The 129803-nt window shown below is 41.1% G+C and overlaps 2 protein-coding genes across 11 annotated transcripts; one reads left to right on the forward strand and one right to left on the reverse strand.

Moving 5' to 3' along the window:
* Positions 1-26281: 26281 nt before the first annotated feature.
* On the reverse strand, positions 26282-69431 carry SPATA18 (spermatogenesis associated 18). 10 transcript variants are annotated; one of them, XM_074951425.1, is made up of 13 exons: positions 69006-69431; positions 60713-60818; positions 60479-60594; positions 58614-58732; positions 49935-50030; positions 39014-39148; positions 38024-38261; positions 36718-36876; positions 35963-36138; positions 33432-33555; positions 32985-33074; positions 30499-30544; positions 26282-28899 (listed from the first exon to the last, which is right to left on the reverse strand). In XM_074951425.1, exons 1-13 carry the CDS (start codon positions 69090-69092, stop codon positions 28841-28843), a joined length of 1551 nt encoding a protein of 516 aa, XP_074807526.1. In that variant the 5' UTR covers positions 69093-69431; the 3' UTR covers positions 26282-28840. The 10 variants fall into 10 exon arrangements, with proteins under 10 accessions (XP_074807526.1, XP_074807518.1, XP_074807521.1 ...); XM_074951417.1 differs by having other exon boundaries at positions 26282-29993; XM_074951420.1 differs by lacking the exon at positions 32985-33074 and having other exon boundaries at positions 26282-29993.
* A 14606-nt stretch (positions 69432-84037) lies between these two features.
* SGCB (sarcoglycan beta) lies at positions 84038-95852 on the forward strand. Its single transcript, XM_074950091.1, has 6 exons — positions 84038-84361; positions 88373-88582; positions 89847-90032; positions 90166-90357; positions 92220-92351; positions 92967-95852. The coding sequence occupies exons 1-6, from the start codon at positions 84326-84328 to the stop codon at positions 93165-93167; spliced, it is 957 nt and encodes a 318-aa protein (XP_074806192.1). The 5' UTR covers positions 84038-84325; the 3' UTR covers positions 93168-95852.
* The last annotated feature ends 33951 nt before the right edge of the window (positions 95853-129803 follow it).

The following is a 129803-nucleotide window of genomic DNA, read 5'->3' on the forward strand; positions in this document are numbered from 1 at the left end:
AGAGCTGCACACACCACAGAACTGATTTGTGCATTATTTAGCTAACATCAGTTTCTGCCACGATACTCAACTCCATTTGTCCCTATTGTATCCCAGAGGAAGCCGTCCTATGAGCACACTGCCAACTGGCCTGAAGCAAAGATAAGGACATGGGTAGCCACATGGGCTGCTACAGAAATTCAGTCACCGATGAACTTGGTCATTCAGAACACTCTGCTCTATGGCAGGGTGTCTGCGCACCTTGCCTAGCTAAGTCAGTGATGGGAAAAGATCAAGGGTGTTAAGGTCCAATTTAATTAGGCTCAGGACAATTGCAGTCTGCCTTTCCTTTGACGATGTGAGCAGAACCCACTGATAACTCACACATGCAATCTAATGTGCTGCTAGACAGCACAGAGGCTCCATGCGCTGCTGAAATAAGGGACTGTCATAAATATAAAGAAAAGGGTACCATAAAATCCCTCCTTGGCAGCTGTACTGAATCGCTTACCTGTAAAGGGTTAAGTAGCTCAACTCACCTAATTGGCTCCTGACCAGAAGGACCAATGAGGAAAGAAGATACTTTCAAATCTTGAGGGGGAGAATTTGTTTGTGGCTCTCTTTGTTCTCTCTCCAGATGGAGAGAGAGACTAAGCAGGTACAACATCTCCTGAAAATATACCTGGAATATTCCATCTCAAATTGCAGAAATTGTAAGTAGGCAAGGAAATGCATGAGGTTATCTTTTGTTTTAGCTTGTGAATTTTCCCTATGATAAACAGGTAGTTTCATTCCTATTTTGTAACTGTGAAGCTGAGTCCAGAGGGGAGTCCTCTGTGTTTTAAATCTTTTTATTTACCCTGTAAAGTTACCTTCCATCCTGATTTTTCAGGTGTGATTCTTTTACTTTTTCTTTATAAATAAAGTTCTGCTTTTAAGAACCCAATTGATTTTCAGTGTCCTAAAGACAAAGGGTTTGGTCTGTGCTCACATTGCTAACCAATTGGTTGGTATATTATTTTCAAGCCTCCCCAGGAAAGGCGGTGAAGGGGTTTGGGTGGATATTTTGGGGGGATAGGGATTCCAAGTGACCCTTTCCTGAATTTTTGTATAAATCACTTGGTGGTGGCAGCAATACCATTCAAGGACAAGGAAAGGAATTTGTGCCTTGAGGAAGTTTTAACCTAAACTGGTAAAATATAAGCTTAGTGGGTCTTTCATGCGGGTCTCCACATCTTTACCCCAGAGTTCAGAGTGAGGGGGAACCCTGACAGGGACAAAGGGGAAAAAACAGCTCTGTGAACCAGGAAGATGACAGCAATGAGTAGCTGAAGTGGGAGATGCCCAAGACCATTGTGGGAGTTTGAATCTGTTCAGTGAATCTGTCCATGATCCAGCCATGGCAGCAGAGGATGAGCTAAGCTTGTTAAGAAGAGAAGAAAATTAGGAGCCAGGCACCTGTACGCAGGGATGTGGCTTTGTATCATAATATATCACAGGGCTGATTTAGCCTGTGCAGGAGCTGGAAGAAGTTTTCAAGGTTTCACTGTGTGCCACCATTAGTTTATGAAGTGAGTGGCTGTAGCCTCACCTGAGGGCAGGTGTGTCCTCCATTCCTCCAGCAGTGTCAGTTTTCCCTCCTCCTCCCTTCTGTCCCTACCCTGCCTCTGAACCATGAGCAGAAGCTGCTGAGCACCCACTCATTACAGTTCCCCCAGACTTTCCCAAGGTTAATCTCCACCTCAGGAACTCCTGCTCTGCCCCTGTCAACAGCATGGGCTGAAGTTCCTGAGTGGGCTGGGCTGAACCGTGCCACATGAGAGGACTCAAAATGGCAGACAAGCAGGGACACTTCTTGTTCACATTAACCCAAAACCAAAATATGCCACTGTAAAAGAAGGAGAATTTTACTACAACCAATTACAATGTCATGTAAATGCTTTGGCCACAGTGCTCAACGTGTATCTGCCTGCCCCTGTACCAGAACCAGCACGTAATTAGCATGTTACTCTTATCTGGCTGTGGTCACCTTTCTTTCTTTCCTTGTATTTAATGCATGAAAAACAGTCACTAATGTAATTGGATAGATAAGTGATGTTAAACTAACATCAGCCAGGGGTGTTAGGGGAATAATTACACTGCCTGCTTCCATACATCTAATACATGCAAAGACATCTACCAGAGATATCAGTTTCTTTGAGACCCCAGTCCACAGGAGATAAACTCGTATACGTCCTGTGTTCTGCAGCCGTGCAATGAAATTTGGGGCAATGTACATTTTCCTGCAGCCTTTACCCAGTCACTCAGACAACAGGAGCAGGTCCAGACAGGCTGGATCTTCTGTGACAATAATTCTAGTGCAAACTTATCAGCCTTCCCTCCACTCATTTAAAAAGGCCTTTCTTCTCCTTGCTGGCCTTCTCCAAACAGAGATGTTTCCAAGGATTCTGTTTGTCTACAATGAGCAACTTTTGTTAGACCAATGAAACTGATCACAACTTGCTTCCCTCCGTTGTTCTGATTCCCTCAGTTTCCTCTCCCCTCGTTTTTCTTTTGTGTGTGTCCTTCGCTAGCTCAAGGGGAATATACCTTACATAAAGCCGGTGGCATTCAAAACTGAACCATAACTTATGTTTATTGCAGTCCTTGGTATTGCAGAACACCCTTTATCATCTCAACCTGCAACTACTTTTGAAAAGCTCCAGCCTAAACCTTTCTTGCTAAGCACGGAATGAGAGTTGAGCATTTACCCTGGCTTTCCTTTTGGGAAAAGGACTTGGAAATAGCCCTGGGTCCATGGGACTTCTTAGAATTCCTCAGTGAATGATGGGCATTAGACCTCTTCAACCACAATTCTTCTAGGTTTGCATGAAGCAACAACACTGTAGTACACTGCTAGTGTGGATGTGGGACAAAACTGCATCTGACATGGCATAATTACTGTGACACACTGCCCTGTTGGTATGTACAGCAGTGTTATCCCATATCTTCAGTTACCAATAATTGAATCCTTGTATAGACACAGCTCATGTGTAACATAACATCCCCAATGCTTGGGTACAAGAAAGTAGGTTGGTTAAGGGCAAAGCTTCTGCCAATAAAAATATTTTTGATGTAGTGTGGCGTTTGAATATTCTCCACTGACCCAGCTGAGAGTAACAATTCCACTTTTCTCAAAGGGCTACAGTGCTTAGGGACACTATCCATGGAAACAAAAAATGGTAGTACATTAATTCCATCACCTGCAAAGTTTGGTGTAGAAGACAAAGTCACTTTTCAGTGAAGGAGGAGATAAAACCACATTCCTGTAAACTCAAAAATGGCTAAACACTTCAATCGATGTTTCAGTGATGTCTTTCTCTCAGGTGGCTAGATAGGAAATTTATCTCAATATCGACACATACCATAATGCAGCCTTGCAGAGTTCTGTTCCACCACTCTCTTGACTGAATTTTTTTAAGGTGAGTAAAATATCATTTATAAGGGCTCACTCAGAGCAGCCTTTTATTTTGTTTTTCCTGCAAAGGCATTCAAAGTAACCCTGCAGAAAGATATGAAATAGTCCGTTTGTGAGTCTTACAGAATTCATGCATCATTCCAGCTATCGCCTTGCTTCCTGTGGACAACATGTTGATTTATTCAGGCTGTCAGGAGACGTTCTTGGACTATACTTCCAGTAAGAGACTAGAAGGGAGATTTAGCCGCCTACATCCCAGATGTCCAGTGGCTCCAGCTACATGGCATCTGTGTAAATATCAGCAATAAACTTCTAACTCTGAGATTAAATATGATTTCTTTTTTTCTCCTTTATTCCATGTTTAGGTGCTGTGCAGCCAAATATTTTAAAGACATTTGTGGAATCTTTTGTTATGAAAGCTTCTGAATACTCTTCATTTCTGAAATATGTTCAATGGAAACCCCTGACTGCCAGATACAGCATCATTAGTGTTCAAGGTTGTGACGGTACAGGCCTGCCCTCCCCATACAGGGAATATACAGAAAGAGAGCCTGATCTAATGGTTGAAAACCAAGACTGGAAGTCAAGATTTCTGGCTCAGTCATGGATTCGTTGTATGACTGAGAATATCAGAGAATTTAAGGCCAGAATGGACCTCCAGATCATCTAGTCTGACCTGCTGTATATCGCTGGCCAGTAAACATCATCCAACCCAACACTAAGCCCAACAATCAGAATTAGACCAAAACACTACAGCCTTCAGAGACTAAACTGTAGTGTGCTGCAAGCAGAGAATAGGAGGGACCAAGGTGCAACAATGCCTGAAGCCCCTGGAACATCACAGAATTGATTCAGTGAGATACCCAGACGGTCCTAGCAAGTGACCCACACCCATGCTGCTGCAGAAGGCAAAAAAAACCACAAGGTCTCTGCCAATCTGATCTGGTAGAGAATTCCTGCTTGATCCAGAATATGGTAATCAGTTAAACCCCAAGCAGGTCACCTGGGGCTTGTCTAAATGGGATGTTACTGGGCAGTAACCCAGGATCTGAATCTATAGCACACTAGCTTACCGTAGAGTACCGTTACGCAGGGACACTGCTACAGCACACTAGATGTTCTGTAGCATACTTTGACGTACTGCTGTTTGAAATAGGAGTACATCAAAGCACACTACAGAACTTCCAGTGCACTGTAGCACGTCCACATGGCCCGTAACAGCATGGCAAGCTAACGGGCTGCAGATTCATACCCTGGCTTGCCGCGCAGTAATGTCCTGTGGAGAAAAACCCTTACCTTTTCTGTGCCTCTGCATAGGAGATAAAAATGATCTCCCAGAAGCACTGAGTGGATTAAATTCATTGTTTGTAAAGTGTTTTTAGAGACACCATCACAATTCAGGACAATGGCACCTGTATTTTCCCTCCGTGGTCTAGCCAGGGCCTTTGAGAAGCTCTAGCTCCCTGCCCCATGGCTTTGGAAGCTGGACTTCCTTTGACAAGGGTGCTAGGGAAAAGCCGTTTGACCTCCTCATTAAAAATCCCAAATCTGACCAAATTACAAATCTTGGACTGTCCAAGAACTTGCCTCTCAGGGGACAGACTAGTGAATATAGCACCTGATATGCTAAACAACTGGTCTGTCTATGGTTTTGGCATGGCTCAGGGACACAGCTAATAACAGCTGCACAACATAACTATCCTTTAACTGGGTCACCACTGTGGTTGCATTTCTCAGTTAAAAGGGCTCTATTTCTGTTCTCCCCTTTTTTCTTCTCTCTCCACCTCCTCTTCTATCTCTTTTCCCTGCTGCTTGGCCCTCTGTTCGCCCTTCTCTTCCTCTCTCAAACTGCCACCAAAACATCCTCACCCCTAAAGCACAGCTGGAACAGCTGTCCATCAAGGTCAATGGAATTACTTTTCTCATTGATAGAATCTGATAAGTCTTCACCGGTTTCATGTTGCAGCCTTGAATTATTAATATCCACCATTTAGATCAGGGAGACTGACATCATTGTCCGGAATTCAATGATGTTTTTGATGGCAGAAAGCAGTATGTTTACCCATTAACACATAGACCAATAGCTACGGCAGTTGGAAATTCAATTCAGCAGCAGCTGATTTCACTTGCTTCTACATCAACTTCTGAGGTATGTGTTTGAACAATCTAATGGCTCTATATATCTTTAGTTTAACTATGAACAAAACTCCCAGGGTGATAAATTCCGATTTGGGTTTTGTTTTTAGTATAGTCTACAGCAAACTTAATCATCAATAAGAAATAAAATGTCACTTTGGACCTAACCCAGATAAATAGGGTCCATTGTACTCAGTATAAAAAGCCTGTGTGTATTACGTGGCTGTAAAATTGAGACCTTATAGCCATATACACACTTTAATTTATATAGCACTAGTGACTTCTAACAGCTCTAAAGTAGCAACGTCAAGTTTTTCTGTGGTTTACATTTTAAGTCAAACTTCAAAACAGAAGCACAATAGTTTTATGCAACAAACTAGAATTTATCAGCCTTTCCACAATAACTCCCTGTTCTGAAGGGGTGATGATAATCTGGGACTATATTACATCCTCCCATGATAAACCTGAAGTGAAGGCAAATGAGAGCCCAGGAAACTGTGAGCTTCAGTCTAACAAATCCTCCTTTTTGGGGGAGGGCCATAGAGGTGCTCTTTAAACTTGTGGAGTCAGATCCCTATTATTAACTCCTCAGATCCCAGGGTCTTTGTCAGGGCTGGCTCCAGGTTTTTTGCCGCCCCATGCGGCAAAGGAAAAAAAAAACCAAGCCTGGTTGAGCTGCCATCGAAGTGCCATCGAAGAGGAAGAGAGGGACTGCAGGGCCTGCCGCCGAATTGGCGCCGAAGACCCGGATGTGCCGCCCCGATGACAGACGGAGTGCCACCCCTTTCTTTTGGCCGCCCCAGAGCTGGAGCCAGTCCTGGTCTTTGTGCAGAGGGTTTTTCCCGGTCCTGTCCCTGGCCTGCCCCTCTCCACAGCATGAAGTCTGGTGTCCACATGTTCCCACAAGGTGGCTCCCATTGTGGAAGGGAAGCTAATTTAATGGAGGCAGCATTCCCTCTTTACCACCCTCCCATGTGGATTTGCCTTCTTTTCATCCCCTTCTGTGGAATCAAAGGAAACAATGCAGCCCTGAGCTTCAGACTTAACCAGGAGTGTCCTGGCATTTTTTGATACAAATGAGACCTCTTACATCATTTTAAAAAAAGCTGATTTGGGTGTGAATCATGTTAAGTGTTTTGTTTGTGCTGCAATTACTTCTTCCTCCTGATAACTTCAAAACATTGACGGGAGTTTCTTTAGGGACTGAAATGCCTTTTACATAGCACCTAGTGGTGAAACAATCTAACTATTCACAAGTCTGAACAAATGATCTGTATTGCACTTTCCTTCTTCCATTGGGAACCTTGGACAGTATCATAGAACCTGGATGCTACAAAAAGAAGATATGAGAATTCATTGCTTTGAGAAAACAATTGTTTGGGGTCAAGACCCATTGAAAAATAATCTTTTCTAAATTAAAATATATGCTGTTCTGAAAGTGCCTTATCAAAATATAAAGCAATTGTTCAAATATCAATTGATAGTAGTATAAAATCTTTAACTCCAGCTTTGGAACATCTGCCCGGGGGTTGCCACATCATTATGAGCAGATGTTGCCTTCAAAGAATTTAGACAAAAGGGGAAGGGGAGGTTTCTAAATATAATTTAAATCTATATCTATCTATCTATCTATAATTACATAAGGGTTCTGTGGCACAGATCCATATCTTTATCACAAATTCAATTCCCCTTGATTGTTCTGACAGTCCTAATAAGTTTCTAGTGATTTGGCCTTTGCTGTATCCTGCAGCTGAAAAGTCTTGGCAAGAAATAAATGGAAACACAGAGAACTTTAATTTTCCTCTTCATATATTCTCAGGGGTGGTTTTAAGTCTTTTGGCACACTATGCAGGCTTTTGCAAAAGACATAGTGTAAATGAAAACTAAACCTCAGTGTTATCTTCTGGCAATGAGAAAGAATTGCAAAAATATATTTGCATATGTATGATTGTGTGCTTTCTTTAAAAAAGGTGCAAGAGAGACATTTTTTACTACTAGGAGAGGAAAGAAAGGACATTCTTGCCTCTCTTCTTATTTTCAAAGAGGAAATTGGTGCATACTTGAAACTCCATCTCCCAAACTTTGCTAATGTTATCATTTTCATGGTATGTTAGCATAAGAATGAAAGGTTGCCTACCAGAGGCCAACAAGTTTAGGATGTTTTGTGATAAATATTGAAAAGAGAGGAATCATCTGGGTTAACTTTATATTTTTTAACTGATGCCTTTAGAAAGTTCTATGTTCAAATTGAAGACCTATTTAATTTCTCTCTCTGGAAAGTAATTCTTTACAAACTATCTCCCTTATATAGTTCAGCTATTAGGTCATTTGAAAGACTCTGAGTCAAAGCAAGACATAGAATCCAAGCAGCACTTACATCACTATAAATAAACAGGGCCAGACATGTTAATTCACTTCATTTGCAGGAAAATAAAACTCCAAATTCTGATATCCTTACTAAGGTTGACTAGTACTTTACTCCACCTGCAGTCTCATTGAAATCAATGGCACCACTCACAGGATAAGAAATTAATCAACATCAGTAAGCATATCAGAATCTGGCTCAAACTAAAATAAAATCAGCAACCACATGGGCCAATTCATTCAGACCTTATTTGTGTCGTTAGTATCACGGTCTTCAATAGGATCAGCATTTTCAATGGACTACCTGTGTGAGTAAGATGAGAATGATTTGACCCACTCTATGCAGTTGTGGTTTTACTGATTTGAGATTGTAAATTGATATGCCTGACTCCCTTTGCCTAATGAAGTCAGTGAGACTGCCCCTGCCAGTGAGGTGAGAATGATGTGGCTCTTAGAAATAACTTCACGCATGTAGTCAATGCTGGATCCTGGTAAGATCCCCAACACATACAAGTCTGATTTTTTTTTCCATGTAACTTCTTGTAACATTATTTGTTTATGCCTCTATTTCCTAATGGCTTGTTTTTTCAAAGGAACTTAGGGTTTCCTGCAATTGTACATATAATTTGAGTAAAACAAGTAAAATTAGGTATTTTCAATAGCCATTTGCCACTGCAAGACCTACCTGGTCATTTCTTGGTGAAATAATTAGTGGCTTGTTCCTGCTTTTATTGACGTCAAGGGCAAAACTCAGTGGGGTCCTCTGTGTACGCAGTTGCATGAACAAATTAAATGCAGTTGTGCACATATCTTTGTGCACAGCCACGTGGCTTTTTGTAAATCAAACCATGAATCTATCGAAGGCCACCCTTCCGGCATGTTTGGGACACGACTTTTTTAAAAAGTAAGCCTTTTGAAGTGAATGGACCAGTAGGATGGGCACAGCTGTATAATGATCCATTCAACATTCAGTGCACAATAGATGCCAAGGTACTCAAGTGGCTAGTAGAGTATGGGGCAGGGGCGGCTCTACCAATTTTGCCGCCCCAAGCAGTCGCCGCCAAATTGCCGCAGCCCCCGGAACAGCAGCAGAGCTGCTGCCGAATTGCCACCATGGGACACGGACTGCCCCTCCCCCCATTCTGAATGCCGCCCCAAGGACCTGCCTGGAAAGCTGGTGCCTAGAGCCGGCCCTCATATGGGGAGCCAGGATATGAATCACTGTCTGATCAATCAGACAAGACCTTTCAAATACAAACCAAATACTTGCATAATAGGTTATTAAAATGTTAATTACTCAGGTTCATAGAAAAGGGACTGAATTTTAATCCACTGTATTAGACCAAACCATCATCAAGGCTTCTGAAGGTTTGCAGAATGAAAGAGATAGCACTATGGTCTGTCTGTCAGTTTGAGTGAAGTCCATTCCCTGGCCTAACTGAAAAGCATTCCTGTTAAAATCTGGCTCAGACAGCTTCTAATTATTTCATCCTCTGCATAAGGGTTAAGAACATCTGCTGATGCCCAGACCTGAAAAAGAGCTCTGTGTAAGCTCAAAAGCTTGTCTCTCTCACCAAAGTTGTCCAAAGATGCCAACTAACCTACCTTGGCTATCTACTGAATTTCTGATATTTTTCAATCAGGGAATGAAATAAAATCTTTCAGTCCATTTCTAACATGAATAGAAGCAGAAATTTCCATTTCTGAAAGTCACAGTGATGCTATGGGACAACCTACAGGCTGAGAGATTAAAAAGAAAGACTAAAAAATATGATGTCTAAATAGTCCATCCAAAAAGGAATTTTCTTTAAATGTGATTTAAAAAGATGTGAACACATCTATATTTGATGAAGATGAAAAGCTTAAGTATCTGTAAGTATTTTGATTTATATTGGATGGGGCACTCTAGCACCAGGTTAGATATTTTTCATAAAATGTGAGCAAAAGATCCCTTCTACATCCCCAAAACAGAATAATTTATCTGTTTGCCTCTGCCCTCCTAAAAGAAGATGGCCAACATGTAGTGTATCAACAGACACCAAACTACAAATGATGTCCCTCTGGATCTAAAACATGGCCAAAATATGGAGAGGAAGAAATTTGCTGATAACATTCTATAGAGAGCAGTGAAAAATAACATCAAAGTCAAACAGCTGATACATAAAATTGGTGGCATTGTCTTCTTTTGGTTTTGCACAAAGTAAAAGGATAATCAAGAAACTGAGCAAGAATCCAAACCCCAGACCTGAACACCCTGAAATTTGGAAGCACGGTGGCAAAGTCAGGATCTAATCTACATGGATCAAGTTCATCTCCACTTTCTACCAAGTATGAGTGAATATGTTTCATGATAACAAACAAAAATCAATACTTACTATTAGTTATTTAGTTCCTATAATGATAGGGTGTGATCCTGCCAGGGGCTCAGTACCCTTATCTACCACTGAAGTCAGTAGAAGTGGAGGGCACTCAGTAGCACCTCACAGGAGCCAGTTACCATCTCACAGAACTGAGCCCATAGCACATACAGTACTTTAAAAGTGACAACACTTTGATATTTGTAGGTAATAAATGGTAAAATGATAATGAACTTGTAATGGACAATCAGGTCGCCTTGCACTTTATGCTGTTATTTACACCTGTGCAAAATGGATGTAACCTGCTACCCAATCAGAACAGTACAATTTGACATGCATTTGACACTGGTGATTATCATGCTATAGAAAAAACTTAATCTGACTGTCAGAACCAGAGTTGACTTTGCAGGGCTCAGAGTTCATAAAAACAGCTGTTACTTGAGAAATGAACACATCTGATTGCAAAAATCACCGAGGCACAATAAACATGAAATCTCATATTGCCATTTTTATAGTCATTTTTTTTTTACTAAAAGCCCTCGGTCAAGAGCTGGCTGATGCACACAAAAAGGCCAATTCTGCTTTGAAAGGAAATGTTAAGTAACATTCAGCTCAAGAGAAATTGCAGCAAGTTAATGTGAATACATTTCTAAGACACAGCAGAAGCTATTATTACCCACTGACCTTAGAATCACTAAAGAGTTACAGGAAATGGTGAATTCTGGGTACAGCACGGAAAAGCCAGTGACTGATCTTTAATGGAAGGCAAATATTTAAAGAAAACAGGTGGACCATACTATAGAGACTATGATCAATTCTGGCTGGCTTCCATTGGTAAGAGTTCCATAGTCATGCAATAGTTCAGCAGGGAAATAAGAAACATAAGAAGACTAAATTAGAAAGAAAAACAGACACACAATTCAAAAGCAGCTTGAATTCTCTCCAACTTTAAACAAAATGAATATCATATTTTTTGAAAGTCATAGGAAGGCATTACAGTTAAAAGGGGCTTTGCCTTTCTTTATAAACTCAGCACATGATAACCATTTTATAGCTAAGAAAAAGGAAGGCTGGCCCAGTGGTTCGGGTACTAACCTGAAACCTGGGTTCAGCTCCTAGCTCCACCACAGACTTCCGGGGTGACCTGCCATGAATCTCTTAGATGTTCTATGCTTCAGATCCCCATCTGAAAAATGGGACTAATAGCACTTTCCTACTTCACCAGGTGTTGTGGGGATAACTCCATTACAAATTGTGAGGTGCTCGGATACGGAGGTGAGGGAGGCCATAGAAGAAAGGGGTATTTATAACACCTTGCCAAAAGCAGTACAGAAATGACTACAATGCCCAGACAGTACAACTTCAGGGCCTAATCTTGGAGCTGCTCTGCATGCAGCACTCACATTGAGGTCTTCAGAAACAGGCCTTTTTGGCACAAACCAGAGGCCTGACTCTCCCCTCACTCACACTGCTACATAAAAAATAACTTTACTGGAGTCAGTGGAGTTACACAGATGTAAAGGCCATTGAGAGGAAAATCAAGCCCTTTATCTCAAAATGCTTTACAGAATTAGAGAAGAGAGAGAGAGATTAAGAGGTGTAGACAAAATCTCATCTGAAAATTTATATTGTATCCTCTCTCTCTCTCTCTCCTCAGCTTAAGCCTTCACTGAGTCAAATCTCTGGTTCCGCTACAGTCAATGGCAAGACTCCAATTGAGCCAGGATTTTTACCCGTGGTCCATAACGTTGGCATCATCTTTGACTGTGAACTTTCCTTCTTTTCCCATAGTCCCACAGAATTGTAAATTTGCCTATCACAATCTCTGTAGCCTTGCCCAGGTCTGAAGCTTTCTCATTCATGCCTCCCTCTCCATAGGGCAATTCTGTTCCCCTGGCCTCTCTCAATGACAGATCACCAGAATGAGATGCTGCAGCCCACCTCACGCAAAAATAAGCATAATCACCTCATCCCTAACTTCAGACAGCTCCCCCATTCATTTCAGGAGCCAAGTCAAAATTACTCTCCTTGCCTTGAAGCTCTACGTGAACTTATCTAGCCCATTTTACTGACTTTGGGTGAATTCCTGGCCCCAGTGAAGAAATCAGCCAGGTTGGGATTTCACCCTTTATCTCTGTACACTCTGCTCATCTAGTTCTGGTTTTCTCTCCGTTCTTCAATGCAGTCTTATTACTGGAGGCAAATGAGCCTTCTCCTTTGCATCTCCTTGCCACCTGGAACGTCCCAATTGTAACTCTCTGTTTCATCAGCTCATTGCCTTATTTCACATTTCAGCTGAAAACACCTGAAAAGAGATCAGGAAAGTCAGCTCCAGATGGCAGGTGCTGCAAAGGGGCAGGTCCTTGCACTAAGTGGTGTAACATTATGTGAAGGGACACCAGAATAATGACATTTCAAGCCTAAGCACTCGGAACATTAACAAAAAGAAAGAAAAGCCTATTTAGTGGTCACTGTTACAATCTGTAAATGCATTAGCAAGTAATTAATGTTACCACAGTATTCCCTGTGCTAAGTATATACTCCAATATTGTCCTATTTAAAGAGAGAGAATATTGGGAACACTGCAGTGGATCTGAAAATGACAAATTGGAAAGATTTTTATAACAACCCCTGCTAAAGCCTTACAAAGCAAAGAAGATAGCTTTATCTACTGTATAGCTCAACAGCTTAACCCCCTCCACAAAAGTAGTGTCTGTAAAATATGCTTGTATTCTCTCCTTCCAGAGATTGGCCAGCTCTCTCTTGCACTGATGTAGGTTACTTATTTCTTTTGCTGATTCTGGAAGCTTTTCCTTATCACACCTACTTTTTAATGCCAGTTTTTTCTCCAGCATCAGGTCACAATCTATTGCTTGTCAGTCATTTAGCACCTTGTTTTGTATATTAAAATAAAATATAAGGAGGATCCAGGGGTTCACCCAGTGGGCCATTTCATCAAACATTATCAATTAAATCTTCAACTGGATACTAAGTCACACCACCAGGGCCAGCTAATCAAACTGAAAGCTGTTGGAGGTAACGTTGGTCAAATCATGCTTTTGTATTATCAATTATTGAGTGTTTTCCTACTTGGGTACTAGTGTTCCCCTGCTCATTTTGTGCTCAAACTCTCTTTCTTAAATGTCTATCATGTACTGCACGTTGATATCCCACTTCAGCAAATTTATCTGATCCCTCTGGGTATGTGGGCGTACTTCTGTCAAATCAGCAAGCAGCCTGAGTTAATGGATACAGCATGTGTGGGGGACTCAGGGATTCTCCAGTTCTAATTCTGTCTCTACCATTAATTTGCTGTGTGACCTTGGACTAGTCATTTAACTTCTACCTTATTTTTCCAATCTGTAGAAGAGGGACAGAGGACTGTTGAATATTAGCTAATATTTGTGCATTGTTTTGAACATGTAAAACACTACAGTATAGAAATACTAGGTATTATCAATGGGCATCATCTCAGAGTTAATTCTGAGTCAAGGTGAGTGGATCACAACTGTCCAAGTTCATCTAATCAAAACCAGAGCCAGCTTTATAGAATTTGATTTCTACAGGGCCCTAGAGGGCACATTGGCCAACGAGAAGGAAAGAATTATTCCTTGCAGCCTGGGACGGATTCCTGCAGCTTTTCCTGAAGAATCTGTGGATACCAATGTTGAGGAACATTTTATTCTGCATCACCCTCTGAGGGGTCAACACAAGAGGCATGCTCTCCTCAGTGTTAAGACTAGAAACACCACATAACAGATGTGAGGCATCTTCTAGCGAGAACCCTTCTTTACTTGGCCCCCAAACATTTTAACTTTCCTTGTACAATGGAGGGAATTCAAAAGCAAATTTGCTGATTCTAAATCTGAGTGTGCTAAATAGCAGTGACTCTGACTGCTGCCATGCTAGTGGCTCATTGTTTACTACATTAAACCTGGTCCTTTGTAGCTCCATCAATATTTATTCGTCTGCTTCATAGGAGAATACGTCTGGTTTTGATTAGACTTGTACTGAACTGTCTGAGAGTCAGACTCTAGCAAACAAGCCCTGTAGGTTCACTTGGAAAAGCCCATAAATTGTCTGCTGTTCATTTAAATTAGGTTCAGAAAGAAATGTAAACCTGAAATCTGCCAGTGTTTATAAATTTGATTAGAGTTTTGTTTTGTTTGGGGAGGTTGTCCTGAGATTGTTCTCAATCAGAGAGGGGCATAGGGCCAAATCCTCACTCCTCCACACAAAGCTGAGACAAACAGAATTTGTACAACGGACATAAATCATTGGTTGGGTGGGTTTGCTCCACCCCACCCTGAGCCAGAGTATGGAGTAGCTGCCCAGGCACTCTGCACTCTCCAGGCTGCAGTACCACCTACAACTCCACTCCATGCATGTTTTGACACAATTCACGAGCTCATTTAACTGTGATTTCTCCACTGACTTAAGCAAGTCCTCTGCAGGTGAACAGAGGTGCAGAAACTTTAATAAAGAGAGAATTTACTCACCAAGCAGGGTTTCCTGAATCTCACAGCTTTAGTTACTAAACTTAAAAGGAACTAAAATCTAGGAGGAACTAGTGTATTTAGAGCAGTAGGGGAATGGTTTCCTAGTTGCACAATGGGTGGGCTGAAAGCAGAGCACTGTGATGTAATCAAATTCCAAATATCAATAGGACCTCAGAGTCCATGTGGGTGTGAGAAATCATTTTAAAGAGAGGACTACAGCATTCCCATAAGATATGGAGATAATTCCATGTGACTTTAATCATTCTATTTATTTCAGTACCACAGGCTGGTCCCTGATCATTGGTAGTCAGTAGCAAAGCTCCCCTGGACTTCATTGGGCTCAAGATCAGATGTTATTCTTGCAAAACAGTTAGCCAGACTGAAGGGAAATAAAAAGATTGACTCCCTGTGTTAAGTTAATCACTGAATTAATTGAGAAATGATGGAATAAGTGGGAGGAAGTGATTGAAACTCAGGTTCCAACTATTATCATCAGAATCCCTTGATCCTTGTTCTTACTGTTGGGATCACTGAAATTCACTAATGTCCTGAGGTGATTTTTCACACATGACTGGAAGTGATACTGAAATATTTCATTTAACTTGTGTTACAACTTCAGTGTTTCATCCACATGCCAAAATGTACATCTTTCAATATTTTACATTTTTTAAAAATGCCTAACACTCTACTCTACTCTTCCAACCAGACGGCTCCATGTGCTTTACAAATATTCACTAATAGAAGTGTATGTATATAGCGATCATACTAAAAAGTAAAGAGGAGGGATGGTCTTACAGTCAAGGCTCAGGACTGGCAGTCAAGACCTGAGTTCTGTTCCCAGCATCTGGGCACTGGACTTCAATTGGACGTGTACTGAAGGCTCAGATACTTCAGTGATGAAGGCCATACAAATACCTGGCTAGATAGATAGACTCTCCCTCTTCTTCAGTTTTCTCCTCTGTAAATTAGTACTAAAATAGGACTACCTACCTGACAGGGATGTTGAGAAGCTAAATTAATGAGACCTGCCAAATGTCTGAGTTTGGCTAGGTCAGTCCTGGCATTTTAACCCCTGGTTTAGGTGCTCACAGTCTCAGAAAGCTGAATCATACCATGGCATGTCCTTTATGAAAAACCAATTTGGGCTGCCTGCCAGTAAGTGTTATTGTAGGGAGCAGGCAGTGGGTCACACTGTGGTGGCACAGAGTGGAATGATGGAGGAGCACACTGGGACACAGACCTGGAGAGGGGGACACAATGGAGATGGGGAATGCACAGTGAGACAAACAGAAGAACGAGAGAGAGACAAACAAGAGAAACCCAGGGGCCCACCTTTCTCATGCAGAGAGTGAATGAGTGAGATGCCCCTGAATGTATGTGTGGGAGAGGGGGTGGAAACAGACCAGCCATTCTTCCCTGAAGATGTCAAAAAGAGGGTTTCAAAGCAGTGTTGCCAACTCTTGCAATTTTATTGTGAGTCTCACAATATTCAATGGTTTTCTTTAAGCTCCAACTCCTGAATTAAGAGATTTCATTGAAAGCTCAGGTTTTTTTTAAAACACGTTTCTAGCCTTCATGCTGGAAGAGAAAAGCTTGAAAACATGACCCAAAAGCACCTTGAAGGTTCAGAAACCAGAAGGCAAATAGAAAGAAACTAATATTTATTAGCGCTTTTTTTAAGTCAATGTTTTAAGTCATTCTCCTTATTTTTGATGCATGACTCATGATTTTTGAACACTGGAGGTTGACAATTCTATAATGAGTGTGGTTTTTAACATAGCTTCACTGAAAAACATAATTATTGACTCTGAGATTGAATGTACGGTAAGGAAAAGTTTTCACTATTATCCGCCAACAGACTTGATTGTCTGAAACTTAGTCTGCATAACTTTCCAACCTGGCATCAGTTTTATAGTTCCTCTTATTTATCTGTCTTAACTGAGCAGGATTTGTTTGCTGTGTGAGTGTTTTCATTTTTGCAACTGGGCATGGCTTTGGGTTTTTAATGTTTTATTTACTAATTATTATTATTACTCTAAAGTTTTAAAGAACCAGTCAATTCAATAAGGCAAGCAACAGGTGCTACGTTACTTTTAATCCCAAAATCGTCCTTCATACCAGAAAACAGTCAGGCTTAGCTTGGCTGAACCCACATTTCCTAATTGTGAGGAGCGGTTAATGGACACAAAGCATTATCTGTACCTTATCTACTGCTGGCATTTTGTTCAATATTCCCAAAGACTGAGGCTTTTCAGACATACATTTTAATTAGAAGGAACAGTTGCCAACAGCTATTTCTCTCAGGCAACTTTTGCCATTCATTGAAGCCTTCATTTATATAATTACTGGGTTTGGCTTGTAGGGGGAGTAGGTTGTTTTGTTTTTTAAGATGAGAACGACTCATTTATTCAGGCTCCAAAAAGTGTATTAGGCAGCAGCTGGGGGGGAAGCTTGTCCTATGAAGATGCTCATTCAGCTGTCCCAAACAGCTTCATTTGCTAAATGTGTTATATGTTTCACTGATATTGGGGGGGGGGATTTGCCTCCAAGACTATTCAAGAATAAAGGCTGATGGGTATGTATATGATTATATGCAAGAATGCTTAAAGGTCACTGAGGCTTAATGGAAATCTTAGTCTCTCAGTAGAATGCTTTCCTATCTCTTCAGTGTCGTATATCTCCCTCCTTGTATTTTATTGCTAGGAACACATGTATTGAAACGTTGATTTAACGGCCCATGTTATGATCATTATTATTAATCATAAAATCAGGGGTCACCATGGTGCTGTACAAATAAGAGACAGTCCTGCTCTGAACATCTCACAATCTAAATGAAGAAAAGATGCAATGAATGGATGTAAGAAATACACAGAGGGAGAGTGGGCAAGGAGAGAATGAAGGCAACAGTAACAGGAACAAGTGGTTGCACAGAGATATAAATTAACAAGAGATAATAATGACACCAGCTATCCTTTCTGGTTGCTTGACTTGCCATTAACAATTGCATATTTCTCACTTGCAGTCACAGGGTCAAATCATCCCTAATCTGGGAAACCCCACAGAAGGGCTTTGAAACTCCAGAATTTGACCGTCAGTTTCCTTTGAATTACTCCATCAGGTGGGATGCGGAGGCATGGTATGTCCTTCACAGAATAGGCAGGGAACATTGCTCTGAAAGTCCAGGGTGTCCTGAGAGCCACAGTGAGGTCCCACAGATCTCTAGACTTACTGAAGGCATTTGCATGGAGGCCTTTTTGTTTGTGACATCAGTCTTATATGTGTGTCATGAAGATGATTATGATCTCACACAACTGATGAGTTTAAGGCATGAATAAGGAGCAGGAACAGATACTTTTGAGAAAAAACTATCAAGTGTTCATGCAATCAGTCCCAGCGGGAGCTGAAGGTCATACCATAAGTCATACAAAAGGTAAAATTTTTAGATTTGCAATAAGATATTTGATTTGACCTCTGACCCCTGCAACAAAGTATTACCAGCACACAGGTAACATATAGGCAAGCATACTTTTTTTGATGTAGCTTGGCTAGTATTTCATGTTAACACTAATAGACAAATCATAAAGTAGCCTTATACAAACTCGCTAAAAAATGCCGAGTCCACTGTTTTCTGGCCAGAAGTTTGGCCCATGCTATATGCCATATTTTCATTGTACCATGGCTTGTATTTCAAATTTTATGATAATTCTTAGTCAGGCTTACTTCCTTTACTGGCAAAGGCTAGTCTGCATGTAAAATAGAAATGTTGTCAAAGAGAACATTGTTCTGCATGATTTCAAACATCCTGGATTTACTTTTACTGCTACTGAGCTGCCGTGAGTAGGGTTGTTCTATGGACTTCATACAAGATGCCATCTCATGGTATTTGTTAATACACCAGGACCCTGATAACATGTATTTCTGTGCGGATGGCATTGTCATTTGCTTCTGCAGAAACTGAGGTGATGCCTATTAACAATTAATTATGGTTGCTATGCCTCCATTTACCAGCTCCTCCCCTCTAAACATCGGAGGGAAGAGGGCCATAGGGTTCCCCTGATACCCATGAGATCCATAATAAAAAGAAGTTTAGAGAGGCAACCAATGTTCCCAAACAAACGATCAACCCAGAAAAACAGTTGTAAATGAATGAAGATCCCTATTGTACACAGCAGCAGCAGAAGACATCCTTAGACAAAAAGAAGTTAAATGACTCAAAATGTGTATTTGCCCTGGTCCATGAGGTAGAAATCAGCAGAAGGTGAAAAACAGAGGTTGCTCCGTAATAGGGTGCACTATTGAGGTTCATGCGGGGTAAAGGTAAGCAAAGAGCCTTGGCATATTTTTTAGGGAAAATACCACTGTAAATCATAGGAGAAGGAAAAAACATGGCAAACAGATCATCCAGCTCTTAATCACAGTTAGGCAAGCAGCTGAAATAGATCAATACTGCAAGTTGCCACTTTCTTAACCTAGAAACTGACAAAAGACCTGACAGGCATTATAGCAAATCTTGATGTTTTCCTTAGGCAGCTGTGATAGTATCTTTAATGATGAAAAAGAGAGCTGGTTGAAAATGCACATTTTTAAAAATTTCCAACAAAATTTTTTTAGATTTTTCAACAAAAACAGTCATCCAAAATCTAAAAAATGTTCCGTTTTCAGAAAAACATTTTGGTTTTCAAAACTGAACATTTTACCAAAAGCTTAAAAAAAAAAAAGGTGTTTTTTCATTAAGCTCCATAAATGATGGCCAAAACTAAATTTTCAACCAATTACCTTTTGATCATTGGAAAAAAAAGTTTTGACAAAACAATTTTGACCAGCTTTAATGAAAAGGCAATAGGAACATTACTCAGAACCTAATGTCAATGACAACTTGCTATCGATTTTCTCTTTCCAGCTTTCTAATAATCATCTGGTTTGTTGCTGCTGTTGTACCTAAATGTTCCTGATGTTTTATCTTGTTCCTCATGGTCTATGTTTAACACATCAGTCAGCTGTCTGATTTTATATATGTTGGTTAAACTCAGATATGAATACACACCTGTTTTTACTGCTTTCGTTTGTAACATTTATAACTTTATTTGCAAACATTTATTGGTGGGGTTTTTTCCACTGAAGTTTTACTTACATACACACACACACACACCACAAATTCCATTTATACAGCAACAGTGCCATCTTGTGGGAAACAGTATGTCTATCTCTTGACAGGTTTTTCCAAAGTACAGTTATCTAACCTCACCACAATTATCTAACCTCACAGCCCCAAACCTTCTACCATGCTCTAGAATTTCCTTTAAAATGTATATTTGTCATGTTGACTGGAGGACAGTGTTCAAACAAAATCCAAGAGGAAAGGTTGTGAGGGATTATTGCCTTCAATGCTCCTCTTCTCCCATACTTCCTATCTCTCAAAAAAGAACCTGGTTCCCTCTGGTTCGCACATGAACTACTCACCTCTCTATAGACAAATATTGATTTAGCTGCCACATATGCAACATAAATTATGCAGATACAATTTTCCAGGGTGCTGTAGTAAGATTTCTCAGCGGCACTGGGGTATGGGCAGACACCCTTCTCTCCTTCAAACCAACCTACTTGAGTGGGACCCCAGGAAATGCAATCTGCATTCACCTCCCCATCCCTGCAGAAGCCTACACACCTGTGGAAGATCTAGAAAGCAGATGATTTTCTGAAAGCTGATAATCAGGTCTTTTCTATCCTCTCCATGTCCACACTTCCCAATATTTCTCTTTGGATTATATCTCTTTGACTCGTTTGCTGCTGCACCCTTAGGTGCCACCTACCTTTTGCCATTTCCTCACTTTCCCCTTTTGGGGGATTTTCATCCTTTTGCCTGTTTTTGCACGTTTTGTATATTTTCCTCTTTTCCCCTGTTTAGTACCTCTTGGCTACCTTTTTCGTGTCTACAGAGGCAGAACAATAATAGCACTTTACACAGAGGAGAGCGCTGGAATCCTTTGCAATCTAAAATGTCATGCATTGTACACAGGGAAGTGACTCAAATGAATTTGTTTCCTTCATCGCTGTCTGAAGAACTGAGGTGCCGGGGCTATGAACTGCCAAGCATAGATGTGCTAGGGCTCAGCTCTGGCAAGCCCTGGCAAAAATTAAGCCTTTTAACTGTATGTGTAAAGCCCTTGATGTAGAAGGTAACTGATTGTTCTGAGTAAGTTTTCCTTTATGCTAATCAGATATTACACAGGAGCCAGCTGTGTGCATAAAGAGCTGGAGGAGCAATGCTTCTGCTGCTACTACCATGCTGTACAGGCAAGGCCAAAATTAAAGCAGGCCACAATCCAGATTTGGGCTGCAGTCCAGCATATTATACTATAATTCAGTGGAGTCATTCACAGCACAGCTAAGCAGTTTTTCTTCTTGGTCCTCAGATGAAGACTGTGTTTTGAGTTAGCTGTAAATAGAAACTGAATAGGAGCCCATGTTCTTAGCTAGTTTGCTTTTGCTACCTAAGGACAGCCAAGTTCAGGGAGGAAGCTTAGCCCGATATTTATGTTGTGTTATTGTTTGAGTTACCAGTAAAGCAACAGGTCCATGCCAGGAAAGGGGTCAGACTGGACCTTAATTTGGGGTCTGTGTACTCTTGCATCAGTGAGATCAGCCTATTCACAGCTTCACCAAGAGGAAGCATAGTTGTTGTCATCTGCTCTTCATAAACCTCTTTCTTGAGGGGTCACAATCACTTGTCCATTTAAAATAACAATAGACTGAAATGTGGTTTAGATTTGCATTTTAATCTAGATGCATTATTCTTTTACAAAGTTTAATTTAGATCAGACCTTGGTAATGTAAGATAGAAGGACTGTTTTGGGTAGGTGGTCAGTAATTCCATAACAAAATAATCTAGTGTTTTTCATGACAATTTTAGAGGTACTAGTGAAAACATGGAAATCTTGGTGTTTTGCCAAGAACAATTGGAATTGATATGTTATTTAGACTATAGTCAGTCGTCTGTAAAATTCCAGTCTGAATGAGACAAACATATGGTCCTAAGTGGTATTAATCAACAAAGACAGATAGAGTTTCATTACAGGCACACACACAAAAAGTGAGCGCAACTGATTTGAAATTTTGAAGAATTTGAAATCAGAGGCTGATTTAAACTGTAAGGTCTTTCGAGCAGGAACTCTGGGTGCACTCAGAACACTGGTCATACTCCTATAATAAGATAGGAGTGGTTACAGCACAACCTTAAAGAAAGAGGATTTAACATGACACAATCTGATGGTTTTGAATTTAGAGAGGTCCATGACTGACCTACATTAGCATAGAGGAAGAATAAACTTTCCTTTCTGACAAAGGCAAGGTATTCTTGCCGGAATTGAAGGCTTTGACAGCGCACCTTTGAGAACTTTATATTATACCTGATAATATCTCTCATTTCCTGACCTAGTTGCTTCCAAGGCTCAATGGAAGCCATGAATTTATTTTACTTCCGGGGGAATTCTATCCCAAAAAATTAAAAATTCTGCTCAAAATAATTTAAAATTCTGCAAATTTTATTTGTCAAAATAACATTATATAATCAGGCCAATTTCAATTATTCTGATAATTTATTTCAAAATACCTGTCAGCAGGTACGTCTGTAAAAATAGAGAGACACGAAAATTTTCCCCAGGGTAGAGTTAAAGAAATCCCTATGACACGGGTGGGCAAACTACGGCCTGTGGGCCGGATCCGGCCTATCAGGGCTTTGGATCCAGCCCATGGGACTGCCACCCCCGTGGCGCCGTGGGTCCCGTGCTGCTGCGGGAAGCGGACGGCATTACGTCCCTGTGGCCCCTTGGGGAAGGGGAGGGCAGAGGGCTCCATGTGCTGCCCTTGCCTGCAGGCACCACCTCCCACCCCCCCGCAGCTCCCATTGGCCGGGAATGGGAAACCGCAGCCAATCAGAGCTTCGGGGGAGGTACCCGTGGGTGAGGGCAGCACACGGAGCCCTCTACCCTCCCTCCCCCAGAGGCCACAGGGATGTGGTGCCAGCCACTTCTGGGAGTGGCACGGGGCCATGGAGGTGGCAGGGAGCCTGCCTTAGCCTGGCTGTGTGCCGCTGCCACCCTGGAGCTGCGCCAGGGAATCAGCGCCAGGCTGGAGCCCGCACCCCGAACTTCTCCTGCACCCCACACCCCAACCCCCTTCCCTGAGCCCCTTGCTGCACCCTCCTGCACCCCAACCCCCTGACCTGAGCCCCTGCCGCACCTCTCCTGCACCTCAAACCCATGCCGAGCCCCCTCCCGCACTCTGTACCCCCTGCCCTTCCTGCACACTGCACTCCCTCCCACACCCTGCACTCCCTCCTGCACCCTAACCCCTGCCCCAGTCCTACATTCATGGCCCTGCATGCAAATTCCCCACCCAGATGTGGTCTTCAGGCCAAAAAGTTTGCCCACCCCTGCCCTACAACAACCCAATTCTAGTTTCTCTGCCCCCTCCTGCCAGAACCCAGCCAGGGGGCCAGACACTCCTCCTCAGCACCCCTCCTCCTCAGCCCAGACACTCACATCCCCTACCCTCCTAGATCCTAGGGATCCAGAGGAAAAAACAGCCTGATCGTGGGTTCCAGGCTTGCACAGAGTTTCCTGTGAACCGCCTCCTTCCCTCAGGTCATGCTGGGAACTGCAGCTGCTGGGAACCCTCCAGTTCCCTCCCCCTCCCTGCAGCCTTGTCTTCTATTTGTGAGCGGGGTTCTGCCAAGTCCAGCAGCCCCTAGTGGTAGCCAACATCTCTACAGCCCATTTTGGGGGCGGGAGGGGGGTGGAAGGAAATTCTGCACACACACAAAGTTAATGTCTGCAAAATTCTGCATTGTGCCGTGGTGCAGAATTCCCCCAGAAGTATTATTTATTTGTAAACTGCATTTAAGTTTGGTTTTGTACAATACATGAATCTCGAGAAATTAAATTTATAATTGAAATGTAAAGCCAATAACGAATTACACATAAAACTTAAGGGAAAGGAAACTGTCCACCCCCAACCCGGCTAAATTGCAACATGTTCATGCCACCATGAGTGATGTCATAAAGCCAAGGCCTAACAAATGCAAATGAATCTGCTACTACTGCAAATCTCTTTGATTGGTAAACATTTTTAGTTTCTGATCATTTGTTGTTACGCTCTTACCAAACTACGTGGCGAGTCATTTCTTATGAGCGTTGCAAACTTTTAAAATAAATATTTCCAGAAAGTAAATAAAGTTCTATTCAACATCTCAGTGCTAACTAATTGGATACAGTTGAGTCATTCCCATTTGTGACAAGTATCAGGGGGCAGCCGTGTTAGTGTGTATCCACAAAAACAACAAGGAGTCCAGTGGCACCTTACAGACTAACAGATTTATTTGAGCATAAGCTTTTGTGGGTAAAAAACCCACTTCTTCAGACGCATGGAGTGAAGCTTATGCTCAAATAAATCTGTTAGTCTTTAAGGTGCCACCGGACTCCTTGTTATTCCCATTTGTGTTTATCTTCCATGGTTTTCAATTTCCTTTGTTCCTCAGTCTGTTTCTATTGATAGAAAAAAACCCACAGCGATGCAAACGTTTTGCCTTCTTTTCCAGAAAACAGATTTTCAGTAATAAAAGAGAAAATATTCTTCACCTAATATTTTTTTCAGCATCATAGGAATCTCCAGATATTTTGATCATCTAACCTATAATCCTTTACCCAAAGCCTTCAAAGCATTTTACAAAGGTAAATTATCCTCATCTTAGAAGTGTGGAAACTGAATATTTTCCTCTAAGATATAATGCTGTGAAAAGGAAGAACTAGCTCTAGTTTCAAATTAGCTTTAAAATTATCTTTCCTTATAAAGTGTTTATTTTTAAACAAAGAAGTCAATATATAGGTTATTGGGAATGAGGCCCTGTAAGATGGTCTATTTCACAGAAAGTGACACAAAGTTAAATAACATCTGCAAACTGACTTTTTTGTTTAAAATCAGTTCTAATTTTCATAGAGAATTTTGTTATAGCATTTCTTGCTTGCACAATCAGCTATCTTAAAAGTCAATAGCCAGTTTTCAGATGTACCTTATTTGTGTTTCTACTTTGACTTCAAAAAGCAGAGTGCCAAGAACTGGTATAACAATGTGCTGAGTAGAATGTGTATTTCCTGAATAAACAACACATGCTGTGTCAGCAAAAAGGTGACAGATTTCCTCACATCATTTTCCAGTATCAGGAAATTTGAGTTCAACTGTGAATGCAGATATTTCTGTTTAAATGTAATTGCTCCACACTGCATGAACAAGAGATACAGTACAATCCAGAAACACAGAAAGCGCATTCAGCCTGAATGTACTGTGACAGGGTCGGGCCAGATGGCTACAGGAGAGTAATAGAAGGCAGATATATTAGCCCCAGGCTAAGTAGGTCCCTTTTCCGTGGGTAAGATGACAGGGAAGGTTCCAGAACAATCAGGAACCTTCTGGAGACAATTAAGACAGGCTGATTAGAATACCTGCAGCCAGTCAAGAAGCTGCTAGAATCAATTAAGGCAGGCTAATCAGGGCACCTGGGGGTTTTAAAAAGGAGCTCACTTCAGTTTGTGGTGTGCGTGTGAGGAGCTGGGAGCAAGAGGCACTAGGAAAGTGAGAACGCAGACTGTTGGAGGACTGAGGTGTACAAGCATTATCAGACACCAGGAGGAAGGTCCTATGGTGAGAATAAAGAAGGTGTTGGGAGGAGGCCATGGGAAAGTAGCCCAGGGAGTTGTAGCTGTCGCACAGCTGTTCCAGGAGGCACTCTAGACAGCTGTATTCCACAGGGCCCTGGGCTGGAACCCGGAGTAGAGGCCCGGGTTCCCCCCAAATCCTCCCAACTCCTGGTCAAACACAGGAGGAGTCGACCTGGACTGTGAATTCAGAAAAACGGCCAAGCTGAGGGCTGCCGTGAAGCTCCAAGGCGAGCAAATCTGCCAATAAGCGCAAGACCCACCAAGGTAGAGCAGGAATTTTGTCACAGTACCATATGCTAAAACACTTGCACACAAAATAAATTCATTTTTCAAGTTTCTTTAATGTAAAGCCAGGCTATTTCAAATCAAACTAAGAACATAATTCTCTTGACAACTGCAATCAAAGATGAGTGAGTTATGACAAAGTTATATTATCTAAGGCTAAAGAAGAGAATTAATTGCTGATGGCACTTGTATATAAAGACATTCTTTGCAATACATTTAAAACAGACTGGCAAAAATGCAAAAGAAGGATTAAAGGGCACCAGCTGGTCCAGGAAGATGGAAGGGTGTTTACCACCTTGGGTAATTGGATAGCTTTTACCTCCTCTGCAAAGTACTTCCTCTCCAGGTCCTCCTAGAGTGATGTATACTACCCTGGCCCAGCATCACCATCGCAAACTCCCACCCCAAGATAGGTGGAAAAGCAGCACAAGATTGCTTCTGAACTTGGATCTCCCACTGCGTGATAGTAAGCTGAGCCATCCATCTTGGTAATTCTTGATTGTATATAGTGATATTCTGGGATATATTAAAATCATTTGCTCATAGAGAAGAAGGGAAAGTGAAGGAGAATCCATATGTTGATGCCACAGTATCTCCTCAGAAATAGGTAATAAAAAAAGATATCAGATTTAGATTGGACTGTGGGGTGATCTTTTCTTCAGCCATTCAAAATCAGCTTTGACAGTGCTGATATGCAGGGGAAACTCTTCAGCTATTACAACGTTTATATAAAACATACATTATGTCCACACAAATGCACTGGTCCATATTAAGTGCTGATTTACATCCCAGGCAATCTCATTTATCTGAGTGGGATTATTCAGGGCTTAGATCAGCTCTGAATTTGGCCCAACACTTCAGGATTATCACTGACATCATGGATAACACTGTATTGGAACAATCTTGTAGCATAAACCCCACTGATCACATTCATTTTGCAGCTTACAAAAATCATGTCAGCAAACATTTCTGTATTTATGCCACCTGTATTATTTTGTTACGACTACTGGTGTGGCATTTACACTGATTTGTTATAAGACATTTGCTCTCCCTGAAGGTTTTTAATACTTTATTAACATGTATGTGTGCTATACAATTCCTGTATGGTGATTCTTCCACTTAGCACTTGAGAGAAATTACAGAGCTCCCTTTTTATAAGGCCACTGTGCTTTATTGCACATGTAAGTCAATCATAGAGGATCATACACTGACATTGATCAGCATGTACAAATTGCACTGTTGTCAGGAGGAGTTGTGCATGTAGATAAAGGGCAGTATATAGCCTGTTAATGTCTGGCTCATCACTAAAAAAAAAAAATCCCTTGTCTGACCTACTCACTAATTTAAATGACTATAAATGACCTGAAATGAAGCCCAATAAAAAAACATCATTCTCTTAATGGCATCATGCACCTTGCTAAATGCTATTGGCTCCACAGATCAATGTGGTAGAGAGTGAGAACTGTTTATCAAGCTTATTTTTTATTTAACTTTTACATTTCCAAGGTATTTCTGAAGCCACTTTCTCCCTGCAAAACCTAGCGTGCACTCACTTTAATTCTTTTAAACTTTCTGTTACTTTGAGACAAGTGACCAGAGTGCTCAGTCAGCTCATTTGGTGAATTCTGTATATGATGTGGTCCTCAAGTGTTTTAAATCTTTGTTTCTGAACTTGCATTTTTAGTTCTTTGCGGGATACTTCATCTAAAGGTATTGCTGAGGTGTGTCTCTAGGTCAATCATGGATCCCAGGCCATTAAATATGTTTGTGTCTCTTTTGTATGACATTTAATTTTCTAATACTAGGTTATGAAAATCTGCTTCTTGTCAGAACAATATGTGTCAAATGACAGAGATTGTGATCTAGTGTGTCTTTGTAATGAACATGTGGAAGTCAAATAATGTATAAAACCTGAACAGTAATAGTACAAAAACCTCTCTCTTTGGCCTGAAACAATTATTAGATTCTGTGATATTGATTACTTAGGCATCCCGTTTTGAACATTTTGGCCTATTAGGCACCTAAATCCATATTTAGACACCTGAAGAAGGGGTCTGATTATATCAGGCCACAGAGGATGGCTCACTCAATGATTACTTGTTCTGTTCATTCCCTCTGAAGCACCTGGCATTGGCCACTGTCAGAAGACAGGATACTGAGCTAGATGGACCTTTGGTCTGACCCAGTATGGCCATTCTTATGATCACTGACTTCAGTGCTGCAAGTGCTCAAAATCAAGACATTTATGTAGCGATATTAATCAAGGGATTGATGTGTAAGTATACAGTATAACACTAACCTCAGCTCCCTGGCTGTAACTAACAATATAAGAACCTATAAGAAGGAACAAACTACTTTAAATGTTCATTTCAGAGGCCATCCGTGCATTGATTTTAACAGACAACAAGAGAGCCCACAACGTACCTGAGTGCCTTTTCCATTTCGGTGTGTCTCTCAGTTCATTCTGAGGACCTGTGGAAATGATTTTGCATATACCAGCCCCCATAGAGCTTTCACCCTGGTGTAAATCAGGAATAACTCTTACATTACATATGTATAAAACCAGGGTCAGAGCTAAATCAGGCCCACAGTTTGTGTATACAGGCACCAATTGTGACATTATAGTTACAGTAGTGTATAGTGAAGTTGGGCTGGGCCGGTCTTAAAGTTTGTAAAGCCTCAAACAGCCCCACAGTTGTGGGGAGGAAGAAGGGAGTGTACCAAGTCTGCACAAGGACCCCTATGAGAGGTCATGGAATTAATGAATGTAGGTGAATTTTTAAAGAGTTAAATACATTCATGACTAACAGCGTGTACAATTGTGAATTTTGTTACAATGAAAGTAATGAAATCTCATGTTCTGGGGCATAAGCTGATTGCAACAGGGGACAGGAAGGAATTCCTCCTGCCTGCAGCCATTTACATTCCACAACAGCGAAGCTGAGTTATGGAAAATTTCCACTTTCCTCTGAAGCATCAGGTATTGGACTGAAACAAGATACTGGACTTGATGAACTAATGGTCAGATCTATTATTACACATCCTAGGTTCCTATGTAAAAGAGCAAGGCCCCAAGCAGTCACTTGTGTTGCTTGTATTTAAGGCTGGCCCTACAGATGAGGTTCAGGAGAGAAAAAAGAAAATCAGTTCTCTTAGAAACAAATATTCTGATATTAACATGAAGTTTTTACAAATGGACAAGAAATCCTTTAAAATGGCAGAAGAACCAAGATACTTCTGAGACCAAAATAATCAATTATTTAATTCAGAATGCAGCAAATTACTGTCTTTAATAGCCACGTTTTTGTGATTGTGTTCAAATGGAGGCTCTAATCGTGTTCTGTATGTATTTGGAAGAGATACTCAATAGTTAATGCATCCCAAGCAAGTATTTCAAACCTCAAAATGTTCAGTGACACACTTTTGAAATATCAATAAGGTCCAAATTGCAACCACTAGTGAGATTTCTTTCTTCAGTAACAGGCTGAATTTAACAAGCATAGTGAATTCCATGGCCAAAACCAGCACACTTCATACAACCCATTAGCTATGTGCTTTCATAAATCAATGTAACTGAAGACCTGGAGACTGAAATGCCGTAGTCACATGTGCCAGTCATAAACTACTGGTATTTCATCAGTCAGGCAATAGAGACCACCTTCAGTTGATACATCAACGACAAAACCATGCTACCCAAGTAATTAAGAGTTTCACATCCTGAGATTAGGGCTGCCTTCTCGAAATGTAAATAAGCACCATCTAGTGACATTGTTTTCAAGTAACAGCTAATCTCAACAAGTTGTAATGTTCATGTGATGTTAAATATGCCGTCAAAATAAATGGCATCATTTCATTTCAGGTAAAAATGTTCTAGATGTGATCCTTAGATCTGCTGCTCTATTTCTGCAAGGGTTGCTAAGAGCTGTGTAAACTCTATGCCATATGAGTATGATCCTAAATGTCTATGCAATTTTTTTTATCAAATTGGTTCAATTAATTTCTATAATGATAAAAAACCTACTAAACTTATAAAAACATGCTAAGTGAAAACAACATTTAACCCTCCCTTTGGAGTAACACAAAACTGCCATTCACATTATCTTAAGAGAGGTTTGAGGTACTCTTGGAACAGGAGGAGGCACCACTGAAGTTGACTGATCCGGATGTACAGAATCACAGAAACACATCCAGTTAATTTAAAGTCCTATTGGAGAAAAATACACATTTCAGTATGAATAGTTTTCTAAATAACTACTCTGAGTGGATTCAAGAAGGGACTTCATTTGAAATTTTGAAAAATTCCTCATTTCATCCTGGTCAGATAGCCAGTCCATTTGGAATTTGTAGGTATAGAGCCAGTAGTCATAGAGTTGCCTGCTTCTCTCATCGAAGAGGGGCCAAATTGTAGTTACTATATGACAGTTCTGTAGGAAGCTGTGGGGATACTTGGCTGGCCATAGCATAAAGGCAACTAGCAGTCAGAGACATTGTGATAACGGTTTGGAAGGGATGAGAAAGAAGGTGCTCTACAAAAGTCAGAAACATCGGCCTTTTCACAAAATGAAAAAGTGAAGGGCCACTCATTTTAAAAACAACACAAGTGTGTCAGAGACAAAGATGTGCACAGTGTTATTTGATCTCTTTACTCAATCTTTCAAGCACTTAATGTGAAAACCAGGAGGCATTGTGTACTGAATACGCCCACTTACTTGGGCTTCCGCTCCTTATCGGGGAAGGGCTGCGACTTCGAGGTAACTGCAAGGCAAACAGCAAAGAGCAAGTCAGCAGACCAGGTTCAAAAAAGGCATTACACTCCAGACAAGCATCTCAGGGTCTGTCTACAGTCAGAAAATTTGCACTGATGTTACTACATGAATGATGCAAAGTAGAGCTTATACTGGGGTGGATTTCAGAGATTTCATTGAGTCTAAGGCCAGAAAGGAGCACTAAATCATCTAGTCTGATCTCCTGTATGTCACAAGTCATTAAATTTCACCCTGGTACCCTGTACTGAGCCCAGTAACTTGGATAAGACTAAAGCATTTCAGTCCTCAGAAGACTAAATGGTTGTGTGCTCCAGGCAGAGAACAGGGGAGACTGAGATGCTACCAATGCCTGCAGCCCCTCAATGATATGGAATTGATTAAGTAGGATAAACCCAGATGATTCTATCATGTGACTTGTGCCTTATGCTGCAGAGGAAGGCAACAAACCACCAAGTCTCTGCCAATCTGGCTTAGGGGAAAATCCCTTCCCCACCAAAATCCGGTGATCAGTGGGACCCTGAGCATGTGGGCAAGACCCAACAGCCAGGCAACTAGGAGAAGGGCTCTCTATACCACCTTCAAGCTTAATTCAGCAGATTACCTCCTCTCATTCTTCTTTCATGACACCCACAAGAAGTGAGTCTACCAAGGCATTGTTAATGATAAGGCATTTATTTCTTATATGCACCCCCACATTTTTTTATACACACACACACACACACACACACACACACACAGAGTATGTATATGTATATTTATATATAAAAATAAATCACCTCCCCACATACTCCATCTATATAATATTTATTAAATAAATACCTTAATGATAGATAGATAGACACACAATAAATATGATTCAACAATTTTAAAATTATATATATCTGTAACTAGTCAAATATCATTCAAATATATCAAATATCATTCAAAAATTGCATAAAATCTTTGCTGCACACTCCCATAATCTTATTTTTGGGATCTCAGTCCTTTCTTCCCTATCCCCACCTCACTGATTTGTTGCTCCTGCCTTCCATTAGAGGGTAAATTTAGACTGCTAGTTCTAAGAAGAAGGGACAATGTGCTGTTTATATGTAGTGTGAGGGCCCTAAAATTCTTCTGGGTGGTTGTACTTGATAATTTAGGAGAGACTGGAAGTCAGAGAAGGTGGAGACTTGTAGAACTGTAGGGTGACCAGATGTCCTGATTTTATAGGGACAGTCCTGATATTCGGGGCTTTGTCTTATATTAGCACCTATTACCCCCCAGCTCCTGTCCTGATTTTTCACACTTTCTGTCTCGTCACCCTAAGAACTGGACAGGGAGGACAGCAAATAATATACATAAGACCAACAATCTATCAATACTTTCATTAGTCTATACTTGATCTGCAGTAAGGATAGTTTACCATATAGTTTTTCATTCTCACACACACACACACACACACGCTAGCCGTGTACGGTACTGATAAACATAGTAAAGGAAAATGGTTCTACATAATACCATTCTCTGGGAAGTCATCTTGTGCAGCAATTTTACATTCACCTTATGCAGAAGGTGAGCCCCTAATACACACACACACACACACACACACACACACACACACACACACCATATAAGTATGTATTAAGCACCAATAACATTATGCACAAATATTGTAATAGTGAGGTAGCCTAAAGTCGCCTATAGCATAAGTGAACAGGATTATGGTAAGTATCCCATAATTCCTTGCAATTTGCTAAAGTAAGCATTTGGCACAAGCAAATAGGAAATTTGTCAAAATCAAGATACATTTATTGTGTGTCTTAGTACAAGCCAGGGAAGTACCTTCATGGACCAGTACCTTAAATGCTAGTATCCAAAACAAAGATAAGGAAGGAACAGAACAAAAAGTGAGGAACTGGAACATATGGGTTGGATTTCAGTGATATATCAAGAGATGTGTAACTTGTAAAATCATCATAGAAATAATGCCGGCAGAAACATGGAATTTTGGGAGCTCACCTTCTGCATAAGGTGAACGTAACATTGCTGCACAAGACGACTTCCCGGAGAATGGTATCACGGAGAACCATTTTCCTTTACTCTGTCATTATTGGCTTAGAGCAATAAACCTGACTGACAATTATTTTGGCCACTTGAATATATTTCATAACAAACCAAACTGTGGTCAAGCAATTGACCACATTATTTATCAACAAATTTTACATATTTGACTAAAATGGTAACACTCAACACCTATTTTGCACCATGCAGAAACAGATGTATGTAAGTACCTATTTGTAAGTATAATGCTTCATCTTACTCCACACAAGATTGTCAATATGAATGCTTATTTCCCAGGTTCAACATGTGCGCATGGCTTGTAATGTTACAGAATGCCTAGATTCTGTTAATTATATTGAGTGTAAAATGATTGATGTGTTATACTGTACCAAGGTGCGGCTGGGGCTTGCAGAATGAGACAGAATAGGGCTCATGCTGCGGCTTCTGCTTCTGCTTTTACTCCTGCTCCTGCAAGACCACTACAACAAAACACAGTATGACACAGATCTATATTAAGAAAAGTACATTCATTCAAACTAAATTTGGGAGCAGCCTTACTTTGCTGAAGTCAAGGCTTAAGTATATGAATAGAAGAATATTTCCCTAACTAAGGCCCTGATCCTGCAAACATTTCACATGTTAACCTTTAAGCACGTGAGTGGCATGTTGAAGCCAATGAGACTACTCATATGCACAAAATTAAATGCATGGTAAGTGTTGACAAGATCAGGCCCTAAATAAATATCAAGATTTGATACACAATAATTCTGCCTGTAGTAGAGTTGCATGAGAATTTAAATAGGATGACTTTCCTTAGCAAGTCCAAGGGTACATACCAGAGCACCTCTCTTTGAGACTGCCTCTCCCTTCACAATAATAGAATCATTTTCCATCAGAGCAGGCCACACATGATAGACCACCAAGGGAGCTGTAAAATCAGAATCATAGCTGCGACGGTATCTGTTCAAACACAGCAAAGAGGATATTACCATGTCAATGCTAAAAGAAACCAGTGATGGCTACGCTTGATAAGGCCAGAATATTTATTACAGCTTGTAAATATGTTTCTTAACAATATTTCAATGGTACATGTAAAAATAAAGTGTAAAAAAGGAATGTACTTGTGTGAAACTCATCTAGCATAGGTATATGTGGCCTGCCACTGCCAACAGAAGTTTTGTTACAATAATCTCTCACATCAGATGCACACCTGCTTAGCCCAGGCAAGCCCTTTCATCACTGACAGGCAACATGAAGTGCAGTTTTGGATAATCGAAGTATATTACATCTTCCTGGGACTGCTTATCATTAAAGATACAACAATAAAAATGAATTAGGAATAAATATTAAATGGACAATATCAGTTTCCTTCAAAGAAACCAGTTTAAAGGATTTTGGGCACACTAGTTAGCAAGGCCAGATTTAGGATTCTGGGGGCCCCAGCAAAGTTACCTTGGGAGACACCAATCCTTTCAATCTCTCCTCCTCCCAGTAATTGCTGCACTTTTGCACACTCCCAACAAATCCCTTCTATCTATCTTTTTTCTCCCTCCCTGCCCACAGTCAGTTCCCCACAGTTCCATGTTAAACATAGGACTTTCCCTCAATCTGAGGCCTTGTAGACCAAAAGTCTCCCCAACGTCACGGGTTTCAGTAGGTCTATCACAGTAGCATCATAAAGTTACCCTCCATATTTAGTTTTGTCAGAAGCCACAGATGGCAACAAGAAGCTGTTCATTTTATGCCACAAGAGAAAATTTATCATTGTGTTAAAACGGGTTCTGTCAGCACACTTGTTTATTGATACTTGCATATTACCTAAACACATATACACAAAGCTATCTACATCACATGTCTATTGGTGATATCAATGTTATAAATTGCACTTTTCATGTACCTTAAAACCTCTGAGTACTTTCAAACTGCTGCAATGCTTTCTTTTTAAATAATTTAAAATTTAACATTTCCACTCCCAAAGTTACCCTGGTCTTAGGTGCCAGATGGGCAATGGTCAATCCTGACTAAAAACATATTTAAGGTCTGGTATCTCATGATCCATGAGGGCTAGAAACAGGCGCTATCTACACTTAGCACTGGAGAGGTCCACCTTTTCAGTGGGACACATGACTTCTTCCCTGCCCTTAAAGATCCTGAGATAATGACCTATAAACCAGTGACATTTTTAAGTCTAGAAAAACTATTTTTGGAATTTTTAGGGGTTTGTTAAATGTATTAGTTCTATATTCTGTCTCCCTCCCTGGTCTTTTGAAAGCCAAACACATATAGTTGACTGAGAAAGGGTGATAACACTAAAAATAGTTAGGGGCCATTGCCCTTCTAAAATAGCCAAAACAGCTGGCTGGTCAGCAGCTGGCTATCCCCATGTCTTCTGATCATGTCTGATTTTGCTTTAGTCCCGTTGAAGCTTCACCTTCCTCTCATTCCTCCTCTCTCTCCCTGACTACTTCACCTGTTCCCCTCTGCCTCCCTCCAGTTCTAAAGTAATTATTTTAAACCTTTTTGCTGTTGTTGCCTTCCTTTTCTCCCCCTTACTTAACTTCTTTCTCCTTGAAAGCAAATTTCCTTTGAGCTGTGGCCTCTGGTGCCTGCTTGGAAGGCCTCAGAAGTGCTCTAGGATTCTCTATCAGTTCACACAGCAGCCAACGGTGAGCCTTGAAAGAGCCCTTAAACCCTAGTTCACAAAATGTTAAAGAAAATCCCATTTCTACAAAGGATTTTCACTTCTCTAAGAAGTGGCTTCTCCTTCCATACTGAGCTGTGGCAGCAAGTAATGATGGGGCACAAGAGAGCTAAGAATCCACAGAACAGCTGCCAGAAAGGATGTGCAGAGAATCCTGAGATTTGTGAGACCCTTGAAGGCAGGCACCATCTGTCAGAGCTCACTGGAAATTTGCTTCTAATTAATTGGCCAAGTAACAATGGAGGAAGTAGCAAGAAAAATATTTTTAAAACACTGGAGGCAGAGGGGAATTTGGCAGTGAGAGGAAGATAGTTCTTATATTTTTAGTTTTTATAGGTTTTATAATCAAATATACACATGAGACTGGAGTTTATAGATAAAATTGTTGCCCTGTTGGTTGAAAAAGTGACTAATAAGTGAAATATATTGCCCAAAGTTTGCATACTTTGGAAATTATATTCCTCTACAACCCTTGAATTATCTACCAAATTTGCTACATAGTAGGGAAACAGGACTCAAACTAAACAAGTAAAGTTTACCAGCAATCTTAAACCTTAATGTAAATAGGCTGAACTGGCTGAAGGATGGGCTATGTGGCGTGATAGGTCATTTCCATCTCTAATTTCTATGGTAGGAGTCTATTACTGAATATTTCAGAGTTCTTACTTGCTCTCATTAAAAAGTTCTCCATCTGCACCAAATGCAATATCGAGGGGAGGAACCAAGGTCTGCATTGAAAAAGCTACACGGCACAACTCCCGAATCAAACTGCTGATCATGATGAAGTCAACTTCTGGTGGGAATGAAATCTTAGGATTGATATTCATGGCACGAATTACTTCCTGAAAATAAACATAACATATCTAGTAACTCACTAGTGATGATGAATTTGAGCTTACCAAAGCTTTCTAATTACAGACTGGCCGATACTGAAACACTTGACCCTCCTAACTTTCACTACCACAAAACCCCATTTAATAAAAGGTACACAGAACACCAAAGATGCTGTCTTATGTTATTTCAGGGACTATTACCTCTAAAAGATGTATTTCTAAAATGACATCACAGTATCAGCACTAATGATGACATCAGTCCTATGACTGATATACTGATTTCGAGTGCAGTACAATGCTCTCTAGACTACCACTGAAAGCATCATACAATTGTTTTATTTACTGTAATTAGATTTTATTTTCCAAATGGCATTACTTTTGCAAAAACAGACACTACAGTCACAGATAAAAATATATCAAACAGATACAAACACTAGCATGTTATATTACTGTATGAGAAAACTTATTGCTATAACAAAATGAAATTAATGCTGTTATCTTCTCCCTAATAAAACTACTTCAAAGTAAGATGGATTGCAGGTTTGTACAAAATATTAATAGTCAAGCTTCACATTGCCTCTGACTTACATTGACACTGGCTTGAACATCATATAGATCCTCATGGCGAACTATATAATCCAGGACAGTGTCTTCAAGTGATTCAGGCCCTGAGTGAGTTAGAGACAGAGTCTTTCTCACACGCATTTTGAATTGTCTGAAGGCCATCTTCGCTGCATGGAAAGACTCCTGCAAATGTTCAAACAGCCATTTATATTTAGAACTCTGTGAGCAAGAAAATAGGTTTGATTTTCAAACAATGGCCCAGACATATTCCCAGAGTAACCTCACTGATATCAAGGGATAAATTTGCCAAATGTCTTTATAGTTTCCTGGGGAGAAAAATTCTCATATTAAAATGGTGGTGTTTAGAAACAATACACCTTAGGGAGGGTATTCTCAGATACATCACACTTGTTTTTAAATTCCAGATGACAAATCAGATTAGAATGCTTTAGACTTTCCAGCTAGAACTTTCTATTTTTCCATAAGATTCCATCACTTGCAAAATCAAGTACTGCAGTTTAACACATTCAAAGATGTCAGTGGACAGGATGTTGTACTTAGAATCTTAAGCTCTATAGCATAACATGTCTACAGCAGTACACGTTGTCTGTTAGTAAGAGGATTTGTAGTTTGATTGTGTAATTTGGTTGAAAATTGCTAGTTTGGGGAAAAATAACACTTTGCATTTACACAGCAATGCTTGCCATCAAGGCTTGGTGCTGAGCACTCACAAATCCCAGGGACATCCATGGGAGCTGCAGGTGCTCAATCCCTCTCAGGACCATATCCATTAAGATTCACAATATCTTTCTGCTATGGCTAAATACTACATCAATTTTATAGAGGGAGAAAATGAAGCACAGAAAAGTAAAACAACCTGCCACAGGCCATAAAGTGAGCTCTGGCAAAGCCATGAATAGAATTAAGAACTCCTCTTGACTCCCAGTTTCCTGCTCCATCTACCTACCTGGGTTCTTATATGATACCCAGAACAATCAGAAAACATGCATCTAGCTATCTCACGTGACTTACTGTGAAGCATCCTATGGACAGGTCTTAGTCACTCGTAAATATTCATTTTTAAAACTAGTTTAAATGAAGTGGTGTGATTCAGAGTAATAACAATGGGCCCGGCAGCCAGGAGATGCCATGTTTTAGGGAAAAGATAAAAAGGATACTAAATTGAGGGAATTGAAATGAAAAATAGCAACAACAACAACAAAAAGTATCAAGTGAAGCAAGTCGTAATCCAGCCAGGTCATATTATTTTTACATAAAGTATGTGTCATGTGCACAAACTGTAACAGAAAAAACTATAAACATTTCATACCACAGCTGCAACATATATTATCCTCTGCACTATCTCCAGATCATCGATATAAGTCCTCAGAAGGGTCTGGGCATCCAAGCGTTCTTGAGCATAAATATCACTAAAGCGAGCCACCAGGTGGGCATGACGTGCAGCATTTGTAAGCCTGGCTCGGCCAGGTGAGCAGCTCCTGAGTGGTAGAGGACTAGGTGATCTACTTCGGCAGGGCCTTGGAGAAGGAGAGCGACTCCGTGCAAGTCTAAAAGAGTGATGAAAAGTAGTTTTAAGGTCACATCATTACCTTTAGAATGTTTTGGTCTGGTCTACACATAGTTTTTATACTAATTTAACTATTTTGCTTAAGGGTGTGGTTTTATACTGATATTGTTAAAGATGTACAAGGCCGAGTATGGATGCTGTTATACCAGATAAAGGTGTGTATCCCAGTATAGCTTATTCCCATAAACTGGTTTCTAAATCAATATAGTTAAAGCAGTTCCAAAAGCATGTGGAGGTAAGCACTTTGTACCAGAGAAACAGAATTTTAAAAAGTAAAACTTCAGGAATTTGTTCCTCTTCCATTACCAATTTACAGTGACTAAATGACACAGTTAGCAAACAGTCTTGTACTGGAATGGCATGGTGCTCCAAAAGCCTTATAGCAAGAAATAACGCATTGCTTCTGCCCATAAGAAGTTTCGCGGCTTCTGCAAGGCTGTCCTTTTGGTACATTTCCTGAAGCTCAACATAACAGGCTGAAATGAAAATATTTGTGCATTTCCCCACTTTCTTCCTTCAAAATACATTTGGTGGAAAAGTTTATGTTGCTTCATTATAGGATGGGGAAATTTAGTTTATGTTTTCTTTTCAGTCTAAAACTATGTATTTGCAATTTCTCTTCCTCTTCAGTAGCAGCTCAACTTATGTTATCCTAGCTTGGGAGAGCATAAATTCAGTTTTTGGTTTTCTTCCTGTTTATGTTTTAAAGATTTGTCAAATTAGGGTCCATACCTGCTGTGAAGAACAGATTTTTGGGCACCCAGGATGGTAATCTCATCCTTTAGTATTTGAACCTGTTGCTCATAATCATTCAGACGATCCAGATTCCTCAGAGCGCTCTCCTCCTGTGCTTGGGAAGCCTTCAGACTTAAACAACATAAAACTGGTCACAGGGGGCCCTTCTACCAATCTAAATGCCCTATTTATTAATCCATATTAAATACAAAAAGCTTTGTAAAAATAATGGGGACGTTAACTTCTAGAGAGAAACACAAAGAACCCCATAGTTAGCAATGAACTGCAAAACCAACCCAGAATTGTTTTTTCCCCCTTAATTGCTACTGTGTATACAGACTCTTGTCATGTGACAAATATCAGGGGGTAGCCGTGTTAGTCTGTATCCACAAAAACAACAAGGAGTCCGGTGGCGCCTTAAAGACTAACAGATTTATTTGGGCATAAGCTTTCATGGGTAAAAAACCCACCTCTTCAGATGCAGTAGGAGAACACTTCAGTCTTCCTGGACAGTCTATAACATTTTACCCATTAAAGCTTATGCCCAAATAAATCTGTTAGTCTTTAAGGTGCCACCGGACTCCTTGTTGTTTTTGTCATGTGACAGGGGATATTAATTACCCTTATGTATTCTAGGACCATGTCAGGTGAACAAGGTCAGTCTCTTTCCTGTGTGTCACAAATTAATTAGAGTCTCAAACTTTTTTAAAAAGGTGTTTGGGTTTTTTGTTTGTTTGTTTGTTTTTTTACATCAGGTCCTCCTTTTCCTCTCTCTGCAGGAGTACCTTGGCAAGATTTTTGGAGGTCCTGAATAATGATGTCACATGAGACTGTAACTTGAAGCTCTCCCTCACCCCAAAAGAGGGAGAGATAATGATGATTCTTAAATATTGTTATACGCCCTGCAAAGCAATTTTATACATGTTTATATTGCCCTTTACTATGTATAACAGATGTCTCAAAGCTTTCCCCTTTGCTTCTCCCCACTCCAAAAACCAAACAAAACTCTGAATGTTTTCTATGTCCTTCCTTCCCTTTCTTTACTGGTGAGATCTTTGGAGGACTTGACTAGCGATACCAAATGAGGCTGCCACCTGAACTGCAGATCTTTTTCCCTCTAATGCAGGGAGGGAAGATCTACATGTAATGTAAGAACAGCCACTGTGGCAAGGGCAAGGGAATTTCCTGCCTCACATGAGGGGGACAAGTTGCCCATAGTGTTCGTTTCCTGTGACATCACTAGTCAAGTCCTCCAATTCCTTCAGCAAGGAATTCCAGCAAAGAGAGGCAAGAGCGGAGCAGATATTTCTAATGAAATAAATAATCAGGAAAGAAAACTAGTGGGTTTTTTTCTAGAGATGGGTGGGGGAAGGAAAACTTTTATGCATCATAATCCCTTGACAAGGGGGAATGGCTAACTCAGAGGGAAAAGGGGTTTAAAAAGCCAGCTAATAACTGACCAGAGGAGCGAACTAACAGGAGCAGCAAACCAGGCAGTTTTGCAAGGGAGTTTAGCAAGGGCATGCGAGAGGCAGATATGCCGAACAAACATGCTCCTAACTTAGGCCAATAACACCCCCCCACACACAAACAAAAAAGAAACAGAATAAATAAACCCTGCAAGAGTAAAAATAATGCAGGCAGGAGTCCTGCGGCAGAGAGGGGGCTATGCAGTTTATTGCACTAAATGCAGCATGTATGATTACCTGCCTTGTGGGCAGGTGATGTACGTGTGCATATGGTGCAAGCAACTCATGGGCATCAAAGACCAAAACTGAGCTGTGAAGAGCAAAGCAGCCGAACTGGAGGAGCTAAGGGAGAAGTACATAGATGCGACTTTCAGGAACATAGGAGAGTGGTCATCCCCCCCCTCTACCCTGCCTGTCTTAGGGAAGGAGAACATCAAGCTGGAGTGGAGGGAAACAATCTCCTAGTTGGGAACTTCCTTTCAGATGACATCAGGGTATCCTCTCACACGGAGGATACCCCTCCAGAGGAGGGGACCCCAGTTACTAGGAAAAGACAGATAATAGTGATGGGGGATTCAATTATTAGAAATATATAATGTTGGGTTTGTGATGCCTGGAACAACCACATGGTGAATTGCCTGCTGGGTGCAAAGATACAGACCTCTCAAGACATCTAGATAGACTTATGTGCAGTGCCAGGGAGGAGCTGGTGGGACATGGTTAAGGCTATGTTTTAGTCACAGGTATTTTTAGTAAAAAGTCATGGACAGGTCATGGGCCATAAACAAAAATTCACAGCCATGACCTGTCCATGACTTATATTTAGTCACAGGTACTAAAAATACCTGTGACTAAATCTTGGGGGGTGGGGGGGACCTTTTGCTGGGAGGAGGGCGGTTGCTAGGGGATGATGTCTGGGGACTGCTGCTGGAGGCCGCGGGCCATGGCTGCTCTGGATGGCCGTCCAGGACCGTGGACTGCAGCTGCTCTGGGTGGCTGCCTGGGGACAGCTACCCAGGGGCAGCGCTGCAGCAGAAGCTAGTGTGGCTGTCCCGAGGGCCACCTAAGCAGCTGTCCCCGGAGCCAGCTGCATGGGCAGCCCTGGGGTCAGCCACACTGACCATTGCAGAAGTCACAAAGGTCACAGAAAGTCACGGAATCCTAGTCATGGTACATGTAGGTCCCAATGACATTGAGAAAGGTAGGAGAGGGGTCCTGGAGGCCAAATTTAGGCTACTGGTAAGAGACTAAAGTCCAGGACCTTCATGGTAGCATTCTCTGAAATGCACCCAGTTCCACATGCAGGGCCAGTTAGAACTGCAGGGTATCATTGCATGAATGACACAATGATTCTGGGAGGGAAGATTTAGGTGCATTAGGAACTGGGGTATGGAACAGCTTCCACATGAGGAGAAAGTAAAAAGACTGGGACTATTCAACTTAGAAAAGAGATGACTAAGGAGGGGTACAGTAGAGGTCTGTAAAATCATGATTGGTGTGGAGAAAGCCAATAGGAAAGTGTTATTTACCCCTTCACATAACACAAGGACCAGGGGCCAGCCAATGAAATGAATAGGCAGAATGTTTGTTTTAAACATAAGGAAGTATTTCTTCACACAAAGCACAGTCAACCTGGGGAACTTGTTGCCAGGGGATATTGTGAAGGCCAGACGTATAACTGGGTTCAAAAAAGAATTAGATAAATTCGTGGAGGATAGTCCATCAATAGCCATTCATCAGGACTGTCAAGGACGCAACCCCATGCTCCAGGTGTTCCTAACCCTCTGGCTCCAGGAGCTGAGAGTGGACGACAGGTGATGGATCCCCCAATAATTGTCCTGTTCTGTTCATTCCCTCTGAACCATGTGGCACTCGCCACTGTTGGAAGACAGGATATTGGGCTAGGTGAACCATTGGTCTGACCCAGTAAGGCCATTTTTATGTTCTCATAAGAAAGTAGTAAAAAGGAAAAACAGTGCCATGCAGTTCATGTGCCACAGTGTCCTTAACAATTATCATGACTAGGCAACGCAGGGTGTCAGAAGGACAGGGTGTCTGCAATAACGACACAAGAAAATCAGACAAGGAAAAAGTAGCGGTCTTAATTCAATTTGTCAATTAACACTATTCACAAGCACACCCGTCAAGCTGCTTAAGTACAAAATGTGATGATTTTCATCTGTAGTTCTATATAGGTCATCTGAAGAGTTTCCATCTTTTTTTGTCTGAAATAACTATTGCAACTGCAGATAATAATTGCAAATAATTATTGCACCTTCAGAGACCTTCTTTAAAAGGTGCCTGCCTTACTCATAAGAAAAACAGTGCCACGTGTTATAGATTAAAGCCAGTTAGAGTACGTGTACCCTGCTATGTTCACTGCTAATCCCACACTAAGTCACAAATTTAAAAGAGCAGCCACCACATATTGGATTAATTTTTTAAAGATATAGAAAAGAAAAACAAAGCACTAGAAGAAAAGACCCACTTTATGGGGCACATACAGTAGACCAAGTTCTAGGCTTTGAAAAACTTGACATTATCCCCTTTCAATGCTAGTCTAGCGTGAGTGGGAGTTAAGTTTTAAATTTTCTATTTAATAAATATTATACATTCTCTATAAAACTATTGATCCAAAATCAGTAGAACATTATCAGGTTTCCCACTTACACTAAAAAGGTCTGAACATTATGGAGATTGTAGGAGATATTGGGTCTGTGGGTGTTCCTAAATCATTAATAGGAACAAATGGTGGTAAATAATGTGTTCTGTGAAAAATCACAACAACATTCTGAAAAGCAGCTATGGACATCCATGTGCATTCCTTAAAAACTCATCTGTTGTTTAAAAAAGGTACCAGTTTACCACACATTCATGCTTACTTGCTGATTAATTTGCAGTTTTTAAGAACTTTTCAGTTAAAGGGTAAAAAAATTACAGTAGATTCTTAAACTTTTCTATATGTTATTTAAAAATAAAATGGACAACTTAAACTGCTGGAAGTTAATTTTTAAAAAATTGCACGGCCTAAGAAATTCTGTGTGAAGTGTCTAAAGCTAACACAAATTACAACACCAGAGCTATAAGACCAAGAAAACTAGTGTTTAATCAAAAGGGCCACAGAATGTCAATTTCAGCAACTCAAACATGCTCCATTGCAGTATCAACAGCCCAAATTCAGCACTGGTGTAACTGGGGGCAACCATCTTTTCTTTATATGTTTATACAGCCCCTAGCACCATCAGGATGAGGCCTCTTGATGCTTCCACATTACAAATAGTTCATCTTCATCATAATCATGGTTTAATCACTCATAATACTTCATCAGTTTTTTGGCCCCTTGGTATTTAGCTTTCTTCAGGCTTTAAGTTTTCACATAAATTAGATTGTAAAGAATGTTGTGAATTTTCTTTTCTCACACTCCAGAATTACCTCTCATACTGTAATCAGCCAGGCACCATCAATATGAGTCATAAAAACTCCATCACTCACCAATGCATTTCTGGAAATGACTGAATTTGAATGGTCAATTGTGGAGAATCGTGGATCAATACAGAAAAAGTTAAAAATCTTACCAATTAATTATTTAAATCAATTATTAATTATTATATAAAAATACAGCATATTATAAAGGCTGGCACTTTGTTCCTTCATTCTGTTTTATTCAAGCCTGTTAAGGTAAACTCATTAATCTTTTAACCAACATTGATTCCCCTCTATTTAGATGGAGCAGACTAAGTAGCCTCTACCTTGAACTAATGGATGCACGTCCTCTGCTCCTTTATTTGTTCTGCTTATTGTAAATTGTTCCAGCTGACCATTTCATCTTCATTTGTAAGATTTTTACTTTTTCTGTATTGATGTTCCACTCTCCTCAAATGACCCATTCAAATTCTGTTATTTCCAGAAGCGCATCAGTGAGTGAGAGAGTTTTTAACCCTCATACTAATGGTGCCTGGCTGATTACAGTATGAGAGGTAATTCTAGAGTGTGAGAATGAGTGGTCATTAAAAACTAAAAGTTGCACTATGAAATAATCAGATTTTTTTAAAATAAAGAAGGAATACAATTAGAAAGGAAGCCAAATTAAACAGTCAATAGCCTTCCTTAACTATGATCAATTGAACAAAATAATAAATAACCCAGCAATAAAATTTCAAGAAAAGAATAACAGACTGAATAGGATTAAAATACAGTTTTAGACGCCTCCAAAAAACAGACACACAGTGCCAGAATCCAGATTAATTATTGCTCTACTGACATAGAAGCACAGTGATAATAAGAGCGTCTTTGGAGAAAAATGTTGATGAAAGCATGCTGAGATCAGAGCAGTTTCAGTTCTTTCATAGGGTTAAAATATACATTAAAAATTAAGTCCTTTCAGAAATACCCTGGCATTTTTCATTTAAAGAAAAAACCAGACACGTAGAGTAATATACCATACATGAATTATTATAAAATGTTCAGTTGCTGAATGTGTTCAACTGTTCTGGGCCATGAAACCAAAGAACAAATTTCTCTTGTTCATTTATGCATAATTTCTCAGTATCATTGGAAAACAAAAACAAAACAAACAAACAAAAACCACAGTGCAGTGAAGGCAGAAAAGAAAGGAGGAAAACATGTATTTGTCTCAGGGCCTGATACAGCTCCCACTGAAGTCAGTGGAAAAACTCCCATTGATTTCAGTTGGGGTTCTATCCTGTTTAAGTTCCACTATACCAAACCAGATACGTGGATATAGCTACTTCCTTCCAGCAGATAGAGAAAGAAAAAAGGCAAAGTTTTATGACATCACTCTCTCTAAAAGTGGGCTGCCTGGCTCTGATCAGTTTGCATCTTCTTCAGCTTAAAAAAATCTACAAGGAAAATTCAGAAAAAATCCAGGACAACTATCTGAAATCCAGACACAACAACAACAGCAAATGGATGTCTGGGTTTCTATGTACAGGATTTGGAGAAATCAAATTAACAGATCAGAAATTACCAGTCTCCAAGATCCTTCTATGTCCTCCTAGGCAAATGGGAACTTCAGGTACCCAGTATCAGAACAGCGGGTATAGCTAAGAAAAACGGAGAAAATGGATGAACTACAGCATACAGGACCTGTCTTTCAAAGGAGGAATGCTCAAATCTGTAATGATCTGAAAGGTATACAAGTATCACCTGTTAGAGATCATGAGGTTAATTTTTTGTGTGGAGTAAGCCTTGATCAAAGAGCCACAGAACCTAAGATGTGGAACATATAACCTGCTTACACACAGGAAGAGCAAGATAACCATTCTAAAAAACTTCATGTGCACCTGCTCAAGAACTGGGCTGATAATCAAAGGTGACCAGGAGCCTCATGACCATCAGGTCTATGAATCAGAGGATCTGCCTCATAATGTATACACGTAACCAACCGAGATGACTGCTGAATAGGCTATCCTTTCATAGGTGAGGGAAGTATCTACAGATGGAAGTATTCAGCCTCAGAGGCAATGATTCTCAGAATATGAAAAACAGAACTCTCGCTACTTTGCACTTTATTTAGGAACCTATAAGGTAATTTAAAACATATTAAGAATAAGGACTCATGCAGTTTCAATTCCTCTAGCTAGATCTGACTCACTGGGCCAGACTGCCATGAAATTCAGGGCTACTATATCCATGAACGACTGAGAATGGTAAAAAATTCCTCTCTTGCTGCAAGAAGATTTGGTGGGCTGGGTCCTCACACATTTATCTTTATGCTTTCTGTCCCCAAACCTCAATTTATGCTGGTATGTTTATCTGGATCCCTACTACCTGGCCTTTAAGCTCCAGGTTGAAGCAATGAGTTGCATGATCTCGTCTCTACCCAAAATATGAAGGGAGCCCTTCTTTGGGAAAGACCATAAGCATGGGTCCCTTTGTGCCCCAAGTTGGCACTCCATTCAAAAGGCTAGTATCTGAGAATCTACTCCCAGAACCTATTTGGGAATCATCGCTGAGTTCTGCCAATTACTGTTATCCTGCAAGCATCAGGTGAGATTATGTATTAGATCCAGGGACAAGAACAGCCAGACAGAGCTGAAACTGAGGTGATCAATGACTAAGCAACCACAGTTAGAGAGACACTTAGGAAAATGCATTCAGAACACGATATCCAGACATGTTGTCATGGATTCCAGACTGGCAGGCACACCTAAGGTGTAACCAGAGCCAACTGGATTAAGGCAGAAACATGATTCTCAGCCTCACAATCCATTGATTATGAAAGAACACCTTAGTCCATCTTGGTACTTACATACCATGCTGATAGGTGTCTTATAAAGATATATGGCTAAACCTTACCTACCCAAGCATGGAAATTTTGGAATGTTCCTAAAATCAAGAACTCTCCTTTTCTTTCCAGTATATCAGTTGTACAACAACCAGCTAACTGAAAGAATGGACTTCTTAATCAACCTGAAATACTGGGGTCAATTCTTTGGGCTGCAAGAAACCCCACCAGGCTTTTCTTCTGAGGGAGCAGGATGTGATTTAAAAGCTTTTATGGCTTGGTTTCTTGTCAGGAACAGTCCACTCTCTATCTTAAATGTCCTGAATGAAAAGGTGAACTGAAGAAAATTTACACCATTTCCTACAATGTTATTAGGCATATAAGGTCCCCATTATTTTCAAGCAGTGGAGCACTGCCATTACATTTAGAGTGCAGGCATCTTGCTTAACAAGCATGATTAAATCACCTCTTTTGAAAAGCCAAATATCAGAAGAATCTTACATCCTGTTAGATCAAAACTTTTCTGCTAGTTAAAAGATAGCATTGACCTGGAGATAAGAAGGATGAATGAACTAGTCAACTAAGCTGTCACCGCTAAGGAAATGTGGTCTGGATGAAATTACTATAGGTGCACAACTGGTTGAAAAACCAAACTCAGAGTAATTATCAGTGCTCTGCTGTCAAACTAGGATGAGGTATCTAGTGGGATCCCACAGGTGTCTGTTCTGGGTCTGGTACATTTCAACATTTTTGTTAATGACTAGAGCAGGGGCAGGCAAACTTTGTGGTCTGAGGGCTGCATTGGGTTTCTGAAATAATATGGAGGGCCAGTTAGGGGAGGCTGTGCCTCCCCAAACAGCCAGGCATGGTCCTCCCCTGCCCCGCTTCTCGCCCCCTGATGGCCCCTTGGGGACCCCTGCCCCATCTACCCCCCCTGCTCTTGGTCCCCTGACCGCCCCCCTAACTGCCCCCAGCCACCCCATCCAACCCCTCCTCTCCTTCCTGACTGCCCCCCCCCAGGATCCCTGCCCACATTCAACCCCCCTGTTCCCCACCCTCTGATCGCCTTGACCCCATCCACACCCCTGACCACCCCCCAAACTCCCCTGCCCTCTATCCAACCCCCCGCACACTCCCTGCCCCCTTACCGCACTGCCTGGAGCACCGGTGGCTGCCGGCGCGGCTGCATCAGGACAGGCAGCTGTGCCGCGCAGCACAGAGCACCGGGTCAGACCGGACTCTGCAGCCCCGCCACCCAGAGCATTGCACCGGCGGCGCGGCAAGGTGAGGCTGCAGGGGAGGGGGGACAGTAAGGGAGGGGCTGGGGGCTAGCCTCCTGGGCCAGGAGCTCAGGGGCTGGGCAGGACAGTCCCGCGGGCCATAGTTTGCCCACCTCTGGACTAGAGTATGCCTATAAAATCTGTGGATGACAGCAAGCTGGGAGGGGTTACAAGCACTTTGGTAGACAGGACTGGAATTCAAAATTACCTTAACAAATTGGGGAACTCATCTGAAATCAACAGTATGAAATTCAATAAAGGCAAGTGCAAAGTTACTATACCTATGAAGGAAGAAATCAAACATAAAAAGGGGAAATATTGGCTAGGCAGTAGTATTGCAGAAAAGTATCTGGGGGTTATAGTGGATCACAAATTGAATATAAGTCAACAATGTGATGCAATTGTGAAAAAGGCTAATATCATTCTGGAGTATATTAACAAGAGTGTCATATGGAAGATGTGGAAGGTAATTGTTCTGCTCTGCTTGGCACTACTGAGGCCTCATCTGGAGTCTGTGTCTACTTTTGGGAGCCACACTTTAAGAAAGATGTGGACAAATTGGAGAGAGTCCAGAGGAGAGCAATAAAAATGATAAAAGGTTTAGAAAACCTGACCTATGAGGAAAAGTTTTTTAAAAAAACCCTGTGAATGTTTAGTCTTAAGAAAAGAAAACCAAGGGGGGACCTGTTAATGGTCTTCAAATATGTTAAGGACTGTTATAAAGAGGATGGTGATCAATTGTTCTCTGTGTTCACAGGACAAGAAGTAATTGGCTTAATCCATATCCAGGGAGACTTAGGTCAGACATTAGAAAAATCTTTCTAACTATTAGTATAGATGAGTACTAGAATAGGTTACCAAGGGAGGCTGTGAAATCCCCTTCATTGTCGGTTTTTAGGAACAAGTTAGATAAACACCTGTCAGGATGGTCTAGATATACTTGGCCTGCCTCAGTACACAGGAATAGATATGACCTCTCAAGGTTCCCTTCCATATATTCTGTGATTCTATGTCCCTTCTTTTCTCTAAACAGGTCCTATTTTTTCAATCTTCTCTCAGAGGTCATGCTTTCTAAACATCTTATAATTTTTACTGCTCTCCTCTGGACGCTCTCTCCAATTTATTCACATATTTCTTAGTTTGTGGTGCCTGGAACTGCATACAGTATTCCAGCTGAGACCTCATCCATGGCAAGTAGAGGGGGATAATTATCTACCAAGTCTTACATACAACACTCCTGTTAATACATCTCAGGTTTTGCATATGACACTCCTGGGAACTCTGACACATGATTTACTCACACTGGACATACAACCAACATGGGACCTCACACCATGGATCTACTTCCACTAAGTTACAGGGCCTCTCTATACACAGAGCCAAAGCTCTAACCAACTGGCTGTTAAGAGAAAGCCAGATGTGTCCAAACCATGCTTATTGTTGGGTATTCTCTGGCCAAGAGAGATAATGAAACCCACTGCAACTAATGGGCTATATCTCTAAATGCTCCAAAGAAAAGTGAGGTGAAGAATAAAGAAAGAGATTATTAGTGAAGTACCCGTGCATAAATAACTGTAACTAACCCCAGACAACTGAAGAGAGGAACACAGAGGGAAAAAAAACCCCTCAAAGCCTATCCAGCCAAAAGAGCTGTATCCAACTGCTAGAGTCTAGAAGACAACTGATCAGGATCAGCCAGTCAACTTTATAAAGGGGAACGACACATCACAAAAGCTTTGCCTTTTCCTGGTCTCATGTGTTAGTAGGAGGAATTATTCCCCTTTATTTGGAGTTGCATAGGACAATGGGGAATTGAGCATTATAAAAATGTAAACAAAACACAAACAAATCACAAACTGTGTCTTTGCTTGCTGCCTTACTGCCGCCACAAATAGCCCTACAGTACATCACATTTTTCTTACGCTGCTTTTAGATGAACAATTTCATCCTCTGCGGCCAAAAGGGTAGTGGCTGATTTGGTCTTTGTCTCTTCAAGAGCCATCTGGGCTTCTGCCAGACTGCAAGAGAAATTAATAACCAGAAATATACCTTTAAATTAAAGGTACAGATTCTCACATTGAATTTTGCATGACAAAGCAAATATTTTAGGGTTTTTGTTGGGTTTTTTTTTTTGCAGCTCACCTGCATGCATAATCTGCAAAAGTCATATCTGACTAAACTATACCAACAGAATTACTGCTCTGTAACCCATTACTATTCATCTTATACAGCTCCAGTTCCTCTATCTCCCTCCCTAATTTAGATGCCCCAATTTGTCTCCATTAACCATAATCTGGCATAATCTCTGAACACGAGTGCTCCATCTGCAAACCTGCCTATCTCCAGCTCCACAACACTGCCTGTTTTCTACTGCCTTCATAGCATCACCACCGAAATCTTCCTTAATTTTTCTTCTTGACTTAACTAGCACATCTCTGTCCCCAAGTCACCGCTCTCTAGACTCCTACATGTTCAAAATATTGCTGCCCACTTTCATACATGTATTGTACAAAGAAATGCAACTACGCCACCATCATCCTGTATCATTACCAATGATTCCCCATTCATTACAGGATCCAGCTCAAAATTGCCTTATTTTGTATTAAAATCTTCTGCAGATTTGCTCCTGTTTACATAATGGACCTTTCTTTGTACTTCACTCCCTTCTCATCTAGCACTTCCTCCTCTCAGTCCCATTAAATAATCTCTTCCTGTTCATACAGAAGCCTTTGCTGAAATGCCTGTTATCTGGCCTTCCTATGTCTATGCCTCACTATCTATCAGAATTGAAAATTGGTTGAAAAGTAGTTTCTTTCAACATTTCCAACTTTTTTTCTTTGTTTGTTTCAACATTTCCAACTTTTTTTCTTTGTTTGTTTTGACTAAAACAATTCACCAAAATCTCCACAATTTCCCTAAATGTTTTGGTTGATTCAAATCTGCCTTTTTGGGGGAGAAAAAGTTCTGGATGAAAAATTTTGACCATCTCTAATCACTGTGCTCATTAATGTGATATGGGTGGGCATATGAGCTTGAGGATTGATGGTGCAAAAATGGAGGATAACTACTCTACTTGGCATCATCCCCCTGCAAACCCCCAAGAATCAATGCTGACAGTTTCCGCATTAATTCCCTGTGTTATTCAGTGCTGGGGTCAGCCCACAGGCAGTCAGCACAACTCTTTAGTGAGCTGTACTGCCAGAAGTGAAAGGGGGCATTAGGTATAACACAAAGGGGTCTCACAACCACATAATTCTAAGAAAATATGTATAGTTTCATCTCCTCCTGCCACTTGGTCTTGGCAGGCCTATGAAACATTTCTGATATGCTGTAGGGGCGATGAGAAAGGAACTCTATGAGGTAAACTCTGAACGTTCATATTCTTGGGGTTTTCCTGTACCTGGGGATGATACACCCTATGATATTTAGAAAACTTCTAAATATTCAGTACTCTCAACAGGTTTCAGAGTAGCAGCCGTGTTATTCTGTATCCGCAAAAAGAACAGGAGTACTTGTGGCACCTTACAGGCTAACAAATTTATTAGAGCATAAGCTTTTGTGAGCTACAGCTCACTTCATTGGATGCATTGAATGGAACATATAGTTAGATAGATATAGATATATATACCGATAAGTTAGAAGTTACCATACAAACTGTGAGAGGCTAATTAGTTAAGATGAGCTATTATCAGCAGGAGAAAAAAACTTTTGTAGTGAAAAATCAAGATGGCCCATTTAGACACTTGACAAGAAGGTGTGAGGATACTTAACTTAAGGAAATAGATTCAGTATGTATAATGACCCAGCCACTCCCAGTCTCTATTCAAACCCAAGTTAATGGTATCTAGTTTGCATATTAATTCAAGCTCAGCAGTTTGTTTGGAGTCTGTTTTTGAAGCTTTTCTGTTGCAAAATTGCCACCCTTAGATCTTTTACTGAGTGGCCACAGAGGTTGAAGTGTTCTCCTACTGGTTTTTGAATGTTATGTTTCCTGATGTCAGATTTGTGTCCATTTATTCTTTTGCGTAGAGACTGTCCAGTTTGGCCAATGTACATGGCAGTACTCATTTGGTGTTGCTTAGAAGACAAACCCCCAAAGTCCTGACTGAGGAGAACACTGTTTGGTCTTTCACATACTATTTTACTTTGCTCCAGTAATGAGATACTCATGAGTCATGAAATGTCATAAGCAACTTGAAAAGCTGAACATGTAACTTTCGAGAGAAGTTCTGAAGTTATGAAAAAAAGAACAAAAAACATACATAATTTACTTCTCTTCATTTGGTCTGCTGAGTACAGCCTTAACAACTTTATCTTTAACCCCACTCTGGCAGACCACCCTTCCAGATGAGGAAGACCAGTGATAGATAGTCCCAGAAGCCCTCAGTGCCACAAATGAATTGAAGGCATCATCACTGGAAAGCAATGCAAGCCACTCTTTCCCTCCCTTGCATGCCCAAACACTCTTCATATTTAACTAATATCAGCTGTATGATGTAGATTTAGCTCTGATTAAATACAAGTCCCCCAGCCACTACTGTGAAGATTCATTTTCATTTCAGGAGAGTTTATGTTTGCATTACGCAAGCAAACTACAGTCAACAATTTTACTAAGGCTATGTCTACACTAGCAGTTTTGTTGGTATAACTTATGTTACTATGGGGTGTGAAAAAAACATCCCCCGAGTGACATAAGTTACACCAACAGAAGTGCCGGTGTGGACAGCACTATGTCTGCAGAAGATGCTCTCCCATTGGTATGGATTGGCTACACGGGAGATCTTACTGTGGCACAGCTGCATTGGTACAGCTGTGCCACCGTAAGGTCTCTAGTGTGGACATGGTCTAAGTGAGATCTTAGGGGAGATGTATTCCAGCATCAACAAGGAGCTTGAAAACCCATTATTAGTGACGCTTGCTAATGCCTCCTTTCAAGATTAAAGGTTGCCAGCCACCTTTAACATCCAGTACTAAGTGCCTCACACTCAAGAGACTGTTTTGATGTTAACAGCTTTAGTGATTACCATAAATCAATAATCTCCCTCTTTCTTCAGTCCCTATAACTCTAGTTTTTGATAGTCACCCAAGGATAACAATACCATCTATCTCCTTCAAACAATGAAGAGAGGTGATTTAGTTAGGCTTTTCATCAACCTTTGATTGTATTGACCAAAGGTTTAGATAGATCTGTACAGACAATTTGTTCTTTCCTCTGAAAGATCCCAAAAGGTAGCAAAGACACATTTTCTTTCCCAAGGGGCTCTCATTTGGAGTCCTCCAGCATTCCATCTTATCTCCTCTCAGGTTCAATGTAGCTATTTGGCAGCACGAGGAGATTGTGAGATGTTTTGTCCTATAGTGTCATCAACATGCAGAAGACACTCAGATCTACATCTTTTTTCATCCAACATGGATACCATAGTCTTTGCTTACTCAGAATTTGATAGAGGAGATGCAGACAGGATCAAACTAGTTTATGTTCAACCAAGATGAGACAGAATGATGCTGATATGAAGATAGAAAACATTCAGTGGTATGGGCCATAATTGTGACTATGCCATTTATTGAAGCTATGTCATGTCTGATTTTCACCAATATGGCTTACCATCTTGAGTTTATTCCCATTCTTGGAATTCCAGATGAAAGCAATTATATATAATGCTTTGGCTCAAAGACTGAGACCATTTCTTGCTATTATGATCCTTGCCACAGTTAGCAATATCTTTCTAAACAGTCCAGAACAGTGCAACATACTTTACTGGGGCTACCATTGAAAAGCACTTGGAAGTTTCAACAAGTGCAGTGTGCTGTGATTTGCTTACCGAACAGCGTAAGTCATTTTGATCTGATAACACCAGCGCTCCATGCTCCACACAGGCTATTGTGTGCAGTTCAAAGTGTTGGTTGCCAGCTCTTCAGTCCTAACTAGTTATTTGAGAGACTGTATCTCTTCCTCTGTCCTGTTACAGTGACTATGATCTGCTGAGATGCTCATATTATTGGTTCCTATCAGTGTCAGATTATCCAATGGGCCGATGGGGCCTGTCCCCAGGCCAATTGGGGGCCCTGGAAAAATAGGCGCCCTGCCCCCAGCAGAAATCCACCACAGATGCGCCCAGGTGGGTGGAGTGTGGGAAGCCCCCATACCCGACCCCACTCCCTGGCAGAAGCACAGGGAAAACCCCAGTATCTGGACCGCTGCTGCAACCCCGGGACTGAAGGAGCTCTCACTCCCTGCCACGGCCTCAGGGCAGGAGTACTCTCACTCTCTGCTGCGGCCCCAGGTCCACGGCAGGGGGGACAGAGCTTCTCTGGTCGTGCCACAGTAGGGGGGGCAGAAAGGAGCAAACGGGTTGTGGGGCCACAGTGGGGGGCCGAAATGGGGCAGGACTGTGGGTAGAACAGGGGTGGGGTCGTGGAGGAAGGGACAGAATGGGGTTGGGCTGTGGGCATGGCTGCAAACAGAAGAGGAAGAAGGGGGGCAGGACCACAGGTGGAAGGGATCCCCCATTTGCTCTGGCCCAGGGCCCCATGAAACCTTAATCCGCCACTGGTTCCTGGCAGCAGGGCACTCTCAATAGTGGCTATATATCTGTGGACTTTGCTCCATCTAGTGATCCATGAGACTCTGGCACACTCCTGGAATAAATATAAAAGATTTACCTGATAGGCCTTGGTCACCAAGCCTCTAATTGATAATGGGACCACATCGAGCACAGCAAGAAAGATTTTATATAGTGGTTTGGAAAGACCTATTTTTGTAAGTGTTGTGTTTTTTTTAATTAATGAAATATATGCAAACAGAGCTGGTCCATTATGTCCCAACAGAACATTTTTCCAGAAAATCCCAATTTGTCAAAATTGAAATGTTCAACAGGAAGGTGTCGATTTTGATGAAATTTAGATGGAAAACTGCCTTATTTCCTTCCAGCTTACTAGCCTCCCAGGATCCTTGGCAGCATGCTGAACTGGGGTTCTCTGGGCTTCCAGGCTCACAGCTCCTGGGCAGCCCATCTGCTGAGCTAATGGGGAGCCACGACCAGAAATTTTCAAAAAAATCCCTTTCAGTTCTCCCAAAACAGGTTTTTGGGGGGTTTTTTTGTTTGGTTTTTTTTTGTAAATGACCCTTTCATGGAAAGTTTCTCATATCTGACCTTTTGTTTCAAATTAAACTTGTCCATGGGAGCTCCATATCCAAGTGCAGGGATGATGTACACCTTCATAAATAATCTCTAAGATAATTAGCTGAATAATTGCTGACTTCACAGGCCCCTCAAGCAATAAACTATGCATATCTGTCTTGAAAGCAAACTAAGTTTTAAGCAAAATCTAAAAAAAAATGTTATTTTACTTTAACACAAAGAACCATTATATTTTCATCAACTCTGGAGCAGAGAAACATTTTGCATACATTTTCTATAAACAACATTTTTGTTATTAAAATGTGGTTTCCATGTGGTGTCCTTAAAATGCATAAAACACAAAAGCAAACTATGAATAAGACTTTATACATACATAACCTCAGTAGTTTGATGACATCACAAACCAGACAAGCTTAAATTTTGTGGTTTACCATGATGACCTAAGGAAGAACCCTGCTAAGATATAAGCTGAGTGTCTAAAAAGCAGGTGTCTAGAGCCTAATTGGTAACTGTGCAAAATTGCACCTGCACTAGGGACATCTTCTAAACAGCTCTGTGGGTCAGAGATCACACCTCTTCATACTCCGAACTGACAAATCTATGCCAGCAGAAGACTGTAAGGTAGACCTGACCTTACACACAAAGGAATACTTACATTTCTGATGATGTATTGACTTCAGACTTTTTATAAAGCTGACAGAAAGCAACAGTTGTGGCCAGATACATAGCTTGAATTGAGGAAAAACATGATGATATCCCTGAATTTTTTCCCCAAAGTCCCTCTTCCTTTTTTCCCCAACAAGCAGTGGCAAGAAATTGGGGGTTAGTATAACAAACTATCTTCACCCCTCCTACCAATTCAAGAGCCAGCTGCTTTTAATATTGAGGGTTTTCTTCTTGAAAATGGCTATTTGAGCACAGCTTATGGTGAAATACAGACTTTCAAGTTAAAGGGAACAAAAACTTTTAAGCAGTTAAAACATAAATGTGCAGAGAGTTTCACTCCTAGCAGCCATTTCGAAAGTTTTAGTTGCCTATGACAACAATGAAAACATTACAGGAAATATATCGCTGTTCCTGCACACATCTCATTGCTGTTTTATTTTTAAATAATATGTTGCTATATTTAGCAAATATAATAGCTTAATTTTAGCTAACACTAAGGTATTAATCTTCATTTACTACCTTTATTTATTTGCTTAATTTAACTATCCAAAGATGTTACTGTTATGACTGTCCCCCACTCACACTTAAAAGGCAGGAGACAACTGGAGGTAATAGACTGTTACATGTCATTACTAAGGGAACTAAAACATGGTGTCCCCTAAACACCTATTTTGCTACCCATATGTTCCTTGATATATACAAGAAGGCCCTGGGTAAGACGGGGCCATATCCTGGTCCCATTGAAATCAGTGGAAGTTTTGGAACTGACTTCAATGGGAGCAGGATTGCAGTTATAATTTCTGAACACTAGAGTGTTAGTGTGCTGATGATATGTAACTATACATCTCTTGCCCTGCAGAACCTGTGATCTCAGCATCTACCCTAGAAGAGTGCTTGCATGCTACGGATCACTGGATGCACAGGAGCAGCCTCATTCTCTACTTAAGGAAGACAGAAATCTTTTTAATAGATAAGGATCACAATTATACAAGGTTTTTCTCCCTTTGTTTGGGAGACACTGCATTCAGAGGTGTGATTACAGCACATGTAGATGTACCTGAGCTAGCTTTGATCTGGATACCTCTAATAATGATAGCAATGAAGTTGTGGCACCATGAGCAGAAGCACAAGCTAGCTGCTCACTCTAGTAGAGATCCAGGGTTCCAGACATGTTTGTATAAACTGTGCTTCACTACAGTTGTTATTCAAGCTAGCTAGATCAAAACTAGCTCTGGTACATCTACACATGCTGCAGTCATACCTCTGATTGCTAGGTAGACCTACCTGTTCCTAGCTGATGAGAAGCATATTTGGCCAGGATAAGAATATTGGGCATTCTTTTCAACCATACCTTTTCTATGAAATGTCATATTTTGGATATGAGAGAGACAAGGTAGGTAAGATGATATCTTTTATTGGACCAACTTCTGTTAGAACATAAGCACGGCCATACTGGATCAGGCTAATGGTCCATCTAGCCAAGTATCTTCTCTTTTGACAGAGGCCAATGTCAGATGCTTCAGAGGGAATGAACAGAACAGGCAATCAGCGAGTGATCTATCGCCTGTCATCCACTCCCAGCTTCAGGCAAACAGAGGCTAGGAACACTCAGAGCATGGGGTTGCATCCCTGACCATCTTAGCTAATAGTCACTGATGGATCTATCCTCCATGAACTTATCTAGTTCTTTTTTAACCCCGTTATAATTGGTGGACGGTACAAGCTTTCAAACTATACCAAGTTCTTCAGGTCTGGGGAAAGAAATCAGAATGTCTGAACTAAATACAAGTGGGTACAGATAGCTAAGCTCTCTTAAGGAGTCAGAAAGAAACAGACCCTAACATGAATCCACTACAGTTTGGCTAGTGGTTTACTCTGGCTTGACCAGAATGGACTATGCTTGAACCTTTATTTCACTGTGCTAGCCTAAGGACTTCCAATGCTGTGTAATAAATCCTACTGCACTTTGAAGTCACTGCAAATACTTGCTGAGGTGCATTAGTCCCTGAAGAGTGTACAGGTCTCTACTATCTCCACTGGACTCACTAGACAGATCTCACAATATGAAGCAGGAGTGCTGGAGCCCAGAGGTTCAGTCTAGAAGGAGGTGAGGCTGGGTGGCCTGAGGCTAAAAAGAAGGGCTCCCTGGAGGTCTGCTGGGACACAGCAGAGATCTTGTGGATCTGCTTAATTATCTGTCCCAACTTATATTTAGCTCAGGCACTCTGATTTCTTTCTCCAGATCTGGAGAACTCTGTGTAGTTCAAAAGTTTACTTCCACCAACAGAAGTTGGTCCAATAAAAGATAGTACCATACTTACCTTGTGTCTCGCATATCCCGGGACCAACACAACTACAATAACACTGCAAATAAAAAAAAAAACATATATTTGGCTATATCCAAAATGTGTCATATGTGGCATGAAAATTTCCTTCTGTGCAACTTGCAGTACAGAATCTGTATTAAATAAGCTACCGGTACTATGACCAAAAGTTTTCAGGGCAAAATGTTTAATTTCTGCCAGGCCTGTTGTCTTTCAGGCAGCCAATACAATTTTTAAAATTATTTTAATTACAAACAAACCAACCAATGTTTAACTTACTTACTAGAAGACTTTTAATGCCTTGGGTATACAGTCCCACATCATTCAAATTCAGAAAATCCAGAGTCTAGATAGATTTTAAATTCTTATTTCAAAGCAGAAATGAAACATTTTGCAGATCTCTATTAGAAGTGAGGTGTGAGAAGAAAAATAAATTTGTTGTTGAAAAATACACAGTTAATTCTCCTACTCTTGTTGCACTAAGTTGAGTTGTAAATGAGTTGAGTTCAGTTCTTTCTCCAACTGTTGTATTTCGTGTTTCCGAGTGCTGGCAAATTCCCTCAGCTGTCTTTCTTTCTCAATTGACTCCTACAGCGAAATACAAATATCACACTGTTTGAATGTTATGCCCGAAAGTTATACAGCATTTCTTTAGAACAGTGGTTTTCAACCCATGGTCCGCAAACCCCTGGGCATGCACAGACTATTTCTAAGGAGTCTGCGCAAGGTTGTCGTTACCATAAAATGGTAGTTTTCAACTTGGGGTCCACAGACTAAGTCTAAGATTTCCAAAGGGGTCCGCACCGCCATTCAAAATTTTTAGGGGTCCACAAATGAATAAAGGTTGAAAACCACTGCCTTAGAATGTCTCATGACAAGCTGTGCATTTCTGAACTGATGCAGGAAAGAATAAATCTAAATTGATCTTAAACAAAGAAAACATTGTACTTGTTCAAATAGAGAGATAGCACAAAACAGCCAGAGAGAGATTAAATCACACTGGGGGAAAAGTTACATATAGCAGTGGTTTACTATTTCATTGTAAGATAGATAGATATACATATGGATATGCACACAAATACACACGCTACTAGAAAGAAAAAATACGGACAAAAAGTAAACTCTTAGAACTAAATATGCCAACAATTCTTTCTATGCCTGCATTAATTAACTTTTTACACATTACTGGGAATGCAAAATAATGGGGAAAAATCATAAGAACAAATTAAGCAACTAGTATAACTGATAAGGCTACACCCTTGCACACGCAACTCTGCTTTTAATACCACATTGCATACCCTAATAAAACTGTAAATAAACTAGTAATTGTGCACTGGATTTCAATTCTGTTTTGAAAGGCTTTCCTTTCATTTGCACATGCAGTTGAAAACCCATAAATTATCACATAGATTATTTCTTTCACTACAGCTTTTTAAATGTTGTCATTTGTAAAAACAAATTAAGAGAAAACTGCTCTATTCCCTGTACCAAGTACAGACCCTAGCCAGATTAATCCTAGTCCATATGGTTGGATGTCACTTTACCCAGGGGAAATAGCTTATTCAAACTGTAAACAGTGATTTTTGTTTGGAAAAAAAATTAAAATGAGGAATCAGGGAGAGCAAGAAGACATTTGCTCTCATCTCCCCACTAGCTAACACTACTGTTTTCTTCCAAAACACACAAGAGTGCCACAGAAGGTCTGCATCTCCAGCTGAAGTATTGTAAACAGCACCTTCTGTAAATCTTATGAATCATGCAGGGGAAGAGAAAGGGAACACACACCCCTGCTATCCTAGTCCTCAAAGCTAGGTGCATGGTGGTATCATGATTTATATTTCTTTCCTGTAAAAAAATTTCTCACAACACATGTAATAGAGCCCAAGCTTCAGAAGAACAAAAACTAACAGTTCAGAGGGCATGGGACCTTATGCGCGCCCCTTAGTTCACATGAAGAGTTTCACAAAACACTAAGTTGCTTCCAATACAGGTCTGGCATAAAGTCTTAGGGTGATGTCACAGCAAACTTATAATTAGCATATTTCTTTACCTTGATATATAAGAAACTAGTTTCTTGGACAAGACAAAAGAGCTTAAGGCTTGCTAAGCTAATTTAGTCAAATTAACTTCAATGACTTATTTTATTCCGCTTTTAAAGCTTTTTTTTTTAATGACATAATTGTCACAGTTAACAATGATGGCAATAGTTCAGAAGGCAAACTGTGTGAAAACACTGTTTTAGTTAGTAAAACAAGCCCAACATTGATTTTTAATTGCAGAAAGTCTTTGATTTATATATTTTTATCATCTTAAAAATAAAAACATTCAGCATACCTGAATGAGAGAAAGATTGGTTTCAAAGGGCCTTCCCGAAGTAGTACTGGAAAAACAAGTCCCCAGCCATGGCAGGAGACGAGATTTTATTGTCTCTACACCTGCATAATGCCCACCTAAGAGAATACATAAACCAGGTATATGTGAGAAAATGCAGAGCTAAATCCTTAGTCTTCACTTAAAAAGAAAATGGAGGTGATATGTACAAACCATAGAGACATGGAAAATTCTCACCTTCTCGAGCTGTTTGATTGAGGATTGTGAAGAGTTGCCCCTGAATCATGGAGTTCATTTCTATGATTTCACAACATCTGTTCAGATTCTGATCACATGAGTTAATCTGTAAATCAGAAGAATTAAAACATATGTTTGGGGTTTTTGTTTTATTTTGTTTTGACTTTTCTAAATAATTATGTTTATGATATACATTGAACATGATATAAGAGCTTTTTCTATAACTTTGTCTATGACTTCATTACAGCTTCCTAAACCACCATTAGAACATTCAGATATTTCCAGGGGCGGGAAAAATAACACATGATGTTAATAGTTACAGCAAAGAGCTGGGAGTCAGGAATTCAAGGTCCGATTTTCAACTCTATCAATGACTTACTAGGTTAAAGAAATCATTCACCCTCTCTATGCCTCAGCTTTCCCCATTACTAAAATAGATACAATAACACTTACCTACCTCATGGAAGTGTCATGAAACTTCATTAATGTTTAAAAGGTGATATAAAATCATTAGATGAAAAGTCCTATATAAATGCAAAATATATTTCTACAGACTAACTAAAATAAACCACACTTATAAGGTTACTTTGTTGCACCGTCAATAGGCACACATAGCTTACATGTGATTTTATCTGTTTTTAATACATATTGAAACAAAGAGTGTTCAAGAACAGGAAGAAACTAGCATTATGTCCTTGATACAAAAAGCAGAAAAAAAAATTATGGAAAGCTATAAACTATCTCATGGAATTACTGGAGTTGGAATTGGTCCAGGATATTACTGCTAATGCTACACCTGTCAGGAAGAGCTCTAAAGCTGCCAACAATGACAAGTGGTCAGAATTTCTGTTTACATATCACATCTAAAATAACTTTACCTCCAGGAGTACAGTGCCCCTAACACTATACTGGTGTAGTGGTACAGTACTGCCTCAGCAAGGCAACTACAGTGTACTAGCAAAAATGGTTACTTACCTATGTATTAACTGTTATTCTTCGAGATGTATTGCACATATATAATTCCTCTGCAGGTGTATGCGTGCCCTAATGCATGCAAGCTGCAACCTACACCTGCAGTAGAATGTATGGGAGCACAATCATTCAAAGGAGAATCATCACTTTTTATAGTGCAAGGGCTTTCTCCAGAGGTTTCCCCAACCAATTAATTACCTTGACTGATCCAACCTATATTTTCAGATCTGATAAGATGTCGCCTTGGGATGGTATGACTGTAGATATGAATGTTGCCTAAAATTCTCCATGTTCATATCCCCATCTCCATGGCAATTAGCATGGAGGTAGGAGATTGGGGTATGGGCCTGTGAACCAAAATGAAAAGTTGGACACCAATCAGCTGAATTAATTACCAAAATTGATTATATGGATTTTTATGATAACGGAAATGTTCTTGATTTTAATTAACCTTTCAAATCCTTCAATTTTTGATGTTTGCTGAAAGGGAGCTTAGGACCATTAGTTCTTGGGGTGCTGAGGCCAAACACCAAGTGCATGGTGGATACTGAGCTCCCTTAAAGCTAGCTCTTGACATGAAAGCCAGCCTTTGCAATGGAGCTTTCTGTTGCCTCCCTTGAAAGAGGGCCCAAGGAACAAGACAAAGGCCCAAGATAATGCAGTGTGGCCTTTGTCTCCTTTGCCTTCTGTATAGAAGCCGCTATCTGCTCCCAAACAACTTGTCTATAAAGTAAGACAGGTCCTTAAGTTCTCTGGATTTCCAGGCATCCACTATTGAAGGCAGTGGCCCCCACCATTGTATCATCTGCATCAAAAGTTACCCATACCTGATGCCCTTATGACCAGCTTCTTAAGCTTCTGGCATTTCTACTGAGGAAGAAAATCAACCAAAATAGAGGCTTCTTCCATTATTCCACCTGACTCTTGGTCACGAAGGACTAGTAGTAAATGACTTGGAGGATTGCAGTCACACACTGATAAACCTTCTCTCTAAATGAATCCCAGCGCTGCAGCTGAGGATTTTGGGTACAATACCATAAGTGTGTCCAGCCTCCATCACCAAGCTCCAAGAGGCATGGGGGTGGGAGTGGGGAAGACATAGCATGGGGCAGTCTTAGGGAAGGGTGTACTGTTTACTGAACTTTCTTCAAGCCTGGGACAGCTCTGTAAGGGATCTGCCATAGCTTTATCACCAACTTGTCAAAAATAGGGTGCAAGGGTACAGCAACACTATTGGATGGATGTGGTTTCCAGTCCAGTTACCTCCTAACCGTGATCTTTGTATATTTCTGACCTGGTTTTAACGGAAAAAAATAATCAGTGGTCATGGAAAACTTCTGTAAAAATTGAGGAGAAGTAGGATCCTCTGCCACAAAATCACTGTCTTGGTATTCTCATAGTGGAGATGTATTTGGCATCAGGAGAGTCCGCTGGCTAATCTAAATGCAAAGACCATCCCGCATCACCGTGATCCTCAGCTTGATTCTGCTCCAATAGCTGGAACTGTACAGGTAATCGGGGAGCCTGGAGTATCATCAGGGTTCTGGGAAGCATGGACACTGGTGGCCAGTGCAAGAGGTGTCAGTGTAAAGGCCAGAGCTACTTGCCCAAGGAGTACTGACTCTTGGGATGAAAGAGTAGATTTTGGTCCAAACAGAGTTCCAACTGCACTGAGATTTCTTGCACCCAATAACCAAGAAAAAGAATGCTTTGAAGCCAGAAGTGATCAGACCAGATTTCCAAGCATACATGGATACCTGGACTCACCACCTCCTTCTCCTCTTCAAGCATCTGAATGCAGAAGTGAAAAAATACAGAGGCCTTGATATAGAGCAACCAGGAGTCAGAGGCTTTGGCAAAGGCATGTCAGGGACCTGCTAACTGTTGTGGTGCCCCCTGTCTCAGACTCCTGCATAGAGGTTCTGCCCCATTCCATTAGCCTGAACTCAGTACCACCTCATCCTTGGGCTACACTGGTGATGATGCTGCAGGAGACTTTTGAGTTGAAACAGTCTGACTGGGATTACTGGAGTGAGGAGCAGGTCTGAGCAAACCCGGCTGTCCCTGGCATGGTGTTCCAGTGCTGAGCAGTTGTAGAAAAACTCAGCTTTAGCTTCAAGGATTCACCCTTTGAATCACTCCATCCTAGCCAGTGTCATGCCAGACTTATAGGAGTTTCTATTGCAGGGATGGGCAAACTTTTTGGCCTGAGGGCCACATCAGGGTTCCAAAACTATATGGAGGGCAGGTGCAGTCATGGAACAGGGGGCAGCTGGATAGGCATGGGAGTCCCAGGGGGCCTGTCAGGGGATGGGGGTGTGGATAGGGGTCAGGGCAGTCAGGGGACAGGGAGCGGGGGGGGGGGGTTGGATAGGGGTTGAGGCTCCCGGGGGGGCAGTTAGGGGTGGAGGATCCCAGGAGGGAGCAGTCAGGGGACAAGGAGCAGTGGGGGTTGGATGGGTCAGGGATTCTGAGAGGGGCAGCTAGGGGATGGGAAGTGGGAGGGGGCAGATAGGGAGTGGGGGCCAGGCTGTTTGGGGAGGCACAGCCTTCCCTACCCAGGTGTAGTGTATTAAATTGTTCCCCATAGGAATGTGCTACTTACAGCTGCCAGTCCTGGTGCTCCGTAAGTAGCACATTTCTATGGGGAGCAATTTAATACACTACACTCAGCGGCTCTCACAGCCCCGCTGCCCAGAGCGCTGGTGGCACGGCAAGCTGAGGCTGTGGGGGAGGATCCAGGGGTTAGCCTCCCCAGCCAGGAGCTCAAGGGCTGGGCAGGACGGTCCCATGGGCCGGATGTGGCCCGCGGGCCATAGTTTGCCCACCTCTGCTCTATTGGGTACCTCCAGGGAGACTTAGAGACACTCTCCACATCAGGGCATGTAGTGACACATGTAGGCAGTCTGGTACCCCTGCACATCATTGTCAACATAACAGATATACAAATTGTCAGTCTTTGACATTGTTGTGCTGACAAGAGTTTGAGACCACCAACAGTTTCCTCCCATTTTAGATGCCACAGTTGCCAGCATGGGTGTGTGTTGAAGGAAGTGCCAGAACAAGTGGAAAAACAAGCACTATGAAAGTTGCTAGGTACCCTAATGAAAAACTGTGGCACCTTAACTGAAGCATTGGTGCGCAAAGAACAGTGCTGACACTGAGGTACCAAGGAAAAAGGAACCCAGGTGTTTTTTAGAAAGTGCTGAGGCACTGAGAACATCAAAGCAAAAAAATGGCGAGCATCAAAACCTTCTCTGCACCTATGCACAGAGGCAAGTGCCAAAAGCTGAGAAAAAACAGACACAAAAAGTGGGAGCAGACGATCAACAGATGTGTGTTGAGGTGGTCAAGGCAAGAGCCTCAGTACATAGCACTGATGAACAAGACCTGACTGGAAGTCAGAGAAGGGATGGTAAAAGATCCCTGGAGACTGTTGGGATTTCAAAGGAGCTGGAGCAATGGCTAATGAGATGTAATCTTCCGAAGGGAGCTCCTTCAGTGACCAAGGTCAAAAAGGAACTGGCTAGTGTTCAAAGGGCTGCATTTCTTCTCAGCTCAGATGGTACATAATCATTATCTACCCCACTATCACTCCCCTCAAGGGCTAAAAATCCTTAAATGCCTGGGAGCTCTGCAAGTCCCATGTTAAGAAGCTAAGGAATAAGAATCTTGCAATGACAGCATCTTTAGGGAAAGTTCAAACACATTGTCCTCACTTTTAAGGCTCTTCATAGCTCTGCCTTTTATCTAAATCTCATCTCCCCTTTGCTCCCCACCTTGACTGTTCTTTACCCACTCCACTCTCCCTATCCATTCTCTCTTTCTCCTCCCATTATCTCCTCTGTCTGTCTTCTCACACTGCCCCCCTCCATTCTTCTCCTGCTCCATTTCTAAAGAACTCTCTGTTCTTATTGAAACCTGGATCTCGCCTTCTAAACTTCCCTCCAAAACTGCACTCCCTCATGGTGGTCTCTCTTTCTCTAAAACATCCCACTCAGAGATGGCCTAGAAAGATTGTTTGGCATACCATTTAGAGAAGTTCTAATGCACTGTCATCCTATTTTCATATTCCTCCTACTTCCAGCCGTCCCTTCCTGCCTTCCAACTTCACTGCCTTCTTCACACAGACTCTATTCACCCTCCTCTTCCTCTATGTGGATGTTATTGTCCCCTACCCAAATCCTCCCTCCTCCTTCTTTGATTTTGATTCCCTCAGCAGCCTTCCTCTTCCTCAGTGTCCTCAACTTGTCCACCACCTTAAGTTTGAATTTCTCATTCTTCCCTTCAAATCTATTGCAATATACAACTCAGCTTTGTCTCTTAAAACATGCCCACTCGTCCTGTCTGTTCTGCCAACCACACCAGCCTCCATGCCTCATTTGTCTCCTGCCACTATTTCCATGCCTTTTTTCACACAGGCCCCTATGCATTGAATGTCTTCCCAATCATGATTCACCAATCTACTACCCTGTAGCATTTCCCCAAACTCCTAAAAACTCACTTCCTTCAATGATGCCCACAAAAAGCAATTTATTAATTAAATGGGGGTGGGGGGGAATCCACCCTCTTCTTTGGGTTTCCCAAAGCAACATTACTTCTCTGCATCTGTCTCAGATTTGCACATTCTTGGGGCAGGGGTTGTCTTCATTTTTATGTTTTGTATCGAGCACATTGTCTGGGCTCAGTCATAATAAACAATTTCCAGCACCTGGAATGTCATCCTACTCCATGTGCACCAAGTAGCCTCACTCTCCTTCTTCAAATCTCTCTCTTTGACCTTGCTTTCTCACTGTTAACTCATGAGCTATCTGCTTCTTCCCTCTTTTCTCAGTCTATATTTTAAAATATCAGACCTTACAAAAAAAGTCTATATAATTCATGTTATTTGTATTTGTTTTAACTCTCAGCCCTACTTTCTCTGTCCACTTCCTTTGTCTTACTTTCATGTTCTATGTTTGTCTAATTTGCCTTCTTAATATCTGTTTTAAGCTCCTATATATCACTTTGGTACGTAAGCACTAAATTATGGTATGTATAAATTTATACCCAAACAAATTATAAATAAATGGTTTTCAGACAAACAGACCAGAGATTAGAATATAGAACACTAGCAGCAAGGAGAATGTATTTTACCCCATATTTGACTATTTCCTTGAAAATGCATTTTTATCTCAAATGTGCTACAAACAGCAGTTACCATCTGCTCAGGTTTCTGGACTTTATATCACAGTTATAATTGCTCCATCTCTGCCAATGACAAGCCAGCCAGCCAGTCAATAGTCTAGGATTTAAGCCAGTTAAGAGAGCAATTGTATAAATCTACTATGTCACACCACCCTTACTCAGCCAAGAATCACACATATTCCTCTTAGTTTGGGTAACATATGTAACTTTACAATTAGAGTATCTGGTAATGTTGCAAGATCAGATGTTGCCATACATTTAGGGCAAAAACTTCTGTATTTAAATATCTGAGATTGATTAGTGGTTTCTTTGCTCTTCTGCTGTGAAACACATTTTAGGTTAATTGTTTCTATTTGATAAAAGAAATTGCACACATTTTACATGACCAGAGACCAAGTCAAATCCCTTGTCCCTCTCAGTAAGCTACTTCAGGTCAGCTGTGTTTATTTTATGGAGTCAGCTTTCAAACACTATGGAGTAATAACAATTCTGTACTAATAAAAAATAAAATAAAATAAAATAAAGGAACTCTGTAAGTCACTCCATTCTCAGACAGACAAGGCAGGCAGGGCACTGAACAGACAGTACTATAATAAAATAGAATGCACAATACTGAAATAAAATAAAAACACATATATTATGGCTTCATTCAAGACAAAAATAAAAAGAAGTTTTAGGAAGAAAAGAGAAAAAGCCATCCAAGTCAACAAAACAACTGTTTCTTGTGGTTTATCTTATTTACCCACACACAAAACTTGGCACAGTATCACAGGTAACGTTTAATAGAACAGCTACAAAGAACATTCAGTACCATGTTCAACAGTTATGTTATCTGCAAGGTATAACTTCATTTTGGTACTAAGTTATTATTGCAGTATCTTTTCAGTTATACAACAAAAGCAGTTTAACAAAAATGTTTCAAACATGAAATAGCTGTAAAGTGAATTTGCTCTCAGAAAACAAGTCATTTGTTCTGGTTTTGAATTTCTAACCATTATTAATGGGTCTGATTTTTTTTTAAATGGGAATTCATAGTTCTCAAACTGATATGCCTCAAATGTGTGACACTGTAACCAGGTACAGTTAAAAATATCTAGAAATTTTAAAAACAACTAACAAAAAAAATCATATTCCATTTCCACAGCAGCAACTGGAGATGGGGAAGATTCTTACCAGAGGCCTTTGAGAACCTTAGCAGAACAAGCTATATTATCTTGATGCACAGTCTGGTTGCAAGCAATAAAATATTTCTTGTTTAACTTTTCTCTGTATTTAAAGGTCTTCTTATATTCCTTGATGTTTATGATATTCAACAGTTTCCAGTGCAGCTATTGTGCTTGGATATCTAACACAAAGTGTTTTCAAAAATATTTTCACATACAAGAAGTTATAAAATCAAATGGAGGCCACTGTTATCCTTTCTGGGAAAATATATTTTTGATGGAGTATTATTCACTGTGAAAGAGTGTAAGTGGTCCTGATGAGTTTGCAAAGAGATATGAATTTGCATTTTGGCAACTGATTTTTATTTTAATCTGATCAGATGTGTGTATCAGAGCACCAAGAGGAGATGAGGGGGAAATCAGCAGTCTCTGCTGCAAGTTGTTTCTGGCCCGATACGCTGCATTTATAGTGTCAATGGGTGTCAGTAACTATAGCAACCACAACAATGTCTGAAAACCAGCGTCCTTGGTTACTGCTTTCCCGGGAAATCACTCGAGGTATCCAACACTTAGCGGAGCCGCTTCACACAGATTAGTCCCGCATCATAGCCTTTCTCCAGTAGCCTAAATTTACAATCTGAAACAGTCACTATTATACTGTGTATTCTTCCCCCATTAATTTAACAAAGTAGAAATGTTAATTCCTGATCTGGCTCACTCTACAAAATCCCTTTGAAAACACAAAAGTAGAGACAAGAAGCAGCACGTTTTCACCCCACTGTATGGGGTGGGTGGAAGATTTTTTTTTTCATGGCAAAACACCTTTGGTAGAACATTAGGCGAGTAAATGATCTAAGGCTTGAGCAGCATCTTCAGACTCCCAAAACAAACCCCCGTGAATCGAATCGCTTTACAGGCTCGCGGCGGCGAACGAAGAGGAGACGTTTGCGATGAACCACACACATACTCACGTGGTAATCTTTATACCAGTTCTCCAGCTTCTCCTGCAAAATCCTGCAGCTCTCGTTGTTGATTAATCTCCGCAAGCTGTCGGCCATGGTCACGCACCGACGGAGAGCCGAGGTTGACCGAGGCTGGGGCTGGGTTAGCGAGGGGAAGGGGAAGCTGTTGTTTCTTTTCCTAGGGGACTAACAGCATAGATGGATCCTCCCCCTGGGTACTCTACATCAGCAGCCCCAGGGCACTAACCAGGGAGAGGTCAGCGAGGGGTTCGCCGCGGCTGCTGGTGCCACCGCCTCCGGCCGAGGCTCAGCGCTGCTTCCTCCTGCAGCCGCCCCGCTAATTTGAGCATTTATACTCCGCGATTGTTAAACAAACTGACGTTTGCTGTGCTCGGATGCCAGGGACGCCACGACTGCGCGAAGGGGGCACTTTTTAGTTGTAGCAACGCGGTAAACCCGCCTCCCTCTGCCCAGCCCTCGCCCCTCCCACGGAGAAGCTTTAACTCGGGAGGCGGGAGGGCTCCAGCTAATCCCTGACTCCGCGCCGGGAGGAGGAGGATGTTTTCAACTGGGGAAGGGGCAGGTCAAAGACGTGTAGGTGAGGAGTTTCCTCAGGACCCATCCGATACCGCCATTCCCTCCCCAGCCTGTCTCCTCGCCTCTTTTCCCCCGTAGAGACACTCTCGCTTGGTTCAGTTCAAGGCGCCTTTAAGGCGCAGCAAGACAACAAAGTAGCCTTTATTACGCATAAGAGATGCAATTTAATTTGGATAAACAAACACCTATTGGGACTTTTTTTTTTAAAGGGAGTATTCTCCCCTTGTTCCGCTAGCAGATCTCCCATTCACACCCAGCCTGGATGATCCGGCAAGAACATTCCCCAAAGGATGAATTCTGGTCAATTATGTGTAGGTCGCGGGACCGAATAAGCGAGCGGCAGCTGCTGCCTTTGCTCCCGCTGCCTGGCACTTCAAATGCCCTGAAGTCGCTCTAACTTGGCCAGAGGATTTCAGGATTTCTCTCCCTAACCTAAAGTGTGATCTCCTGAGACTGAGAGTAAAGGGATCAGCTCATTCAAAAAGTGTTCCAGACAGGACTTGACTGATTTGCTGTCTGAAAAGTATCAGAACTCTTTGCTGTTGGCTTTCTGAACACTGTGAAATTGCCTCTCATAGCAAAGAAAAAATTCTGCAAAGCTTTCCTCCCTTATGCCTTTGATGCTTAAAGCTGAGTTCAGACCCACAGGAAATGGATCACAGATTAAGCAGACAAAGGATATAATAGAACCCCACCCCCCAAAAAACTAGTCACTGAGCCACTAGTGGTCTGCAAAGCACTTCTGGTCACAGTGCTAATGGCTCTCCTCCCTATTTCCACCAGAAAAAAACAGAGCAGATGGGATGGGGAAATGAAATGAAGAGCAAAAGTAAACCTGTGATTAACTTTCTTCAGAAAGGACAAGATCCTACTGCACTTAAAGACAGCTAAAATAGCTAATTATTTTCTTAATATTACTTCCCTATATAAATAATTATTGTAGTTGCCATTGGAAAGTCACAGGAGCCTGAATGAGACAGAAGGTGATCTGCAATTGCAAATGTATATGGATATCCTCCATGTAACAATCTCTCTAAATTGTGGTCCACAATGTGAAAAAGTTTGAAAGCCCATAGTCTTTGAGTCAGCACTCGTAAATGAAAGACTTCTGTTATGAACGGGCTAGAGAACAAGGGCTCATGTAAATTTCCATCTTCTCCATTCATTTTATACACGTACAGGTTTAAATGAAACAAAACCGAGCGTTTAATAAGTCTATTTCAAGAACCAAATTAATCCCTGAGAACCACACTGAAATCTTCAACATTTGGAAGAATCAAATGTGTTTTATGGCCTTACATCAGACAGCATTTTCCGGTTCACGAACGATAAAGAGTAGATTTTCACTTAGGATGGCAGAGTTCCACAATCGGTGTGTCTTCACCGAAGAACGAGTGTGTGTGTGTGTGTGTTTGGGAGAGCAGAGTAACAAAAGAAACAAATCAATTGTCCATTTGAATCAAGTTGAATGCTAGTCTATTGAGCCAGATTCTGTTTTGAGATCTTCACATTAAAGACCCAAGAAATGGAAGAATGTGTGCTTTACTAATTATATTTATATTTATTATTAATTATTATTATAACTGAGAGTAGCCGCTGCATTAAAGGATTGTTCTGCCAGAATCCTGTTATCCTTCAAAAAGTGTGCTAACACAGAACTATGTGTTCTGCCCTTGCAATGGAATAGCTTAAAAACAGGGTGTGGGAGATTTTGGCACTGCATTTACAAAAACCTATATCTATTTTTTCACCTGCAAAATATCTAGAGTACACTATTTAAGCATAATTTATCCCACACTGTGGAGGTAATTACTAGCATTCTCAGGTCTCTATAGATGTGTAGTCAATTGGCAGGTGATTTTACTTATCTTTCACCTAATTCATCTATTCAAATGCAAATGGTAACAGAGACAGGACAGATGTACTGTATCATACAGATTTGGGACATTTATTGGAGAATTTGGATACAAACAGCAATGAATGGGATTAAAAATAGAGATAAATATTACTTGGTTTTAATCTGTGACACACAATGTTGTTCCACTATATTTCATATTACTTAAAACACTGTATCCATTTTTCTCAGCCCCAAGAAAGTTAAAAAAGGTAAGCACTTATGAGCAGTAGTAAAATGTAATGTATATTAAAATAAAGAGCCATATGATTCTTGCTGTTACGGGATGTGGAAGGGAGTAAAAAGGGAGAGAAAAGCCTTCATGGTGTAAAAAGAGTGTAATCTGTCTCTCCAAAACATGTGCCCCCTGCCTCCTAAACTGGTTTGCACAAGATCTATGAGGTCTAAAAGGGAATGGACATAACGTGCTGCCCTTTGTAGGACATGGATTTTCCAGCAGAAATGTACATAGGAATTGTCTCTGTGTGATTCTCTTCTTTGTCTGAAACCACTCTCTAAGAAGAGAGTAGAGTGCAGGAGTCAGCCAACGAGAACACAGTTTAACTGCTATTTACTGCTAGAGGGAAAGGAATTCTGGCCCTACGTGGCCTACTACAGGGATGGGCTAAGATCCTGGTGGGTCTGCATAGATTTCTCAGTAGTTCTAATATGGCTTATGCTCAGATAAATTTGTTAGTCTCTAAGGTGCCAAAAGTACTTCTTTTGTTTTTGCGGATACAGACTAACATGGCTGCTACTCTGAAACCTGTCAGATCTCAGTGGTTCAGGAGCCAAATTAGCAATCAACCAAAAGAGCCATAGTGGAGTGAATTCATTGTTTCATTTACTATTTATATATATAATTCTCACAGCAAAATGACTGACCAAGTATTATTATTTTATCAACTACAATTGGTTAAAACATAGTAAAAGCATCCTGATTTAATTATTAGCCAATCACACAGTGTTTTAATATCATGTGCTGCAAGGAGCAAAGAGACACACAAAAGATCCACTTGCAGCTCTGGAGCCTCAGTCTGAGTATCACTGTTCTAATGGATCTATTGATTTTACAGGCACCCATTGTCCCTTGCCCTGACCCAAATCCTTCCCCAAAGGCTAAATTGTCCCTTTAATTCTGTGGGTGCTAAATCAGAGTTTGGGGCATGTTTTACGCTCCCATGGACTTATTCCTAGAAGGACAGCATGTGAAGTTCTGGAACAGCCTTCCAAGGGAAGCAGTGGGGGCAAAATACATATCTGGCTTCAAGACTAAGCTTGATAAGTTTATGGAAGGGATGATATGATGGGATAGCCTAATTTTGGCAATTAATTGATCTTCAACTATTAGCGGTAGATATGCCCAATGGCCTGTGATGTGATGTTCGATGGGGTGGGAATTCTACAGAGAATTCTTTCCTGGGTGTCTGGCTGGTGAGTCTTGCCCACATGTTCAGGGTCTAGCTGATTGCCATATTTGGGATGGGGAAGGAATTTTCCTCCAGGGCGGATTGGAAGAGGCCCTGGGGTTTTTTCACCTTCCTCTGCAGCATGGGGCACTGGTCACTTGTTGGAGGATTCTCTGCACTTCAAAGTCTTTAAACCATGATTTGAGGACTTCAATAGCTCAGATATAGGTTAGGGGTTTGTTACAGGAGTGGATGGGTGAGATTCTGTAGCCTGCATTGTACAGGAGGTCAGATTAGATGATCATAATGGTTCCTTCTGACCTTAAAGTCTATGATTCTATGTCCCAAAGTTTCTGAACCCAACTGCCAGCAGAGCACATGCAGACAGACAACAGTTTAACCTTATACACTTCTTTTTTCAAAAAGGGCAGAATGGCATCTCTAGGCAACTATTTAAAATCAGATCCAAGTTGGTAAAGACCAAAACTTACTATTTACTATTTGGTGGCCTTTATGCACTGACTTGGTGAATGGGGACATCATCAGTATGATTATGCAGTTGCTCAGTAAAACTATTGCACAGCATGCTGGAACAATTTTTTTTTTCTGACAGAATGAGGAAGACTAGATCTAAATTAGGAGAAGTGGCTTGGCTTAAGCTCAGGAAGGGCAATCCATGCCAAGAGAGGTCTATGGAAGAAAGCCCTGAGATGGTTGTGGAAGAAGCAGGCAAATGAGGCAGGCTGGACATCACAATGCAACTGTATTAAGGGAAGAGCTAGAGAAGGATAAAGAATATGGAAAAGAGAAGAGAAAGGAAGATGTTGTCTTGTTATCTCTGATATCACAATCTCACTGGGGAGAGTTAGACAAAAGGAGAGAAGAGTGATGGTTTGCTGACTTACCTCTGATGTCACAATCCCACTGTCCAATGAGATATTCACGGAATTGAAGCAGAAGATATACCTCTGATGTCCCAAGTCATCCATCCATCAGTGAGCTGTTAGAAGGGTTGACTAATTTTCATTCTCCAAAGTGAAGTACAAAAAGTGAGCGAACAGTATTGACTGGGAATAGCAATTTAGATTGTTTTAAATTATTTCACTTTTAATCATCCAAAATATTAGTTACACGGAAAAGGGCATTTGATTTTTTTTTAAATATATGATTTTTAACCTATACCCCTTTTCAATATAAATCATTTATAAAATAACATTACTTCGATGTTAGATATTTTCTAGCAGTTAATGATTAGCTGAGTTAAAAGACCAAGACATAAGAGATCTCCAGCAAGTTATGAAATTGTATTATTATTATTTAATTTTACTGGTATGCTAGATGTCTTCAAATCAGACAGAACGTATGATCCCTGCTTCAAGGTGCTTATCAGCTAAGGCTCTGATCCTGCAAACACTTATATACATGCTTAACTTTACTCATATGAGTAGCCTCAGTAAAGTGAATGGGACTACTCACATGTTTAAAATGAAAACATTTGCATACATGTTTGCAAGACTGGAACATAAATTAAACATGAAGTAAGAAAAGGAAAGCAATATAGCAGAGAGGAGTGGGGATGAGAGTAGGAGAGGGGTAACATCAATATGATTATTATGGTTGCTCAGTTCACTGAGAGCTAATGCACAGCCTAATGTAGTAATGAAGCTTTTAAAATTTATTTTATTTTCCTAATGAGTGGTTCAGTTGGCTAATTTCATATAGACTTCACAGCAGAAGTGCTAGAAAATTTCTTGTCAAGTACTATTGTTTAAATGGAATTATGTCTGTGCCCAGAGGTAAAAAACCATTCATGCCCATAACAATGCCCTAAAGATACCCTTAATTTTCCCTGTGAGTTGCAGTGTGATTAAACTACTGCAATAACTTCCTAGCAGGACATATGTCATATCACAAAATCATCACCATAACTGACAACTTGTGGACCATCTGAGCAGAGAAATGTGGGTCTGACTTGATGTTGAGAGTTGTATTGAATCTCTCACTATTAAGAACTACACTATCCTTCTTGTCTCTCTGGCTTGCAATTTTAATGTCAATGTTTACTTTACTCGTTCCTTCACCACCCGTCTCTAGTTTTGCCCTAAAACTATCTGCTTCTTTCACTTAAATAAAACAAAACTTATTCTGGAATAAGAGTGCCTTTTTCTGGTTTATCTTATACTGCTTGCAAAGCAACATTAACAAAACCAGGGAATGGCACTTTTATTCTAGAATAAAAGCATCTACACAGGGAGGTATACAGGTATAATTATGTCAATAAATTTCCTCATATAGACAAGCTCAGTCTTCTTGCACATTGATTACTGTAAACGTCTAGTCCTCATACACCTTTCAGGATTCTACCACTTAGTGTACAGCTGTGATCTAAAAAGATGTTAGGATACATAAAGAACAGGATGGAGAATAATATGGGAAAAATATAACGTTATATAAATCATTGGTATCCCTTCATTTGGAATACTGTGCAGTACTGGTCACTCCATCTCAAAAAAAGAGATTGTAGTATTAGAGGGAGTTAAAAGAATGGTAACAAGAATGGTTAGAGGCAAGGAAAAACTCTCATATGAAAAAGGTTGAGATTATTTACTTTAGAAAGGAGACAAGTAAATGGAGACATTGTAAAAGTATATAAAGTGATGAACGATATAAAGAAGGTATATGGGAGCTTATATTCCCCTTATCTCACAATACAGGAATAAGGGGACATTCAATGAAACTGAAAAGTTGAAAATTCAAACCTTTTTTACGCAACACATAATTAGACTGTGGTCCTTGCTGCCAAAGATTTAGCAAAGTTCAAAAATGGATTGGACATTTAGATGAATAACAGGAATAACCAGTTTTATAATAGTTAATTAACGTTAAAAGAGAGTATTGAAAGGGATATAAACCCTCATGCTTCAGGGTTTAAGACAATTTCTACCTATTAGGGATTAGGATGAGACTTTCATGGGAAGCAGATTATCCCACAACTGCCTATTATGGGCTTCTTTGACCTTCCTCTCAAGCATCCGGTGCCATTGTCGGAAAGAGGATACTGGATTAGAGGGACCACAGGTTGGACACAGCATGGTAATTCCTATGTTCCTCACTTCTCCTCCTTTCAGTCTATGCAAAATACTATTGTCAAAGTAAACTTCCTTTCCTGGTACTCCAACCACATTGTACCCTTCCTTGAACCTCTTCACTGGTTTCCCATCTTGTAGGATTTGTCTAGATGGGGAAATTGACCAAAATAGTTACAGTGGAAAAATTATATGCCCCGTTTTGAGAGAGGAGTAATTATTCCAGAATAAAGTGTCCATATAGAAATCTTGCACTGTGGTTATGCAAGTCAATTCCCCATGTAAACAAGTCCTTACAAATCAAATCCAAGCTCCCTTTCTTGTTCTTCAAAGTACTACATAAACTTGCCTCCAAGTTGCAAAGTTAGTTAGAGTTATCACTTGAGTGTTGTCCCTATCTTGAATCGCATTCACACACAAGAATCCTTAACTCCAGCGTGGTGATGTTTTTAACTAAAGCTGGCTGGTTTAAGGGGGTATGGACTAAATCTCAGTGAGTGCAACTTGTCAGCCGCTAACACAACCTCTTGAGTGTTACTAATCCTCCAACCCCTTCCCAAAATTCCCGTATGCCCATAAAACACAGAAAAGTTCTCACACAATTCACAGGGAAAGAATTCATGGTGCTGCTCATTTCAGTGCCATGCTAAGAATCATGGGATGTGCCCACCAAAGTCTTAATGCCACACACAACTGAATGCAGCAACTCATGTGTTATTCCTCAGCATGACCATTCTCACTCAAGCTAGGCTAACTCAGGACAAGAAAAGTAACTGTGACTGGAACTTTAAGTTGATCTGAGATCTTCTCAAAAAAAAAAAAAAAAACCTATGCCTATGTTATTTTCTGGACCCCAAAACTGAGCCCTGGGTGGACTGAGGTGTCTGTCAATAATCTGTGAATTTTAGGAAGGATAAATTATAAATTTTCAGCCCTCATGCTTGGCTTCCGTTGGTTTATGATTTTCAAAACTAGTTTCACCAGGAAAAGGGCTAAAATTTACAAAGAAAGAAAGGCAGCTGAGATTCCCCCTTACATTCCCCAAATCCATGGATGCAGTCTTTTGTGAAATGGCAAAGGTTGTCTCCATAGGAATTCATAATGCACTTTTTATTGTGGTATATAACTATCAATCCCAGTAATTTTAATGAGCAGTAATTTAACTTTTAAAATACAGAAAACCTTTTACAATTTATAAAAGTGATGATACCCTTGTCTGCACAGAATTACAGGTCAAACTCAGCAGGGTGGAGCGTTGTGCAGAATTTAGACTCAGCTGGGTGTTGTGGGGTGTGTGGAATTTGTGCATTGGCCCCATTCAGGTGAAAATCATACCTACCTCTGGCAGATGCCTGAAGAGTTTGTCTCTTCTGCACGTTAGCAACACCTGTATAGCTTGTCAAGACAGTAAAGAGGGTTGAAGGGGAATCTGTGTCAGATTCACCTGGGAGCAGAGCACTGAGATAGGAAGATTTGTGTCAGACCCCTCATGCCAGTAGAGATTCACATGGAAGACTCACCACAGGAGCCAGTGCAGAATTTTAAGTAAATTTACATGTCAGACTCATTGGGGGTGCAGGTTTGAAATGGATGGTGTCAAACTCATTTGTTGTGTGTCATAGAGGCGGACTAGTTGAGTGTCCCACTCACCATGGGGAGATGACTGGGGAAGAAAGGTAGTTTGCATGTCATACTCACCATGGCTGCTGCAGGTGGGAGCTATGGCTCAGCCTCACCCTGGTATGTATGCACTCTCTCTGGGAGCTATCTAAGAACTTCACAAACATTATTGATGAATTTATCCTCACAACAGCCCTGAGAGGTAGGGAAAAGGAATCAGAGTAACAGCCGTGTTAGTCTTTATTCGCAAAAAGAAAAGGAGTACTTGTGGCACCTTAGAGACTAACCAATTTTATTTGAGCATGAGCTTTCGTGAGCTACAGCTACTATGAAGTGAGCTGTAGCTTACGAAAGCTCATGCTCAAATAAAATTGGTTAGTCTCTAAGGTGCCACAAGTACTCCTTTTCTTTTTAGGGAAAAGGAAGTTACTCATCTTGTGCAGTAACGAGGGTTCTTCAAGATGTGTGTCCCTGTGCCGCAGATCAGAGATTTTCGGTAGCACTGCTCAGTAGGGGCGTGCATGCACAGTAGTGGTCTCACGATGCCGTTGGCACCTCATGTAGCATGTGCCCAACCTGACCTGTTCATTTCCTTCTTTACAGCAGAGCTTGAGGCACAAACTCCGAAGTAGAGGGGAGAAGGGTGGGTAGTGGAGCATCCACAGGGACACACATCTCAAAGAACCCTTGTTACTGAACTAAGTGAGGAGTAACTTTCTCTTCTTCTTCAAGTAGTGTCCCTGTGGATGCTCCACTTCAGGTGTCTGTAGAGCAGTGCCCCACTGTGGACGGTAGGGGCTTTGGAGTTGTGTGTGTTGTTAGAAAGAGCGCGGTAAGACTTAATATAGCGTCTGACATAGATCTTTGGGTGATGGCGTAGTGTTTTGCAAAGGTGTGCTCTAAGGCCCTTGTGGCAGCCCTACATATGTTTATTAGAGGGACATTGTTCAGGAAGGCTATAGACATATCCATGGCACACGTAGAGTGGAATCTGATCCCTTGTGGAGGTTCCTTGTTATGCAGTCGGTAGCAAAGTTGGATACATGTCGAGATCCATTTAGATAGTCACTGGGTTGATATTACACATCCCTTAGAGCACTCATCTGTGGAAATAAACAGTCTTGGGGACTTCTGGAAGGGTTTGGTTCTGTTTAAATAAAATGTTATGGCTCGTCTGACAATGAGTGCATGTAGGATGGCCTTTTGTAGGTTCCCAGGCAGTTTTGGGTAAAACATGGGAAGGTGTATAGGTTGGTTTATATGGAAGGATGTCAACACTTTAGGGAAAAATTTTGGGTGTGGCCGCAATGTGACCTTGTCTTTAGTGAACACAGTGAAAGGGGGCTCGACCATGAATGCCCCGATTTCGCTGACTCAACTAGCAGAGGTGATCGCGACCAAGAATGCGACTTTCATAGACAGATGAAGAGGTGAGTAGGTCGCTAAAGGTTCAAAGGACATTCTGGTGAGGCATTTAAGTACAAGGTTCAAGTCCCATGGAGGTGTAGGTTGATGGATTCCTGGGTACATATTCTGTATACCCCCCCCTCCGACCCGCAACATGCTATAAAACTCCATGGCTCACCTGTGCCACAACAACTAGGTTTCTGCATATAAAAGCCAGGGCCGGTGTTAGGGGGTAGCAAGCAGGGCAATGGCATGGGGCCACACACCACAGGAGGCCCCATTAAACTAAGTTGCTCAGGCTTCGCCTTCAGCCCCAGATGGCATGGCTCAGGGCCCTGGGCTTCAGCCCCATGCGGTAGGATTTCGGCTTCCTGCCCTGGGCTCCAGCAAGTCTAACACTGGCCCTGCTTGGCAGTCCCACTGAAACCTACCCTGGATCCCTGGTTGAGAACCACTGCCCTAAGGCGTGGGTGCTAGACCCGCCCTGGAGCAAAAGAGTGGGCATGTGTGGTTTGTTGCTGATGCAAACAGATCCACTGATGGAAAGCCCCATTCCTGGAATATTGATTGGAAAACACTGTTGTGTATGTCCTATTCATGCTCCTGGGAAAAATGTTTGCTTAGTGTGTCTGCCGTCATGTTCTGGCACCCCAGGAGGTAAGATACTGAGATGGTTATGTTGTGGATGCACCAGTTCCATAGTTTCATGGCCTCGGTGCAGAGTGAATGGGAGCGAGCTCCTCCTTGGCAATTGATATAGAACATGCATGCTATGTTGTCAGTCAGTATGCAGATTGACTTGTTTCGTATGATTGGAAGGAAATGTCTGCACATATTGTATACCACACGGAGCTCCAGAAGATTGATGTGAAGATGGGTTTCCATCGCTGACCATCTGCCTTGTACAGTGTGCTGGTCCAAGTGAGCGCCCCAGCCTATCAGTGACCCATTGGTCGTGATTATTAATGACGATGGGTTGTGTTGGAAAGGGATCCATGTGCATATGTTTTCTGGCTTCATCAACCAATGTAGTGATGTAATGCCCTTTGGAGGTACCCTTACTCTTTTGTTTAGACTGTGTTTGAGGGGAATGTACACTGTGCTCAGCCAGCTCTGTAGCAAACGCATATGCAGTCTCACATGTCACATGACAAATGTCATAGCCACCATATGACCTAATGGTTGCAGACAAGTTCTGATGGACGTTTGAGGACTGCTGGAGACTATCGAGATGAAGTTGGTTAGTGTTATGAATCTGTGGCTGGGCAACAATGCTCTGGCCTGTGTGGAATCGAGGTAGGCCCCCATGAATTCCAGTTGTTGCACTGGGGGTCAGTGTGGATTTCAGTACATTTGTTCACAATCCCAGTCTGGAACAAAGTGATGGTGGTCTGCACCATGCCTGTCGCTTCTTCCTCAGTTGTACTTTTCAGGAGACAGTCATCTAGGTACAGAAAGATCATCACTCCTGTTTTCGAAAGTGGGCTGCCACTACTGTGAGGGTTTTGGACAAAACTCAAGGGGCAGTGGAAAGGCCAAAGGATAGTACTCTGTACTGGTAATGATTGAGCCCCACCATGAATTGTAGGAATCGTCTAGTGTAGTGAGCCCTATATGCCGCCAGGGGTCCCAGGGGGGCCACTGCATAGGAAAGGGCATTGGAGAACAAATCCAGGGTTGCCCATACTACTGCTGCATCTCACGAGGTTGGCAGGACTTGGTCTTAATGGCATCCCATGGAGGTCTCTGCTCTGTGGGTGAAGAGTGCTGGGAAGAGAAATGGCTCCCATGTAAGTCCTCCTTCATCACTGGAGATGGGCTGGGGAGCAGGTGGAGTGGATAGCTGTTGTGCTAGTTGGCCCAGAGATCCCTCAGTGCCGAGCAACGGCAACTGTGGCACTGAAGAGACCTCTATGTCTTTGTGGTGTAGAAACTGTTGCAGAGCAGCTTGTTTCTGTGACGGCAGTGCTGTTGGTGCAGATGTGGTCTGCTTTGCTGCCAGCCTTGGTTGAGACTGTCAGTGCCATTTTCAGTCTGTCCATCGGTGCCAATGATTGAGTTAGTGCTAGCATTGCTAGTGGCACAGGTCTCGGTGCCGAGTCCCACACCAGGGTGGTCGATGCCATGAAGGAGTGGTGTTTCGAGCCTGTGCCGGTGCGGGGGGGCTTGGCAGAGGAGGGACGGTGCCAGAGGAACCTGGAGCCTCAAAGATGCAAACTTTAGTTGAGCTCAGCATTGAGGATAGCAACCTCCCCAAGGACCTCTTCTTTTTCTGAGTATCCTTATGAGGGAAGGTCATGGCTTGCTTCCTGGACGATTTGGAAGACTGAGCACGCACATGAGCAGAGGTTTTGTTTGGGGAACCATCTGATGATGTTGATTTTGGTCCCTGAGGAGAAAGCTGAAGGGACTTTTCCATCAAAATCACCTTGAGGCGGAGACAAATGCAAAGTATTCCATTTAGGAAGGAACAATCAGTTGCACACACATACAAAATGGGAAATGACTGCCTAGGAAGGAGTACTGCGGAAAGGGACCTGGGCATCATAGTGGACCATAAGCTAAATATGAGTTAACAGCGTAACACTATTGCAAAAAAAAGCGAACACCATTCTGGGATGTATTAGCAGGAGTATTGTAAGGAAGACACGAGAAATAATTCTTCCGCTCTACTCCGCACTGATTAGGCCTCAACTGGAGTATTGTGTCCAGTTCTGGGCACCACATTTCAGGAAAGATATGGACAAAATGGAGAAAGTCCAGAGAAGAGCAACAAAAATGATTAAAGGTATAGAAAACGTGACCTATGAGGGAAGATTGAAAACACTGGGTTTGTTTAGTCTGGAAAAGAGAAGACTGAGATGGGACATGATAACAGTTTTCAAGTACAGTAACTCTTCACTTAACGTTGTCCCAGTTAACTGTTTCATTGTTACATCGCTGATCAGTTAGAGAACATGCTCATTTAAAGTTGCATAATGTTCCCTTATAATGTTGTTTGGCAGCCGCCTGCTTTGTCCACTGCTTGCAGAAAGAGCAGCCCGTTGGAGCTAGCTGCTAGGGCTTGGAACCAGGGTCAACTGGCAGCCCGCCTATCAGCTCCCCTAAGTTCCCTGTGCGGCAGCCTCCCAGCAAGCTATCAATTGCCAGGCAATTCAGGTATCCCTCCCTGCACTGCCATGTGCTTCTTCTTCCCTCTGCCTTGGAGCTGCGCCCAGGAGCCTCCTGCTTGCTGTGCAGAGGGTGGGGGGGGAAGACGGGTTCTGATGTCAGGGTGTCCCTCTCCCCCTGCACCCCATCTCCACAGAGCGGGGGGGGGGGCAGGACAGAGGGAGCTTGCTGGCAACAGCTGCTGTCTCAACTTGCTAATCTACTTAAAAAGGCAGTGTACTTAGAGTGGGGTCAGGGTAGTTAAAGGGGCAATGCGCATCTCTCTCTGTCACACACACACACACACAGTGTGCGTCTCTATCTCTTTCTCTCTCTCTCACACACACACACACGGTGTCTCTCTGTCTCACACACACATGCATCCCGCCATCCGCACACTTTGGAAAGTGGAGGGAGTGTTGCGCTCCAGTGGGATAGTGTGGGTTCATCATGTTCAGTTTCCACAGGGAATGTTTGCAGCCACTGCTATGCTGTGTCTCCTCCCTCCATTCCTGCTGCCTTGTAGAGTGTGAGGCTACATTAACAACAATGTGTTAACCCTTGAAGGCTCAGCCAAGTGCTAGTTCATTATCTAGCAGTAAGGCATTCCCTGGGAAATATCCCACCCTCTGACTCCACCACCTCCACCAAACTTCACAATCATCATTGCTGTGTACAGTATTAAATTGTTTGTTTAAAAAACTTATACTCTCTCTCTATATATATATACACACACACACACACGCACACAGAGAGAGAGTCTTTTGTCTGGTGAAAAAAAATTCCCTGGAACCTAACCCTCCCTATTTACATTAATTTTTATGGGGAAATTGGGTTCGCTTAGCATCGTTTTGCTTAAAGTAGCATTTTTCAGGAACATAACTACAACGTTAAGCGAGGAGTTACTGTACATAACAGATTGTTACAAGGAGGAGGAAGAAAAATTGTTCTTAACCTCTGAGGATAGGACAAGAAGCAATGGGCTTAAATTGCAGCAAGGGTGGTTTAAATTGGAGATTAGGGAAACTTCCTGTCAGGGTGGTTAAGCACTGGACTAAATTGCCTAGGGAGGTGGTGGAATCTCCATCATTGGAGATTTTTAAGAGCCTGTTAGACAAAACACCTGTCAGGAACGGTCTAGATAATTTAGTCCTGCCATGAGTGCAGGGGACTGAACTAGATGACCTCTCAAGATCAACTTCCAGTCCTATGATTCTATGATCTCTGTCATGCCATGCCCTGGCTTACAGGTTGTACAGCGCGCACAGTGTTGAGGGATGAGTCTCCCCCAAACAACAGACACACCAGTAGCTCTCTGAGACAGGCATCGCCTCACGGCACAAGTCCCAGCATATAAACCCGGGCAAGCCAGGCATCGTGGCCATTAAAAGTTTCCCAACAGAGAAAGAGTGGGAATGATAGCAATTAATTTTTTTTTGAAAGAACAGTATCTAAGTAAACTAGACTTACTAAACTACAACTAATCTAAATATTGCTATAGAGAGAAAAAACAAAGAGGCAGCACTGCCACTGAGCTCCGTCTACAGCCGAGGACGGTGGGGAAGGAACGCGTCGTGCACGCGCGACATGAGGCACCAACAGCGAGATACCCACTGCGCGGGCAGGCCCCAAGCCAGCACTGCCACAGCAAATCTCCCATCTGCAGTGCAGGGACGCACCGGCACCTGAGGTGGACACTACTCCAAGAAATATCATTCTCTTCAGGTTACTCCTGAGAAACTGAGCCTCAAAGAGGAAAAGTGGCCCAGTGTCTGCAGCAGACCAAGGAACTTGGCACAGACTTCCTGACTTCCAATCGCCAGAAGACTTTCCGCACAAGCTCATGCGTCTTCCCTGTCACTGGCCCGGGGCCCGCATTTCAGGGTGCCAGGGTGTGTGCCAGACTCATCCAACACTCGCCGCCAGGCTGAGGCTGCTCTGGGCCAGGGTCACGCCGAGCGGGGCTCTTCTGAGAGTCCCAGGGGAGCGGCAGGGTGAATTCCCGACCCTGCCCCCTAGAGTTCAGGCCGGACATGAGCCGCGCGGGGTGCCCAGCCCGGCGTGAGGCGCCGAGCCCTGGACAGGGAGCGGCGACAGGCGGCTGGCGCGGCGCTAGTCTCCCCCCGCCTGGGCGGGACAGCAACAGAACAGCGGCAGGAGAAGAAGATGGCGGCGGCGGCGGGAGCAGCCGCCTCGGAGCAGGTCTGTGCCCGCTCCCCACACGGCGGGGCGCGCGGGGGTCAGCCGCCTCCAGGGCTCCCTGGCCATGGGCGGAACAGCCCCAGCGGCGCCCGGGCCCCAGGGAAAGCTGCCGCGGACGAGCCCCTCCCAGGCGGCTGTGCCGGCGCCGCCCCCAGCCGTGGCTCCTTAGGGACCCGAGCTCTCAGCCCGGCCGTGTGAACCGGCAGGGACACTAGCGGCATAAACACCCCCAGGGGAGCCTGCTCCGTGGCCCGCAGAGGAGCGCCCGACCCCGAGCCTGCCCCAGGCCGGACTCCAGCCAGCCCCTCCTCTGCCCGCGGGCGGTGAGAGCCCCGCCCTCCCCCGCAGCGTTCCGAAGAGCCTGTGGCCCCGCTCTGCGCCGAAACCCGTCTGCACCGTGCTCTCCCCTCCCCCAGGGCTGGGCTCACGAAAACCTGCTCTTCCCTGCTGGGGGGGAAGCTAATTAGAGCCGAGACAGTTGTCTGTATTTAAAGTTGCTGTCCGTGGCGTTTGAGGAATGGGTGGTGGCGAGATTGTGTTTTGTGGGGGGGTTGTTTTTCTTTGCACATTGATTTTCTGTTACTCAAGTAGTAAAATCAAACACAAATTCATAGTGCCTGATTTATGCTGAATTTCATTGCAAGCAAACCCTTTCACAGTTGCCTTTTCCTTTCAAGGTGATCTGAAAATGTTTCAGAGTTGTGAGGGTGGGTGAGGTAAAATCTTTTTCTGGACCATCTTCCTGTTGGTGGAAGGGACAAGTTTGCCTTTCAACCTTGAAAACCTCGAGCTCTCTCTCATATCCTGGGATCAGTAGGGTTATAACAGGAGCAAACTTGCCATATCTGGGGTTTTCGTTAAAAGCCCAAGCTTCTGGAGTCCAATGATTTCTTGAGCATCTCAGCTTTTTTTCTTTTTAAACTAAATTTCTAGTCCTTATGGTTTCAGAGAATAGTTTGGAATCCTGAACTCAGAAGACAAATAAAATAATGAAATGAAAAAATGATTGGCTTAAAAATCATTAGATTTTTTAAATGTCATGATTTTACAGGACCTGATTCTTTTGAGTGCTTGCAGTTGGCAACAGTGTTTTGTTTTTTTAAATGGTATTTTTGCTTCTTTATTATGTGTAAAGGCCTGGAAGGTTTTTGAACACTCCCCCCGCACCTGCTTGTTTAAATAAATCTAAAAATATTAGAGATACAAGATTTATTATAAAGGGACTCCAGTTTGTAATCAGATATTCTTCAAAGGACTACTAATTTTTAATTTCTATTTTTAATTGATCTTGATTCTTTGAAAAGTTTTAATTATCATTGTGCAAGCTGTATTACTGTGTTTTCTAAGGCCCCCCATCTACTTGCACGGGCAAGACTGATTAAAAGTGTAGTGAAAGAACTACATTTTGTATCAAGCCTCTCACATTACATTTGTTTGAAAAATTAAGGATGACCATTCACAATGTGTGCAGCCAAGAAAAACAATCGCCTTTTGCTATGCTATAATAGAACTTTGTTATATATAGTGCTAGGTGTTGGTAGGGGTAAATGACAGAAATTTAGATACTCATTAAAAATATTGAAATACTCTTCATGCATCTGAAGTGGGTATTCACCCACAAAAGCTTATGCTCCAATACATCTGTTAGTCTATAAGGTGCCACAGGACTCTTCGCCGCTTTCATTAAAAATGTACATTGGAATACAGATTCACCTATAGGAACGGTGTCTGTATATTTATATAACAGGAAAAAGCGGTTTTCCCATTCACATAGTCCGAATTTTGTTAATAAAATGTACATTTGTTGTAACATCTCAACATAGGAGTAAATGTCTTTTTCAATCTCACAGTTGATAAATCAGTATACAGCTGTGTAGTTTATTGTAAATAGAATTGTGATCATATGCTTCATTTTATTTAATTTGTACTAATGTGATGGTTTGTTGACAGTGTTTAAATATGACTTAGGCTGGGTTTTCAGTCTAGTTATCTGAATTCTCGCTCAGAGTAGTGGAGGCTAAAATGATCAAAGGAGTGTTATCATCTGTCTCTGAGAGGTAAAGGGGATGAGGGAGGGGGGAGAGACATACCCTAATAGTTCATCATCCATGGAAGTAACATTAGATGTGGCCTGAAGAGAGAAAGGAGTCACTATGTGCCCAGTCTTGCAACATTATTCTTGGGAGAATTTTGCGCCACTGCGCAATGCAGAATTTTGCAGAAATTAACATTGTGCATGCAGAATTTCCTTTCCCCCACAGAAATGCGCTGGACCCAGCAGAGCTCAGCTCACACATAGAAGACACTGCTGGAGGGAGGGAGAGGGAGCTAGAGGGTTCCTGGCAGCTGCAGTTCCCAGAACGCTGAGGGAAGGAGACAGTGGCTTGCAGGAAACTCCATGCAAACCTGGGACCAAGCATCAAGCTGTTTCTCCCTCTGGATCCCTGGACTCTGGGGCGGAGGGGGGCAGGTGTCTGGGCTGGGGGGGAGTGGGCATGGCTGGGCTCTGGGGGGGAGAGGTGTGGGTATCTGGGCAAGGGGGAGGCCCACGACTGGGCTGAGGGAGGAGAGGGTGCGGGTAACTGGGCTGGGGGTCCCCATGACTGGGCTCTGGAGGGGAGAGGGTGTGGGTGTATTGGCTGGGGGCACTGTGGCTGGGCTCTGGGGGGGAGGGATTGTGAGCATCTGATCCCCCCCCCCGGCTGGGCTCTGGAGGGGGGTGAGGAGGGGGGCAGAGAAACAGGAATAGGGTTGTCATAGGGGTTTCTTTAACTCTCTACTCCTGGGGGAATTTGTGTGTGTGTGTCTGTAGTGTTACAGACATACTTGCAGACAAGTATTTTGAAATAAATTACCAAAATAATTGAAACTGGTGTGATTATGTAGTTTTATTATGACACATAAAATCTGTAGCATTTTAAAATAGTGTGCAGAATTTTTATATTTTTGGCGCAGAATGCCCCTGGGAGTAAAACATTTATTATGTTTAAGTTAGACTCGCATGTGAGTAAAATTGATCTGCAGAATGTTTGCAGGATTAGACCTCAAAATAGCATCTTGCTGTATTGAAAGAGAAGAAAAATAGGGAGAAAGAACAAGGTACCATAAGGTTTTGTACAAAGCTCTAAAAATATGGGAGTCTTATAACCCTTCCACTTTCTATCCCTGAGAATACTTTATATGAAAGTATTCCCTACCTGTTAATTTGCCCTCCAGTAATATCAATGAAAGTGATACTGTCACCTTGAGATCTAGTCAGTTCAAAACAATAAGTTAAAACTATTTTTAGTTATACATGCCCATGAGTTTCCCTACCAGTTTTTTGTGGTTTTACGATGTTTTTTCTCTTCCCTTTTCCTGAAGTGAAAGACCCCCAGAAACAGAGAAAACTGACTATGCACAAAATGCTGTCAAATGCACATCATAAAAATCCTGAAAGATTTGTTTCTGTATTCTTTCAGTTAGCGCAATCTTATTTGTTACCTATAATTAGTAAACAAGTAGCATGATTTTTTAAATTGATGGTGTCCCTTTAAATTTTTTATTTTTAAATATTTTTGGATTTCTGTCTTAAGGACAACCAGTGAGATAACTTTATGGCTTGTACCATTACTCTTTTCTACATTCTTAAGTAAACCCACTGAGAGACTCACACTGTAGTTCACAGGGAATTAAAAAATAAATATTTGGTTGCCTGTAAATAATCCAGTTAGATATAAGGTGCACATCTTGTATCAGTCCCAAAATGTAAATACATAATGAAATTCTTTACAACTGAAATTTAATTAGTTACTGCAACACCATCATTGATTTATAGATAGTTATTTTAAAAAATCGAGAAATTCTTTATAACTGGTTTTAAAGTGCCTCTGTAGTGGTGTTACTTAAAAATAGATAAACTAAACATTGGGATAGCAGACAAATATTCCACTGGTTCAAACTCTTACTTTTGTTATAAATTTTGATTACCTGTAAAATAACCATTTACCTGTGCTTTGTGTCATGCTGTAGCAAAGTTCTAATGGCCCTGTGAAGAAGTCTATGCGTGAGAAGGCTGTGGAGCGGAGAAACATTAATAAAGAACACAACAGTAACTTTAAGGCTGGATATATCCCAATTGATGAAGACCGTCTCCATAAAACAGGCTTACGGGGCAGGAAAGGCAACTTGGCTATTTGTGTGATTGTTCTCCTTTTTATTTTGGCTGTCATCAATTTGATTGTGAGTATAATACTTAGGCTGCAAGTGAGTTTGGGCATGCTTGTTTTACTTTTTATTGAGTATTTACTAAATAAATATAAACTTTCTCCAGCATAGATCAGAATACTTTGGAAAGCACAATCTTAAAGTGAATTAAGGGGGATTACTTTAATTTTTTCCCTACATTTCCTGCTTATTTTTAGTCTCAAAAAGATTATTTCAAGGTGTTTTATTGTGGGGTTTTTATTAGCAAGAAGTCCCCAATCTTTTTTTTTTCTTGTCTTTTTCTTAGTATGACTAATCAGACCAATGATTTTTTCCTCCATTTCTTCCCAAAGTTCTCTGTTGTTATTAAAAATAGCATCATAACATTGCAAGATGTTCTACAGAGATTAAAAAGACAGTTCCTTCCACGAAGAGCTTAAACGCTAAATCTTATTTTTACATTCTCTCATCTAAGAGGCCACATGTATCAAGACCACAACCAAGCCTATGCCCCTAATATTAATCAGGAACAGGAATCTTCTGATTATTTCCACACCCAGCGCTGTACATGACAAACAATGCAAATTATTACCAGTGCAACGTTCAATACAATTATTCTGAATTAATGTATGCAATGTGCTCTCAACCCATCAGATCACAGGAATGTTGTATAGTTACTAACTGAACTGTATATTAGTTTTCAGAATTCATCCTGTACAATTTGCACTCTGATTTGCTACTGCAATTCACTATTTTAATACCCACCTTTGCTTCTCATCTCCTCATAGTTAGGCATTTCAGTATACCATCAACACTGAAGGGTCCTTTCTTTTAACTCAAGACTGGGTTAACAAACACCTTTCACGTTGAGTTTATTTAGCTTAGGATACAGCCAGTATCTCAAACAGGAAGATGTCTCAAGCCATCATCCACATTACTTAATTTCAGAGTGTTCAAATGTATGGAGAATGTAGGTTTTTATATTTTACAAACTATTTTAGATCATATTTGAGATGGGTTAAAAATAACCATATATTGTGATTAACTGCATTTCTGTGTTTTCAGTGGAAAGAAAGCATAAACATAGTAAAGCAAAGGAAAATAGTTTCTTTAAAACAAACTTCCTTTCACACACCCATTGTAAAAATCTCTAGTACTTAAATCATTTGTATGCTTGTGGTTATTTTAAATGTAATAACTAATTAAACACTCCTTTTAAAAAAAGTATTTTGACCACTCTGTTTTCCTGCATCTGTAGTATTAAAATAAATATGAAACTATGCTTGTGTTACTGTTTTAGATCACACTTGTCATCTGGGCTGTGATTCGTATTGGGCCCAATGGTTGTGACAGCATGGAGTTTCATGAGAGTGGCTTACTGCGATTTAAACAAGTATCCGACATGGGAGTTATACATCCATTATATAAAAGTACAGTAGGAGGCAGGCGTAATGAAGATTTGGTTATTACTGGAAATAACCAGCCTGTAAGTTACATCATGAGCTGAACATATATGGTAAACAATATGGGGGAATTGCATTATTATTATTATTAATCATAACTATAGTAGAAATGTTTTTGTCATGTTTTAAAATAATTTTAATGATTTGTTTCTGCAGATTGTATTTCAGCAAGGAACAACAAAACTTAGTGTGGAAAAGGACAAAACCTCCATTACCAGTGATATTGGTATGGAATTTATTGACCCAAGGACACAGAATACTTTGTTCAGCACAGACTATGAGACTCATGAGTTTCATTTGCCAAATGGAGTGAAAATTTTGAATGTACAGAAGGCATCTACGGAGAGGGTATGAACTATTTTAATAGCTCACTTTTTCTTTTATATAAAGGCTAATTATGGAATTGTTTGTTATTGCAAAGTAGGAATGCAGTTTGTGTTGTGACTTGGCCATATTCAAGTAAATACAGAAGTATAACCAAAAAAGTATTTTGACATGAAGTAACTGTTGCAAAATGTAAACAGTAAAATCCTGAAGAAAAGTTGTAATAAAGTTATGTTCTTTTTGTTGTACACTGTTGCAAGTAAGAGAATAAGTTAAGATAAAATAAAATGCTTTAACTAACCATCCTAACATATCAGGACCAGAATACCCAAATTTATTTTTCTGTTTGCCATTGGAGTTTTCCTGTTTGTTCATGCGCCAGCATTATTGATTTTTACAGCTAACCGGTCCAGAAATAGCTTGTTGTATAATTATTACTGTTCAGAGGTTGTGGAGAATTCAGATTTTTTTTAAAAAAACTCAATTCTTTAAAAATACCACACACACACGTGAGTACACAAAACCTGTGCCTATTGCTTTCTTTTCCTTGGCAATAGATTTGTAATAATCAGATGACATTATCCAGCACATTATAACAATTTTTTATGTGCAGTTAAACTGAGAAGTGAATGGCATTGCAGGGTTCCATGTTTGTCAGATTGACTTCCAGATCAAATGTGCCCCATTTATTAGTAAAAAAGATGATGTTTTCCAGCTGCCAGCATTACAAATTCAACATGGGATCTGAAAATCAAGCTCTGAGGTTTTTCTTCCACATCACCATCTGTAATAAAGATTCTTCAGGCCACATTAAGACCTGAGGGCATGGCTACACTGGAAACTTCAAAGCGCTGTCGCGGGAGCGCTCCCACGGCAGCACTTTGAAGTGCGAGTGTGGTTGCGCGCAAGCGCTGGGGGAGCGCTCTCCCAGCTCTCCTGGTAATCCACCTCCACGAGGGGATTAGCTCCGAGTGCTGGAAGTGCGGCTCCCAGCGCTCAGAGCCTGTTTACACTAGCACTTTAAAGCGCTCTGACTTGCTGCGCTTAGGGGGGTGATTTTTCACACCCCTGAGCCAGCAAGTTAGAGTGCTATAAAATGTAAGTGTAGCCAAGCCCTTAGTCACAATTGTACAACACCATTGCCTTCAGTAGGTTTACACAGGTAGCTGGCTGTGTACTTAGAATTTAGTGAACAATTCTGTTGATGACGTACAAGAAGGAATAGAATCCAACTCACTCTCTCAGTGATGTTTATGCTGCAGAAGTAACAGGAATAAAAAGTAAACTTATTTTTGTACCTAAGTAAACAGATTTAACTCTGAATACACACAAGGAACAAATCTGATGGGTAAGGAGGAATCATTTTTATATAATCACTTTTCAGAATAAGAGAGACTTATAAGGTAGGTTAAATTTGGCACCTAAACAACTTATATGTTCCTCTAAATTCTCTAGCACAGCAGTTCCCAAACTTGGTTCACGGCTTGTTCAGGGTAAGCCTCTGGCGGGCTGCAAGACGCTTTGTTTGCCAGAGCATCTGCAGGTATGGCTGTACTTAATCCTAGCCAAGTGATATGCAAGTGTAAGTTAGCTGACAGTCTAGATAGTTAAACTTTTTACTGTGACACCGAAATTTTCCAAGATAGGTAATCCTTGTTTCTAGTCATGACTCATTGTTCAGAGCAGTAAAAAACTGTAGAAACTTTAAAGGCATAGGGAGAGGGATATGCAACATGCATTGACTGTGTTATATTCAAATTTTTAGCAGTGTGGCTATTATTTAGGGAACTAATTTAACAAAATTACTGAAAGACAAGCAAAAATGGAACTTCTAAAACTCTATTTACCATTATTTCATTCTTCTTCCATATTTTTTTCCCTTTAAGATTACCAGCAATGCTACCAGTGACCTAAATATAAAGGTTGACGGACGTGCCATTGTTCGTGGAAATGAAGGTGTTTTCATCATGGGCAAAACCATTGAGTTTCGCATGCATGGTGATATGGAACTAAAGGCAGTAAGTATTTTAAATTAACAAAATTATTTCTAATAGCTCCATGTTAAAACCAAGAAGAAGAAAAATTAGGCTCTCTCATTTTTTTGGATGGATTCAAATCTTTAAATTCAGGATAAAAATATAGTTTAGTAGCAGTTCAATTAATTGTAGCATTATAAAAGCAAATGTAATAATTTAATTATTCATCTTTTGAAATAGTGACTTAAAAACTTTGAGTTAGTAATTATTTCATACTGTATGCTTTTTGATGTTATGTTAATGATGTGGACAATCTGGTTTGTTCTGGTTCGCAAGTGAAGATAAGCTTGGTGGGCTCATTGTATTGTGCATCACACATCTAACTACCACAAAATGAGTAGTGTGCTCGGTATTGGCCTATGAGTGGAATAGCAAGGTATGCTGCGGGTCAGAACTGAGATGTATGAGCACTACGTTCACTCGTGATTTTTTTTAAATAAAGTTCTTATGCAAAGACTTAAAATATAAACAAAATTAATAACCTTTCTTTTATTATCTTTAGGGTAGCTTTGAAAATAAACTATTCGTTTACATTCTTTTGGAAATAAATATCCTACTTCTATTAAGTGATAAATTGTATAATTATTCTTTTATTAGGAAAACAGCATTATCTTAAATGGAACTGTGATGGTCAGCACATCTCGACTTCCAAGTTCTTATGGGGAAAAGTTTAATAATGTTGACTGGCTGCGCTACAAGCTCTGTATGTGTGCAGATGGAACTCTATTCCGAGTTGAAGTGAAGACCCGCAACATGGGTTGTCAAACCTCAGTCAACCCTTGTGGAACCACACACTAAACGCAAAGTACTGGGACAAGAGCAGTCATGAGGAGAGTTCATTTACGTTTTTACATTTGTGTGTATAAAACAATTGCATGCCAACTATTTCTGTTTACACAACAGTTTATTATAATATTTATTACTAACATTTTTAGCACAGCAGTATTATGTCTGTTGCATAATTTCAGTATTTACAATAGAGTATTTACCATAATAATGGGTCTGATTTAGCAAGATACTTAAGCACATGCTTCAACATACACACTTGATCAAGTACCTTGCTGAATTGAGGCCAGTAAGAGAGATTTACTGGGGGATTGATCCTACAAGATGCTGAGCACATCCTGCAAAGAGTCCTCAACTCCTTGCCTCTGAAGTGCTGTTTTACTTCCTCTCACCTCAGAACTCTGAGAAGTTGCTGGAATCTGCATGGAGTGAGGTGTAGAGTTGGGAGGATGCACATTGTTCCACCTTGGGCTCTGCAGAGATTCCTTGGATAAAGCAATACAGTTTGCAGCTCTGTTACTTGTTCCACAGAGCCTCTTTTTGGTTGCGCAGATCATTCTTTAAGAAGCGGACTTTGGGGTAACTGTGGTAAGAGGGAGGCGCTGGCAGCATAGGCTTCATTGGAGCCATGCTTTGTGGCAGTAACAGGAAACCAACCACAAAGGAACAATTGGGAAGGATCTTTCCAGTTCGTTAGAGATAAACCCTACAGGAAGGGGCCAAAAGGCAATCTAGCTTCTTTTATATAGATGTGTTATATGCTGATTTTCAGCCCACCCTCAACCAGACCTGCATTTTTGCACCAGTAATTATTTAGAGTGCAGTAAAGGTCCATCATCTAAATAACTGCTTTGTAGAGACAATCTGTACCTGACATCCAAGTAACCTTTTCTCCATCTCCAAATAGCCATACTCACAATTTGGATGCAAAAACAGAGGCTAGCTTTCAAAACTATAGCCCTGTAAATGCAGTGAAATCTTTATTTAAATAGCTTCAGTTTTTATTTGCAGTTGATGAATATTGACTGTTGGAATATTAATATGAACTCTTGACAATTTTCTTTTGATTATTTTCAATTAATTAGAGAAAAGCATATGTTGACTTATTTGATCCTTAAGAAGACATTAAGAAAAATCTGTGCCCAACATTTTAGGCGGAACTGGGACAGTCAATTATTGTATTGTATCTGCTTTGATATTTAGAAGCTTGTCTTCTACTTTGAAAACCCATTTTTTATTTTTTGGAGGGTAGCAAAGCAGCATGTATTCAAATACATGATCATGTCGAAGTAAATATAAAATTAATACAGAAAGCTGAACAATAGCTATACACATAGACAGAAACAAAAGTAACAAATCCTTAATAGGAATCAAAGGATAATAGATTTTCTGGCTTCAGAGCACACCTATAATTTGACTCAGTGAAAATGGCAGCAGTTGCCCAACTGTTAAGTTACACATTTTTTTTTTTCTTTAGGAGAATAAGTTGCTTCTTTGTAAGGATGTGCCATACTTTATTCAACCAGAAGCTTAGAGAAGAAATTGGGAATTAAACTTTTAGGAAGCAATAGAAAGCCATTAAGTAGCTATTAAAAAAAAATTTGTGGATGGAATCAATTCTGCTACTGGGAATAGCAGTATCAATAGCAGGCCAATGGATGTAGGTGTATTGGAAAATCCCATATCATACTAGCTTGCATTTTGACCATTTCCCAAAACATTTATATGATATGCAGTCCTATTCTATGTGAATGAAAGAGCCTACAGCAGAATCCTATTTAATTTCCCATTGCTTCTGCTGTGCATTTTGATGTCTGTTTTTTAAAAAAAGAAAAATTCTCTAGATTCAGAATTATCATGGAAATATATTTCCATACATCAACATTAGTTCACAGTTATTGTTTCAGCAGAATTATTCATTTTTTTCATGTTTGAAATATTTAGTTGGCAGTACTGAAATTTGGAATTTATCAGAAGTATTTCTTGGACTCCCAGCATTATAGTATCTAAGCCCCAGCCTAGTTATGCTACATTTTTAATTATATATGGTATTTATAATATATTTTATTTCTGTTGCTGAAATGCAGTGTTTCAAAGGTGTATTGATATTAGCTTTCCTCTACTATATTAGGGGAACACAGTTTTTTCTTGGGTACCTTAATAAAAAATATTCTATGGTGTTCTACAGGTGAGGATTCAAAACACTGTAATAACACTATTGTAGGCCATAGTGATTGAGACCATTACTTTTCTAAATAAAAAAAAAAGTGTAGCTATTTACAATGACTAGAAATATAATAATTTTTGTTACTAAGTAAACTGGTATTTGAATTCGAAATTGAGCAGATGTTCTGTAGTTATAAATGTGACAGTAATCTAGGTCCCAATTCTGCATTGTATGGAAGCATCTGCCTAAATTTTACATAATGAGAATTAATACATGCTTAAAAGTTAATGCAAGTTCTTATGTATTGTGATGAATTGGGGTCTTAATGAAACCTTTGCACTTTGAGAATGATGGCAGCTTTTATTAAAACCCTCTTAACTGTTTTTGGAGAGAGAATCATGTATTCCAGTGTAAAAAATAAACTTGCTAATTATAAGGCTTTTATACTTGTTACCTTAGAGACTAACAAATTTTTTTGGACATAAGCTTTTGTGGGATATAACCCACTTCATCAGATGCGTGGAGTGGAAAATACAGTAAGCAGATATAAATATACAGCACATGAAAAGATGGGAGTTGCCTTACCAAGTGGGGGATCAGTGCTAATGAGGCCAATTCAATTAGGGTAGAAGTGGCCCATTCCCAACAGTTGACAAGAAGGGGTGAATATCAACAAAGGGAAACCTCTCCAGCGCATCATCAAGGATCTACAACCTATCCTGAAGGAGGATCCCTCACTCTCACAGACTTTGGGAGACAGGCCAGTCCTCGCTTACAGACAGCACCCCCAACCTGAAGCAAATACTCACCAGCAACTGTACACCACACAACAAAAACACTAACCGAGGAACCTAGCCCTACAACAAACCCTGTTGCCAAATCTGTCTGCATATCTATTCAAGGGACACCATCGTAGGACCTAAAAACATCAGCCACACCATCAAGGGCTCATTCACCTGCACATCTGCCAATGTGATATATGCCATCATGTGGCAGCAATGCCCCTCTGCCATGTACATTAGCCAAACCGGACAGTCTCTATGCAAAATAATAAATGGACACAAATCAGAAGTCAAGAATTGTAACATTCAAAAACCAGTAGGGGAGCACTTCAGGCTCTCTGGACACTCAATAACAGACTTAAAAGTGGCCATTCTTCGAGAAAAAAACTTCAAAAACAAACTTTAACGAGAAACTGCGGAACTGGAATTAATTTGCAAACTTGACACCCTCAAATTAAAGACTGGGAGTGGCTGGGTCACTACAAAAAATAATTTTCCCTCTGTTGATACTCACACCTTGTCAACTGTTGGGAATGGGCCACTTCCACCCTAATTGAGTTGACCTCATTAGCACTGACCCCCAACTTGGTAAGGCAACTCCCATCTTTTCATGTACTGTGTATATGTATCTTCCTGCTGTATTTTTCCACTCCATGCATCTGATGAAGTGGGTTATATTCCATGAAAGCTTATGCCCAAATTAATTTGTTAGTCTCTAAGGTGCCACAAGGACTCCTTGTTGTTTTTACTGATACAGACTAACACGGCTTCCCCTCTGATACCCGTTACCATTAGTTAGAAATAGTGTTGCTTTCTGTTAGCCACTAGTGATCTTAATAATGGAGGCCATGTAAGTGATTTCCTCTGAATGGTTATTAACAGGCTGTACTAGTACTAGAAATTTCTAGTACTAATAGGTATACAAATGTTACATATTAACTTCCCCACTGAATGTGGTACTTATGAAAAGATAAGTAAGGTCTAATCTAATTTTATTGGCTGACAGTACGCGAAGGTGTGGTAGGCATGTCACAAAAGACAGTCACAGTCCTACGCTGGGCCCTGGTGATGTCAGTGGGACTCTGCACGAATGCGGGAGTGTACACATATGGAGCTGATTGCAGGATTGGGGCCTTAGTTTAGACATGATGCAATAACTGAGTGTGTCAAACAGGAGGGAGGAGGTGGTATTAGGTTGAATGATGGCAACAGCAAAATGATTTTTACTCCAGTGGTTTAGTTTTAAAAAAACAACAGTGAAAGTAATTGTCTCGCTCACTTTAGACATGGAATAAATGTTGATAACATTTTGCACATACACCGCACATTTCATTCATGGAGCTTAAATTGCTTTACAGAAGTGGATATTTGTTATCCCTATTAATATTCTTTAAAATATAAATTTACCTGAAACATACAAATTCCTTAGCTATTTTAAGTATTGGTATATAGAACTTGTGTGTTATAGCTCAACATGGCAAAGAAACAAAATGAAAAGCTTTTAGTATTTTCACCCCATATTACTAATGGCAGACTGATACTTTATGGGCTTCAATTTATAGAAGTTTCATTTTAAAAAGTTTTTAGCAGCACTTTCTGTCAAAGGTATATATAAAATCTGTATGGGCAAATTGTGGTCATTATATGGTTAATATTGAGAACTTTGGCTAATTATGTGCATGACCACATGACTGCATACAGTACCTGGATTTAGAGTTCTTCTCAATGAGGTACTAAATGCAAACCTGTTTGAAAGAACTTATCTCAAAAACCTGTAATAGTGTTAAATTATGTCTTTGGATTTGTTTAAAATGTCCATTTGTAATTTAAAGTTAGCAAAAATAATCCTCATTCCTTTAAGAATTGATATGTATGGTGCTTGCTAATTATTTGTAAATTTTCTTAATATATTTGGTGGCCTTCCATAAACTTTACACAGATTGAAAAAAATATGGATGCGATATACACCCTGTGTTGTGCATTTAATTGTGATTTAACTTCTAACTGCATCCCTTTATATTTTCTGGATGTTTTTGTTTAAGTCCAAGATTTCTTGTGTGCTCCTGTATTTATTTAACTACTAGATACATTTGAGATTCTAGGAATATTGAAGTACAGACTACATGCCTCTGTGTAAAATAGTGTTATGTACTTCCAAAACCTCTTGTTCTTGAAGAAAGTTATTCTCAGCATTTGTAATTATTGTTGTTTCAATATGTAAAACAGAATGTTGAGTTTTTAATCCATATGTTTTTGAAGTGAAACAAATAAATTCTAAAAATCTAGACTCTGCTTTAAAATTTTTTGGAAGTACAGTATGTACTAAATTTAGTTTAAAATATGTTGTTGGTTTAATGATGATACAAGTATTTTATTAACTAAAACATGAGAATTATTCCACATCTATGTGTCAGATTATGACTGGTAGACTTTGCTCCCTGATAAGTATATACAATAGAGGAAATTGGAGTTCAAAAGTCCCTGATGTTAGTAGTTCACAAGTTTCTGAATGGCTGCGCTACGGACTGATCATCTGTGAGAAAAGTAAGAAAATTTGAAAATAAGTTTTTAGCAACTTCAGACTAAATGCATTTTGCAAAGTAATTGTGACTTTCTTAATGAAACTGAATGTTTAATATGGACTGGCAGTGAGGTTTTTTTTTCTTTACTTTAAAGAAATACATTTAAGGTTTTTCTGATTTCTCTTTGGTCCTTAATTATTATAATTTTGAATATTTATTTCTAGATATTATGGCAAATCCTTATATGAAGGTCATAATTGTGGTCCTTTGCCTGAATTTTACCGGATTGTCAGAGACCAAATCGCAGAAGACTGGTGTTGGTATCTATTACAATTCTGACTGCTTGTGGGATGGGAAGTTCTTGATGAATTGTTCTTTCACTGGAAAATCTACTATCCCCACAGACATATCACAAACAGTAACAATTGTTGATTTAAGTTATAATAATATTACTATCTTGCTGTGGTCTAACTGGAGAGATGAAAAATGGAATATCAAATATCTGAATCTTAGTAATAACCTGATTTCTGAGCTATCTTTAAATAGCTTTAGAAATTTACCACTTTTGGAAACTCTAAATCTCAGTGGTAATACCATCCACTATGTCACACTGGATATACATAAACCTGCACACTGGACTGATAAACACAGAAAAGTTCATACTTACGATCTCCTTCCTTCTTTAAAAGTGTTGTCCATTGAGAGAAATAATCTTACTGCAATTCCAAGAGGTGAGTAGTACCTAAGAGAATTGACTTCAAATATATAATTTTATAGATTGTTTTAATTAGTTGATTGTGTTATGTAAATCTGAATCTCATTTAATTCTGTGTTACATGTAGTGGACATGAAAGATTCATCCACAAAGAGATCAGAACAAGATTTACATGCTTTTCTATGGTCCTAGTCACTGTAGTAGCTGAATGACTCAAACATTAATGAATTTATCCTCAATACCCTGTGAGGTACAGAAGTATTATTTTCAGAGTGGTAGCCATGTTAGTCTGTATCAGCAAAAACAATGATGAGTTCTTGTGGCACCTTAGAGACTAACAAATTTATTTGGGCATAAGCTTTCGTGGGCTAAAACCCACTTCATCAGATGCATGAAGTGGAAAATACAGTAGGAAGATATATATACACAGTATATGAAAAGATGGGAGTTGCCTTACCAAGTGGGGGGGTCAATTCTAATGAGACAATTCAATTAAAGTGGGCTATTATCAACAGGAGGAAAAATCACTTTTGTAGTGATAATCAGGATGGCCCATTTCAAACAGTTGACAAGAAGGTGTGAGTAACAGTAGGGGGAAATTAGTTTTTAGTTTTTGTAGTGATCCATCCACTCCCAGTCTTTATTCAGGCCTAATTTGATGGTGTCCAGTTTGTAAGTTAATTCCAGTTCTGCAGTTTATCGTTGGAGTCTGTTTTTGAAGTTTTCTTGTTGAAGAATTGCCACTTTAAAATCTGTTATTGAGTGTCCAGGGAGGATGAAGTGTTCTCCGACTGGTTTTTGAATGTTATAATTCTTGACATCTGATTTGTGTCCATTTATTCTTTTACGTGGAGACTGTCTGGTTTGGCCAATGTACATGGCAGAGGGGCATTGCTGGCACATGATGGCATATATCACATTGGTAGATGTGCAGGTGAACGAGCACCTGATGGTGTGGCTGATGTGGTTAGGTCCTATGATGGTGTCCCTTGAATAGATATGTGGACAGAGTTGGCAACGGGGTTTGCTGCAGGGCTAGGTTCCTGGGTTAGTGTTTTTGTTGTGTGGTGTGTAGTTGCTGGTGAGTATTTGCCTCAGGTTGGGGGTGCTGTCTGTAAGCGAGGACTGGCCTGTCTCCCAAGGTCTGTGAGAGTGAGGGATCCTCCTTCAGGATAGGTTGTAGATCCTTGATGATGCGCTGGAGAGGTTTTAATTGAGGGCTGAAGGTGATGGCTAGTGGCGTTCTGTTACTTTCTTTGTTGAGCCTGTCCTGTAGTAGGTGACTTCTGGGTACCCTTTTGGCTCTGTCAATCTGTATCTTCACTTCAGCAGGTGGGTACTGTAGTTTTAAGAAGACTTGATAGAGATCCTGTAGGTCTCTGTCTGAGGGATTGGAGCAAATGCGGTTGTATTTTAGAGCTTGGCTGTAGACAATGGATCGTGTGAGGTGGTCTGGATGAAAGCTGGAGACATGTAGGTAAGTAGAGTCATCAGTAGGTTTCCGGTATAGAGTGGTGTTTATGTGACCATTGCTTATTTGCACTGTAGTGTCCAGGAAGTGGATCTCTTGTGGGGACTGGTCCAGGCTGAAGATGATGATGGGGTGGAAATTGTTGAAATCCTGGTGGAATTCCTCAAGGGCCTCCTTCCCAGGGGTCCAGATGATGAAGATGTCATCAATGTAGCACAAGTAGAGTAGGGGTGTTAGGGAATGAGAGCTGAGGAAGCGTTGTTCTAAGTCAGCCATAAAAATTTTGGCATACTGTGGGGCCATGCGGGTACCCATAGCAGTGCCGCTGACTTGAAGGTATACATTGTCCCCAAATGTGACATAGTTATGGGTGAGGACAAAGTCACAAAGTTCAGCCACCAGGTTTGCCGTGACATTATCGGGGATACTGTTCCTGATGGCTTATAGTCCATCTTTGTATGGAATGTTGGTGTAGAGGGCTTCTACATCCATAGTAGCCAGGATGGTGTTTTATGGAAGACCAATGGATTGTAGTTTCCTCAGGAAGTCGGTGGTGTCTCGAAAAAAGCTGGAAGCGCTGGTAGCGTAAGGCCTGAGGAGAGAGTCTACATAGCCAGACAATTCTGCTGTCAGGGTGCCAATGCCTGTGATGATGGGGCATCCAGGATTCCCAGGTTTATGGATCTTGGGTAGCAGATAGAATACCCCTGGTCGGGATTCTATGGGTGTGTCTGTGTAGATTTGTTCCTGTGCCTTTTCAGGGATCAGAGGGTAATGGCATGTAGAATGTGGTATCAGAGAGTTGCCTAGCAGCCTCTCGTTCATATTCCGACCAATTCATGATGATGACAGCACCTCCTTTGTCAACCTTTTTATGATGTCAGAGTTGTTTCTGAGGCTGTGGATGGTGTTGTGTTCTGCATGGCTGAGATTATGGGGCAAGTGATGCTGCTTTTCCACAATTTCAGCCTGTACACGTCAGCGGAAGCACTCTATGTAGAAGTTCAGTCTGTTGTTTCGACCTTCAGGAGGAGTCCTCACAGAATCCTTCTTTTTGTAGCCTTGGTAGGAAGGTTTTTGTGGGTTAGTGTGCTGTTCAGTGGTGTGTTGGAAATATTCCTTGAGTTGGAGACATCAAAAGTGGGATTCTAGGTTACCGCATAACTGTATCATGTTCATGGGGGTGGTGGGGCAGAAGGAGAGGCCCAGAGATAGAACAGACTCTTCTGCCCATCTAAAAGTATAGCTGGATAGATTAACAATATTGTTGGGTGGGTTAAGGAAACCACTGTTGTGGCCCCTTGTGGCATGTAGGAGTTTAGATAGTTTAGTGTCCTTTTTCCTCTGTAGAGAAGCAAAGTGTGTGTTGTCAATGGCTTGTCGAGTTTTTGTAAAGTCCAGCCATGAGGAAGTTTGTGTGGAAGGTTGATTTTTTTATGAGATTTCCCCATGCTGTTACTCACACCTTCTTGTCAACTGTTTGAAATGGGCCACCCTGATTACCACTACAAAAGTGATTTTTCCTCCTGTTCCCACACTTTAATTGAATTGTCTCATTAGCACTGACACCCCCCCTCCCCCACTTGGTAAGGCAACTCCCATCTTTTCATGTACTGTGTATATGTATCTTCCTACTGTATTTTTCCACTCCATGAATCTGATGAAGTGGGTTTTAGCCCACGAAAGCTTATGCCCAAATAAATCTGTTAGTCTCTAAGATGCCACAAGTACTCCTCGTTTTTATAAGAATTATTGTCCCCCATTTTATTGATAGGGAACTAAGGCAAGCTTTTGTGAAAGTTGGGAACAATATGCAGGTCTCGTGAGCCCCAGTCCAGTACCTTATTCACAAGAACATCAGTGGAGAAAGGTGAGGAATTTTATAAGACACTACTTTAAGAGATGGAGAAAATTTTGCATGAAATAGTTCAGTAATTTCAAAGTTTCACAAATTTAAAAACAGGCAAATTGTGAGAATTTTTTTCAAAACAAACATTTTGCCTAACACTTAGCTGTATATTAATTCAGTTCAATAAAAAGTTCAACCAAACTAGCAACTGTGGCTAGGAGGGGAAGGATTTAAGGCTCAGATACTTACTGCAGTTATATTTATTCACCGAGCACTTAAGTATGCTAGGCACCACACAGACACAAAAATAACCCCTACCCTAAAGAGCCCACAATTTAAATTTAAGCCAAGAGCAAGTAACTAAGAAGATTATTATATATATATATATATATATATATATAGTTGTTCATGATGATGCTCCTGGTGTGTTGAAGAAAAGGGAAAATTCATTTGCTTGTCTTTTGGACAGGATTTTTTGATCAGAGTCACAAACTTTAGTGTCTAAGACTATGTCTACATTTCACAACCCTTTTGGCAGAATATAGGTTACAGGTAGCTACACACCGCCGTGAAAAGTGCACTGCGTCCATGCTGTGGTGTGTAGCTACTTATTTCAGTGAAATGCTCTGGCAGAGGTTAGGAAGTAGGGAAAGGCTTCAGCAGCTCTTCCCACCCTTCCCCCTACCCTCCACCAGAACCTTTCCCTGCTGCTAGAGCCTTTCCCTGCTGCTGAGTCCCTGCAGCAGGGAAGGGCTCCAAACATGAGGAGCTATTGAAGCCTTTTCCTGATGCCTCCCCACTGCCAGCCTTTCCAGGGAAAGGCTCCAGCAGTGAGGAGGCAGTAGGACACTACACTACTAAAAATACTGTAGACAGGGAGGCATGGCTGGGCGAATCGAGAGCTGCGTACAGTATGTACTCAAATACATACCCATACCCTTCAGGTACGTCTTCACTGCCTAAGTCATGCCTCAGTCTACACTGCTAATCCCACCCATGCAAGGGGAGGGGCCTACCCAGGTACGTACACTACAGCTGCTGAAAGAAGCATGCAGTTTAGACACAATAAGCGTATGGTCTGCAGAGAAAAAGATTTACGTGCATACGGAAAAGTTCCTGTACAGCAGGCTAAACAGGCCTAAAGTCATACAAATCCTTCAGCACATGAAGAAGCAACAACTCAGCAGCAAGTGTGTTAATTTTCACCCCACTATTTTGCCATTTTATCTCCAAATAGTTCTATAGCACGTGGTAAGATGTTTTGCATTGTTATCTTGTTGAACCAATCATGCTTTTCTGTGAAGGCTGTAGCCACAGCTTGTGTTAGAACATGCATTGTTGAGTTTATTTACTGATTGTTTTGCTAGATAAACATAACCTTATGCTTGATAAGCTGTCATAAATGGGAGAGAGGATCTGGCTGTCTCTATCACACAGGAACACTGTTTGATGAAAATAATGGCATACAGGACGAAAACTCACTAACATACATAAATTAGATCGGGGTTTTCAAACTTCATTGCACCGCAACCCCCTTCTGACAACAAAAATCACTACACGACTCCAGGGAGGGGGACTGAAGCCCAAGCCCCATCACCCTGGGCTGTGGGGCTGAAGCCCAAAGGCTTCATCCCCAAGTGGGGGGCCTGTTACCTGAGCTCTGCCACCAGGGCTGAAGCCCTCGGGCTGTGGCTTCGTCCCCTGGCCCAGCAAGTCTAACACTAGCCCTGGTGACCCCATTGAAACAGGGTCATGACCCACTTTGGGGTCCCGACCCACAGGTTGAGAACCGATGAATTAGCTCATACAGAGTTCTTAGTGTATGGTAAATGCAAACACCAGAGAGAGGAACTTTGTCATGATTTACATGAATATAATGTAGTCTTGCACTTCTGGGATATTTGCAAAAACTACTGAAATTAATGATACCTACATAAGGACAGGATCGTGCAATTTATTAGTGGCTGGAAGTTAAAGCTAGTTAACTGTTGACTAAATTATACCCTTAGATATATGCATGCAGCTACCCTTGACTTCAGTAGAAATTATGCATGCGAACCTGAGAGTAAAATTTGGCCACATGCCTTGTACATTACTGATGGTAGAGCACCAAAGTTTAGCATATGGGCTAACCAAAACATATGGGTACAATGTACTTGTTTCTATTCTATTGTCTGAAAATCCTTTTTAGGGTCATAAATTATTCCTACCCTGTGATAAAATAGCCCCCCGTCATACATAACCACTAGCAAGAGGACTGCGCAACTATAGTTTTATATTTCTGATCTGCTACTAAACCTGTCCTAGTACAAATTTAGTACTCATCATTGTTAGTTTATGGACAGATGGACCTCTTTTCTGCAACTTTTGCAACAAGTAACTCACACTTTATCGGAAGCTCCTCTCCCCTTTCCAAACCCTTCAGTCCTAACAATGAGACAGCATCAGTGAATGGCTGCTAGCACACACTTACTTAAGGAGTAGAGTGATGGTGCCTTCTACCTGAATAGAATACTTAACATTACACTCCCTGGAAGAATGTGGCTATATGGCGATTTGTCACACATGGCTCTTGCTTGAATCATGTGATTTGAAGGGGAATTGTACCCATGTCCTTCAGATAAGCAAATGGAGGCTACAAGTCTTTCCACAAGAATAAATGCATAAATATGAATGTACACAGATTGTAAACTCTTTGGTGCAGCAATTGTCTTCATTGTGTGTGTGCAAAGTACATGCACAAGAGGGCCTCTATGTGCTCCTGCAATTCAAATAATTAAATAATAAATGTGCAGTAACAATGTTGCATTAAAGTTTGATATTTAAGACATCAAGAAGAAATAATTACTTGCCTTTTCCAAAATTTTTTCCAAAAATACCTAACTGCAGCAGATTGCCATTTGGCCAGTGTGCCACAGATCTCAGCTCTGCGCTACTAGCTTCAGCCAGGGACACTGCATTCTGTCATCAGTTCCTTTCAGACTAAACAGTGGATACAAACTAAATAAATCTTTGTTTAACGAGATGCAACAAAAAGTGGGTATGGAACCTTCAGCTTGAAGGAGAGGTAGGCGGGCATATGGTGATCAGTGAACCAATTACAGGCATTGTTTCTCCAAAGAGAAATACTTTAAGAGCTTTGACTAGCCTGAAGCCTGAATTGCTCCACTATCTTTCTCTGTAAATATAAAAATCCAAACAATAGCAATATTGGAACATTCAAAATATCACTGGAAGTAGCAGGGGATACAAAGTAAATACACCATAAACAGAAAAGTTTTTTTAAAAGACAAGCATTTAAAATTGATTTTTAATTATAGAGAAGACCAAGGAACTCCTCAATAAACATAGAAAACAAAATAAAGGTATCCTAAAAATAAAATAAAATTGGTGAATGGGGGAGGGTAGACCTAGGGATCTCTCACCTCATAAGTAGGTTTTGTAGTAGGAGAGGCTAAGCATTAATTCTTGTTAGAGGTTTGGTCTACACTAGAAAAGCTTTGCCAAAGCCTCCCTAGTTTAGAAGCAGCTTATACTGGCAAAAAAAAGTGCATTTATCAGCAAATGCCCTTTTATGCCAGTATATCTGCATCTACAGTAGGGCTTTTGTAGGCACATCAATGTCACAGACACACACAAAAATCACACTCCTAACTGACATTTGCTATACTGGGAAAAGTTTCTAGGGTAGCCATATCCTCAAGGAGGTAGCCAACCAATAAAGTTCTTCATAAAGTTGTACAGAGAATTCCAAGTGACTGTCCTATAGATCTTCTGAATAGAAACTGATCAGAGTTCGCTGCAGGTTGACACCCTTTTCACTGAATATGCAGTGACATTACAATTCGGCATAGTAACAACAATGTAGCAGGTGGAATTCAGAACGCTAGTGTCATTAGAGTTTGTGGTTCAGAGGATAAATAATTTTTGAATGGATATTTTAAATTCTGTGCTGTTGCTGTCACAGAGGCAAAAAAAGTTTTCTTCTGCTTCAATATATCATCCAGAGGATCATACTCAACCGAACTAGATCATGTAATGCACATTCTGATATAGCAAAGCTGCTTTTGCCGTGAAGCATATTGTGAACATTTCTTACTCTGAACAGGTTTCTATCTTCCCAGTTAAAATAAGAATCAGCCTGATTTGGCAATTTCAGTTGAGGCACCCCCCATATCTGGTGGGGACAAATGCCATGTCCAACTTCTCTCTGGTTGAGTTTGGGCCAGTTTCATCTAACAAGGTGCTAGAAGTGGTAGGACAGCTTCAGGGAGGGATTTTCAATAGCGCTTAGGGTTGGCCTAATTGTGTTTTCATTGAAGTCAATGATAAAGTGAATGGTAAAATTTCCATTAACTTCACTGGGAGCAGAGTTAGGCCAATCCTAAGCACTGCTGAATATCCCTTTAGAGGCCACTGCCTGTAAGTCAGACACATGTCCCTTATGGGTAGTGGACATGAGCAAGGATATATAGTGTCTACTGCTAAGACATCATTAATGCTTTTGTTAAGGAAGGCAGGGTGCCATCTTTATTAAAAGCTGTTAGGCCCTGTTCAGGAAAACCTCCTGCTATCTATTGTTCAAGAAAACACCTAAGTTATTGCCCTGATTCTAACCTGCCCTGTAGGGACATTACTTAAAGTGACAGTGAGGCAGCATTTCTGGAAGCCTGGCATTTCTGACCTGAGTACAGAAAGGAGACTATGTAAGTTTCTCTGTTTGAAGATCTCTGTGACGGGTTCGGTCACAGAGAACCCCTTGAGGCTGTCACCTGACATGCTGGAATTACCTCTGAGCCCATTTTCCCTGCCAGCTTGGGACTCCAGAACCCTGCCTTGCTGAGCCAGACACACTAGCCTGCTGCAACACAGACTCATGTCTGGTCCATGCCCCCAAAGCTGCAGACTTTAATCAAAAACTGCTCAGCAAGTCACCTATCTCCAGCACCCAGACACCCAGCTCCCAGTGGGATCCAAACCCCAAATAAATCTGTTTTTCTCTGTATAAAGCTTATACAGGGTAAACGCATAAATTGTCCGCCCTCTATAATACTGATAGAGAAATATGCACAACTGTTTACTCCCCCAGGTATTAATCACTTACTCTGCGTTAATAAAATCACTTTTGTTTATTAATTAAGTATAAAGAGTAGGATTTAAATGGTTTTAAGTAATAACAGAACAAAGTAAGTTACCAAGCAAAATAAAACAAAACACGCAAGTCTAAGCCTAATATGTTAAGAAACTGAATACAGGCAAATCTCACCCTCAGAGATGTTCCAATAAGCTTCTTTCACAGACTAGACTCCTTCTTAGTCTGGCCCAATCCTTTCCCCTGGTATGGTTCTTGTTAGTCCCAGCTCAGGTGGTAACTAGGGGATTTCTCATGACTGGCAGCCCCCTTTGTTCTGTTCCACCCCTTTTTATATCTTTGGCACAAGGCGGGAATCCTTTGTCTCTCTGGGTCCCCACCCCTCTTTCTAAATGGAAAAGCACCAGGTTTAAGATGGATTCCAGTACCAGGGGACATGGTCATATGTACTGTGAGACCCAAAGCCTCCATTTTTTCTGGCCTGACTCACACAAACACAGGAAGTCTTACAAGTAAACAGAGCCATTTACAACCAATTGTTCTAGTTAATGGGAGCCATCAAGATCCTAAGCCACCATTAATGGCCCACACTTTGCATAATTACAATAGGACCTCAGAGTTAACTTCATATTTCTAGTTTTAGATACAGGAATGATACATGCATACAAATAGGATGAACACACTCAGTAGATTATAAGCTTTGTAATGATACCTTACAAGAGACCTTTTGCATAAAGCACATTCCAGTTTCATTATATTCACATTCCAAGCATATTTTCATAAAGCATATGGAGTGCAACGTCACAATCTCCTCTTATCAAAAGGACAAAGGTTCAAATGTTCATGTTAATTATTATAAATAAGACAAAGCTTTGATACCAATGACAAGACTTGGTTGACTTTACTGCAGGAATGGACAAGTCAGCACCTGGGTAGGAATGGAATTACTTTTCACAATGGTTCCAGAGGGTGGGATTGAGCAACTGTTCATTCAGCCCAAATGTTTTCTCATGTAGGGATCTAATGAGCTGTATGAGCTCTGGGGTAACATTTTCAAAAGTTACTTAGGCATGTGGGAGAGCCTAAGTCCCAGTGACTTTCAGTGAGACTTAGGGTGTCTCTACACTGCAGATGGAGGTGCAATTTCTAGCTCAGATAGACATACCCATCTAGCTCTGATGTAGCTAGCACACTAGAAATACAGTATAGCTGCCTCAAGTACAATCCTGTCTGAAACCTCAGGTTCGTGCTCGAGCCACTAACTTGTCCTGCCACTCATGCCAGGGCTGCTATACTTCTAGTTTTAGCATGCTAGGATCAGAGCTAGCGCAGGTATGTATATCTGAGCTAGAAATTACACCTCCGCTCCAGTGTAGACTTTCCCTTAGGCTTTTAAGTGTTTAAGTCACTTTTGAGAATTGGACTTGGTGTTTTGAAAAGTTTTACCCCTGAGCTAAATCCCTTCTGTGCCCCAAGCAGGGAAGCACATCTTAACTTAAACATCCCTTTGAAGCCACTTAGTGCATATGCTTTGAAGCCAGAGATACTCATATAACCTAGTCACACTCACACAAATTTAATACTGATATCACAACAGTTTGTTTTGGGTTTTTTTGGAGCTCAGGTGGTCCACAACTAGTTATGTTTTACTAGGCAAATTAAACATTATAAATTGCATGAAGCTACAGCAGGCAGCAGATGGGAAATATGCACATTTTTGACAACACTAAGGAATGTTACTAGTTTAATGAACTCGCACATTGGAAAGAACATTTCAGATGTTATTGATTTACCAAAACATTTCAGATGTTATTGAGTTACTAAAAGATGGTATTGATAATCTATACCCTTTTAAAAATAAGACAATAATGCTGAATAGAATATGCATTATAAACCAAAAACTATAGCAACCATTTGTAATATCCAGTAATTAAAACAGTTTGTTTTAATTACTGGATATTACAAATGGTTGCTATAGTTGTTAAGAAAACAGAAAACCATTATCATCAGACGAAATTGGTGACACATTGGGAAAGCACTTTGGGCTTTATGTGTATGTTAGACAATTTTTTTTGTATTTTCAGGACTAGGGAAGCTGCAATCTTTACAAAGTCTGCATCTGTCATCCAATGAGATATCACAGATTGATCAGAGTGATTTTCAAGACTGTTCCCAGCTAAGGAACATCTACTTACAGACCAACAAGATAACCAAAATTCATCCTGGTGCCTTCAAGGATCTCAAAAACTTGCAGGTTGTAAATGTGGCATTATAATTTTCCAAATGAAAATGGTGTGCATAGAATATTTAAGGACATTAAGTGTCATAATTCTTAAGCAATAAGATATTAATTCACAATCATCAGTCTACAAGTGTAAAACTTAATCTGAAGAAAATGGGGATTATCTGAAAAAATCCTCAAACAGTCTTGTGACAACAGCTTTAACCCATAGCTATCTGGGGGAAGTCATAAAATATGCAGATTATTTTTTCTTGTAAACCTTCATAAGTGTTCCAGTTATCAAGGGCAAACCTTTCATCTTCTCTTTTGGGCTAACTCCACTCTTTATATATTTCCTAATCCTAACCATTATTAGGACATGTGCTTACACACCAATTTCAAGGTGATAGAATATCAATAACTGCATAATTTAAGTGAGTGTGCGTGTTACACAGCTCCTTTTAAATTAAGTGGAAACCAAGTATCAGAACAGAGCCCTTTATGGGTTCACTTGCAATTTGGACCAAATTTAATAGGAGGCAAAGTGCTTTGGGCATTGCTTAGGCTACATGAACCATGGCAATGGCCTGTACACACACACACACACACAAAGATTAAAAGCACAAGCAATGTGCATGGGCCTACTATTGACCAGAATATGGATGTATTTTATATGGATGTATTCTAACACTGCTTTTACAGCATATGTATACGCGAACCCATCTAAGTGGCCAACCCATGTATTTCCAGAATTAAGCCCTCAGTTCAGTGCATATGTCTCAGGATTTTTCTCCTGTCAGTGTCTGCTTCATGAACAGTAGTCTTACCTTTCTAATGCGATGGATGTGCCCTCTCCCCCACCACAGCAGCCCCTGAGCTGGGGCTGGGAAGGAGGGGGATCTCTCCCTGACCGCAGCAGCCCCTGAGCTGGGGCTGGGAAGGAGGGGGGTCTCACCACAGCAGCTGCAACCCTGGAGCTGGGGAAAGTCACCTCTTTCTCTGGCTGCTGCAGCCCTGCACACCCCATATTCCCCCCACCCCCTCTTCTCACCCCACTGCCCACTCCTACCTACCCCCTATTCCCCGACAGGCCACCACCTTGCCTCACATGTGCGTCTTCTCCAGGGTCCAGGCACCTAATTAATGGACCCACGCCTGCATGGCTCCACTAATTAGGTGGGTGGCCCTTCATTCTCTTGTGTGCGGCTGCCCAGGCATGCACCTTAGAGGGAACTATCCGGTGACCAACTGAATGGAGCTCGCAGACCACGGGTGGTCCACGGACCACAGTTTGAGAACCTCTGCTCTATACAGCTCTTTATAAATTAATTTTGAGTAACTTATTTTCAAATAGGTTGTGAACCTCAGCAACAATGCTATGACAACCCTTCTACCAGCGATATTCATTGACTTGAACATACTTCAATCTGAAGTGGATTTATCAAACAATCCCTGGATATGTGACTGCAGGCTCATTGCTTTCAAACATTTTATTAGTTTTCTTTCTGAAACCTTGAGGAAAAAGTGGAGTATCTTCTGCAGTGAACTGGCCAGCAACTCAGAACAATCTCTGTTGTCTCTCAAAAGGTTTCATTTAAACTGTGAAATGTCTAAAGACAACAATGTTTCATTTAAGAAAATTGCTGTCCCAATAGGAGAAACAGCTGTGCTAGACTGTGGCTTGGATAAAACCTGGGGTATGTGTAACAATTACTTTATCGATCCAACATTTTAAGTTCCTGTAAAATACATGTAGGATGATAATCAAGCTTAATTCACAATAAAGGGAACAATTCCTCAGATAAAATCTTCATTAAGAATAGTTGTACAATAAATAGATTTCAGATACATTAAAATGTTAGAATGTGTGATTTTAAAAGTTTTTGGGAACTTGACTTTCAAACACTTAAATAGTTATTTTAAAATATTGATGTCATATTCCACCTCTTCATCCAACAAATTTATGGTGCAGACTCAGTCATATCAGGAAGTTAAGAACAGGTGGTGTATTATAAATCAGTACATATTCTGGAGGATGGTGGTGGCAGAATAAGCTTTGCTATCCTTACCAGAGTGATGACTATGGGACAGTGTTTCTGGACTGTTTGTAGAGAAATGAGAGGTAACACTGCAGTATTTTTTCTTCTCACTGGGTAAAGTGAAAGAAGGTTTTTATTTGGGTCTGTAACGTGTGTGAAGGGGAAAGGGAAGTTTTTATTTATTTTATAAGTGTGGCTACCCAAGGCTTTAACACATAATTCACTTTGTAAACAAATTCTTCTTGACCCATTAATCAACACTAACCCCTCTCAATATTAACTACATCCATAAGGGCTAAGACTTTTCCCATTTAGCAATATCTCTAAAATAGGGCCCGATACACAAACAAGTTTTGCAATGGTCCTGAAGGTTCAACAAAGATGAGCTCTAACAGACTAATGGGAAAGTAAATTGAAGGCTTTTGGACCCTCCTTTTGAAATACGGATAGGAACTGTCAGGTATGCCAGCCAATATCTACTTTCAGGGTTGGATACAAAGAGAAAGGCCATCTCTAAAATGTGCAGGACCCAAACCATAAAGGGTATATAGATCAAAATCAATACACTGGCTTGCACCCAAAGGTAAAAGTGGAAGCTCACACAGGTTCTGGAACAGATGCATAAGTAGGTCCCCAGAAAGGTATGCTAGTAATTAACAAGCAGCCACATTCTGCACCAGTTGAAGTTTCAAGTGGTTGTCAGGAAGATACTGCCATAGTTCAATAGTAAAGTATTTCCAATATGAACCAAAAGCATATTGATGTAACTCCAGTAATTTCCCTCTCTACTTTTATAGTATTTACAGTATGGAAGTTTGAAAGACTATGGTCCAAATTGGAAGTGTGGATGAGGAGGTATGGTGGTTTAACAGTAAGGTGGCAGGGTATTAGGGTACTGTTGGTGGATAAGTAGAAAATGGGTGTTATTTAAGAATTAATGACATCTAAAATTGTTAAAGATATATCAGACATAGTGTCTGTATAGAAATGGCTACCATACTGAAGACTATTTAGCCTTAAGACAGAACAGATTTACATTTTTAAATATGTATTTCATTGTCTTTTTTCATTTCAGGGAATGAAGAAATCTATTGGTGGACACCCAGTGGCAGAATTTCCAAGGATAACTGGCTTCCTCATATTAGACAGGATGAAATGAAAAACTTAATAATTTACAATATTGGGAAAACTGCAGAAGGGCTATATGCATGTATTTGTAACAGAATGAAGACAAAATATCTCATCTATGACATATATGTGAAGCAAAAATATTCACCGTTCTTGGTTAGAAATGCCAGAGACACCAATACTGTTATTAGACAAGGAAGAACAGAAGGAGACTTCACATTGGCAGTCTGTCTCTCAGTGCTCATTACGTTCGTTTGTGCTTTTTGTCTTGGTGCTTTCACTAGACCTTACATTGGCAGAATCTGGAGACAAATATGCAGAAAGAAAAGCTCAGCTTCAGAAAATACATTTTCTAATCAAGGATTTTCGGCTGAAACCCTGACAAGAGAGAACACTACAAACACACAACCAAGCGTACAGCAAAATTTGTCTTTTTGTAGTGGAAACTCTTCAAGAAATGTAGGCTCTTACATTGTGGAAGCTACTAGCTTGCATAAAGTTGCCCTTCATAACAAAGTACTTGCACTAAATACAGAAGAAGCAAACCAAGATCAAAGCAGCAGCTATATCAAAGTAAAGAAAGAAAAGATGTCTCAGAATAGCCAAGCAACTAATTCTGCTGGTGAAGCAGATATAGACATTGATAATAATGAAAATTTTTCTGCAATGTCAGATCACCAGTGTAGCAATAAAGCCTTTCAAAGAGAATCATCAAATAATGACACTTCATCACATGATGATTCAAAATACCTTTTTAATGAAGATTCAGGAAAAAGCAGGTTCTCTCCTACAGTGAATAGATTTAACATGGACTCTTACTCACTCCACATTGAATCTTCAGATTTAGATTCACCATTTGCAAGGGAAACTAACTTTCCATTTTCTGAAGCACATATACAAACAAATGCACAGAGTTCTGAATACAATGATATAAACAACAGATCTAATCTGTCGCAGTCTGAAATTGCAGAGTCTCTGCAGGAGAACACGAGACAAATGACTTCCCACACTCAGTCACTGAATACTCAACAATTTATGCTCAAAAGGCATAACTGTGATAAAGAGCTTGATTTAAATGACAACATAGATATGCTCAGTAACAGTGAGAATTTTATTTTACCTCCTAGCTGTGAAAGTGATATAAATATTGAGAATTCAAACACCAACCAAACACAGAAAAATTCTGCTAGTATTCAAGAGTATGACTGTAAAGAAGAAAATACTAGAAATAAAGACAATCTAGTGGACACGTTTAATGACAGCAGCTCCACAGATGAAGGGTCTGCATTCACACTGAGTGATTCTAGTTCTTTAACAGAAAGTGAACTGGGGCGCTCTAATGCTGGTGATGATCATCTGACCAACCCGTCAGTAACAGAGCAGGTGATTAGCTTAAACAATGGTACTGGCAAGTTCACCACATTGCTACAGAGTCCTATAATTTCTACTGGATTTCAAGATATTATGGAAAAACATGAAAATAAGAATGGAACATATTCTGAAACAGCTATTATTTCTGGATCAGGTACTGGCATGTCTGAAACATATTCATCTGTTCTTCATATAGATTCATCTCACAGTGATATATCAGACACATCTCATATTGATAAGGTTGATGATCATGTAACTCTGTCAGATTCAAATATAAATAAGCCTCCATGTTGTGAAGTTCCTGGTATATCTGAGTATGTTACCAGCCCAAATTCACCAGCCCAGAATATAATTTCTAATCCTGTCTGCAAACAAAATATAAATTTGAATTACGTAACATTACCACCATTAAAGTATTCTCCCAGAGCTCTTCCAGATAAAGAGAACATTATTTCTAAAAACACTTATTTGCAGCTTTGTGAATTTTCTACTCTAACTCAGCATTTTGACAGATCCACCCCCACTGATCAAAAAGAAAATGTTACTGAGATCAATACAGAAGAAAATCATATAGCTCAGAGTTCTCCCCTGAAGAATTATGGGGAAGATGGCATTACAGCAAATATTAACACTCCTCATATGAATAATAATTTTATATTCACGTCTATTGATTTTGGTTGGAACTGTGTTGCTAATAAAGCATCACTTCTGCATTCCAATATAACCACTGATGAACCATTTCTTCAATCTCATTCGGAAAGCACAGATGAAAAATCAGTTGCAAACGGTACTGAGAGACAGGGCTCATCAGTGCAAGAGCAACAGCATATGAACATGTCTGGGACTTGTGCACAAAGAATGCACAGGGGTTTTAATGAAAGGGAATATGATAAATACACAGAACAAGAAGTTTTGTCTGGAATAGATAAAGGCAATTCTAGCTTGTGTACAGCAGAAATGCAGTTTCACAATATTATGACAGATTCAAGCTGCGTTACCTCTTCTGAGACAATGCAATCAGTTTTCAATGAAGAAAAATACTTACAACCTGATCATGAGAGTGAAGAGAATGTACGTTTCTCAACATATTCCCAGAGCTTTTTTAATGCAAATGTGCAACATAGTTTATATAAGGTGTCACAGAATGCTCAAGGAAATACAATCGCCAACAGAACCAATTCCAGTGAGACTAAGAATGAAATTTCATTGGCAGAATTAGAAAACAGTTCTAAGGCAGATGCAATCCTCCAGAATTCAAGCGAAAAACCTGATAAAAAAAATGAAGCCACAAGAGGGCGGCTTTTAACAGAGGGCAGCTTTTTTGTTAAGAAGAAAAAAGCCTTTGATGGTTTTGCAAGTGTACTACAAAGCAGAACAATGGATGCCACAAAATAAGATGTAGGATATTAAATGACTGTACTAAGACTCTCTGCAACATTTATTAAGGGTACACAATCTTACACAGTACTCAAGTAAATGTCAAAAAGTGCTTAGTTTAAAATGGAGTATGGTTCCTGAATTATATATATACTGATAAATATTGAATATTAAACTTAAAACGACCCCATCCATTGTGCCCAGTTTTCTCAGCATAATTATCTGCCCTGAATTATTTCAGAAACCCATGCTGTAAAACTATTTTAAAAATGAAGGGGGATGACAGTAGTATGACCCTAAGAGTCTGCTATATTGTAACTCATATCAGGACTGACACACTCACTATCCCCAACACACTGTTGTCATAATATGTATCTAAAAGGTATCATGTAAGGTAACATATGTAAACAGGTAAATTGGCCCCCAAAATCAGTATCTGATACATGCATGAATTGTGTACAAAGAGTTATGTGTGTGCTGGAAGTATGTTCTTTAAAATGTGTTTGGGAGGCAGTGCATACATTGAGCCTGCCCTAGCAAAGGAGTATGTATTCCCCTGTCTGACTGGCTTGATTACAAGCAGAGGAAAATGAAAGTACATTTACATATAAGGTAAACAAAGCAACCACTCTAACAAGCAGCAGCTTAGTAAGCACACAGAGGGACAGAGTCCCCACCCCCATGAAGTCTTCCTGGCTCTTACGGCAGAGAAAATGGACTTTGGGAAACATAGGGGGACCAAAAAGACATGTTAATTATCCATCACCTAGGGGATATAGGTTACAGCACCCTCTGAGTCTGTGAATGTTGGGTCCCCTGGCCAGGAGGGCTAGAGATGCTGGTAGCTGGATATAAGTGAGAAAGCCTCTCAGGCAAAGATTAGAAGGTGCTAAAATTAAATTTTACAGTCATCAAATTTTGTTTTGTTTGTAACCAAACCTGTCTCTTTTTCATTTGCCTTGTATCATTTAAATCTCTGTTCTTTATTAATAAACTTATTCTTGTTTTATTACAAAGCCATCTCAGTGCTGTGTATTAAAGTGAAGTGTGTCTTCAGCTAACCAAAGAGGGTGGTGTGTATATTGTCTCTTTGGAGGCAGCAAACTTAATTTTTGTGAATGTCTAGTGAGAGGGACTGGACACTATGGACAGACATCTTGAGTGGAACTTGAGAGCTGAGATTCACTGCTTGTTACTTGCAAAGGAAGATTTAGACTGGCAGAGGCTTGAGGAGTTTGCTGGTGAAGTAGATAGACGAACGTGGCAGGGAGCTGACACACAGTCTAATCTCCAGCACAACTGATTCTTGCTGAAGCTGTGAGGTAACACAGTGGCTTACAGTTCTGTGGGTCCTGAGCAGAACATCACAAGCAGCCATACTTCACTTTTGATTTGCCAGTATTCCGCTATGTCCATTCAAAATCACATATCTCCAAAGAGCCAAGTGTTTTGGCAAAAATAGTGTGTTTTTAGAAAAATTCTTATTCAAAACAAGTAGAACTAGAGTTAGCTTTAGTAAGCAAAATGGTTTTAGTGGAATAATATACTATACCTTCTCAAACATGTAAGCCACTCAGTAGCTGCGACTATGCAATGAAGTTCAAAATTAGATTAATTTTCTCTTTGCTTCATTTTTAATAGGTCTATTTTCCTCTTTAGTATTTAGTATTGGTGCATAGACACTAAGGCACCTTAAAAGATATTTTCCCCTGGAAATTGTCTCCTTGTAAAATATCCTTTATTCCCCTTTGCCTGACAAATGAACATTGTCAACTTGATTTTTTAAGCTGTTTTAAAGCATGTTTCTAATAGAGGACCAATTCAATAGCAATTACAGAATTTTAAAGACACATTTAATATAGTATATTTCAATATAAATCTGCAAACCCCAATACGTTCTGTGAATGCCATTTTGATTGTAAAACCCTTTTGTGACTTTTGGCACTCCCGCCTCTAACTTGAGCTGGAACATCCAAGAGGTGTCAGGAGAGATCCTTGCACGTAGCAGATGGCTAACAACACAGAGCAATCAAGAGTCATCAGTGTGGATGGTCTTCCACTAGAATAATGAGCTGGGTGCAGTTCAGGGAAACTAGTTTTGCCAGTCTGGATTTCATGTTGGCTGGAACTAAGCAACACATCACTTGATGAGAGCCATGAAGCCACTTAGGGAGAGGGGCAGGGTGAGGTGTCATCTGACAAAAGGGACTGGAACTTTATAGAAGGACAAATTCTGCTCTGAGCTGGCTCTCTGTCACCAGCCAGGCATCAGCAGACCCAAAGCAGAAGATAGGACTGGCCAGGAGGTGAATGAGGCAGAAGGAGTCTCTGGATTCCCTGGAAGAACACTCATTAAACTTAAGGAGAGTGAAGAAAGTGAGGCAGGTTCTTCATAGTTTAAGGCCACCAGGGATCATTAGATCACCTGGTCTGACCTGTATATCATAGGCCACTACATTTAATCCAGTTACCCCATCCATTAACTTGTGTTTGATTAAAGCATAACATTGGTTTGGCTGAAGCATGTTTCAGAAAGTCTAAATTTGAAGACATCAAGAGACAGAGTAGAATCCACCATGTTCATTGGTAGTTTGTTCCAATGGTTAATTACCCTCATTGTTAAAAAATTGTGCTTGATTTTTAAATATGAATTTGTCTAGCATCAACTTCCAGACACTGTTCCTTATTACACATTTCTCTGCTATATTACAGGGCTCTTTAGGATTCTGTATTTTCTCCCCATGAAGATATTTATATACTAATCAAGTCACCTCTCACATTTTCTTACTGATAAACTAAGCAGATTGAGCTGTTTATGTCTCTCACTCGAAAGCATTTTCTACAGCCCTAAAATCATTTTTGTAGCTCATCTTTTCTGCACCCTAATTTTTCAACCTCCTTTTAAAAATGTGGACGCCAGAACTGTATGCAGTATTACAGTATCAGTTTCACCAATGCTGCATACAGAAGTAAAATCACATCCTTTACTCCTACACACTACTCCCATTTATGCATACAGGGATCACATTAACCCTATTTGCCAGAGCATCGTACAGAGCTCATGTTCAGTTGCTTGTCCACTATGCCTCTTAAATCCCTTTTAGAGAAAATGTTGATGAAACCTAGTATCAACCTCTGAGGTACCCCACTGGAAATTCCCCCGTTCAATCATGATTCCCCATTAACTAACTACTTTGAATTCTGTCAGTTAGCCTGTCCTTAATCCATTTAAATGTGTGCTCTGTTGCATAGCGCTAATTTTTTAAATCGGGATGTTGTGAAGTATTAAGCCAAACTCCTTACAAAAGTCTAAATATATCTATGCAGTTACCTTTATCAACCAATCTTATAAACTCCTCAAAGAATGAAATCAGGATTGTTTGACAAGACCTATTTTCTATAAAACCACGTGGACAGGCATTAATTATATTCCTATTCTTTATCAAGTGAACCCCATATCAGTTTTTATATTATTTTGCCTGAGATTGATTTCAGGCTAACTGGCTGATAGTTACCTGGATCATGGTCATGTCCCCATAGATTTCTTTGCTTCCCCTCAAAAAAATGACTTTCTGATGGGGAAGCAAAGGGAACCACAAGAGCAGTCACGCACCTCCCAAGCAGCACAGGCACGTTGTTTTGGGCACCTGGAGCAGTCAGCAGAGAGGTAAATCAGCGTTGGGGGGAGATCAGGGCTGGGGACAGCCCAGCCAGTGGCTCCTACTCTGCGCCGGGATCAGCTGCTAATCGTGGCTGAGCTGGGGGCAGGCAGGAATTCCTCTTCACCTGCAAGGAGTAACCCAAGGCCAGATCAGACCCACCCCCAGAAACTTCCCCTGGCTGCAGGAAGCACACACGCCTCTCGCTTCTTGCCCCCATCACTCCTCAGCTGAAGGGGAGAGATTACTTTACGGGGAGCTGCTCCCTCATCCACCCAACTCCTGTGCATATGGATCCCCCCATACCTAGACCTCCCTCCAAGCCCTGCACACCGCCAAGTCTCACCCCCTGCATCCAGATCCCCATTCCTGCACCCAGACCATCCCCTGCTGCTCCCTCCACACTCAAATCTCCACCCGATGAGACCCACCCCCCTACACTTGGACCACTCAAATGAGCTCCCTGCACCCAGACCCCCACCCCACTGAGCACCATTCAGCTGCACCTAGACCCCCAACCCCAACTCCCCCAGCACTCAGCCCCCCCTCCTGGGCCCCCATATCTAGCCGACTCCACTGAGCCCCAACTACTTTCACCTGAACCCCCCCTACAGAGTCCTATTGCCCCTGCACCAAGAACCCCCCAATAAGCCCCTTTGCATCCAGATCCCTCCGCTACTGGTCCCTGCACTGAGCTGCCTGCACCCAGATTTCTCCATACAGAACCCTCTCACCCCACACCTGGATCTTTCCCACACTGAGCCCCTCCACACTTGGATTCTCCTGGGCTGAACCTTCCTACCCACACCTGGTGCACCTGGCATGGACGGGCAGGGCCCCGGGCTGTTTCTGGGGCAGGCCCGGTCCTTGCACTGTGTCAGGGTTGGGTGCAGCCTCACCACTGAGTCCATGTCCCAGGAAGAGAGGGAGGGCTGCAGGGTGATCTCTCACATTCATGCCACCAGTGGCCTGTGCTCCCCACTGCCATGCTGAAGCCTCCACACTTATTTATTGACAAATACAATTTGCAGAAATTTAAAATATTGTACACAGAATTTTTTATTTTTGGGCACAGAATTCCCTCAAGAGTATGACAGAGTCTGTATACAGGGAGTGCCTAAAACCAGACGGGAGAGAATGTATAAACACTGCTCAGACTCCGTAAACTTAAAAGTCCATGGGATACAAAGGTTTAGGTCTAGTACAGCAGCGTGTTGAGGATTCTCAAGAGGGAGCTCAGCTAGGGCTGCAACTGTGATGGACTGGATCACAGAAACCCCCTGGGAGCTGCCAACTGATGTGCCACGACTACTTCTGCCCCTGCTTTCCTGCCCTGTCAGCTTAGGACTTCAGTGCCCTGCCTGGGTTGAGCCAGATGCACTAGCCTGCTGCAAACCCAGACCCAGGTCTGAACCACGTCCCCTAACAGCTGTAGGCTTAACTGAAAGCAGCTTACAGAAGTGTTCCTGTCTTTAACACTCAGATGCCCAACTCCCAATGGGGTCCAAACCCTAAATAAATCTGTTTTACCCTGTATAAAGCTTATACAAGGTAAACTCATAAATTGTTCACCCTCTATAACACTGACAGAGAGATCTGCACAGCTGTTTGCTTCCCCCTCTCTGCTCCCCCAGTTTTTAATGCATACTCTGGGTTAATTAATAAGTAAAAAGTGATTTTATTAAATACAGAAAGTAGGATTTAAGTGGTTCCAAGTAGTAACAGACAGAACAAAGTGAATTACCAAGCAAAATAAAATAAAACACACAAGTGTAAGTCTAGTGCAGTAATAAAAACTGAATACAGACAAAATCTCACCCTTAGAGATGTTTCAATAAGTTTATTTCACAGACCAGACACCTTTCTAGTCTGGGCACAATCCTTTCCCCTGGTACAAATCTTGTTCCAGCTCAGGTGGTAGCTAGGGGATTTCTCATGATGGCTCCTTCTTGTTCTGTTCCACCCACTTATATATCTTTTGCATAACGCAGGAATCCTTTGTCCCTCTGGGCTCCCACCTGTCCTTCTCAATGGAAAAACACCAGGTTAAAGATGGATTCCAGTTCAGATAACATGATGACATGTCACTGTAAGACCCCAAGCCTTCATTCCTCCCAGCCTGACTCACAGGAAGGCCTGCCTGCAAACAGAGCCATCCACAGTCAATTGTCCTAGTTGATGGGAGCCATCAAGATTCCAAACCATTAATGGCCCACACTTTGCATAATTACAGTAGGCCCTCAGAGTTATATTTCATATTTCTAGTTTCAGATACAAGACTGATACATTTATACAAATAGGATGACCACACTCAGTAGATTATAAGCTTTGTAATGATACCTTGCAAGAGATCTTTAGCATGAAGCATATTTTAATTACATTATATTCAAACTCATCAGCATACTTTCATAAAATCATATAGAGTGCAACTTCACAGCAACCATGGGTTTTTCTGCTTCCTGGTTAATGCTTAGGGTGGTAGGTTTGGGGTGGATTTGGGGAGGGGGGACGTGGGTGTGCAGGCTTGAAAGCAACAACTCAGGCATATTCAGGCCCATCCCTCCCTCCCTCGGTACTTACTTTTTCATTTACAGCTTTGCTGCGGCTGCTACTAGTGAACACACTATTTATTGCAGGGCCTGGGGAAGAGCACAAGAGTGAGGTCTGGTCACAGCACTGCATGAAAGTTATATTATTCTAGTTCATGAAAGAAGTGCAACAAACCAACAGAAAAACAGTGGAAGTGGCTATGCTGTCAAATGAACAAAGGAAAAACTGGGGAAGGTATTTTTTCCCCTTTAATCTTTTCTAGATATAGCAATTTTAAATTTTACTGGTAACAACAGTAGATAAAAATAAGTTCAAACAAATTTAGATGACTTTTTTCAGCTCTTATCTTTTCCATGGTATCTTTAATTGACTGTTTTATAAAGGGTACTTTCCTACGTTACAGGTTGCTATTAGGATTAATGAATGGTTGGTAAAGCACTTACTATGTTTCATTCAAGAATCTCAAAGTTTAAAGCATTGTTTGGTTGCTGTCCTCCTTTTTAGTACAGAGATCTTTATTTTTATTTATTTATACATAAAATCTGTTTTGTTTTTTGTTAACTAAGCTTGTACAATAAAAACATAGCCCTTGTAAAAATAGTGATTAAGAAAAGGGTATGCTTGGAAATATGTACTTACCCATATAGAAATCAGCAGGTTCAGATGACATTCATCCTATAGTATTAAAAAAATAGCTAATGATCTTACTAAACCACTCTTTGAAGTGTCACTGAGAACTCTGTAAGATTGAAAGAAAACTATACATGGTATTCATTTTAGAAGCATTCATCATGGAATGAATGAACAAACTCACTTACTTGGGACCCACATACCCCTAAAGGAAGAGGACAGCAGATCAGTCCTCAGACCTAGGTATCATTCCAGCAGATGTGATTACCGATGTGGGACAATTTGTGTAAAACAGAGATTCAATCAATAGCATATTGATAGCTCGGTGCACAGTGATTCCTTCCAAGTACAAAGGCAACAGATCTCATGAGACATCTGGATAAACTTTAGTGAGTACTGAAGAGGACCTAATGTCATTCCATTGGTGTCATTGGTGTCATTCATGTAGGGAGGTGTATGAGAGAAGGCCTTGAAATTAAATGTAAATGGGGGGAGGGGAAAGAGAAGGTTCAGGACCTCTGTGGGTAGCTTTCTCCAAAATGCTTCCAGTTGCACAAGTTGGGACAGCTATCTAGGGAGAACATCAAGTTCTCAATGCTTTGATGAGAAGATGGTTAAAAAGGAGAAGGGATTTACGTGTGTGTGTGTGTGTGTGTGTGTGTGTGTGTGTGTGTGTGTGTGTGTGTGTGTGTGTGTGTGTGTGTGTGTGTGTGTGTGTGTGTGTGTGTGTGTGTGTGTGTGTGTGTGTGTGAGAGAGAGAGAGAGAGAGAGAGAGAGAGAGAGAGAGAGAGAGAGATGCAGATGGGAAAGGCTTCACCTTAATCAACAGTGAAACCAGACTGCTAGCACAGAAAACTGATAAGGTTTTGCAGGTTTATTGAAAGTAAGAGCTTGGAGAAAACCAACAGCTGCAGAAGAGGCCTAGCAGATATTTTTGCCCAACTTGAACTATATCAGTATTATAAAACGTATCACTGAATCCAGTAAATGTGAAGACACCTGAGCTGAATGAGGGAAAAGGTTAGGTCTCTGAAGTAAATTTTTGGAAAATACTCCCTTTGACTCTGCTTTTATTCCACTACAGTACTTCTAATCTAACTGATCAATAAATTGAGGTGCTTTTTCAAAGTAAATTATTCAGTCATACACACAGTACTGTTGTAGCTCTGGTGGTCCAAGGATATTAGAGAGACAAGGTGGGTGAGGTAATCTCTTTTATTCGACGAACTTCTGTTGGTCCAGTAAAAGATATTACTTCATCTGATTTTTTCTCTCAGTCATACTTTATTTCATTCATGTATTTACCTGGCTGGTTCTCTCAGCCACGACCACTATCATGATTTATTCCTGAGACTGGTTACATAGCAGTTTCAGCCAAGTATTATTTGAATTTGACTTTGGCAATTAAGTTGTCCACAAATAACTGTGCTCTTAATGACCTCTACGATGGCACTGTGAACAATGATTCTACAGGCATTGATACAGATCCTCTTGCACCCCTATATGGCCAATGAAGAATTGAGTTTTAACTTTTCTGTACTGTATCCACCAATACCTGGGTTGTCTCAGGTATTTTGAGTTTCTCTGGTGCCTCTATTTTCACAGCATATGACTGTGGCTGAGCTGGAAGTAAACACTCTTGGTGGTTTCCACCAGCTGTTATCAGTACTTAGCTTCAACTGACGTGTTTTCCCATCTCACTGTACTGTTCGTTTCTTTTGCCTTTCTTTCAATTGTATTCACAAGCCTTGTGTTTACTTAGGCTTGAGTAGTGGGAAATCCTTTTTTTCATTGTTCATTTACATTTGTATTAGAACAGATCAATAATCAGAACCCACTCTCTCTCCACTGTTAGGTTTGGAAGTGGGAAGCTGGTAGCTAAAAAGTTGTCAGGAATGCAGTAACTGATTCCACTCCCACTGCTACAATTCCTAGCCATCGAGCCACGGGCACCATGCCATTGAATCAGTTTTTTGTTTTGATTTAGACCTTGTTTTGGGGATGCAGTCTTCCTCTGATGAAACATTTTTTTTAGATAAGTTGACAAACTAACTTTGCTTTTGGTATTTTTGAAAAAAACAGGACAGTGACACAGTTGGAAGCTTTGTAGTGAAAACTTAATTGTTCTCTATAAGGTGTGCTTAGACAAGAACTGAATGAGAAAATGCTTGATCTATATACCATATTGCTGTATATCTAGATGCTTCCCCCAAAGCAACCAATAGAGACACTGGAGACGGGGAGAGGGCTGGTACAGTACCAGGCTTCAGGCTTGCCCAGCCCAAGTCTCCTAAAGGCCTGGGTGGACCCTTCTCCAAGCCCTGGCAATGAGAACAGTGATGACAGTGGGATCTAGACTCTCAGTACCGGGAAACCTGAAAGTCAACTTCAGCGTCCAACGATGACCTGGAGTACCCAGAAAACTAGATCACACAGTGCCAGGAGAGAGTCCTCTGTGATCTTGTTTGGGACCTATGTCTGGAGTACAGTACTGGAAGCAGCATGGGCGACTTCCTGGCTGCCAGTAATATTCAGTGCAAGGGATCCTGACCTGGCCCCAGGGAAGGTGGCAATACTGAGCTTGAGGAAGGTGGAGCCATGGATAAGTGATCAGTGCCAACAATCTAGAAGGTTGCATTGGTGAAGCGCAAGGGTCCTCACCCTGGACCAAAGACAGTGGCGTACTGACAGGCATAACAACACTTTGTCTGTGGTGTAAGCCTCTGGCATAGTCTGTACTAACTTGGGCTGCTGACCTGCAGTGATCAGAGAAGCCTGATCTTTTACCACTGTAGAAGTAACTCGGTCTTAATAGTGACTGAGTGGACACCAGAGTCAACAGCCCAGGTCTCTCTGAGCGAGTTGATACGGGGAGTGGTAAGCCGAAGTGCGTGTTCTACTTTTACTATCTGAAGGAACCTCTATAGGAAGAGTCCCACATCCCAAGTTTTAAGGAGCCAGATGCAGACTTTTGCTTGTGCTTCTGAGGCTGGGGCTCCAATTCCCTGGACCTCACAGGCAAGTCTTGGAGACAGGGGATCCTCTGTGACCTCTTTCAGCTGACATATCTGGTGAAGCATTTAAGAAAAGTGTCTTGGAAGAGCCTCCCTTAGATGACTGAGGTGGCCTTGAAGATAGTCCTATTCCTGAAGCCACAACAGAACACCTACCTCTAACATGGCCCTCACCCAAACACTTGAGGCAGCAGGGATGAGCGTCACTATCAACTAAAGGCTTCCTGCTACTTGCACAAGGTTTGATCCCTGGGGACTTTGGCTTATATGTCCCTGGTAGTGGGAAGGGTCCAGACACCCACCATGCTGGCAAGTCCCCAAAACAAGGTCTAAATCAAAACAAAAAACTTAAAATGATAAACAAAAAGTCCAGCTAACTTTTAGCACCAACCATATTGAGCACTAATCTACTCTCACTGCTTACCTTCCTCTCTAATACTCTCTTGAATCCCCTGAAATCTAATTTATTTTCCTTCCACACCACTGAAATTGTTTTCATCAAGGACACCAGTGATCTCCCTCATATGAAGGCTTCTCATCTATTCTCACTCTGCCACTTCTAACAGCTGACCTCTACATACTCCATGATGCTGTTCTCTCTTATCTTTCTCCCATCATCCTTTAGTATCTCTAGTGATTCCTAGGCTGTCCCTTCTTCCACTTTAGCATCCCTCAGGATTCTGCCCTTGGTTGTCTTTCCCCCCCCCCTTTACATTTTATCTAAGTAATCTCATGCATTCCCAGAGCTTCAATCATATCTCTATGCCGATGATTCAAATACAGGTTTCCTTTCCGGACTTCCACCACCTTGTTTAGTCTCTCATTCAACTTCCCATTGTTGACACTCCACCCCCAACTCAAGCTCAGTTTACCACAAACTGAAATTTTCTGCCTGAATCTTTGTCCCTCACTATAAAAATACACTACCCTCCCATCATCTTATTTTGCAGACTACACACTCCCCTCCTCCTCCAAACCAATCCAGGTAGTTGCCAAATCCTGCTGAGTCTTCTACATCTCTAAGAGTTTTTTCCTCTCCATTCCTACTACTAAAACCTTTCTTTATGCATTGCCCTCAATTACTGCAACAGCCTTATTTGCCTCTCCTCTTTCCTTATCAATCAATTTAAAATACTGCCACTAACATCATTTTCTTCCTTAGCTGCTCTAACCATATTAACATGAGGCTCCCTTAGAGTCCTTTCACTGACATTCCCTTGCCTTCCATATCAGGTTCAAGCTACTTTCCCCCTCTTCAAGGTCCTGAGCTCTGTCCTTTCCTATAGCTCTTACTCCTCCCCCCACCATTTCATTTAGCCTAACCCTCTCAATGTTTATTCCATCTATTTCCTTCCACTCATTTTCTTCTATACTCCCCTTCTGCTCAGAACAGAATCCCTTTGTGAACTGAAACTCTTCTTCTTACATTAAACCTGCCAAATCAGAATTCAAGCCTTGCTTGCCCAGTAAAGCTTGATCTACCTTGAAGATTGTATTGGTATAACTTTCAGTTAGAGACGATTTACCAGAAATTATACCAGTAAGCCCCCGCCTGGCTACAGTTATACTGGTATAGCTTATTCCTGTCCCTGTACAGTAATAGGCTATACCAGAATAAGGCACCTTTATATCCATATAACTGCATCCACAGTAAGGGAGCTATACCGCTTTAACTGTCAACTATACTGGCATAATTAATGCTGTACATTTATATTTAGCAAGCTGTAAGTCACTGCATACACTGTTGATACTGGATAAATAGATTGTCCACAAAGAGGCTCCATTAAGAGCAGCATGAGCATTAACTGTCTGAACTCTTGATTGAAGACAGAAGTCTTATCCACTGGGGGCATAGAGGAGATCTCACTATATTAGATGCATCTGCAGTTCTATTTTAGACGATTATTCCAGACTTACCCTTTTCCAGTGATGCAGCCGGACAAGGATTCTCTGCGCTCAGGTAAGAGGGTGGAAGGGACAAGGTGTCATTGCTTTCCCTGTCATGCATTTGTTCATTATGAACAGTACTGGAGTTTTGAATTTGAGGGTAGGTTTGCTCCAGAATACAAACAGCCACCAGTACTCATACACCCTAACCTGGCCACATTCTGAACACTCACCTATTTGCCCTAGGTTTTTGATAACTGCCAGCTAGGTTTCCCTGATAATTTGATTTATGTACAAGGTCTCTCTGATCAATCTCTTTAAAGTCATGGAGCTTGACAAGCAATATGGTGTATCATTGTAGTCACTTGCATATGAAAGGGTTTTTTGCCTTAAATTAAGCTACACACAGTGAATCCAGATATTATGAAGACAGTATCCACAGCATCATAGAAATGTAGGACTGGAAGGGACTTTGATAGGTCACCTACTTCCATCCTATGCACGGAAGAAGGACAAAGTATTATCTAGACTATCCCTGACAGGAGTTTGTCTATGTTTGTAAAATAAATGCTTGTAATAAATAATTGCTCCCCCAAGCCTATTTGGGAAGTAGCATGAAGATACTGTTGCTACAGAGGACCAAGGCTTAAGTTAGCGAGTAAATATAAGCAGAAGCCTACATTCTTAAACTGTAGAAAACAAGCCCACCCTTGGTTACTAGTTCAAATATATCTGAGGCATTGCTTCTCTGGAACAAGTTTCATCACTTTTAAAATAAGTTTGAAAAGTGGTGAGACTTGGGAACCATACCTTAAAAAGCTGCTAAAGATCCAGTCAAGGAAGAATAGAGCTCTCAAATCTGCCTCAACCTTAGTCATTATTTTTCTCTGCATTTTTTTTGGTCACTAACTCAAAAACAGATTTGCAACTGCTCTTCAATAGTAAAAGCAGATTTTTTTAAAAATGTACTGTAGGCTTACAACAAGCAGACACTCTGTTTAAAAGTGGTTCCTTCCAAAGAAAGACAAATGTATGTACTTGACTTTTCACACAGTGTCTAAAATAAAGTATCACTTACATTTAATACTCCTGGGGGAATCGTGCCAAAAAAATTAAAATTCAGCACCAAAAAATTAAAAATTCTGCACACAATGTTTAAAAATTCTGTAAAATTCTGCGTATTTTATTTGTCAAAACACCACAATATAACCATGCCACTTTCAATTATTTTGATAATTTATTTCAAAATACCTGTCAGCAAGTATGTCTGTAACAATACAGACAACAAAAAAGATTCAGGAAATGTTTTTTGACAAATAGATTCCTTTCTAGGCATATTAATTCAGAACTTTGAGTAATAATCCATTTAAACTACAATACAGAAACGTATTTCCTGCACCCCTCAGGAGTAGTGCAAAGGCTTAGGGGAGTCAGGGGAAATGGAGGAGCTGAAGGAGAGGCAATTAATTGCTGGGAAAGAGCCTGGGAGTGAACCTGGAGGGTTACTGGGTGTGGGTGAGAGAGAGATTATTAGGGAGTTAGGGAGCCTCTCCCATGCAGATCCTGACTGACTCCTAGCCTCTGCCATTCAGTCAGGCACATCTGTCCCTGTCCCCGTGTGTCCCTGCATCCTCTCTCCCCCATGTGTCCCTGCACTCCCACTCCGCCACCCCTCGTCACCCATTTGTCCCTGCACCTTCCTCCCACCCCAATGTGTCCCTGTACCCCCACTAAGCCAATTCGCCTCCCCCTAGCCTCATGTGTCCCTGCACTCCCCTCCCACATGTCCCTGCACCCCCACTCAGCCACCCCTCCTGCCCCCTCTCCCCCATCTCCATGTGGCCCTGCACCCTCACTCCCATTCAGCCCCTGCTCAATTCTGTGACCCCACAAGCTCCTGTGCTCTCACCCCAGTCTGTCCCCCCCACAATAGCCTTCTGAAACCCAGTCTATGTGACCCCCCGCAGCACCATGTGCCCTGCTCTGTCCCCCCCGCTCCATATCCTGTGCCTCCTCACCTGGCCATGGGCAGGGTGCTGTGAGGAATACAGCCACTGCCCCCTCCCTCTCCGTGACTGGCTATTCTGGACCAGAGCTGGCTGACTTCCTTTTTGGTGCCACAGCAGCCCCTGGTGGGCAAAAGGTGTAATTGCAATGTCTCCCCATCAGAATGT

The sequence above is a fragment of the Natator depressus genome, chromosome 4 (assembly GCF_965152275.1).
Source record: "Natator depressus isolate rNatDep1 chromosome 4, rNatDep2.hap1, whole genome shotgun sequence".
Classification (NCBI taxonomy): Eukaryota; Metazoa; Chordata; order Testudines; family Cheloniidae; genus Natator; species Natator depressus.

Bases quoted from the DNA above. Each gene is read 5' to 3' on its own strand.
- SGCB (XM_074950091.1), top strand. From the start codon at position 84,326: ATGGCGGCGGCGGCGGGAGCAGCCGCCTCGGAGCAG. The intron at 84,362-88,372 runs GTCTGTGCCCGC...GTCATGCTGTAG, and splicing joins GAGCAGCCGCCTCGGAGCAG to CAAAGTTCTAATGGCCCTGT. The intron at 88,583-89,846 runs GTGAGTATAATA...TTACTGTTTTAG, and splicing joins TGGCTGTCATCAATTTGATT to ATCACACTTGTCATCTGGGC.
- SPATA18 (XM_074951425.1), bottom strand. From the start codon at position 69,092: ATGGCCGACAGCTTGCGGAGATTAATCAACAACGAGAGCTGCAGGATT. The intron at 39,149-49,934 runs GTAAGAAAAATG...ATGTTGTTTAAG, and splicing joins ATTGTTCATCTAAAAGCAGC to TCTGAAGGCTTCCCAAGCAC. The intron at 30,545-32,984 runs GTACAGTATAAC...TTTGCCTTGCAG, and splicing joins CAAGCCCCAGCCGCACCTTG to TTACCTCGAAGTCGCAGCCC.